Below are 144,179 nucleotides of genomic sequence, written 5' to 3'. Positions count from 1 at the left end.
AGAGGAGGGCAGTGAAGAGGAGAAGTCCTGGAGGGTGAAGCTGTGGTGAATTCTGCTACATGAGGAGAGGTTAGTGAAGGGAGAGGCAGAGCAATGCTGGGAGTTGTGGTTATTTAACTGGGGACTGTATGTTAGGGCAGAAGGAAGGGATGTTATTTACATGGGACTGTATGTTGGAGGTGGCTGGGGAGGGGGTCATGTTATTTACATGGGACAGTATGTTGATGGTGGCTGTAGGAGGTTAGTGATGTTATTTACATGGGACTGTATGTTGATGGCGGCTGTAGGAGAGGATTATGTTATTTACCTGGGACTGTACTGTATATTGGAGGCGGCTGTGGGAGGGAGTGATGTAATTTACATGGGACTGTATGTTGATGGCGGCTGTGGAAGGGAGTGATGTTATTTATATTGGACTGAATGTTACAGGGGTCTGAGGGAGGGAGTGATGTTATTTACATGGGACTGAATGTTTAAGGTGGCTGGTGGGGGAATGATGTTATTTACATGGGACTGAATGTTGAGGGGGTGATATTTACATGGGATTGCATGTTAGAGGCAGCTGGGGAGGGGATGATCTTATTTACATGGTACTGTATTTTAGAGGGGGCTGTAGATAGAGAGGGGTATTATTTACATGGGACTGTATATTGGAGGGGGCTGGAGAGATGGTGTGATTTTATTTACATGGGACTCCATGGCAGAGGGAGGCAAATAGTGTTTTTTGCATGGGACTGTATATTGGAGGGGCTGAATGGAGGGGAGTGATGTTATTTACATGGGACTGTTTTGGAGGGGGCAGGAGAGATGGTGTGATGTTATTTACATGGGACTGTATGGTGGAGGGAGGAATGTATTTACAGACGGCACTGCAGGGCGCATTATAAATACTGGGGACACTTTAGGATGACCATTATAACAGTAGGGGGGCAGTATAAATACTGGGGGCACTGTAGGGGTATTATAAATCCAGGGGACATTATAGGCGTTCTTATTACTACTGGGGGTTCTAGAAGGGAATTACTATAGGTGGGACTATGAGGAGCACTATTACTATTGGGGGCACTCATTTCCCTTCAGGATAGTATTTGGGGGTATTGGGGAGCACAGCCAGCAGTAGGATAACACTGTGGGGACTCCAGGTTGGGGGATGATGATAGAAATATGAGGAAGCTAAGATGTCTGTGTGTTACACTCTGCAGAGACGAGACGGCTGAAAGAAGTCGTACGGACCAGATGGAGAAGATGATGACAGAGAAGATCTATATCGGAGGAGACGTCACCTGGAGGCTCTGGATGTGACAGGTATGTGCTGCTGTATAGCAAGTACAGTAAATGCGGGGGGGGGGGGTCACTTAGAGAACTGGGCCATATTCATTGGGGCTTGGGCCCCGGATCTTTTGAGACCCTAGCAATGCCCCTGATACAAGTGCATCTCAGTAAATATACAGATGCATCTCAGTAAAGTAGAATATCATTGAAAAGTTAATTTATTTTAGTAAGGCTACTTTCACACTAGCGTTTTTACCGGATCCGATGGTTTCAGCAAAAAACGCTTCCGTTACTGATAATACAACCATCTGCATGCGTTATGAACAGATCCGGTTGTATTATCTTTAACATTGCCAAGACGGATCCATCATGAACTCCATTGAAAGAGAATGGAGGACAAATCCGTTTTATATTGTGTCAGATTGTGTCAGAGAAAACGGATCCGTCCCCATTGACTTGCATTGGGGGTCATGCCGTCGCATCTCAGGACGGAAAGCAAACCGCAGCATGCTGCAGTTTGCTCTCCGGTATGAGAACGGAAAGGAATGCTTTTTGGAGCATTCTGTTCTGTTCAGTTACGTTTTGTCCCCATTGACAATGAATGGGGACAAAACTGAAGCATTTTTTCCGGTATTGAGACCCTATGACGGATCTCAATACCGGATAATATTAACGCTAGTGTGAAAGTAGCCTAATTCAATTCAAAAAGTGAAACTCATACATTATATAAATTCATTACACACAGAGTGATCTAAGCAACCTGGGCTTCCATAACACCTCAGCAGTGCCATAGGCTGATCGCCTCCATGCCACGCTGCACTGATGATGAAATAATTCATGCAAAAGGAGCCCCGACCAAATATTGAGAGCATATACAGGTACTTTACATACTTTTCAGTAGACCAACATTTCTCTATTAAAAATGATTTTTTAAATTGGTTTTATATAATATTCTAATTTTCTGAGATACTGACTTTTGGGTTTTCATTAGCTGTTAGCCATAATCTTCAACATTAAAATAAATAAATACTGACTCCAGCCTCAGTACACTCCTTGTGAATCTCCACCAAATTCTTGAATGGCCTTTCAAGGCTACAGGTATCCCTCTTGCTTGTGCACCTTTTTCTACCACACGTTTTCCTTCAACTCAATTTTCTATTAATATGCTTAGATGCAGTACATCCAACATCCAGCTTCTTTAGCAATGAACTTTTGTGGCTTACACTCCTAGTGGAAGTTGTTAATGACTGTCTTCTGGACAACTGTAAAGTCAGCAGTCTTCCCCATGATTGTGTAGCCTACTGAACCATTCTGAGGGACCATTTACAGGATTAGCTGATTAAAGTGTGACATCATGAGTCTACAATATTGAACTTGTTCACAATATTCAAATTTTCTGAGATACTGGCTTTTGGGTTTTCATTAGCTGTAAGCCATATTTATCAAACTTTTTTTTAAAAAGAAGCCCATGAAATAGATCACTCTGTGTGTAATAGATCTACAGGTGAAACTCGAAAAATTTGAATATCGTGCAAATTACAATATTAGAGCGAAAGGATATGTTTATTGGGGAAAACTGCACAATTGAAAGGAGGCTCTAGGACCCTGTTGGGCAGCCTCTAGCCTGGATACAAAATGAGAAACAGTTGGGTATGGAGACATATAGGTTCTGTATGGTATCCTGAGGTACATTTGCCTACAGATATTACAACTGGGCCTGTAGATCCTGCATACTTTTAGGTTGCTGAAGCTAGTGTCCCAGCTGGTCCCATAAATTCTTGATTAGCTATAAATCTGGTGACCAGGCAGGTCAAGGAAGTGTTACAATCTGTGGAGACATTCCTGTGAAACTCTTGCTGTGTGTGGAGGAGCTTTATCCTGCTGAAAAATGCCAGGTGGAAGCCCTGCCAGGAGAGGTAATACATGTGCTCACAGGATGTCCTTCACAAATCACTAAACTGTTAATGTCCCTCGTATCACTACTAACGGTGACTGACTGTCACAGGTGACTGGCTCCCCAGATCATCACACCAGAAGTTGTGGCAGTGTGTTGCTCCACAACAAATGCAGGATTGAAGCACCCCCATGAGGCCTCCATACTTAAACTCAACCTTTCTGGGATACCAAACAGAACATGGATTCATTGCTAAAGACCATGCGGTTTCAGTCCACAGCAGTCTAGGTTCTTCGTCCACAACGCTACTGCAAGGCAATAGTAGCTGTCTGTCAATGGCAGGACACGTAATGGCCGCTGCAACACCAGATTTCTTTCTACTAAGCACCTGGAAATGGTCTTGCCCGAGACAAGGCAGGGTGTGTAATGAAAGTGTCACCTGTGTCTGGATGGTGGACAGTGGAAATGTGGGAGCTGATCATGCTTGTCAGAAGATCAAACAATCCTCTCTACTGATGGTCTGTTGGGGCCATCAGGAGCCTGTTCACCGTGTGTGTGTGCCCTTGTGTAACCACTGCTCCCAACACCTCCTAACAGCTAGGTCTGTACGGCTGAGATGGTGGACAATTTACCGAAATGATCATCCTGTTTCTCTCAGTCCAATGATGTGCCCTCTCTCAAAGCCTTTCCACTGTGGAAAATGTCTTCCAGTGCTTCGTACTGGCATGTCTAGCAGTCAACAATTTGTCACCAGGAGGTACACTGCAGCAATCCGACATTTCTGTCTGGTGCGTTATTTTTTTAATTTGTCAAGGAGTGTGTACTATAGTGATCAGATTTACCAAAAACACAGACAGAGACAGCCGCGCGATAACATTTTGGTTGCTGAAGCCAACTCAGGGGGCAGTCACTACATACATATTTCTATAGCTTTTAATTAGAGAGTTATTTTGACCAGAGAAACATCTACTTATTCTATTTCAAATGTAAAAAATTGAGCTTACTAATATATCAAAATTGTACAGACTGCATTATTTCCAACCCCTGTTCATGGTCCTGGAGGCTCCTCTTCATTTGTTCCACTGCAGGCCGAGGGTTCCATCCCACTCTCTGTGTAGGTAGCTTTCTTTTTTTGGGGGTGTGTGGGGGTGTGTGTGTAGGTAACTTTCTTTGGGGGGGGGGGGGGTTGATGAGCTGGCTTACTTCATTACCTTAGATATCAGCCTTCTCTCAGCCATTATGGAGAAGGGGTCTGGCCTAAATGAACTCTGTTGGACAGCCAGCCTCCCTCAAGTACGTCACGGACACAGAGGAACAAGCTCTTTACCTGTATATCACCTACATATGCCCATAACTATACATAGAAAAGACACTACTGGTCCAAGATAATAATATATGACAAGCTTAATTCCAATAAAAGTACAAAGAGAGGGGGGGGGGGGAACCACCATACAGAGTGCAACCTGATGTCACATATCCTGCCAAATGTCTAATGGTAAATAAAATGGCACAATACCAGTTATAACGCGTACCATTTATGTATTGCGATATGATATATCAAAATAATACAGTAGCGTATGTGCTATAGAGCCTATAGCTATAGACCATCAACTACAATGCAAAAATAAAGCAATGGATATGACATCAACTAGCAAATGCCCAATAGCACCCTCATCTGCATTAAAGTAGTTGCAAGTACATAGGCAAAAATAATTTCCAGACATGATGTAGGCGGGATACAATCAGGAAAACTAGATGATGTCATATCCATCGCTTTATTTTTGCATTGGGCATATTCTGCATTGTAGTTAATGGTCTTTAGCTATAGCACATACGCTACTGCATTATTTTGATATATCATATTCCAATACATAATTGGTACGTGTTATAATTGGTGTAGTGCCATTTTATTTACTATTAGACATTTGGCAGGATATGTGATATCAGGTTGCACTCTGCACGGTGGTTTTCTTCTCCCCTTTTTTCAGCAATACTTTCACTATGTACTTTTATTGGAATCATGTAAAAATAAAGCTTGTCATATATTTTTATATTGGACCAGCACTTAAATTTCTTTTTTTTTCTTCTTTTTTTGCTTGTAAGCTCTTTCCCTGTGCCAGAAGAATTGAGGAAGTGGAACTTCAAGGACCAAGAATTGGGGGGGGGGGGGAATGGGACAGTCTTCAATTTTTTTTTTTTTACATTTGAAATACAATAAATAGATTTGTCTGCCATTGGATAACCCCATTTATGACAAATCTGTCTTCTGTAAGCTCCCCCTAGTGATACCATTTGAAAGCCATTACAAGGATTTAGATGCAGCAGATGATTTCCTTGCCTCTGCCCATGCTGCACACACAGAACCATTTGTTGGCTGAGAATTTATTTTGAAGACTGAAACAATTTGAATTCCGTCTCATGTTGTAATACGCTGCCTGGTGCAGGGTTACTGTACCATTTCCTCCCATTGTCATATGGTAAACAGGCAACTGGTGCAGAAAATAAACTAGAAAGGTTTTGTTCTTATGAATGTAAAATAAACACATTGATAATGTATGTGACATCCTGTTTTCATTCCTCTTCTTAATGGCAGTGGCCCTCCGATTCCTGGACTTTTTCATTCCCCCTTCATTATCTCTGAACTTTTCTTTAAATTCACATAATTAGGATTACAATAATTAAGGGGTTTAGCATCAGATTTCTGCTGTGGATTCATAAAAAAAAAATGCATGTGTCCATGCTTATTGCAAATCCTGAATGACTACAAATATCTTCTCAGAGCAAACTGATGGAGTATAGACAGCAGCCACAACCGTGGGCTTAGAAAGTCTGGGTCTCCCTCCAGTCCAGAATAAATACACTGGCTGAAAACAGCAAAAGAACACCTGTCAAACTTAATGCAATTGATCAAAGTAAAACATGCAAGTGTTGCTAGGTCAATGATCACAGAAACAAAGTGGGGAACCATTTATTTTGGGTTCTGCAGCAGGATATATGTTGAGGCTGGGTCACATTATTACTTGGTGGCATCTCCCCTTGCTGTGATACAGGCTGACACTCTGGCATGGGAACAGTCATACAGATGCTGGATATCCCGGTATGTTATTTCAGGCTCTATTAACTTGCACTCAATGTTCAGTCAAGGTGGCTGCTGTGCAGATCCCTTACCCCATCCAGTCCCAGGAATTCTCAATGGGCAGAAACGGACTGGCAACTGAAAGTGGCCCTGTAAAAAAAAAACTAAAAGTGGCCCCATGTTGTGGCGGGGGGGGGGGGGGTGCAACACAAATAGTAAGGGTCAGCAGTACCATGGAGCAAAATACTGTCTCATCAGAACCATAAACCACAGTGCAGCAAAATATATGCTGTCCCTCTGTGGTGGCCATCAGTAGATGCCATTTTCTGTTCTCCTCCTCCAGTTGTCCCTGATTAAGATATGGAGAAGGGTGCTTAGGAGGTGAGTTGCAGGCCACGGCTATTGAATTCAGGAGGCCATGTGTGGTCGCTGGCAGAGAAGAGGGCTTGGGCGGCCTCCTGGGTATCAGTCCACTAGGAGTTTTTCCTGTAAGGTCTATGGCAAATCTTGTGTAGTGTGGGCAGTTGTTATCTTGTTGGAACACCACATATCCTGAGTCAAAAAAGGACTAGTATGGTAGCTAATCCTGCTACACACCTTGTCTGTCTGTCTCCACACTATGCATAATGGCAGTAGGCAATCTCCAGCCCTCCCGTCATCTCTGATTACTTCAACACTATTAGATTAGACTAATAGGATGGCTCTGCCCTATGACTCTGGATAGGTGCTAAAACCAGGAATTGAATCACCCTGTTCAAACATAGATAAATACAATAACAATGGTGGGCTAGCACTAAAAACATCATGGCACTAACAATGTGGATAAGCTATCAATATTTAATGCTGCAACAATGGATAAAAATGATACACACAATAAAATACAATGCAATACCAAAAATCGTGATTAATATGGCACAATAACAATAAAATCGTACTAAAAATAATCGTTAAAAAATCGTAGGAATAATCGCATTGAGGTTTCGGAAGCAAGGAGATCGAAGTATTGTCCTTATTTGTGCATCTGATGATTCCACTAATTTCGTGACAACCTATATATAACAGGTGATTCGATAATGGCCTATATGTATCGGCTCACGCAAGCTATGATCTAGCGTTGCGATTTTTGTTTGAATTATCTCAGAACCATAGGCTAATAGGATTCATAGCCGCCATAAAGTGTCAACGTGCGGGTAATAAAATCTTGCTCACAAACTTGGAGCAGGTCAATGACCTGTCATGAGATCCGGCTGGCGTGTAGTTGTTCACACCGCTCTGTGTGTTGCTCCGTATGTAATTCCTTCAAAAACTTAGATGTGAAATCACGGTCCGAATTTCTTCTTACGCAATATTCGAGTATAGCTGAGAGATTGTTTCATAAATCGCTTGACTCATTCATAGAGTTTTTCAATCGCATGGCCATGCTTAATGGAGTATTTCAAAGCATCAGTATAACCTCAGACGCGTTTCGAGGTCTTGCTGACCTCTTCCTCAGTGGTTATACTCCATCCTTATTTATACTCTGTTCAGTAGTAGACAAATCCTGGAAAAACAGATCTCAAAGCAAAACGAAGGTGGAAGATAAGTTCTTGAGGACCGGATTTCAAAGAGATAAAATCAATCCAATACGGTTTTGATGCTTTTTTTGATGCGATTTTCGATGTGATTTTTTTCACAGATGCGTTTTTATGGTTCAAGCTGCTAGATTAAAAAAAATATTCATTTCAATGTTCTAAAAGTTCATTCTCATTCCTTGATTATTCCAAAATAAATAAACAATACGATTTTAAATGAACAACACAATATAAGAAATATTTAAAATGACTACATAAATAAATTAAAATGTGTGGACCTAAATGTGGGGATGTGAGATCTCTGTAGCACCAACAACAAATAATAGATAAAATATTAGATAAAATATACTTTTTCATAAGATGTCTTCCAGGTGTATTAGAATTTCTTGCAGGTGTATTAGGATGGAGGCCATTCATGCCTTCAATGGGCTCTCTCATGTCAATAGTGCAGGCACTCCTAGTGATGATGAGAGGTCAGTGGCAAACAAGCTAGTGAAGTGAGTGCATGTAGTTCTGCTTCAAGTAGATGGTTCTTATGGTCTAGGTGGTCACTGCAGGGTCTACTGCACAACCAGTTTCTTTGGCTGCTCTTCTTATAAGGCAATCTTGGCATACATCTATTTGTTTTGACAGTCCAGAACCCTTTCTACATGTATGAGTGTTCTCCTCTAACCACTGTCAACACCACAAATGTACTACATAAACCAATCTAACTATGAAACTTAATTAATGGGTCATCCAGCTTCTTGAAGTCCCACTATTCAGCCGTTTTCAATGTCAGTTAATTGCACAAATGGATCTAAAAGGCATAGTGAACACTTCAACACCACCCAATCAACAGTCTTGTAAAAGACAAAAAACAGTGCTGTCAGACAAAAAACAACAGTGATTCTAAACAAACAAAAAAAGTCTGTGGAGCATCTGTATGTAAAGTAAGGATCTTGATCACTACATGTAACATCCCCCAGCACTGTCATATTGTAAAATAGGCTTTTGATCTTTAGAGGTAACCCTATAGACACTTTTTTATGAAAATGTTCTAAATGTCCTGAAACTAATTTTTGTGATATACTTTATTTATGAAATTACTGTTTTACTAAACAAATAGGCACCAGAAGTTAAGGCTCATGCTTTGGAATCAGCGAATCGACTGCGAATGAAACATCCAAAGTCCATTCGCATAAAACTTTGTTTCAATACTGTACACAGCAGGAGCTCCGTACAGTATTAGAATGTATTGGCTCCGATGAGCCGAAGTTATTACTTTGCCAAGTCTCGCAAGACTTCCCATAATAACTTCATAAATTGATTTCTACTGTAAAAAAAACTTCCCATTTTACCTTGAGTTCAGGAAATATTTTTTTACAGTATAAATACATTTCTGAAGTTATTATGCGAAGTCTAACTCGCTCCATACAGTATTGAAACAAAGTTTTATGCGAATTCACTTCTGATGTTTCATCCGAAGTCGATTCGCTCATCCCTAATCAGTACCTTCATACACTGACGACATGTCAGCGGTGTACAGATCCCACTGTACTGATGGAATAGGTGCTGCAGTGAGCGGTGTACTGGCAGGAGACCCTGAACCAATGTGCTATGCCAGGATTTAGCTAAGCAGACACAGACAGAAGCAGTGATGTGTGCTCCTGTCAGTACAGAGCTTGCTGGTGCCCTTATTCCAGCAGTACTGTGAATTGATGTCAGTGGTGTACGAGTGTACACCTTCCAAAAAGCAATAGACACCAGAACTTCTGGTTCCTATTTGTTTAGTAAAACCTATTAATAAAGCATATTACAAATATCAGTATTGGGGCATGTAGAACATTTAAAAAAAACTTTCCTAAAGGGTTAGCTATTGTTCCTTTTTTTTTCCTAACTTGGGCCCCCTTTCTTTATTTGCCCTGACCATCCTCCTTTTCACGTTCTGCTACATAGTTTTTTGTGGTGAATATTAAAGAAGACTGTATTGCATATATAGTATATATAGTATACAGGTGAATCTCGAAAAATTTGAATATCGTGCAATATCATTTATTTCAGTAATGCAACCTAAAAGGTGAAACTAACACATGAGACTCATTACATGCAGAGCGAGATATTTCAGGCCTTTATTTGTTATCATTTGGATGATTATGGTTTACAGCTTATGAAACCCCAAAGTCCCAATTTTGAGGTCCCCTTTGCTCAGGGGATATGGATTATCTAGCTGACTAGAGTGTGACACTTTGAGCCTAGAATATTGAACCCTTTACAAAATTCTAATTTTAAGCTGCATTAATGCAATTCCTATTCCAATTGTAATTTGCATTACTGAAATAAATGGACTTTTGCACGATATTCTAATTTTTGGAGTTTCACCTGTATAATGCCCCCAGGCCCAAACAGTATATAGTGTATATAATGCCCCCAGCCCTAAACAGTATATAGTGTATATAATGCCCCCAGCCCCAAACAGTATATAGTGTATATAATGCCCCCAGCCCCAAACAGTATATAGTGTATATAATGCCCCCAGCCCCAAACAGTATATAGTGTATATAATGCCCCCAGCCCCAAACAGTATATAGTGTATATAATGCCCCCAGCCCCAAACAGTATATAGTATATAAGACCCCCAGCGCCACACTGTAAATAGTATATAACAACCCACAGTATGAAGTACCCCACATTGTACAGTTGTAGAACACACTCCGTTACCTTCTCTTGAGGTCATTTCCACATAAAACTACACCAAACTTCTGCAGCAAGACTCCTCCTGGAATGCTTGTAGAAGAAAGGACCTGTGATGATGTCATTGCCATGTGACCAGTAACATCCATATGTTACTTCTCACATGGCAATGATGTCATCACAGGTCCTTTCTCTTAGAAGCATCCAGCACCACAAGTCATATGAGGCAACAGTAAATGTGAGTGGACAGCCTGGACTTCTATTCTCCATCCTCTCTCTCTCTCTCCCTGAAACTCCCTCCTCAGGAAGTGAGGGACTCTGTCTTTCCTTGTAATGGGTGTTTTGAGAGACAATGGGCTCTACAGGGACGTCAGGCACTGGGTTGCCGTCCCTAATGCTCCTATTATAATCTGCCATTGCTTGGGAGATATTTTCTTTTCAATGCAAACATTTAGGCCTGCGACGATGTGATCAAACGGACATGTCTATGTTCTGCCTCTGGCTGCAGTAGCATAGGAGATGTTCTCCTGCCACTTATGTCCATCTTGGGCCAGTGACACATCAGTTCTATTGTTGGTCTCAAAAATCCATCTGGACAAGGAGCATTTGCATGCACACACGGCGTTGTGTTATATGATCTACCGCACCAGGAATAGTCTATAGACATATACATCTGCCACAGATTTACCATCCATGCACTTATGGATCTACTTTGATGCAAAGGTGAAAAATAACATGGTTCTAAGGTTTGTATCTTCAAAAAGGTATTTTATGGAGTAGGCTGGTCTTCAGATGTTCTTATCAAAACCATAAGCAGAGATATGACAGATAAGGCACTGCACAATGATGGTGGAGTAGTCCTTCAGCATCTTTTAATAACAAATAATCATTTGTAGTTGTTTGATATTTGTGCTCTCAGATTGTAGATGGAGCCATGATTAATGGCATCAAGAGTAGAGACCGGGCTCTGCGGCAATTGGTGTAAGTTACATCTGTGTCTCTAGGTAGTGTTTAGAGGGGTCAGGTTTTCAGACATGGCGGGTGGGGGTGCATCTTTCTCTATGGCGCTGTATAAAAGTGCTTTGTGTTAGCAAGTGATACAGAGAGCAGTTTTATGGTGTAATAGTTGTGCTCGTTGGACAAGTGTGACCAGATGAACATCAAACTGTCTCCCCGGCCGCAGCTGCATTGAATCTGAGAATCTTGTTAATCCATTTTCTGGAATGAAAAACATATGTTTGTATTGAGGTTTCCCCACCTAGGACCCACTTGACTTTTCATTGTAGATAAAAAGAGAAGAAATAAAAAAAAGAGCATCTTATAGATCAGAATTACATTCAGGGGTTTTATCCAACCTATTGCAAGGAACTATGGAGCAGTTGCACATGGCATCCAATCAGATTGGATTGTTCGTTTTCAAAATGGCCTGTGAAACATTAGAGCTGTAAATAAAGGGGTCGCCCCATGAAAAATATTCTGCAGTTTTCAAACCAGCACCTGGATCAGAATACTTTTTTTAATTGCATGTAATAAAAACTTTAGTATAGTCACTGAGTTATTCAGTAAAATGTAGCTGTATAGCGCCACCTGCTGTTTGTTCTTTTTCTTATTTCTCCGTCCATTTCACTGAGGTGGACGCCCACGCTCAACTCCATTGTTCAATTGCCCCCTGAGCTGTGATAGGGACAGAGCTGCAGCAGAAAGGACATGCCCCTGAGCTGCCAGCTTGATATAAATCTAGTAGAGCAATTGGAACAATAAATGGGGAGATCTCTAGATCCATGTAAGGTACAAGGCTGGTTCTAGCTTTGTTAGAAACAGATTGGCATGTACTATATGATTTCTATTTTTACTTTAATCATGGCATAACCTTTATGGATTGCTGGATTTTTGATTGCAGGTCACATGCAACTTTGTGAGCCAGATATTAATGTAAGTCGGGTGCAACTGTGACTCACTTCAAACATGTCTGTAATTTGTTTTTCTTTTAAGGGGGTTGTACACCCCCTGATGACTTATTCTTCAGACTCCCCCAGCAAGGCCGTACCCACAGTGATAATCATACTTACCCTGGGTTCTATCTCTGTTGCTCCCCCAACAGCTGTGCAGGTCCCAGGTTGGTCTGCCGTGTCAACATCTGTTTTGATGTGGATCATGTGACTGCTGCAGTCAGTGGTGTATCTTGGTTTTGTGCTGCCCTAGGCGAGACTAAACTCAGGCACCCCCCTAATATAAATTTGACCCACCCCTTCCTGTCAAGGCCAAACCCCTTTCTCTCTAAACCCCACCCCTTCCTATGTGCCATCCACAGATCCCCCTCCCCTAAACAGTGCCATCCCCGGATCCCCCTCCCCTAAACAGTGCCATCCACAGATCCCCCTCCCCTAAACAGTGCCATCCACAGATCCCCCTCCCCTAAACAGTGCCATCCACAGATCCCCCTTCCCTAAACAGTGCTATCCACAGATCCCCCTCCCCTAAACAGTGCCATCCACAGATCCCCCTCCCCTAAATAGTGCCATCCACAGATCCCCCTCCCCTAAATAGTGCCATCAACAGATCCCCCTCCCCTAAACAGTGCCATCCACAGATCCCCCTCCCCTAAACAGTGCCATCCACAGATCTCCCTCTAAACAGTGCCATTCACAGATCCCCCTTAAACAGTGCCTTTCACAGATCTCCCTTCCCTAAACAGTGCCATCCACAGATCTCCCCCTAAACAGTGACATCCACAGATCCCCCTCCCCTTAATAGTGCCATCCACAGATCCCCCTTCCCTAAATAGTGCCATCCACAGATCCCCCTCCCTTAAATAGTGCCATCAACAGATCTCCCTCCCTTAAATAGTGCCATCAACAGATCTCCCTTCCCTGAATAGTGCCATCCACAGATCCCCCTTCCCTGAATAGTGCCATCCACAGACCCCCCTTCCCTACATAGTGCCATCAACAGATCCCCCTGCCCTAAATAGTGCCATCAACGGATCCCTCTCCCCGACGCTCATCGGAATACATTTATAAACTAATCAGTAACTTTAATCATTACTGATCTCTTTACTGGATACCTTAGTCTGTCTTAGCTCCGGTAACAGCGGGCGGGTGGCGCTCACTCACTGACGTCACGCGCCTGCTCCTCCCACTAGGCGGCGCGTGTCGTCAGTGGGTGAGCACCGCCCACCCGCACTGCCTGCTGTTACCGGAGCTGAAAGACAGAGTAAGGTATCTAGTAAAGAGATCAGCAATGAATAAAGTTAAAGTTTCTGATTAGTTTTTAAATGTTCTCCTGTGAGCTGCGTGGCCCTGTATATTCTAACCCCCAGGCAAGCGTCCCTGTCACCATGGGAACGCCTGGGGGTCAGAATATACCATCGGATCTTCTGAGTATACCGGCGGCATATAAGACTGATGGGACAAGGGGCAAACAGGGCATTTTGCCGTCCCATTGGCAAGTGCCGCCCTAGGCAAATGCCATGTTTGCCTCGTGATAGATACGCCACTGGCTGCAGTCAGTGGTGACATGTCACCCAGGCATCACATCACTGCTGCAGCCAGTCTGGCAGCTAGTCAACATTCCTTTTTGATGCCTGGAGACACTCGACCTGCAGAGAAGTGATGAAGCTGGAACCCTATAGCGGGGATCAGGTAAGTAAGATTACCACCATGGGTCCAGCCACACTGAAAGGGGAAGGGGGGGGGGGGGGGTTGTCTGAAGAAAAAGTCACTAGGGGTGAACAACCCCTTTAAATGTGCTATGGATGTTGCAAATCCTATGACACACTTGATTCACAGCAAAATTGCACACAACAAGTTACAGCCAAACTGTATCGTGGTACAACATGATATTGCATAATCAGAGGTGCCATGTAGCACCCTAGCTTAAAATAGGTTGTCCAGCACTCAAATATTGATGACCTATCCTCAAGATAACTCCAGGTACCCAGATGATCAGTTGCTGGAAGGGGCAGCAATACTGGAACGAGCACTACGGACTCTCCCTTGGCCTGAGATGTCATGTCCATTGGTGACATGGCCTTTCTGAAGCTCAGCAGAATGGGACTGAGCTGCAATAGAATACACAGCCTTTATTAAATGGAAGTTGTGCTTGGCATACAATGAAGAGACTGCTGCTTTGCCAGGATTAGGATCCCCACGATTAGATATTGATGACCTATGCTGGAGATCATGAATATTTGAGTCCTAGACTGGAACTACACCTAGACATTTTGCAGCACTATTGATTGATCGACAACTGCAGTCCGAAGCAATAAACAGACTTGTTTCCAGTCTTGTGCCCTGCAGTTGTCATTCGATAACATCAATCAAAAGTGCTACGAAAAGTCTAGGAGTAGTTCCATTCCTAAATGACACACTAATGTTACCACAAGGGAAGACTTCACATTATGTCTCCTAAAAGTCTGTCTAGTTCATGAGATAAATGTGTCTTTACCTTCTCCTTGCTCCTGGGGAATATATCTGCATGCTAATGTGGATTCCATCGACTTGTGTCCTCATCTCTGGCTGTGATCATTTATTTACATGATAGGAAAACCCTAGGTATAACAAATCCTCTGTGTAGTCACCGATGGAAGAAGCCCTGACAGCCCTGCAATCCTGCACAATGTTCTTCAGAGTGTCTATACCGTAATGGACCAGCTTAGGACCATTTACCGTTAGCAGTTTGGTCCAAGAATACAATAAATAAAAGTAGCTGCAGCAAATCCTATAAATCGTATGAAATAACAAATGAAACTTTACTCGCTCGTCACATTCCCTGCGGCTCCAGTGCCTCTGCCATACACCCACATGACCTCTGCAGTTGTTTACTGCCTTCAGTGGAGATGCTAGCAAGTTTGGCAAGTGCCTACTGGTTGCAACGGTCACCTTCATGTATAGAACATCATCAATGCAGAAAAACTAAACTAAATTCAGTAGGGACCACAGAGGAACTGAAAGGTAGGTGATTTAAAGGGATTGTCTAAGTTAAAGGCAGAGAACCTATTAAAATACTTTAACAAAAAGTTATACTCATTGTTCTGAACTCCCTCCGTTCAAGTGCCACTGCTCCTGACCCAGGCTTTACCTTTAGGACTGCAGCAGTGATGTGACCGTACATTGCATGTGACTGCAGCAGTCAATCAGTGACCTCAACTGTTTTGCGTCATTTACCGCTGATCCAGTGACTGACTGCAGACTGACTGTCATTGCTGCAGCCAAAAACATGATGTGAGCAGTGGCAGAGAGGTTCAGAGCAGTGGCGCCAGAGTGAAGATTGTTCGGAATGGTCAGAAAAAGTTTTTTTTTTCAATTATTTTAATAGCTTTCCTGCCTTTCACCAAAATTTCTACTCAAACAACCCTTTTAAAAGGTGAATTATGTTCATTTTGTTATACGATTTCTGGTAGCAACTTTCATTTCTTATAATCCAACAGCTTTAATCACAGGGCAAAACTTCTCAAGAAAACACCTCCAGTCTATATGTCCTATTAGAGTGGGATTCACCTGCTTGAGATTAGTGATGAGCGGCAGGGGTCATATTCGACTTTGCGATATTTTATTTAAAAAATCGGATTCGAATTTTTATTGCGAATTTTTCAACTTACAACTATTAGACAAAGAAGATTATAGCACTATATTAGCTAAGGCTACTTTCACACTAGCGTTCGGGCGGATCCGTTCTGAACGGATCCGCTCATAATAATGCAGACGGAGGCTCCGTTCAGAACGGATCCGTCTGCATTAAAATAGCAAAAAAAAGCTAAGTGTGAAAATAGCCTCGGACGGATCCGTCCAGACTTTCAATGTAAAGTCAATGGGGGACGGATCCGCCTGAAGATTGAGCCACATTGTGGCATCTTCAAACGGATCCGTCCCCATTGACTTACATTGTAAGTCTGGACGGATCCGCACGGATCCGCACGCCTCCGCACGGCCAGGCGGACACCCGGACGCTGCAAGCAGCGTTCAGCTGTCCGCCTGTCCGTGCGGAGGCGAGCGGAGCGGAGGCTGAACGCCGCCAGACTGATGCAGTCTGAGCGGATCCGCTCCATTCAGACTGCATCAGGGCTGGACGGCTGCGTTCGGGTCCGCTCGTGAGCTCCTTCAAACGGAGCTCACGAGCGGACCAGCGAACGCTAGTGTGAAAGGAGCCTAAATTGCTCTATATTCGATTTTTTTCGAATATTCACTATATTGCTATAACTTAGTTTTTTTGAATATTCGTAATATTCTAAAACAAGAATATATAGCAATATAGCGAATATTTAAAAAAAACGAATATATAGCAATTTAGCTAATATAGTACTATAATCTTTTTTTTTTATAGTTGTAATTTTTTTCCAATCTGAATTTCAGATGAGAAAAAAATTACAACTATTAGACAAAGAAGATTATAGCACTATATTAGCAAAATTGCTCTATATTCGATTTTTTTTCGAATATTCACTATATTGCTCTAACTTCGTTTTTTCCAATATTCGTAATATTCTAAAACAAGAATATATAGCAATATAGCAAATATTCGAAAAAAAAGAATATAGAGCAATTTAGCTAATGTAGTGCTATAATCTTCTATGTCTAATAGTTGTAATTTTTTTCTCACCTGAAGTTCAGATTGGAAAAAAATTACAACTATAAAAAAAAGATTATAGCACTATATTAGCTAAATTGCTCTATATTCGTTTTTTTCAAATATTAGCTATATTGCTATAACTTCGTTTTTTCGAATATTCGTAATATTCTAAAACAAGAATATAGCAATATAGCGAATATTCGAAAAAACTAATTCGCAAACACTACTACTCCTAAAGTCAAGTATATTGCAGCCTTCTTATTGGCCCACAAGCTAGAAGCAGGGAGGGATCATGTGTACTGATTAAAAAAAAACTATACTCAAAATATCCGCAAATTTTTGAAGTACCTATATTCGCGATAAAAATTCGAAATTCGAATATTCGTGATCAACACTACTTGAGATTTCCAACAAGAATGTAGAGGTGCTAAGAATAGGTGGCTCCCACCCTCAACCTAGTTATGTAGGCACCATGTAATAACACATTTTGCCTCTGGTGAAATTGGAGAAAACTGAGAGCAGCTACAAGATCTTGGTGTTGTGGGACCAACTTGATGAGAATGTGGGGCACATTTATCAATGATTTTACACCAAAATTCAATACACATGTCGAACTTGGTGCAAAAATACCCTGCAGCAAAATATTGTCACATGGCCGTTTAAAAAGTCTCAAAACTGGGTCTTGCAACTTTTTGGAGTCAATAAGTGATGTGAAGGAACCAGGCAGAGATTATAGAACAAAGAACGTCTTTCTTTACTGAGAGCAAGAACAGATAGTAGCACATCCAACAGCAGTACAAAGTGCAATTTCTCCACCCAGATAATGGGGTATAGTGGCTGGCAATGGGGCAGAAGATGACACTCAGAAATTTGCTAGCTGGAAATGTCTCTCTCTGGGTTCCCTTCCCTACGGCTGTACTCTGACACCTGTGGCTGTAGGTGTCCACTGTATGATGGAAGCTTCTATCTATACCTGTCCTGAACTGTGATGGTGGTGTCTTAATGTGTTTCCCTTCATCTTGCAGCAGAGTCTGTATAGCTTGATCACTGTGCTGGCAAAAATAAGCCATAGTACAGATCTTCTGTAGTCTGGGACCCTGTGGGCTCTCTAAAGTAGTGGTCCTCCCAGATGAACTGACTCGGTGGTCCTCGTGGTCACATGCTCCCTCTCTTCTACACTCTCCTTTAGCTAGCTCTGCCCCCTCCCTTGGCAGGAAGTCAGATCAGCCCACTCCTACAAAGAGGGGGGGAATAGGATGGTAAGTCCCATTCCTGTTGCCAACCACTGCCAACCGCACCCCATCTGCTGGCATACAAAGTGTATAGCATGAATTGTGACATAACATGAACATTACAAAAGCATTACATTACAAACCATTGCAGTTACCCCCCAGTCTGGGGTACTGCACAAGGTATTAACTCTTCATCATCCAACAATCCGACCACTTGATGCCTGACTGGCAGAGTGTGGCGGGGAGTATTATCCAAACCAAACAAACTCTGAATGGTAGATGACTCCCAGGACGTAGACAGAAGAAGCATGTTTCTTCCCATTTAACACCCCTGCTGGATTTTACATTATATAGCTTTTCCACGACAGTTGCAAAGAATGTAAACAAAGCCGAGTTCGGGGCAACATCTGGATCCCATGTTTGCTGCTCCCAGCTCCAGACTGAGTAAGATGAGAGCAGTTACCTCCATCTGTCAGATATCCAGCCCCTCACAAGTCAGTGGATTGGATTCATTTCCAGAGAACGTGCTGGTTACCTGACCTTTCTGCAAGAATGACAAAACTGATGAAGGAGAATGAGATTATTCATCTGAGCTGCTCCTCACAAAGCTGCTGGAGGGAGGCCTGGAGATGTGTATTAGGGTATGTTCACACAGCAACTTGTGACTTCACTGGGAGTGGAGCTGTAGTAGCGAGCTCCCTCCACTACAATGTTGACAGTGCATTGTAGCTCCGGCGCCGACTCCCACTGATCAGCTAGTGATGCCCTATCATGAGGATAGTCCATGAGTTAAAAAAGGATGGACAGCCCCTTCGAACCAGGCATGCTGCTTGGTAGGTTTGATCCTGAAAATTGGATGCAACGTTCTGATACCTGGCTCTGAAATCCCACACACACTCAGTGGATTTTATGTGTCTATGGCCTCATGCACACCACAGTATTTTTTTGCGGTCCGCAAAAAGGGGTTCCGTTATCCGTGTCCGTTTTTGTTTCCGTGTGTCTTCCTTTATTTTTGGAGGATCTCCAGACATGAAGGAAAGTAAAAAAATCTAAGTCAAGTTTGCCATGCAAATGATAGGAAAAAAATTGCTGCGGAGGCGCGGACGCGGATGAAAATCTTGTGTGCCTCCGTGTTTTTTCACGGACCAATTGACTTGAATGGGTCCGCGAACTGTTGTCCGTGAAAAAAATAGGACAGGTCATATTTTTTTCATGGACTTGAAACAAGGATCACGGACGCTGATGACAAACGGTGCATTAGCCGAGTTTTCCACGGACCCATTGAAAGTCAATGGGTCCGCAGAAAATCACGGAAAACGGAACAACAGACACGGGACACAACAACGGTCGTGTGCATGAGGCCTATCTCTGCTCCAGAAATTTTAACTGCGCCATCTGAACACTTGCTGGGGCATGAGCGATATTTCAGAGACAGACATCCTCTCGCGCATGCGCAGGCGAGGGTTGTGTCGGCGCATTTCGGATCTCAGGAGCTGGGACAACTTAATGAGATCTACCGTGCATCTGGTGATTAAACTATTTGCAGTGCAAATATCAGGGCCAGGCATGAGGATAATTATGATGCCTGGTGCTGTCAATCACAGGGAAAGAGCGAGTAACTAAGGCAGAAAGGTGGAGGTGAAGTGGTGCTCCAAGGTGCTAGCCCCACCACTCAATGCTCTCAGCACCTCATTAGCATAAAAATAATTTCAGATTGCTGTAAGAGGTCCTTGCACTCAGACAGTATGCCTGGTTTACTAGGATTCATCATACTGGCAGATGATTCACAGTCCTGTGTCAGCTGGATGCTGTTAGCTGCTCAGGCTGCCCCAATTATTATGTACAGAAAATAGAACAGCCGCACATCTGACCCTTTAATTACTAGTGCTCCATGTCTGTCTTGCTATACTTTGACTGGGTATTTTCTGTCATAGATGAAATCAAATTGAGATCTGACAAAATTAAAAGGGGTTTCCAGTTGCATGCAAATCATTGTCTAGCCATATCTGCATACAAACCCCTTTTAATTTTGTCAAATCTCAATTGTCTAGCCAAATGTTCTGCAACTTTCTAAGGCCCCATACACATGACCATACACGACCCATTCACATGTTCCGCAAATAGCGGAATGGACATACGCATGTGGAAAGCTTTATGCATCCATATGCCAGTTTCGAAAAAGATCAGATATTTTTTCAAAATGTGAGTCAATGGGTCCAAAATAAATAAATAATAATAATTAAAAAATAAATAATATATATATATATAAAGACAGCACACAGACCACATCTGTATTTTACAGATCCGCAATTTGCAGACTGCAAAACGGATACAGCTATGTGCATGAGACCTAATGGAAATGTATTAAGACTGGGCTTTCATACGCCAGTCTTAGGCCAATTTCACACTTCCATTAGAGTATTTCAGCAGGCTCTTCCGGCATAGAATGCCGGGAATTGGCAAGACAAAAACCGCTCTGCTCACCGGTATTTGTCTGGCCGATTCTTGGCATATTTGCTGCATTTTGGTCTGATCTCCGCTGAACCCTATTATAGTTAATGGCGCAAGATGGCACATCAGCAGTGACGTATCCGACAGACTCTTCTCGAACGGAACAGCCTACTGGATCTGTAAACCCTAGTGTGAAACTAGCCTTAGGCCTCTTGCACACAAACGTTTTTTTCTTCCGTTTCCGTTCCGTTTTTTGCCTTCCGTATACGGAGCCATTCATTTCAATGGATCTGCAAAAAAAACGGAAGGTACTCCGTATGCCTTCCGTTTCCGTATTTCATTTTTTCCATTCTGTTCAAAGATAGAACATGTCCTATTATTGTCTGCATAACGGACAAAGATAGTACTGTTCTATTAGGGGCCAGCTGTTCCGTTCCGCAAAAAACTTCATTCATATTTTTATGCGGATCCGTTTTTTGCCGGACCGCAAAATACAGAAAAAGCCATACGGTCATGTGCAAGAGGCCTTTAAGGGTCCATTCACAGGTGCGGACCCATTCATTTTCAATGGCGCCGAAATGTGCTGTCTGCATCCGCATTTGAGGATCCGCACTTCCGAATCTGCACTTCCGTTCCACAAAAAAATAGAACATGTCCTATTCTTGTCCGCAATTTTCTATGAGAGTGCTGGCGATGTGCGGTCCACAAAATGCGGAATGCACATTGCCGGTGTCCGTGTTTTGCAGATCCGCAAAACACATATGGACGTATGAATAGACCCTTAATCAGAAGAGTGCTGGGGTAAGAGGTGCCAAATTTATGAAGAGGCACAAGGTTCCCGTGAAACTAAAATCAATGCCAGCTATGAGCATAGATTTGTTCCATAATTTACTCTGGCAATAATACGATAAAAAAAAAAAATTGGTGTGAAAAGTGAAAAGTTGTGATTATGTTTCAATATATTTTTGCCCAACAACTGGTGTACAGGGCTTGTAAATTCCTCCCTCCTGTTTCACTTCCACATTATTTTCAAAATATCCACTTCAGTCAGGGAATAAAAACATTCTTTTTTATGTCTGGAAGCTGAAGCCCTCTACAGATCTAAGAGGGGAGAGGTTCTGTTGCCCGTTTTTAGCTCACAAAGTATAGCCAGGCTCAGACTGTCCCACAGGGGTACAGGGGAATCCCCCGGTGGGCCCCTGAGCAAGGTGGGCCCCTAGTCTCCCACCCCCTGCACAAGTGGCACATAATACTGTAGATTTACTGCACTACATACATATATTTAATGTACAGCACCTGCACCAGCCTATGTTTATATAAAAAACTTGTTAGATTATTTATTATATTTGAATGTATCCGTATGGTGGGCCCCCAAAATAAATTTTACTGGTGGGCCCCATGGACCCCAGTCCGACAGCGAGTATGGCCTGCACTGGATACCATTGTAACAAAGCTTTAGATGTGAAAAGTATTTATAAGGCCTATACAGGTTTCCTGTCCCTAGATATTACCAATAATGTCCTTATTCATTCACAGAAATGCAAAAATCCGCAGCACTCGCCAATAAGATGAATCCAATAGTGATTTATTCAAAGAACAGCATGGTGGTGCGACGTTTCGACCTTCATCGGTCTTTCTCAAGGTATTGCTTGAGAAAGGGAGACTTTGTGAGAAAAAGCAAAAAAATAAAAAATTTCCGCTAACTTGTGCCCAAAAAAAAAATCTTCTATGAACTCGCCATGCCCCTCATTGAATACCTTGGGGTGTCTTCGTTCTAAAATGGGGTTACATGTGGGGTATTTATACTGCCCTGGCATTTTAGGGGCCCTAAAGCGTGAGAAGAAGTCTGGGATCCAAATGTTTAAAAATGCCCTCCTAAAAGGAATTTGAGCCCCTTTGCGCATCTAGGCTGCAAAAAAGTGTCACACATGTGGTATTGCCGTACTCAGGAGAAGTAGGGCAATGTGTTTTGCAGTGTATTTTTACATATACCCATGCTGGGTGAGAGAAATATCTCTCTATAAATGACAACTTTGTATAAAAAAATGGGAAAAGTTTACTTTTAGAGAGATATTTCTCTCACCCAGCATGGGTATATGTAAAAATACACCCCAAAACACATTGCCCTACTACTTCAAAATACGGCGATACCACATGTGTGACACTTTTTTGCAGCCTAGGTGGGCAAAGGGGCGCATATTCCAAAGAGCACCTTTAGGATTTCACAGGGCATTTTTTACACATTTGAATTTCAAACTACTCACGCATTAGGGCCCCTAAAATTCCAGGGCAGTATAACTAGCCCACAAGTGACCCCATTTTGGAAAGAAGACACCCCAAGGTATTTCGTGATGGGCATAGTGAGTTCATGGAAGTTTTTATTTTTTGTCACAAGTTAGTGGAATATGAGACTTTGTAAGAAAAAATAAATAAATAACAAAAAATCATCATTTTCCGCTAACTTGTGACAAAAAATAAAAAGTTCTATGAACTCACTAATCCCATCAGCGAATACCTTAGGGTGTCTACTTTCCAAAATGTGGTCATTAGTGGGGGTTTTCTACTGTCTGGGCATTGTAGATCCTCAGGAAACATGACAGGTGCTCAGAAAGTCAGAGCTGCTTCAAAAAGCGGAAATTCACATTTTTGTACCATAGTTTGTAAACGCTATAACTTTTACCCAAACCATATTTTTTTTACCCAAACATTTTTTTATCAAAGACATGTAGAACAATAAATTTAGAGAAAAATTTATATAGAAATGTAGTTTAAAAAAAAAAAAATTTACAACTGAAAGTGAAAAATTTCATTTTTTTGCAAAAAATTCGGTAAATTTCGATTAATAACAAAAAAAGTAAAAATGTCAGCAGCAATGAAATACCACCAAATGAAAGCTCTATTAGTGAGAAGAAAAGGAGGTAAAATTCATTTGGGTGGTAAGTTGCAATAAACGGTGAAAGTAGTGTAGTGCAGAAGTGTAAAAAGTGGTCTGGTCATTAAGGGTGTTTAAGCTAGGGGGGCTGAGGTGGTTAAAGACGTTGTCCCATGAAAAATATTTTACATTTTTCAGCATGGCATGCACCAAACTTTGTGACTTTTTGATGCCAGCTTTCTGGCTAGTGTTGAGCGAACTTGTGTTTTAAGTTCGGCGTCTAAAGTTCGGGTTCGGGTTATCGAAGAATCGCGTTATGGATTCTGCTACCACGGACCGAAACGGAATTTAGAATCCATAACGCGATTCTTCGATAACCCGAACCCGAACTTTAGACCCGAACTTAAAACACAAGTTCGCTCAACACTATTTCTGGCATATAGGCATAAATGACCCCCAAAATCTATAGTAAAGGTACAGAACATTTTCTTAAACTGCCATAGCAAGCTATTGTCCACAGCGGGCCAGATTTACTAATCCTATAGTTGGTGTAATCTTAGACCGTCTGTCTAGACCTGCAGCAGATTTATCCCAGGGGCTCAGGCTGGATGATAAATGTGGGGCAGGGATAGACACTTCTCTCTGACTCTATACCGACTATTGGTTGGCTTACATGGAGACAGAATTGTGGTGCAAAATGGCGCATCTTAGGTCTGTCCTCTTTCCCATGAAGCTCTTGCCCCTCCAGTTGAGCCCCACTCCTTTTTCAAGCAAGTTGGGAAAAAAGTATAGAACCCCAAGTTGTGCCTTTTTTTAGACAGATTCTTGGCGCAGATACATTATTAAATCTGGGCCACTATGCCCGCTCTTTATCTAGCATACATCAGGCAGTTCTAGCTCTTCTTAGGCTCAGTTCACATCACAGTTTAGCTTTCCGTTCTTCTGAAAAAAAACAGACCCTGTGCAACCCTATGCATGAGGGCTCATGCACACGAAAAGATAGGCGGTGATATGAACTCTTTAACACTGAGAACTCCTAATCAGTGAGCAGGAAGTGGTAAAAAACCTCACCTGTCACAAGCACTCCAGGTCCAGCACTGACAATGTGTGACAAGATGTCACCACTGCTAGTCGATCAGTGGTCTCAGCGGTGACCACTGCTGTGTCTGCCCAAGTCACATCTGAGGCCATTGACTGGCAGGCAGCGGTGATGTGTACGTAGGCGGCTCATCACACTTCCTGTGCAGAAGCGCTGGACCTGGAGTACTTGTTACAGAGTGAGTCCTTTTCTGATCATGGGTTCCCTGTTTCAAGACAGCAAGCAGAGATCTTGAAAATCGTGAGGAACTACAACACAACCGTTATTAGGCTACTTTCACATCTGGCTGGATCTGGCAGGGTTCAGCAAAAATGCGTCCGTCTGGATAACACAACCGGCAGAATCCGCTGTGAACGGATCTGGTTGTATTATCTCTAAGGCTGGGTTCAGACCTGAGCGTTCGCGATGGAGCACTCTGTATGCGCGATTGTACGGGCGTTTGTAATCGCGCATACAGAGACAAGCGAACGCCCATTGTCGCGCGTTCCCGCTGAAGTCTATGTACGGGAGCGCGCAACAAGACGCCCCAAAGAAGCTCATGTACTTCTTGGGGCGTCGGGCGTTTTACAGCGCGATCGTACGCGCTGTAAAACGCCCAGATGAGAACCATGCCGATAGGGAAGCATTGGTTTCTCCTTGTTGAGCGTTTTACAGCGCGTAGGAACGCGCTGTAAAACGCTCAGGTCTGAACCCAGCCTAAGCCTTACCATGACGGAACCATTGTGAGTCAATGGGTGCCAGATCCGTTTTCTTTTGTGTCCAAGAAAACGGATACGGCACCATTGAATTACATTGTGTAACGTAACGGAATGCATTCTGGTGCACTCCGTTCCATTCAAAATCAATGTGGACAAAACGAAAGCTTTTCCTCCTATGACAGATCTCAGTACCGGAAAAAAGAAACGCTAATGTGAAAGTAGCCTTAGAAGGATTAGGCTACTTTCACACTAGAGTTTTTACTGGATCCGGCAGAAAAAATGCTTCCGTTACTGATAATACAACCTTAGGGTACTTTCACACTTGCGGCAGAGGATTCCGGTAGGCAGTTCCATCGCCAAGGGAACTGCCTGCCGGATCCGTCAAAACGTATGCAAAGGATCCTGATCCGTCTGACAAATGCATTGAAATGCCGGATCCGTCTCTCCGGTCTCATCCAGAAAAACGGATCCGGCATTTATTTTTTTCAAATTTTTTGCTGTCTGAGCATACGCAGACCGCAAAAACGGATCCGTTTTGCCGGAACACTCAGGGCCGGATCTGGCATTAATGCATGTCAATGGGATAAAATGCCAGATCCGGCATTCCGGCAAGTGTTCCGGAATTTTGGACGGAGATAAAACGGCAGCATGACTGAACTGAAGACATCCTGATGCAAACTGAACCGATTACTCTCCATTCAGAATGCATGGGGATATGCCTGATCAGTTCTTTTCCGGTATAGAGCCCCTGTGACGGAACTCTGTGCCGGAAAAGAAAAACACTAGTGTGAAAGTAGCCTTAGATTAGAAGGTTGCAGTATACAAAATGTACAGTTTATTTACATACAACTGGAGGACCCTTTTGGTTGTGTTCACACAGTCGCATCCTCTGTCCCTTCGCTCTACACGTTTTCCGTGTTATCTATCGTCTTAGCTGGACATGCTATGAGGCTGGCACCCCCTCCCCAATCAGCTGCTTCTTTCTTCCATAATCATCTTCTTTGTAATCTCCCCTGACAGCATTTATTACATAAAAAAAGTGATCTTCGCATAACAGGTTAATCATCTGCTCTTCAGCCTTAGGGCTCATGCACACGGCCGTTGTTGTTTTGCGGTCCGTTTTTCACGGATCCGTTGTTCCGTATCTGTTTTTTTTTTTTCTGATTTAAGTCCCCATCCGTTCTGTTATTGCACAAAACATATCCGTATGGTTTCCGTATTTGATCTGTTTTTTGCGGATCGGAAACGGAAACAGTAACTTATTAATCACCAAACACATGAGCAATATAGGCTGGGCATAGCATTTCTACAGTATGGATCCGCAAAATACGAATGACATACGGATGTGTTCTGTGTGCGTTCCGTATTTTTTGCAGACCCATTGACTTGAATGGGGCCTCAGACCGTGATTTGCGGACAATAATAGGACATGCGCTACTTTTTTGTGGAACGGCCACGTGGACAAACGGAAATGGAATGCACACGGAGTAACTTCTGTATTTTCTACAGCCCCATTGAAGTGAATAGTTCTGCATATGGTCCGCAAAAGAAACAGAAAGGAAGCAGGAAGAAAATACGTTCGTGTACATGAGCCCTTACTATAGTTCACATATTTCTGTGTATAGTGTGAACCTTACACATATCACAGTCAGTCTTTGCTCTATGCTAGTGATATACTGTAATCTACAGCTTCACATTGATAGATGAAGAATTCTAGGCATGTATACAAAGAATCTCAAACCTTTCCAGAACTGAAAGTAAGGGCTCGTTCACACGACCGCAGTCCGCAATGCACGGGCACCGACCGTGGCCCAACCTCATGGGGATCGCAGAGCCTTTCACTTGAATGGGTCCACGATCCCTCCGTTCCGCAAAAAGATAGAGCATGTTCTATCTTTTTGCAGTGCGGAAGCACGGAACAGAACCCAAGGAAGCACTCTGTAGTGCTTCCGTAGTGTTCCATTCCGTGCTTCCTTTCCGCACCGTTCCGCATCTCTGGATTTGCGGACCCATTGAAGTAAATGGGTCTGCATCCGTTATGCGGAATGCACACGGAACGGTGCCCATGTTTTGCGGATCCGCAAATGCGGTCCGCAATACAGCAACAGGCAGCACATGTTCATGTGAACAAGCCCTTTTTCAGTGTTTTTCAGGGTGTTTTTCCCGGATCCGTTTTTCCATTATTATTTTTTGTAGCGTTCTCGGTTCCGTTCCGTTTTTCCGTATGGCATATACAGTATACAGTAATTACATAGAAAAAATTGGGCTGGGCATAACATTTTTAATAGATGGTTCCGCAAAAACGGAACGGATACGTAAGACGTACAGAGTACATTACGTATGTGTTCCATTTTTTTTGTGGACCCATTGACTTGAATCGAGCCATGGAACGTGATTTGCGGGCAATAATAGGACATGTTCTATCTTTCAACTGAACGGAAAACGGAAATACCGAAACGGAATGCATACGAAGTACATTTCATTTTTTTGGGGAACCAGCCCTAAGTCATTGGTGCAAAAAACGTTCGTGTGAATGAGCCCTAAGTCATTGGTGCAAATTAGCCACCTAAAGATAAAAAAAGAGCTTTTGCCAAATTGTTACATGTAAGGCCTCTACTTTAATAATTCTACTTTTTTCGCCGGTCTTTGTTTCCCCCGACGCTGGCGGAGAAAGCGCTTCTTTTATTATGAGATCTGAATTCATTTTCTTAGCTTTTTTTTTTTTATTAATCCCAAGACACATGATACCTGATTCGTTCTATAAGGGCTCATATACACAAAAGTATTTTCTTTCCATGTCCGTTTTTCTGCGGACTGTAGGCGGGACCATTCATTTCTATTGGTCCGCAAAAAAAATGCAAGTTACTCCGTGTGCATTCCCTTTCCGTATGTCCGTATTTCCATTCCTCAAAAGAATAGAACATGTCCTATTATTGTCCGCATTACGGACAAGGATACTACTGTTCTATTAGGGGCCGGCTGTTCCATTCCGCAAAATATGGAATGCACACAGACGTCATCCGTATTTTTAGCGGATCTGTTTTATGCGGACCGCAAAATACATGCGGTCGTGTGCATGAGGCAATCTAGCATTTCGAGGCATAAATGTTTGGCTCAGGTCCTGTCACGGCCCCCAGTAGGTTCCTGCTCCGTCCAGCTGCCGAACCCAGCTTGAAAAAAAAATTGTCGTAAGACCCTTTTTTAACTGGCCGTGTGACAATATTTAGTCGCATGACTGGTTAAAAAAAGCACTTATTTTTACTAAAATAGTCGCAAGTCTTTTAAAAAACGACCCCCATGTGTTTCCCACTTAAAACAATTCCATTCAGAGGAAAATAACGGATTTTCAGTTGCGGCATGTGAAGGCGCCTCAGGCTACTGCAGATACAGGGATGCAGGTGAAGTGTTCTCCATGTGAACAGCTCCTTGTTTTCTTATTTTCAGACAATCTAAGCCCCTGTACCAGTGCACAAAGAGAAGCATTCATATATAGGTTCTTACACAGCGCGTAGCCGGCCCTACACACAGAAGGGGTCTGTACCAGCAACACATCACCCTCCAAACTCCAGGAGTCCGAGAGGTGAGCTGTATCCATCCAGGCAGATACAATGTATCCACCACAAACAACAATATTGATACTGGCAGTAAATTTCTACCAGTACGCGATGAAACATGGTGATGTGGGTTACAAAGACCGTCAAGAAAATGATCTACATTTAATATAGCCAATAAAGCACCTTTTAGGGTGCGGCCACATGTTTAGGTTTTTGAAGTAGCTTTGAAGCCAAAACCAGGAGTGGATTAAAGAAAATGAGTAGTAGTATCTGTTTAAGGCCTCTTGAACACGACCGTGTGCCGACCGTGTGCCCCCCGTGGCCGTATTGCGGGTCCGCAATACACGGGACACCGGCCGTGTGCGTTCCACATCACGGATGCGGACCGATTCACTTGAATGGGTCCGCAAATCCAGATATGCGGTGCGGAACGGAAGCACTACGGAGTGCTTTTGTGGGGTTCCGTTCCATGCTTCCGTTCCGCAAAAAGATAGAACTTGTCTTATCTTTTTGCGGATCGGATGGATCGTGGGCCCCATTCAAGTGAATGGGTCCGCGATCTGCATGCGGCTGGCCCACGTTCGTGTGCAAGAGGCCTAAAGGAGTTGTGGACCTTTTATACAAACCCCATAGCGTGGCTGGACCCGTGGTGGTAATTGTCGATGAGCGAAGCGAGCTTCGGATGCTTCATCCAAAGTCGCTTCGTTCATAACTTCGGATTAATACTGTTCGGAGATTCGTCTCCGTACAGTATTACAATGTATGGGCTCCGATGAGCGGAAGTTAGTTATTCTCAAAGTCGAGTGTGACTTTGTTGAACAACTTTGGTCGTTGATTTTCAAAATGGAAAACCACTTTAAAACGTAAAACCGAACCCGGCTTCGGTTCCGACCGGTACCTTGGAACCGACCCTGAGTTCGGTTTCAAGTTATAAAGTGGTTTTCCACTTTAAAAATCAACTCAAATCAACGAATAACTAACTTCCACTCATCTGAGCCCATATATTCTAAGGCCCCCTGCACACGAATGTGTGCACCCCGTGGTCGTGCTGTGGCCTGCAAAATGCGGGCCGCAATGTACGAACACAGTCCGTGGGGCAGCCGCAGCGGATCGTGGGGCAGCCGCAGCGGATCCGGCCGTTCCGCAAAAAGATATGCAATGTTCTATCTTTTTGCGGAACAAAATTACGGGACGAAACCCCACAGAAGCATTCCGTAGGAACGGCACCCGTGTATTGCGGATCCGCAAATGAGGTCCGCAATATGGCAACGGGAAGCACACGTTTGTGTGCAGGAGGCCTAATACTGTACGGAGATGGATCTCAGTTCAGTATTAATCCGAAGTTATGAACCAAGCGACCGCGGATGTAACATTCGAAGCTCGCTTCGCTCATCACTAGTGGTAATCATACTTACCTGATCCTCGCCGCTGGGTTTTGGTTCCATTATTGCAACTCCGGCTCAGAAGGTCCCAGGTTTGACGCTGAGTCACATGACCATAGTAGCCAATGACTGGCCAGAGCGGTGACATGTCCTGACTAGTGATGAGCGGCATAGGCAATATTCGAATTCGCAATATTCGCCATAAATTTGCAAATTCGAGAATTCGTGATCTCCACTCATTGTTTACTTGATTGCGGCAATCGGCAATGTAATATATTCACGATACATTTGCGATAAATTCGCGATTAGAATATTCGCGCTCAACACTAGTCCTGACCTAGTGACACATGGGTGACACATCACTGCTGCGGCCAGTCATTGGCTGTAGTGGTCACAAGACCTGATGTCAAACCGGATGTTGTTGCGGAGACCAGCAGAGCTGGCAGGGCAGCAATAGAGCCAGGAACTCAGTGGTAGGGATCAGGTAAGGCTACTTTCACACTAGCGTTCGGGCGGATCCGTTCTGAACGGATCCGATCATAATAATGCAGACGGAGGCTCCGTTCAGAACGGATCCGTCTGCATTATTTTTAGCATAGAACAGCTAAGTGTGAAAATAGCCTCGTACGGATCCGTCCAGACTTTCAATGTAAAGTCAATGGGGGACGGATCCGCCTGAAGATTGAGCCATATTGTGGCATCTTCAAACTGATCCGTCCCCATTGACTTACATTGTAAGTCTGGGCGGATCCGCACGGATCCGCACGCCTCCGCACGGCCAGGCGGACACCCGAACGCTGCAAGCAGCGTTCAGCTGTCCGCCTGTCCGTGCGGAGGCGAGCGGAGCGGAGGCTGAACACCGCCAGACTGATGCAGTCTGAGCGGATCCGCTCCATTCAGACTGCATCAGGGCTGGACGGCTGCGTTCGGGTCCGCTCGTGAGCTCCTTCAAACGGAGCTCACGAGCGGACCGACGTACGCTAGTGTGAAAGTAGCCTTAGTGCGGGTGCAGGCACTCTGTGGGGCAGGGGTGGACTGGGAACTGAAAGGGGCCCTGGAAAAAAAACTAAAAGTTGTTCCCTGAGTCCAAACTGACAGAAGGTGGGACAACACGAGTAGATGGGGACAACACAAGTGGGCAGGGTCAGCAATACCACAGTGCAGCACAAAATATCATCCTAGCAGAACCAAATGACACAGTGCAGCACAAAATGCTGCCCCAGCAGAACAAGTACCACAGTGCAGCACAATATACTGCCCCAGCAGAACCAGATACCACAGTGCAGCACAAAATGCTGCCCCAGCAGAACAAGTACCACAGTGCAGCACAATATACTGCCCCAGCAGAACCAGATACCACAGTGTAGCACAATATACTGCCCCAGCAGAACAAGTACCACAGTGCAGCAGAATATACCGCCCCAGCAGAACCAGATACCACAGTGCAGCACAATATACTGCCCCAGCAGAACAAGTACCACAGTGCAGCACAATATACTGCCCCAGCAGAACAAGTACCACAGTGCAGCAGAATATACCGCCCCAGCAGAACCAGATACCACAGTGCAGCACAATATACTGCCCCAGCAGAACAAGTACCACAGTGCAGCACAATATACTGCCCCAGCAGAACCAGATACCACAGTGTAGCACAATATACCGCCCCAGCAGAACAAGTACCACAGTGCAGCACAATATACTGCCCCAGCAGAACCAGATACCATAGTACAGCACAATATACCGCCCCAGCAGAACCAGATACCACAGTGCAGCACAATATACCGCCCCAGCAGAACCAGATACCACAGTGCAGCACAATATACCGCCCCAGAAGCTGGGCCTTTGTAATGGCCATCACTAGCTGCCACCTTCTGTCCTCCTCCAATTGTCTTAAATTAAGGGCTCATGCACACCAAAGTATTTTCTTTCTGTGTCTGTTCTGTTTTTTTGCGCGGACCGTATTAAGAACTATTCATTTCAATGGGTTTGCAAAAAAAAACGGAAGTTACTCCGTGTGCATTCCGTTTACGTATGTCCGTATTTCCGTTCCGCAAAAAAGTAGAACATGTTCTATTATTGTCCGCATTACAGACAAGGATAGGACTGTTCTATTAGGGGCCAGTTGTTCCGTTCTGCAAAATACGGAATGCACGTGGACGTCATCCGTATTGTTTGCGGATACGTTTTTTTGTGGACCGCAAAATACATACAGTCATGTGCATGAGCCCTAAGATATGGAGGGAGGAAGCTTAGGAGATGACAGCACTGAGCATGACCTACCTTCAGCAGGCTGCCTGGACTTCCCCAGTAATGACAGTAATGACCCCAATAGTCCCCCCAGTAGTGTGCTCCTCAAGTGGCCACAGAATAAAAAATATTGTCTGTTGTGCCGGGCTCGTTGACGTGAACTTTTTTTGCGTTCTGTACACGGTCTGTATACGGAGCCATTTAAGTCAGTGGGTCTGCAAAAAAAAAAAACTGAACACATACGGAATTCCGTATCAGTTCCGTTTTTGTGGAACCATCTATTAAAAATGTTATGCCCAGCCCAATTTTTTCTATGTAATTACTGTATACTGTATATGCTATACGGCAAAACTGAACGGGAAACACTACTGAAACAAAAAACAGAAAAACCGATCCGTTAAAAACATCTCGCAAAACACTGAAAAAGCCATACGGTCGTGTGAACGAGACTAATGCTGCATTCATGCGACGGTGAAAAATCTTTATTTTTTATTTATTTTTTACCAGTCGTCACATGTCCATTTTAAGAACATTGGTAGTGTATGGAGTTATTCACAAGGCCGTTTCTTTTTTTTTTTTTTACGGCCAGTAAATAACGGATGTCAAAAAATACATGTTTTATTTTGTCTGTTTTCACGGAGGGGCAGATTCTGTCTATTTTTTTGCGGTGCGGAGGCACGGCCAGAAACGCCACGGAAGCACTCCGTAGTGCTTCCGTGGGGTTTCCGTTCCGTGCTTCCGTTCAGCATCTCCGTGATTGCGGACCCATTCAAGTTAATGGGTTTGCATCCGTGATGTGGAGTACACACGGGCCGGTGCCCGTGTATTGCGGACCCGCCGTATGCAAGCCGCAATACGGCCACAGGCACACAACGTTCGTGTGCAAGAGGCCTTAAACATGGACTGTTTTGTCATTTTCTGCAGACTGTTGTGTGAATGTAGCCTAAGGGCCTCTTCCAGCCTGTGTCCCCGCAGGGCAGGGAACCACGGCCTCCTGCCGCAGTATCCGACTGTTCAGAATTCAGGAGGACATCTGCGGCCGCAGCCAGGTACATGCAGTAAGTACTTGATGCTCCCAGTGTAGGGTCTATGGCCAGTCCCTGCTGTGGGGTGTGAAGAACAGGAACCCTCCTGACAACCCTTTTCCTCCAGAATCTGGCTTCAAAAACTGCATCTAAAAACCTAACCCTGTTGCTCCTTAGGGCAGTGGCCCCACTGTGTACAGGTCACACTTATTAATATTCACTATGTCTCCTTATCCTGAAATCTGAGGGTGACATGGGGTTCTGTAAAATGGGGGCTCCTCCATATTTCTCTTATCAGACAGCGACTTCCATCCAGAGATCTGCAGGACTGGAATAGGTGAAGAAGGAGGACAGATGTGGCCAAGAGTCAGAAGAGAGGGATGCTGGATTCATTCACAGGGTTACTGAAGGGTTAATCCTCCCTGGATCGCCCCCGGTCTGGTGGAGGGGCAGGAATTCTAGGGTAAATTGGAAGCAGACCCGCAGCAAGGACTTCACAGCATCCATTCAGGCGCATCAGTGACCCGTGAGCCGCGCCATTTACAAGCTCCAGGGACATTTCACTATTTTCAATAAAAATAAATCGCAGTTTAATTATGGCCCCGAGCCAGCGGCCAAATATCTGCACATGAAGCCGGGGCTGTCCATAGTGCGCCCCTTACAAGGGGCAATAGGCGGTGCCCTCACTGTGAGCCCCTTACAAGGGGCAATAGGCGGCGCCCTCACTGTGAGCCCCTTACAAGGGGCAATAGGCGGCGCCCTCACTGTGAGCCCCTTACAAGGGGCAATAGGCGGCGCCCTCACTGTGAGCCCCTTACAAGGGACAATAGGCGGCCCCCTCACTATGAGCCCCTTACAAGGGGCAATAGGCGGCGCCCTCACTGTGAGCCCCTTACAAGGGGCAATAGGCGGCCCCCTCACTATGAGACCCTTACAAGGGCAATAGGCGGCCCCCTGACTGTGAGCCCCTTACAAGGGACAATAGGCGGCCCCCTCACTATGAGCCCCTTACAAGGGCAATAGGCGGCCCCCTCACTATGAGCCCCTTACAAGGGGCAATAAGCGGCCCCCTCACTATGAGTCCCTTACAAGGGGCAATAGGCGGCCCCCTCACTGTGAGCCCCTTACAAGGGACAATAGGCGGCGCCCTCACTGTGAGCCCCTTACAAGGGGCAATAGGCGGTGCCCTCACTATGAGCCCCTTACAAGGGGCAATAGGTGGCCCCCTCACTGTGAGCCCCTTACAAGTGGCAATAGGCGGCCCCCTCACTGTGAGCCCCTTACAGGGGGCAGTAGGCAGCCCCCTCACTGTGAGCCCCTTACAGGGGGCAATAGGCGGCCCCCTCACTGTGAGCCCCTTACAAGGGGCAATAGGAGCCCCCTCACTGTGAGCCCCTTACAAGGGACAATAGGAGCCCCCTCACTGTGAGCCCCTTACAAGGGACAATAGGCGGCCCCTTCACTGTGATCCCCTTACAGGGGGCAATAGGCGGCCCCCTCACTGTGAGCCCCTAACAAGGGGCAATAGGAGCCCCCTTACTGTGAGCCCCTTACAAGGGGCAATAGGCGGCCCTCTCACTGAGCCCCTTACAAGGGGCAATAGGAGCCCCCCCCCCCCCCCCCCCCTGTGTAAGGGACAAATATGGGGTGGGGGGCTGCTACTGAGTGATAACAGGGTCATCTCTCCTCATTTATCAGTCTATGGGGTGAGGACCAGAGATCGGAGCCCGGGCAGGGAGGGGAAGAAGGCTAGTATATACCGCACCTATGCGGGACACTCTAATATAAGAAGCTCTGTGTGTACGAGTCCCTGTATGTGTCTGTATATTCTGTAGGGTGGGACTTATAGTAAATTCTAACCTAATCTATCCCATCTAGAGCGGCCTTCCATCACAGAGTATGGCTGCAGTGAGCTGACACACTGCAACGAGCTCCGCTGCTCTGTGAGCGCACCGACACGGACACTTGTAGGAATTCGGAGCTGTGCATTTTCTGATTTCTTAAAAACTTTCCCAAGCTGCTGAAGGGTTAATTGGCTTTGATTCGAAGGAGTAGATGCTCTAGTGGCCCCAGGCAAGGGGAGAAATGACCCCGCAAGCAGCATCCAGATGTGGTGGACTCTGGGGACCTGGATGCAGACCCCTGGATTGTGGAGCAGACAGAAGGAGGGGGCTGTGAGTCCCCTTTCCATCTCCCTCCTCCTCCAGTCTACATGGATGGAGACAGACCCTCCCTCCCTTACCTACAGCGACTAGAGCCCCCGCACCCCTTGCCCCGCAGCTGCGCTGGAAATTGCACTAGAATTGATGAGGTTAATTTGAGGCAGACAAGAAAGAAGCAACGTGAGAGGGACCCAGACCCCCTGACAAATGGGTACTTGATGCCCTGATCCCGGAGGACGCTTAACCTGTCACCCTATACCTGAACCTGGAAGACCCTCACCTACTTCCCTAATCCTAGAGAACCTTTACCTAGTCCTCTGGTCCTGCAGAACCCTCACCTACTTCCCTGATCCTAGAGAGCCTTCAACTTGTCCTCTGATCCTGGAGATCCCTCTCCTAGTCCCCTGATCCTGGAAGACCATCACCTAGTTCTGATTCTAGGGGATCCTCACCTATTCTCCTGATCCTGAAGACCCTCACCTAGTCTCCTAATTCTAGAGGACCCTCGCCTTGTTCTCTAATCCTGGAAGACCCTCACCTAGTCTCCTGATTCTAGAGGACCCTCACCTTGTTCTCTAATCCTGGAAGACCCTCACCTAGTCTCCTGATTCTAGAGGACCCTCACCTTGTTCTCTAATCCTGGAAGACCCTCACCTTGTCTCCTGATTCTAGAGGACTCTCACCTTGATCCCTGATCCTGGAAGACCCTCACCTAGTCCCTTGATTATAGAGGATCTTCACCTAGTTCCCAGATCCTGGAAGACTATCACATTGTACTCTGATCTTGGAAGATACTCATCTTGTTCCCTGATCCTGGAGGACCCTCATCTCACCCCTGTTGGATCTAACATTGTGGATTACACTGGACTGTGGCCGCACAGATATAATGCATCTGAAGAAACTAGTGGAGCACAGAAAGGTCGGTGAGAAGTAGTGACAGACCGATGGCCGGAAGGTGTCCTGCCAAGTGTGCCCCCCACTGCATGTAGAGATCAGGGAGACACACAAAGGGTGCTGGAGGGATCACACGCAGGGTTCTGGAGGGATCACACACAGGGTGCTGGAGGGATCACACACAGGGTTCTGGAGGGATCACACACAGGGTGCTGGAGGAATCACACACAGGGTGCAGGGTGCTGGAGGGATTACACACAGGGTGCTGGAGGGATCACACACAGGGTGCTGGAGGGATCACACACAGGGTGCAGGGTGCTGTAGGGATCACACACAGGGTGCAGGGTGCTGGAGGGATCACACACAGGGTGCTGGAGGCATCACACACAGGGTGCAGGGTGCTGGAGGCATCACACACAGGGTGCAGGGTGCTGGAGGGATCACACACAGGGTGCTGGAGGCATCACACACAGGGTGCAGGGTGCTGGAGGCATCACACACAGGGTGCAGGGTGCTGGAGGGATCACACACAGGGTGCTGGAGGGATCACACACAGGGTGCTGGAGGGATCCCACACAGGGTGCAGGGTGCTGGAGGGATCCCACACAGGGTGCAGGGTGCTGAAGGGATCACACACAGGGTGCAGGGTGCTGGAGGGATCCCACACAGGGTGCAGGGTGCTGGAGGGATCACACACAAGTTTCTTCCCTGTAGTTGTAGAGTTGGGGGTGGGGGTGGGGGGTCCTCAGGAAGGAGCAGCGGGGACAATGCTGCTGATGTGAGTGGCCTTATCTCCGGGCGCATATATCCTGTCTGTATATGATGTAGATGCGCAGGCAGTGACTTCACTTCCCAAAATGACCAAAAAAGCTTTCATCCGGTGAAGAGTGTCAGGGGAGGCACAGCCAGACGGGCAGAGGACACAGCGGGGCTGGGGCGCCGTGTAGCCGGGTCAATGAGCGGGACATCACTGGCCTCTTCTGCATTCTGCTGCCCATGGACGGGACCATCAAGGTAAGAGAGGCCACAGCTGGGCATCGGGCACCCTGGTGCTGCCACCTCACCAGCGCCCCTATTACCGGCCACGGACAGGAAGGGGCCCCCTTTATTCCAGTATTAGTTCTCTTCAGCTGCCCCAGAACATTAGCGGACACAGTCTTGGGCGACACAGTCCAGCACACACATAGATGTATACTGGGAGTATACTATATACACACCATGTATACTGGGAGTACTGGACATGAAGTTCTGACCTCAGCCCTGGTCCTTCCTACGCTGTATATAGCAGCAGGTCCTATGTATGGACACAGCTCACTGCAGGATCCATGTGGAACCATGCTTGACCCCATCCACCTCCATGCAATGACCACACTGCAGATTACAAACCCGTCTACACTGTGTATGAGGCCACATGCATAGGGCTGTATTTTTGGTCGGCATGTGATCTGCATTTTTTGGTAGATTGGACTCGGACTCATTTATTATGGAGAAAGCACAGCATGTGCTTTCTGCATCCATATGGGTGTTCCGCCATCCTACAAAAAAGATAGAACATGTCCTATTCTTGTCCGCTGTCTGGACAAATATAGACATTTTTAACATGGGGAGGCACATGCAGAACTGGGAAATGCGGAACGCACACAGCTGGTATCAGTGTTTTGCGGATCTGCGGTTTCTGGACCGTAAAATGGTTACGGTCGTGTGTATGGGACTAGAGTGAGATGAATATAGACTTAAATGACTTAGTTAGCCAGTATCAGCTGGCATCTTCAGGACATAGTGTGGCATCTTCAGGACATAGTGTGGCATCTTCATGCATACTACTCTGGGCCACCAAAGAATCCTCTTCTGGTCCTCCATCTAATAGCATGCCACCTTTACATCAAATGACTGCTGAGGTTGGTAAACGTAGGACCAGGGGCGTAACTACCATAGCGGCAGACCATGCTACTGCTATGGGGCCCAGGGCAAGTGGGGGCCAAGTTGGAATCATCCCTTCTCCTACTGGGGGTGAAAACTTGGTCAGGACTCTACCCACTAAAAGGAAAAACTTTTCGCAAATGAGGCAGTGGAAAAAATGACCGAAGGGTAATTGAAAGGTGTGGGCGGCCTGGCTTGATCCTTGCTATGGGGCCCTCACTTCTCTATGTACGCCACTACAGAGGACCCCTGTGGTCTCTACCCCTAAATGCGAGAGGTTGGACCCAACAGAGATTAAGGGCAGAGCAGACAAAAGAGGCCGAGTGCAAGGTAGTTTAGAAATGGAGGAAAGCATGGGTCCTGGCAGTGGCATGGAGCTGGGAAAGGAGAAGACTGGGCATCACTGGTATAAGGGGCAGAACATTGAACATAGCGTAGAGAGGGAGAAAAGAGGTGGGCATAGCCAACAGGTGAGTGTGGACCCTAGGTTGGACTTAGGTTCCTTGGCCCCACCACAGAAAATAATTCTTAGGGCCCAACTTCCATATCATCAATAAAGTCTAATAGGTTTTGAATCCAAGAAATAGACCCTAGTAGCAAGTGATCGGCGCTAAATGTTTTTTTTCTTCTTTCTCCTGGATCATTGGGGCCCATTATCAGAACCTGGGTCGACTGGAGGATCCTCTGGTGGTGGACCCTAGCTACCAGAAGAGCAAAGCACTGGCCTGGCAGAGCGCATAGTACACTTGTGTTATGTTCTATATGGTCACTACAGCCCAGTGAGCAGATTACTGGCCATATATACCAGTGGGGGCATTATACTGGGCATAAGGAACACAAGGCAGAGTATGGTTCCTCTTAACATTTCAGGGAGTGGGCTGAAGTCCAGACGGCAGCAGCAGCCCTAGATCTGACATAGAGCATCAAGTTCTGTCTGTTTCTTTGAGGCAAGCAGCAGAGGAAGTTGACAGTGTAACACATGGCTGGATGCCCACAGTGGGTGTGTGATGGGGCCGCACTGTTGCTTCATCCTCACTACAATATGGCTTCAACTTTCAGTCTGATCCCTACAGTAGAGATCTGATGAACATAAGGTAATAATCAATGGCGTTTTGCTTCCAGCACAGTAAACAGTACGACGTAATGAACCAACCATGTGTATATAATAATAGATCCTATATGATGGAAAATCCTACATTACCCTGTACTGTATTGGGCGTCATATACACACACAGTGGATGTACTTCAAAAGGACCAGTCACCACTCATGACGTGTCTGTTTTAGTAAATGATTGCATTCCACACTCAATAACAGTGTCTTATAACTGTATCTTGTATCGTTCCTCTGTTATTCCTACTAGAAAATGTGTGAATGAACTGGCAACTTGGTGTTAGTGTGTCAGTGCACTGTCCCAATGCTGCCCTCGACCAGTAACTACCAGTTCATGCACTGTAGTGGGAATAATAGAGGAAGGGCCCAACATCCAGTTAGAAGAAACATGCTGCAGAAATATCCGTTTATGAGGAATGTAGGTAGTTCTGAAAAGGAACATGTCATCAGAGGTGATCGGTCTGCTTTAAGATGTTATTTCTGGTTCTGTGATAATAAATTCCATCATAAATGATTAAAGATCAGGACTGTGAGATTAAAGGGAAACATCTTGCAGTTGTCATTGTGCTTATATCAGTGTTTCTAGGTCGGTTTGCTCCAGAAAGGAAATGGTTACAGGGTATCTGCCTGTGCCCACAGACTGAGCCGCTGAGAATCGGGCTTGTCTGCGCCTCGGGTGGAGAACATGTTTGATCTGTGGATTTTTTTTCTCTTTCTTGTACTTCAAAATCTGCTGACCTGATGGAAAATACAGTTAAGAAATAACAAACTGCACCAAGTGAAATGTTTGATTAGATCAGTAACTGCAGATATCTACATGACACAGTGTGGTCTTCTGTAAGAAAGCAGGCAGATTTGTGATGGGAGGGGGCCATTTAGTGTCACACACTTCTTTAGAAAGTTTTAGGAACGGTGCCGAATGTGTGTTTTGCAGTCAGTAGAGATAAAACCTACGATAAAAGTGTATTACATGTGCACAGAGTAGACCCATCCACTTTAGAGGCGATAAGTCAGCAGTCCAGGAGCCTTGAACGCCTGTCTGTGCTCTTTCTACAACAAACTTGTTTTGGAGGATTTTATCCAAATGACTAGCATCTTATATCAGCCTTGTATTATTCAATTCAATGGAACTCACTTAAAGTCCACAGGTCCATAAATCTGGAGAGTATAAATGGCTGCCATGCCATGAGTCAGGAGCAATATCTCAGTCCCTCCCAGTCCACCCATGACCTGTAGTGGTTCTACAGTATTGAACTCTTACAGTCCTTGAGGCTTTTACTATAGTGGAGATGCATATCCAGGGAGTATGGAGCACCACAGTTTGGTCCTGATGGAAACAGCGTGAACTCAATACCTAATTATCCAACTATATCGAGAGACTCTTCAAATGTGTTACTTTAGGGCTGAGGGAAAAATAATTATTTTTTAATCGGTGTGGTATATAACTGAAGACTATTTCCATGAAGGCCTGTTGGCACAGAGAGGAGTCATTATAGAGTAGGGTCCCACCTAAAAGAGGTCTCCTTTCTGAAGAGTCCTTATAGAGTAGGCTTCCACCTAAAAGAGGTCTCCTTTCCGAAGAGTCATTATAGAGTAGGGTCCCACCTAAAAGAGGTCTCCTTTCTGAAGAGTCCTTATAGAGTAGGCTTCCACCTAAAAGAGGTCTCCTTTCCGAAGAGTCATTATAGAGTAGGCTTCCACCAAAAAGAGGTCTCCTTGCCGTGGTGGATGGACACAAATTATTTTGATCAAAGTATATTTGCTAAGTTCCTCATATTCATATAGTGAATATAATATTAGTAAAATTTTCAATTTATATATTCAATGTTTGCGCAGCGTTATTTCATGGTGTCTGGGAAATAAAGCTGACCATAGTCATAGAAGGTCTGATATTTTGGGCCATTGTGAGAAAAGAGAATCAGGTCACATATCAGTAAATATCATGCTCAACACTTGATATCACACATAGGTTTGTTTCAGCATGAAGGAGTATTTTTCATGTACCTCCTCTTTTTTTTATAGGAAGTTCAACAGTAAACAGCAGAACCCCTGCTGTACTGATCATATAGAAGTATGCCTGACAGAGGTGTACCCTAAAGCTCTTGGCCTAAGGTGAAAAATCTTCGTCAGGGTCCCCACTTATAATGTGTCATTTCCAGTACTGTAGATTTGTTATGATCTTTTGTGATACAAAGGGTTCTTTGCGCCTTATATACATTAACCCCAGTGTCTGCACCCCCAACAGCAGTGTGATTTGCCAAGTATTAGGGTCAATTGTTTCCCAACCTTATTACCCAATAGGAACCCTGAAAAATGTTTCCACCCCTGGGTAACCCCTCATGTTATTCCTGCCTCCTAGAAGCTTAGTAAAGAGGCCGGTAAAGCTTCTATAGTTCTTGTCCAGTGCTATTATTTGGCTTAGATATGTTTACTGCTTTGGACAGCATCTTTGAGCAGGTGGAAATCAGTCTGCCTTCCCTATTGTAAAAGTGATGGGTCTTGTTGCTGTGTTCTGGAGAACCTTGATTGGGAAGCATTGGATTAGACTTTTACAATCAATGTTGACTACCTGCTATGAAGTTATTTATCAACAGGACTATAATAATCAGTTCCAGGGGCGGACTGGCCATAGACTCTACAGGGAAATTTCTCAGTGGGATGATGCTCAGGGGGCTGCCCAAGCCCTCTTCACGACCGCCGATCTGGTACCTACTGATCTGACGCTCTGAGCATTAATTAATGCTAGGAGCATCTGGCACTCATGCACCTGACTAGCAGAAGAAAGTGCCCTCCTGCATTCAACTGTAGTGCTGTCCTTAGGACAGTGATAGGGTTGAATGCTGCGGTGGGGTGGCAGTATTTTGTGCTGCACTCCGGTATTGCTGGCCCCTCCTACCTGTGTTGACCCTGCCTTCTGTCAATTTGCAACCCCCTACAACATGGGGCCATTTTTACTTTTTTTCCAGGGCCACTTTAAAGGGATTATCCAACCCGTATAATGCCCCCTCTAATGCCTGGACAGAGGTTGTAGTTACCTTGCTCTCCAGCATCCGCATTGCTTCTGATGCCTGCACGGCCACTGCTGGAGCCGGGGGGGGGGGGGGGAGTTAATAGCAGGCCATGACCAGGACAAGCTTTGCGGGTGACACTAAGGAGGCTTGTCCCCCAGAAAAAATTTGGCAACCGTGCAGGCATCAGAAGCGACACTAGTGACGGGGAGCAGGTTAGTATAATCCAAGGGGCCCATGCTTTAGAGGGGGCATTATAGGGGTTGGATAACCCCTTTAAGTTCCCAGTCTATCCCTAATCACTTCTGTATTGTATTGGCCATTTTCACTTAGGGGTATACTCACTTTTGTTGCCAGCGGTTTAGACATTAATGGCTGTGTGTTGAGTTATTTTGAGGGCACACAAAATTTACACTGTTATACAAGCTGTACACTGACTACTTTACATTGTATCAATGTGTCGTCCCATGAAAATATATAATAAATATTTACAAAACTGTGAGCAATATAAAACTGGTTAGCCTGATCAGTCATTAAAGGGACACTGTCAGGCCTTCTGAGGATAATTAGCTCTTTATATGCCCCCCTAGGTCTTATAATAAGTTTCCAATTCATATAAGTATTATCCCTGTGCGCATTGTAAAACGTTAAAAATAATCTTTATAATCACCTGTCCTTTCTGCCCAAGGGGCGTTCTTTGTGCTGCATTTGCGCCCAGCCGCGTCCCAACTGCCGGATCCTTAGACACGCCCATCTCATTAGTATTCACTGCGCTGGGCGGTATTTTCCTGTCCCCGACATTCGGAGATCCTGCGCATGCGCCCGGCACCCTCGCTCGCCGGGATCACATTGCGCTAAGTGAATACTAATGAGATGGGCGTGTCTAAGGATCCAGCAGTTGGGACGCGGCTGTCAGAAGGCCTGTCAGTGTCCCTTTAAAGGGGTTGTCTGGGACATTTAAAAATCTCAGAGAAGGAAGCTGATTTCGTAACAAAATAAGTGTTATTTATATGAAATATCGCCACCTTCGTGCACCGCTGCTGGTATCTCTTACTGTCCAACAGTGATGACATGAAGGGATTCCATATGCTCCCGGGTCTGTGCAAACATAGAACTTGACCTATTATGAGACACAAGATGTGGTTTGCCATGGCTCTGCACCGCGATCTGGCATACATACGGGCAGTATCCATTTTTTGCCGATCCGCGGGTTACGGTCAGCAAAACGGATACTGTCATGTGCATGGGATCACATCTTTTTTCTTCTGTGAGATTTTTAAATTTTTTACTACTTGGAATGTCAAAGACAGAATTTTTTTCTGGTGTCCGCACACTGATTCTAAGATGAGGAACCTACCGTATCTGCCTGAAAATGCCTGAACAGGTTCATATTATAGCCTGGGACAGGAATTATTGGTGGATGGATTAGTACTTAGTGCTGTGGGGGTGAAAGTCAAAACCTGTAGGTGCAGTGAATTTCAGAAGCTTATAACACAGAACGTATTGTATGAATTGTATATCCCATAGGACATCTATGAAATCACTGAGCTAAATAGAATGAACAGTAAACCACAGTGTAAGGGTGTAGTGTAAGGGTGAATTCATACATGACAGATTTGTTGCTGAAATTTCTGCAACTGAAAATCACCTCCATTTACCTTGCTTTTGGCACATTATGTTCTGTGTGTGAATATACCCTTAGGCCTCTTTCACACGGGCGTCATGGATGTGGGCCGGATAAGATGTGAGTGTGTCACGGGAAAATGCGGGATTTTTCCGCGAGAGTGCAAAACATTTTAATGCGTTTAGCACGCTTGTGAGAAAAATCTGCATGTTTGGTACCCAAACCCGAACTTCTTCACAGAAGTTCGGGTTTGGGTTAGGTGTTGTGTAGATTTTAATATTTTCCCTTATAACATGGTTATAATGGAAAATAATAGCATTCTTAATACAGAATGCTTACTAAAATAAAAAATAAATAAAAATAATTTAACTCACCTCATCCACTTGTTCGGGCAGCCCGGCTACTCTTCTGTCTTCTTCTTTGAGGAAAAGGACCTTTGATGACGTCACTGCGCTCATCACATGGTCCGTCACATGATCCATCACCATGGTGATGGATCATGTGATGACCATGTGATGAGCGCAGTGACATCACCACAGGTCCTTTTCCTTCTGGACAGCAAAGAAGAAGACAGAAGAGAAGCCGGGCTGTGCGAACAAGTGGATGAGGTGAGTTAAATTATTTTTATTTATTTTTTAACCCCTTCATCCCTATTTTACTAAGTATTCTGTATTAAGAATGCTATTATTTTCCCTTATAACCATGTTATAAGGGAAAATAATAATGATTGGGTCCCCATCTCGCCCGTGTGAAAGAGGCCTTAGGGTATTGTCCACATGGGGCACATTTTCTGCAGAGGAAATTCTGCTGCAGATTGTTATGGATAGAAAAGCGTGAAATCCACAGTGGAAACCGACATATAAACTGCTGGATTTTAAGTTGGCAGGAAGATACTTTTAGCAGTATGTATAAGATTTGTAAAAATCCTATCCACTTTGCTGGCATCATAAAACAGCTCAAAATATATAGCAGAACCGCCACGTTAGGCAGTACGCTAAGGGTATGTCCACAGGGGACAGATACACTGGAGATTTGCATGTCGCAAAATCATATTTCAGTGTGTACTCTTGTGACTCTACCATAGATGTCACCCTAATCAGGGCAAAGGATGGAATTCTCAGCGGAAATAGCAGCATAAGGGCTTGTTCACATGACCGTGTGAAGTCCGTGCCCGTGCTGTGGACCGCAAATTGCGGTCCGCAATGCACGGGCACCTTCCGTGGGGCAGCCACATGGGGATCGCAGACCTATTACCTTAAATAGGTCTGTGATGCATCTGTTCCGCAAAAAGATAGAGCAAGTTCTATCTTTTTGCGGTGCGGAGGCACGGAACGGAACCCCAGAAAGCACTCCGTAGTGCTTTCATAGTGTTCCGTTCCGTGCTTCCGTTCCGCACATCTCCGGATTTGCAGACCCATTGAAGTCTCATCCACTATGCTGCTGCTGTAAACGCTGCAGAGGTTTTTGCACCCAATCCTGCTGTAGAAAATCTTCAGCATTTACGGCACGTGCAGCCCTACTCCACCAGCCAACCAGTTGGATTTTATAAGCTTTGCTTTTTTCCTTGGTATAGCCCTTGGCAACTTTACTATGTACAAATTTCAGGACTTTATAGGCATACAGTAAGTGATATTGAACTTTTTGAAAAGCCCCTTTCTTAATACACACACTGTATGGACTGGCTTTTCAACTTAGACATGTTGTGCAGGATTTAGATATTAATGGCGTAAAGCATAGGTCAGGGGTGGCCAACCTGTGGCTCTTGAGCCACATGCGGCTCTTTGCTTCTTCAAGTGAGGCTCTAGCTGTGGAGCCGGGAAGCACTCTCCTCCCCATGCTCAGATCTCTCTTCCTGATCAGGCACTGTTACTACTTTGCAGCTCCAGCTCACTCTCCACTACGTCCTGATGCACACAGTGTGAGAACGTAGTACCTGGAGACATGGACTATGACCTGACATTGCGCTCATCAGGTCACAGTGGAGAGCATGTCAGACCTGCAGAGTAGCAGGTGCCCGACCGAGCAGGAACCCAGTGCCTGACCGAGCAGGAGCCCAGTGCCTGATCAGGAGAGGGAAGAGATTTTTTTTTAAATGATAGAACTGAGAATGTGGGTCTGATCTGAGCATGGTTTGGGGGGAGGGGGGGGTGTCCAGATCTGAGCAATGGGGGTCTGATCTGAGCATGGCGGTCTTGTTTGAGCATGGGTTGGTCAGGTATGAGCATGGGGGGTCAGATCTGAGAAGGAGGGAGATCTGAGCATGAGGGGGGGGGGGGGGGGTCTGAGCACTGAGGGTCTGACACTGGGTGATTTGTGTTGTCTGATCCAAGCATTGGGGGTCTGATTTTGGGGGTTTGATTTGGAAGTCTGATGAGGTTTGGTGATCTTATTGTAGGTCAGATAAGGATTGGGGATCTGATTTAGGAGTCTGATCTGAGGTCTGATGAAAAATATATATATATTTTTTTTCTCTGCTAATGAACAATAAGAAAAAATATTTTTAGCAGACCTCAGATCAGATGAAAAATATATATTTTTTAATCTTATTATTCTTTGTTATAACCTAGGTGCATCTTGTAGGGCGAAAAATACGGTAACTGTGTGGAAATGTATAGCCTGTGGCTCCTGGTAGTCATAATTTTTTTTTTTGGGCTCTTTGTGTATGTAAGGTTGGCCACCCCTGGCATAGGTCATCAATATCAGATTGACTCACACCCTCTCCGATTAGCTGTTTAGTTGCAGCTTTGACGCTAGAACTACACGATATTGCCCAATGAGTGGTGGACGGAGCTACTACACAATGGATGGATCTCTGTAGTTCTAGTGCCGGAGCTACCCCGATACAGCTGATCGGCATGAATGCAAGGCGTTAGACCCTTGCCAATCTGATATTGATGGCTCCTATTGAGGACAGGCCATAAGTATCAACATCCTAGAGAATCTCTTTAATGATCAGCAGTATTCACATAGAGCCTGTCAGACTCCAGAAATCTGGCCGCAGCTCTCCTCCCCTCTCACAGCATTCCTCAGGCCCTGTCCGTAAGTAATTGGGGCTGTACTAAAAAAGTCAGGAAGGACCAATATCACACATACTGAATAATAGGACAATGTAAGTGACTGGTGGAGCATAAGATAAAACTCAAAGATTATTATAAAGTTTGAAGATACTCATAATCAGGGGTTTAAATCAATTGCTGCTATTTTATCAGAGCAGCCAAGGGAAGTCATTGCTCTGATCTTAATAGTGATCACGATGTATAAACAAGGTTAGAGAACCCTATTCAAGGTAATAGTAAGGTTAAGGCCTCTTGCACACGGCCAAGCCGTTACGTGCATTGGGGCCCGCAAAAAAATAGAGCAAGTTCAAGTGAATGGGTCCGCATCCGTGGTGCGTTGAGCACACGGCCGGTACCCGCATATTGAGGACCCGCTGTTTGCGGGCTGCAATACTGGCCACAGCTGGCAATGGCCGTGTGCATGGGGCCTTAATTATGATCCGTTCAATGTTTTTCCTGTTACTCTGCTCCAATCTTCCCAGAATGTCACAAAATATAGTAACAATCACATTATGGCCAAAATCTTTTATAGAAATTCTTTTTTTTAAATCAGTAAAAAAAAAAAAAAAGGCTGCTACCCTCAAAAGCAAATTAAATGAATGTATTGCTAATGATTTTTTGCAGACTTAATTTTTAATTCAGGATAAACAACTAGTACGTTACATAGTAACAAGCAATAATCAAAGTTTTATAACAAGTTGTCCTGTATTCAACTCCAGAGCTGCACTCACTAGTCTACTGGTGAAGTCACTTTGTACAAACATTACTTATCCTGTACGGATCCTGAGTTACATCCTATGTTATACTCTAGAGCTGCGCTCACTATTCTGCTGGTGGAATTACTATGTAGATACATTACATTATCCTGTACTGATCCTGAGATACATCATATATTATACTCCAGAACTGCACTCACTATACTGCAAATGGAATCACTGTGTGCATGCATTACATTACTTATCCTGTACTGATTATGAGTTACATCCTGTATTAAACTCCAGAGCTGTAATCACTATTCTGCTGGTGGAGTCACTGTGTACATACATTACTTTACTTATTCTGTACTGATCCTGAGTTATAGCCTGTATTATACTCCAGAGCTGCTCTCACTATTCTGCAGGTGAAGTCACTGTCTACGTGCATTATATTACTTATCTTCTACTGAACCTGGGTTATATCCTGCTTTATACTCCAGAGCTGCATTACTATAGTTCTGGTGGAGTCACGTTTTGCATATGTAGATTATATTACTTACCCATTACTGATTCTGAGTTACATCCTGCACTATTCTCCAGAGTGGCATTCACTATTCTGCTGATGGAGTCTCTGTGTACATACATTACTTATAATGGACTGATCCTGAGTTACATCCTCTATTATACTCCGGAGCTGAACTCACTATTCTGCTGGTGGAGTCACTGTGTACATACATTACATTACTTATCCTTTCCTGATCCTGAGTTACATCTTGTATTATATATACTTCAGAGCTGCATTATCTATTCTGCTGGTGGAGTCACTGTGTACATACATTACATTACTTATCCAGTAGTGATCCTGAGTTATATCCTGTATTATACTCTAGAGCTGCACTCACTATTCTGCTGGTAGAGACACCAAGTACTTATACTACATTACTTATCCTGTACTAATACCGTGTTACATTCAGTACTGAATTCCAGAGCTGTGCTCACTATTCTGTTGGTGGAGTTACTTTAGGGTACTTTCACACTAGCGTTTTTCTTTTCCGGCATAGAGTTCCGTCACAGGGGCTCTATACCGGAAAAGAACTGATCAGTTTTATCCCCATGCATTCTGAATGGAGAGTAATCCGTTCAGTTTGCATCAGGATGTCTTCAGTTCAGTCGTTTTGACTGATCAGGCAAAAGAGAAAACCGTAGCATGCTACGGTTTTTTCTCCGGCGAAAAAAACTGAAGACATGCCTGAACGCCGGATCCGGCATTTTTTCCCATAGGAATGTATTAGCGCCGGATCCGGCATTCAGAATACCGGAATGCCGGATCCGTCGTTCCGGCATGCGCATGCGCAGATCGGTAAAAATGCGAAAAATGTACAAGACGGATCCGTCGGTCCGCATGACAAGCGGAGAGACGGATCCGTCCTTGCAATGCATTTGTGAGACGGATCCGCATCCGGATCTGTCTCACAAATGCTTTCAGGCAGCAGCAGATCGGCGGATCCGGCGGCCAGTTCCGACGACGGAACTGCCCGCCGGATCACACTGCCGCAAGTGTGAAAGTAGCCTTATACATGCAGTACATGATATTACCTTTCCTGTGCTGATTCTAAGTTCTAAGAGGCTATGGACACTTTTTGGCAATTTATTATTATTGCATTCTACTTATCTTTGACTAAAAATCATTTTCCAATGAGTTTGTCCTTAACAGCCTTCAGTTTTCACTACTTTGCAAACTGTGAATGCTCTTTCTGCTTTTCACTGAAATTCATCAGACAGGTGGTCTGACATTTATATATTAAATATCTATTACATTATATCTATAATATTATATTGTATAAAAACAAAAAACAGGTGAATGGTTTTCTGGATATAATTTTCACTTCATGTACCCCACTTCTTGTTCTGGCCCTTTTACTTCCTCCTTTGTTTGGTCTAGCCTCAGCTGACTTTCTCAGTCAGACCATTCACTGCGGCCAGAGCGGGACAGGGATTAGTGACTCAGTTAGAGCATCACACATTATACTGATAAGTGCAATGCTGTTCTGTGGGTATCTTTTATCTAAGCATAGCAGGAGAACAATAGAACTGCCATATTGTTATCGTATTTTTATTAATCTACTATTTTACTAACAGATAACATATTTCCTTCACAGCATCAGTAAACTAAACAATGGATTACTTATCTTTATAGTTTTATCTCTCTGTGCTGACTGTTACAAAGGGATACTCACTTCTTTTTAATTTTCAGTGTTATAATATTGCCAAAATGAAAACGAAATACTTTTCCTTCTATGAATATTGAGTTAAAAAAATAGTATCAATTTCTGGCAGACGTGTCCCTTTAAGCTAAAGTCCTATACAAATTATAAGGATTTGGCTTACATGAGTGTTTATGAGTTGATGAGATAAGGGCTACTGATTGAGCTGTCAAAGCAGCTCACTGACAGATTGCAGGCAGATGCAGTGAAAACTGAAGGCTGTAGAGAACAAACTGCTGAAAATATTTAAAAGGAATATGTAAGCTCCAAAACACCCCGCAAACTAGAGTAAGTGGTGTATAGTGTAAGTGATGCTGAGGTTGTGTCATTCTTATCTTCATATTCACTTCCATTCTGAGGCTGTGCTCCCACAAACCAACAGTAAAATGCATTGAGAGAACTACTGAGCTCATACACATAATAGAGGACTCAAATATGGGTCTTCTCGATGTATTTTACAGCTGGTTTGTTGGAGAAAAGTGTTGGAATATTACATAACCAGACTCAGCGTTACTTAAATTATTCCCTGCCCACAAAAATGTTCTTCACTGACCTGTCAGAAAGGTACATGATGTAAACTATAGTGAAGGTAATCTTCTTACCAGTGACTGTATTTGTGAGTTATAACCTCCCTTCTGATCCTCAGCTGTGTCATGTGACCAAAACGCTGACTCCAAATAACACAGCATCTTATGTGTGAACAGGATGCCAATTTTTCTATGTATTCCTATGGGAGTCTCAATGCCAGTCTTGAGTAACTGACTTCCTGTCCTGTGTTTGTTGGAGATCAGAGTGTTGGTCACATGACACCGCTAAGTATAAGAAGGGAGGTTATAACTCACAAATACAGTCACTGGTAAGAAGGTTACCTTCACTAGAGTTTATATCATGTACCTTTTTAATTGCCCACAGAATAACACATTTTGTGGGAGTGCTTCTCTAATATAGACCAATTAGAAACATTATTTGCTGCCCAAGGTAATTAAAATGCAATAATAAAAAAAATACCTTCAAAAGATGTTCATAGACTAAAATCTCTCATCATCCCCTGCTTGTCAAGCATCTGTACAGAACTTATTTTGTGCATCATAGAAAGTGTCATGTTTACTACAGGCACTGTACAGTCATCTGATGCGGAGGAAAAAGAACCCTTTGCATTATAGGGGATCAACCAAGATGACGGGGGAAGGGGGGAAATGTCTAACAACAAGGTTGGGGTTTATAATAAAAACCTACTGATCAGTGAGTTTAGCTCTGAAGCATAATGCAGGGTGTAACTCTGGATTAGCACAAAAAAGTTGTGTATTTACAAGGATAATTTTTTTTTTGTTTAAATTAAGAGTAACCTGCCTATACACTTAAGGCTACTTTCACACTTGCGTTCAGAGCGGATCCGTCTGAGACGGATCTGCTCATATAATGCAGACGGTGGGTCCGTTCAGAACGGATCCGTCTGCATTATATTGTTAAAAAAAATTCTAAGTGTGAAAGTAGCCTCAGACGGATCCGTCCAGACTTTACATTGAAAGTCAATGGGGGACGGATCCGTTTGAAGATTGAGCCATATTGTGTCATCTTCAAACGGATCCGTCCCCATTGACTTACATTGTAAGTCTGGACGGATCCGCACGCCTCCGCACGGCCAGGCGGACACCTGAACGCTGTAAGCAGCGTTCAGGTGTCCACCTGCTGAGCGGAGCGGAGGCTGAGCGCTGCCAGACTGATGCACTCTGAGCGGATCCGCGTCCACTCAGAATGCATTAGTGCTGGACGGATGCGTTCAGGGCCGCTTGTGAGCCCCTTCAAACGGAACTCACAAGCGGACACCCGAACGCTAGTGTGAAAGTAGCCTTAGAGAGCCATCTGCTAAACGCTCATTTGTCTGACAACTATTCCCTACTCCCCAACATTGCACCTGTGTATACCCACCTTAAGACATAACAGATAGTGTGAACCCTGTGACATAGGAGGCTTATGAATGAGACCAAAGGTGCCCATACACCTTCAATAACTGTTGGTCAAATATTTGTTCGGTCAACAGCTATCTCCTCCAACAGTTGGTCCAACCAAGCATTTATACAAGAAGGAGAAAAATGAAGGCTACTGCTAATCACCTCTAGGGTGGCTTATCTGCTAGGAGAACAAAAGTATCAGGCCTTGAACTTTAGTGTGCCCAGTTGTTCTCCAACATCATTTGCAGGGGGAAAGTTGGGAGCTCAGCATACACATTAGATGGTAGGTCCAACCTGCCATTGGGATCAGCAAGGAATACTTTTATGTATGAGGGCCTTTAGGTTTTACATAATCATTATCAGGGTTTCCTACACGTTGTTCTTTAGCCTGTCCTTTGGGTTAGTGTTCTGTTTTATTTCTTACATATGTTGTGGGTGTGAAGTGCTCAGTACTGGGCTGTTTTTCCATCTCGGAGAAAGGCTGGGTATAGAATATCTGTAGAACCAGAATTTTGGCACGTCCTGGCTTTTAAAATTCCTGTGAAACTGTTTGAAACTCATGCAGTATTCTTCACAGAAGTTCATCCTTTAGAAAAAGCTTTTGGTAAAATCTGTTTCATAGCGGATCTGGACATGTTGCATGAACCATATGAAGGTGAAGCTTGGTACCGTGGGGCATAAATTGGCAGCTGAAGAGTTACCCTTAGCACTCATGTTTCTTTTAATATTGTTTGTTCTTGTAGCTTGTGATATTTTTCTAACTGCATCCCAAGCGCCCAAGCTGGGTTCCCTTATCAGCAGCAGTGAGACTTCCGCAAGACACATCCAGCTCTTCCTGATCTACTTCCTCTGATAGAACAAAAGGGAACATTTGACCTTCTTTTCCTATGTCCTATACTATATCAGCCGACCGCACCATTGTGAACAATAAGTAGCAAGATTGAGTGCTGTCTGCTGGAATGAAGTGCAGAGAGGAGTTTTCCTAACCTGAAAGAACAGTTTTCTCTAATAGATGGAGGTCTGTAACCCTAGACCGAACTGCAAGTGAATGGAATACTTCTCCATCTGTTCTTATATATGGCAGGGCTGGCATAGGCTGAGCAGTGCCCTTCCCCAGTTGCCTCGCTGGATTTTCACCTTCTAAATCCATATAGCAGCAATGAGAAAATATCTTAGGCTAATTTATGAACTCCCGGTGACTGATAGTTACAATTACTTTCATGGCCAAAAAATGTATTAACAGAAAAAAGCGTCTGAAGATTTTATAATAGGCAAAAAAGTGTTGTCCTTGTCTTAGATCTCGTTGTAGTGTTCAGGCAGCTCCTTCTGGATTACATATTCTGTATCTGGTATCTTTTACTCACTATAAAGCTGACACATTCTGCTTTACATACATTATTGTTACTTGCTGTCCCTAATGGAGCTCACAATCTAAGTTCCCTATCATTATGTCTTTGGAGTGTGGAAACCCATGCAAACATGTGGAGAACGTACAAACCTAATGCAGATGTGAACTTTATGCTCTGTTCATTGCATGGAGGTATCTGGTGCTCTCATTCAGCAGCTTCTCGAACTCTTATTTCTATCAATGAGGAGTAACCTCGTCTATGCAGCCACTACTTCATAACCTAAACCTCCCCATTCGAATAGTCTGTGAAGCTGGATCACATCTCTTATGGTTTCATGACTTCTCCTATAAACAGGGCTTGTGGTGTCAATCCATAATTAGTAAAACAAGTAGCCAAAGGGATTTCTTCTCGGTTAAACACCATACCATTGACTTTTAGCCTGAAAACATAATCATCCATAATGTAAATTTAAGACTTAATTGTAAATGTTTTATGGTTATACCATCATTCAGGGCTAAAAGACTCCATCTGTCTAATGCTGCATCAAGAGGTCAACTAAAGGAGTCCCAGAATATAGTGAAGCACAAATAAATATGACTTACAATGGTCATATTGATGAGCTATCCTCTGGATAGGTCATCAATATCAGATCAGTGGGGGCTCCTCCGATCATCTGTTAGAAGAGGCCATGTGCTCCATGAGTGCCGCGGGCTCTTCCTGGGCCATGTAATGTCACCATACATCGGTCACATGGCCTAGTTGCAGCTCAGCCCCATTCACCTCGATAGGGCTGAACTGCAATACTAAGCACAGCTGACAGGAGCTGACATCACTTACCAGTAAGAAACAGCTGATTGGTGGCGGTGCCGGTCCTTGAACCCCCGTCGATGTGATAATGATGACCTATACTGAGAATAGGTCATCTGTATATAGACAAGACGTGGCACTCTTGTCTCTTTTAGACCGTGGTGCTTGTTGTGCTAGCTTCCCAGCCAGAATCATATATAGAAGAAAAAGACAACAGCACTCAATAAAAGAACTTTTGTTTCGGTTATTTATTTTAGGGCAACTTCACCAATTTTGTGACGTGTACACCATCAACTCTATTTTTCATTCATTACTTTCTCCACGGCAACTTGTGTTTGATAAAGGTCCTACGACCGAAACGTCACAAAATTGGTGAAGTTGCCTTGAAATAAATAACCGGAACAAAAGTTATTTTATTGAGTGCTGTTGTCTTTTTCTTCTATAGAGAATAGGTCATCATTATCTTTACCCGGATAACCCCTTTAAATATTGTGGATTTACAGCACATTTACAGAAGCTTCCAAATACCTGAGCTTTATGCTGCAAAATACACTGCCTGGCCAAAAAAAGGTCATCATCTGGATTTAAATAAGCGAATAGGTAAGAGTCTCCCAGTTGGTCAGGTCTAGGTCTAGGTAGCAACAGTATGTGCTCCAAGAATGAGGTCAGCTGACTACCTGAACATACTGAATGACCAGGTTATTCCATCAATGGATTTTTTCTTCCCTGATGGCACGGGCATATTCCAAGATGACAATGCCAGGATTCATCGGGCTCAAATTGTGAAAAAAATATACATCTTTTTCAGACATGAATAGGTAATCACAGAGTCCAGACCTGAACCCCATTAAAAATCTTTGGGATGTGCTGGTGGGACTTCATGCAGTGGTCCAAACCTCCTAGATACAAGATCTTGGGGGAAAATGTATGCAACGCTGGACAGAAATGAATGTTGTGACATTGCAGAAGCTTGTAGAAATGATGGCACAGCGAATGTGTGCCGTAATCAAAGCTAAAGGCGGTCCAACTAAATATTAGAGTGTGTGACCTTTTTTTTGGGCCAGGCAGTGTATTTCAGTGCTATGTAAGTGAGTAAAACAAATTATGATTAGGTATTATCAGAAAACTGGGGTCTTTGGAGCTGCTGCTTCAACAGCATTCAAGCCAGGCTGGAGGTTCATATCAACTTTTATATAGAAACACCAAGGTGCATGTAAATGACCGGCTTTAGGACTGGACTTACAACACAGTGCATGTCCTAAAGTTACATGCTCCTTGGTATGTCGTAAAATACGTACCTGCAGCCTGGCTACCGCTACACATGCTACAGCTATAAAAAGATCCAGAATTGTATTTTTTTTCATAGATAACGCATGTATGTATGAAAATAGATGTCAGGAGAGCTAACAGATACGATTAAGGCTACTTTCACACTAGCGTTCTGCTGTCCGCTCGTGAGCTCCGTTTGAAGGAGCTCATGAGCGGAGCAGAACGCTTCCGTCCAGCCCTGATGCAGTCTGAATGGATGCGGATCCGCTCAGACTGCAGCGTTCAGCTGTCCGCCTGGCCGTGCGGAGGCGTGCGGATCCGTCCAGACTTACAATGTAAGTCAATGGGAACGGATCCGCTTGAAGATGACACCATATGGCTCAATCTTCAAGCGGATCCGTCCCCCATTGACTTTACATTTAAAGTCTAAACGGATCCGCTCAGGCTACTTTCGCACTTAAAATTTTTTCTAAGTTATTAATGCAGACGGATCCGTACTGAACGGAGCCTCCGTCTGCATTAATATAATCGGATCCGTTCAGAACGGATCCGATCAAACGCAAGTGTGAAAGTAGCCTAAAGAGTAAACTTTTGAATACATTTTTGTTAACATGTCCCTAATGCGCTAATAACAGTTTTTGTAATATATTAATTTACTTTATTAATGTATTTTGTATTTTTAATAGACTTTACCGCCCCTAAAAGTGCACTTTTCCTTGTGCGCTTAAAATAATTTTCTCAATGGGACCACAGCACAGGGAGTATGGGCGGAAGCGAATATTGCTGCTCCTGCCCGTGCCCCCTGGAGGTTTACTAAATGCTGGCATAGTACATAGGTACCCTGTACCCATGTACTATGCCAGGATTAGCTTAGCGGAGCAGCTCCTGCTCCGCTAAGCTAAAAGTCCTGCATGTCAGCTCTTAGCTTAGTGAAGCAAGCACAGGCAGGAGCGTGCTCTGCTAAATCTGGCATAGCACATGGTTACAGGGTACCTATGTACTATGCCAGAATTTAGTAAACCTCCGCGGGGCACGGGCAGGAGCAGCAATGAGTGCTCCTGTCCATACTCCCTGCGCTGTGGCCCCATTGAGAAAATGTGTTCTCCGTACACTGCTGACAAGTCAGCATAAAGTGTACAGGGAAAAGTGCTCTTTAGGGAGAGAAAAGTGAATAAAAAATACAAAATACATGAATTAAATATATTACAAAAACTGTCATTAGGGCATTAGGGAGATGTTCAAAAGTTTAGTTACTCTTTAAAGCTTCACGATATAGGGAAATATGGGGATCCCAATCCACCCACAATCCGGACTAGTGTGCACATCAACAAATACATTTTACTTAAGACGAGGTTGAATTTTTAAAGGGATTTTCAAGGAATTCAATAGGTTAGGTCATCAATATCTGATAGATGGGGGTCTGACTCCCAACCCCCCCCCCCCCCCCCGACCAGCCGTTTGAAGGGTCCCCCGAGCACTGCAGCCCCTTCATACTATAACAGGCACACTGCCGTCACTGTATAGCGTCAGTGCTTGTTATTGCAGCTCAATATCGTTCACATCATGTGACCAAAGTCATGAGACCGAATGTCTGCAGTCTACAGCGCTCTTCAAACAGCTGCTCGTCATGGGTGCAGGGAGTGGGACCCTCTCTGATGAGATTTGGATGAGCTATGCTTTGAATCCCAAGAGCACCCCTTTCAGGGTATAATTTGGACCTATCTTTTACACGTCAGTATCACTTGATTTCCAAGTGTTGTGTTGTACATCTTTCTAGCCAAAGCTGAATAGGGAGAGGAGAGAAGGCCACTGCTAGAGACCTCTGGCCATAGTTTATCTACTTAGAACAAAAGGACCAGGCAGTTGAAATCCAACGAGCCCGATCCTCCCATGAGCAGTCTACCGCTCGTTTTTGACGATTTGTCAGTAGGTTTTACCATTCATAGCATATTATCAGGTTAGTGCTTTATTGTCAAAGCTTACATGCCGTGTTTTTCTCAAATCATCATGGTCCTGAATTTAGTTTTGCCCACACAGAACATTGTCCATGTGTAGAAGTGCTGACTCCATGTACCTGAAGTATGAAACAGAACCTGCAGTAAATCCTTACCAGACATTCCCAAGCTGCCTTATAGTTCTTGCAGCACCTTTAGAGCTAGAAATACAGACAGCCTTAGGTCCTCCAAGACGCAGCCCTAACCTTACATGTTCACTCTATAGGCAGACCTCACTGAGTCAGGCGGAGATGCAGCTGGAGTCTATTGGTTGCTATGGGCAACTAAGCCAGTTCTACTTTACACCAGTCTGATAAATGACCCCCTTCATGTTTTTGGATGTTGCTGAAGTATGTCACCAGCGATCTCCCTATTAAACTGTTTCCATACACACATAACTATGGTTCGCCTGATTAAAACGCTGTTTGTTGAACCAAGGTCTGTTCCCGAGTTGTGATGCTTTTTCTTAATATGCAAATTAGGCATCTGATGCAGTGAGGGCGTCACCATTGCTCTTGTTGCACCCAAGCTCCACTTATTTCTCTGGCCCTCCCCCATCCCCTCTGGCTGTTTTGATTGACAAGGGCCAGGGAGGGGCAAAGCAGCTATAGAGGGGCTGGTCAAAGAAAGGGGTGGAGCTTGTGTGCAACAAGAGCAGAGGTGACGCCCTCATTGCACCAAAGACTATTTGCACATTATGAAAAATTATCATAACTCAGAAACGGAGCCGCGGATCAAAAAAAGAAAAACAGTGTTTTAATCAGGTGAAATACAGCTATGTGTCTAGCCAAATAGTTGGATAGGGAGGTCGCTGGTGAGAGATTCCCTTTAATCAGGGCCGAAATTTTAATTTACAAAATATGAGACAGTGACTGGAAACGTTCAGCAAAATTAATAGTTATCCTGCACTGGATAACTGCACTGGAAACTGTCACTGGATAACTATTACTAGATAACTGTCACTGGATAACTATCACTGGATAACTGCACTGGATAACTATCACTGGATAACTATCACTGGATAACTGCACTGGATAACTATCCTGCACTGGATAACTATCACTGGATAACTATCACTGGATAACTGCACTGGATAACTATCCTGCACTGGATAACTATCACTGGATAACTATCACTGGATAACTGCACTGGATAACTATCCTGCACTGGATAACTATCACTGGATAACTATCACTGGATAACTATCACTGGATAACTGCACTGGATAACTATCCTGCACTGGATAACTATCACTGGATAACTGCACTGGATAACTATCCTGCACTGGATAACTATCACTGGATAACTATCACTGGATAACTGCACTGGATAACTATCACTGGATAACTATCACTGGATAACTGCACTGGATAACTATCCTGCACTGGATAACTATCACTGGATAACTATCACTGGATAACTGCACTGGATAACTATCCTGCACTGCTGCCTCGGATCGTCCTGACATTTCTAGACTGACGTTTGTGGTTTACAATATCAAAATAAGTATCTGCACCATCAACGCTTCAGAAACGAGCTGCTCTCTCTCTCTTTTTTCTTCTAAAAATATCAGAGCCACTTCCTGTTTTTTCACCCAACATCTGTAGTAGAGCCTTGCACATTACACTACATTTTATATTTAGCAGACTCTTGTGAGAAGTGTTTTAGGCCTTTTGTTAATCCTAAAGCGATTCTGAAGGTCCCAATAAATGTCAGTCTTCTAAGTACAGGAACTATGAGGCAATGGTGGTTCTTATAATCATGTCTATGGGCCAGAGCAAGGTAGAATTATCTGCGAAAAAGATCTTCTGCCAACATTAACACCACTGATTCCTCCATTAGCATGCATCTCCACATGTGCTCATGAATCCTTACAGTAGAGAGAGGCTGCCACACACCTCCAGTGACGCCTATTTCATAGGGATATGCTGCAAAGAGCAATCCAAGACCAATGACTACCAATGTCTCGATAGTTCCCACAGATCTCAGAGTGTTGGAAGATATCATTGAACCCATATTGAAATTACAACTGGATGTTGTCCACCTCGATGTGGCTTTGGTGTGAAAAAGCCTTCCCCTAGACAAAGGTTTTCTTGATGAAAAGTTTGTTGGGGTGGATAACTGAACTTTCTTTTTATTCCCATGCAACTTACAGTATGTATGAGCAGACGCCCTTTAGAACTGGACAGTTTTGCTTATATTACTGCATAGTGGGGGTATTCTCTACACTGACTGATTACATTGGATATTGTAAGACCTGTGGATGCCGTCCTTTTTTATGCTGCGTAGCTCAGTTTGAACCTTTGTTTTATGTGCCATAATATAATTTTTTTTTTATCATTGGCTTGTTTCATGCACTCATGAATTACGTAGGTCAATAGTTTTAATGCCGAGTACGGAATGATTGACTACATATGATATACGCAGTTTAACCTTTTGATAGACTGGCTAGTACTTTGTATAGGTGTGTATCATCTGCTGTTTTGCGTCTAACATTAGATGTATGTTGGCTCACCATCTAATGTCCTAACAGCAGATTACATACCATCACCATCAAAGTTTTCCTCCTCATAGGTCACTGAACATACTTAGAGAGTTTGAATGAATGTAAAGGGTAATATAGACTAAAATGTGTGCCGCCAAAATGAAATGATCATTCACCTGGTGATTGGTCGTTCAATGGTTACGGTATTTTACTATCACCCTATTTCTATCAGATGTGTTAGGCCACCCTTATTTATGTATGTGTCAAAAACATTATTAAAACAAGTCTGTCAGTTTTTTGACCATGCTGAACTGCTGACAGCACTAGGTAGGGGCCAGGGAGAGCTGGACTAATATACTTTTTGTGGAGCTCCTATTATAAAGAGTAATATGTATATGAACTTTTATTCTGCCAGATTCTGCTCCTGCAAGAGCCCAGACGGCAGTGCTTCTGCAGTGAGCTGCTTTACACTTCCCCACCCCTCAGCTTTGAGTGACAGCCATAGCATCCAATCAGGAAACAGTACATCCATCACTCAAAGCAGAGGGGAGGGGCTGTGAAGCTGCTTAGTGCAGAGAGCACTGCACTGTGAAGCCCCATTTCCTGGGCACTTTCAAGAGCAGAACCTGGCAGAATAAAACACAATACATATCTGCTGACAGACTGCCTTTAAGTCTAAGGTCAGTTCAAATGTGAAAGAACTTTTGAACACATACTCTGTAGATGTCTTTTAAAGCATTGTACAGTTGAAGGAAGATTTATTTTAAAGGGGTTTCTGAGACTTTTTAACTGATAACCTATCCTCTGGGACACCCAGGAGCCCTGTCGATATGCTGTTTAAGAAGGCATCGGTGCTCCTTTAAGCTCTGCGGTCTTCTTGCAGCTTACCAAGCGCGGCGCCGTACATTGTATTACAGCTCAAACCCATTCACTTGAATGGAAGTGAGCTACGTCTAGGCCATTTGACTGATGAACATGACATCGCTGGCCTAGCGAAAGCTGCAAGAAGGCAGTAGTGCCCATAGGAGCACCATGGCCTTCTCAAACAGCTGATTGGCAGGGGTCCCGGGTGTTGGACCCCCACCGATCAGACACTGATGGCCTATCCAGACTGTTAAAATGTCAAAAAAACAACAACTTTAAGGTGAAATATTTATGACTGGTGCAGGGGCGTAACTACCATAGCGGCAGACCATGCGACTGCTATGGGGCCCAGGGCAAGAGGGGGCCCAGTCTTAGTTGGGATTATCTCCTCTTCTACTGGTGGTGAAAACTTGGTCAGGACTCTACCCTCTAAAGGAACAACTTTTAGCAAATGAGGCAGTGGGAAAAATGGCCTAAGGGTCATCGAAAAGGGTTTAGGAAAAACCCTTCTGTCCTGTGTGGGGGGCCTGGTTTGATCCTTGCTATGGGGCCCTTACTTCTCTATGTACACCACTGGACTGGTGTACTAAAGACATGTATCTGTAGTGGCAGCACTTTGTATAAAAAACCAAGTCTGATCCCCAATCTGTGCTATAGATCACGCATACATTACTTATTATAGGGAGAATTGGGCAGCATCTTCCCTCTCACAGTGGTGTGTAGTATGCAGCAGTAATGCAAAGGGTTTTATGCATTAAACTGTTGTTTGAATCTTAGAAATTATCTGTGGCAGAAATGTGGTATGATTTGTCAGTACATTATATGTATCATTCTCTAGATGGATGTGCTGCAGGGATTCACATAAACAGATCTGCTTCTACCATCTCCCCACGTTAGGCTAAATGCACACGATCAGGATTGCGTGCGGAGCGTGTGGAAAATCCGCACTGTAGGTCATGTACATTTTATTCTATGAGAATTAGAAATTCTCAATCCACACGATGCAAATTTTTTTAGCGCAGATTTTGACCTGCGCTGCGGATTTTAACATCCGCAGCATGTTCATTTATTATATTTATCCTGACTGGATTTTCTTCATTCCGCCTCGAATCCGCACCTAAATCGGCACCCAAATCCGCATGCAAATCCACACCAATTGATGCAGATTGACCGCACAGATTTGCTTGCGAACACTTGCGGATTTCAGTGCGGATTCTCCGCGCATGAATCCTGAACGTGTGCATGTACCCGTAATGTTTCTTTTGTATTCTGTTATGTGAGTAAATGCTCAGATCACACATAGTTCATGTAACATTATGGAATAGATTTCAGCTGGTCACCATTGTCACAAGTGTTGGTATATGAAGACAATGTAGGAGGGCATGTACAGGGGGTGGGAATACGATATATGATGTCGGAGGATAGGCATCTGATAATGCAATTCACTGGATGTGAACACGAGCTGGCCCAATATGGACGGAAATCTTACAACACGCTAACAAATATGTCTGTGAACATTTCCATTTCTTGGCAGAATTTCGGATGTTGATATTGTCTTCATATTGTCTATTCTGTGCAGGATAAGCTCTTGCTTGGTCATCAGCCACAGAGACCTCACACATCTCTCATGCCACCAAACCGGCCCAACATTTCATATAAGCACAGGCAGGCGATGACCTTCGCTCATTTCTGGACTTTTATCCTGAGCAAAGTAACATTACATAATCTTATGAATGGAAGAAAAAGTAGAAATATTTGCCAATAAAAGCACTGACGCTGGGAAGGGAGGCTCAGATTCCCTTGTTACTATTAGTATCAATGGAAGTATTCTGGTCCCTAACCCAAACCTACCTGGTGATCATCTTTATTATGGCTCACACACAACAACAGGTGCTGCCCGTGCCTGTACCACGGCTCAAAAACATCGGTGCAGACTGAATCTTGCAGATTGCGGACCTTTCCAAGTGTTTTATACTGATGACCGATCCTGAGGATAGTATTTGATCGGTGGGTATCCAACACCCTGCACCCCGCCAATCAGCTGTCTGAAGAGCATGCAGCACTTTGTTGAGCGCCGTGGCATCCTTGTAGCTACTAACACAACGCCATCCATTGGATAGTGGCTGTGCTTGGTATTGCAGCTCAGCCCCATTCACTTGAATGGGACTTATCCTTTGGATAGATCTCCAGTATAAAACACTTGTACAACCCCTTTATTGTGGCTTTTTCCATTTATGGTATATCCAGAAAATATGCCATTAATGGGCCACTTCTGGGACTCAAACCCATCTCCAGAATGGGGGTCCCCCGACCCCTCATTCCAGGACCAATGTGAACAGAGAGAGACCATGCATACATTCATTTGATCCTGGGTCATTTAGTATACATACATCACCATCACACACCTGTCACACTGAAAACACATCCCTCTCTCCAGACACCATGTTACAGAGCAGGAGGAGCAGAACAGACTGAAAACCAGCATTTCATTCATTCTGAGCTTAGGAGTCACGTAGGTGGTCCTATTCAGTGATAGACCACTAACTCTGCCGGCCTGTCCCCTTCCCCGACCACTTATTTTAGACCTGTCGTGAGCGGGGAAAAGTCGCAGATTGCAGCGCAACTAGTTGTTGCGCCGCAATCTGCACCTGAAATACACCTAATATAGGAGTATTTCACCCTAATAAATCACCCCCTCTATGTTTATATACTCAAAGCAAGTGCACAATAAAATAAGAGAATCTGAAACCTTGAAATTGTGTCACAAACAATTGTTCATCCATATCCCCCAAATGCTGTTACTAGAGCGTGCACGTTTTTGTATCAGTCAAGTACCAGATCTTATCATGTGATGTATGAAGTATTTCCCTGTGGTCTGTTCACCTGCAATCACCATTTAGCTGTATACAAAAGTTTTAGTCACTTGCAAATATGATGCATGACTTATCCTTTATCAATCCTGACTTACAGCCAATATTAGACTCCAGAGCTGCACTCACTATTCTGCTGGTGGAGTCACTGTGTACATACATTACATGACTTATCCTGTGTTCATCCTGACTTAGTTCCACTCGATCTTATACTGTATTATGCTCATGAGCTGCACTCACTATTTGGCTGATCAGTACAGGATAAATAATGTATGTACACAGTTTCTCCACCAACAGAATAGTGAGTGCAGCTCTGGAGTATAATACAGGATGTAACTCAGGATCAGTACAGGATAAGTCATGTAATGTATGTACACAGTGGCTCCACCAGGAGAATAGTGAGTGCATCTCTGGAGTATAATACAGGATGTAACTTGGGATCAGTACAGGATAAGTAACATATGTGCACAGTTATTTCACCAGTAGAATAGTGAGTACAGCTCTGGAGTATAATACAAAATGTAACTCAGAATCAGTACCTGATGCTGCATGTGATATCTATATGTTTATACAGTGACTCCACCAGCAGATTAGTGAGTGAGGCTCTGCAGTATAATACTGTCTGCAACTCAGAATTAGTACATAATGCTGTTTGCAATATTAATACATTTACATAGTGACTCCACCAGCATAATAGTGAGCGCAGCTCTGGAGTATAATGCAGGATGTAACTTCGGATCAGTACAGGATACAAAATATAATGCATTTACACAGTGACTCCATTGTTTAAGCAGATTACACATGTAGATATGTAGCTAGTACATAGATATAAATGTATACATATAATACAGGATGGGCAGCATGGTGGTTCAGTGATTAGCACTGGGGTCTTGCAGTGCTGGGGTCCTAGGTTCGAATCTGACCAAGGATGGCATCTATGTTCTCCCTGTGTTTGCTCCTCTGGGTATTCTGGTTTTCTCCAAATACTGGTAGGGATCTTAGAATGTGTGCCCTATTGGGGACAGAGTGATGCTAATATCTGTGAAGTGCTGCGGACTATAGTAGTGCTATACAGGTGCGTAAAATAACTTTAGTGACTGTAGCTGTGGAGTAGGATGTAACTCAGGATCAGTACATGAGTAATGTAGGTGCAGCGACCCCATGAGGAGCTGGAGTAGTGGTAGTGGCACTGATGAAGTGTAGTGTCAGTGTACACTGGGATCAGTGCAGTGGTATTACTGAACTGAAGAATGAGGCCAAAGTTAAATGTAACAAAGTCGTTTTTACTAAGTGAGAAATAGAACTTTAAATACATACAGAAGCTTTAGTGCAATTCTCTCTGGCACCAGCAAGGAATTCTGGAGGCAGGCTGGATGGATGCAGTTAAGCACTTAGGTGATACTGGCCTAGTGGTTGTTTGGTGATGGGTGTCTTGGTTGTAGTCCCTCATCTTACAGCAGTGTCTGTAGATACAGATGTAGCAGTTCAGGAACAGGGTAGTTAAACATGTTCCTTGCCCAACTTTGACATCCTTTCCTTTCTAGGAACTATGACTAGAAGCAAAACAGTACACAGTACATAATAAACAATGTGTAGTACTCCCAGGTCTGGGGTCCTATGTATGTACACAGTGACTCCACCAGCAGAACAGTGAGTTCAGCTCTTGAATATAATACTGTGTGTAACTCGAGATCAGTACAGGATACGTAATGTCAGGTATGCCAACTGTGACCCTTCACTAATAGGATAGCGAGTGCAGCTCTGGAGTATAATACAGGCTGTAATTCAGGATTAGTACATAATGCTGTTTGCAAAATAATACATTTACACAGTGACTCCACGAGCAGAATAGTGAGTGCAGCTCTGGAGTATAATGCAGGATGTAACTCTGGATCAGTACAGGATACAAAATATAATGCATTTACACAGTGACTCCATTATTTAAGCAGATTACACATGTAGATATGTAGCTAGTGCATAGATATAAATGTATACATATAATACAGGATGGGCAGCATGGTGGCTCAGTGATAAGCACTGGTGCCTTGCAGCGCTGAGGTCCTAGGTTTGAATCTGACCAAGCATGGCATCTATGTTCTACACAGGATATAACCCAGGATCAGTACAGGATAAGTAATGTATGTACACAGTGACTCCACCAGCAGAATAGTGAGTACAGCTCTGGAGTGTAATACAGGATGTAACTCGGGATCAGTACAGGATAAGTAGTGTATGTACACAGTGACTCCACCAGCAGAATAGTGAGTGCAGCTTTGAAGTATAATGCAGGATGTAACTCGGGATCAGTACAGGATAAGTAGTGTATGTACACAGTGACTCCACCAGCAGAATAGTGAGTGCAGCTTTGAAGTATAATGCAGGATGTAACTCGGGATCAGTACAGGATAAGTAGTGTATGTACACAGTGAATCCACCAGCAGAATAGTGAGTGCAGCTCTGGAGTATAAAACAGGATGTAATGAGTACAGGATATGAAATATAAAGCATTTACATGATGACTCCATTGTTTATGCGGAGTAGATAGTACGTAGACACATATCTTGACATAAAAAGTGTGTATTTACAATCTTATGTTTCACTGGATAATTTTGTGGGAAGCCACAAAAACAATGGAAAATAATGCAACTAATGATGAACAAAAGAGTCCTGCTACTGAGCGCACAAGGCTGTGCACAGAAATAGTGAGTCACACTTTACAGTTATTGGGTAAATTGTAATGAAACCGCATGTTTCTAGCAAACATTGCACAATGCAGACATAGTGGGAGTGAAAAGCTTTGCTGTTTTTACACACGGGATCATCCAATGTCCTTCTAGAAGAGCAGAATCCCAAAGTCATGATATTAGGTCCTTCTGCTGCTATTCCACATTATTATTCCTTGAGAACTTGATCTGTCCCCTGACTTAAGGACAATGCAGTACACTTTGTACAGGTGACATGAGACTACTTCTGAGCTTAGCTGTATAATCAATACATTTGGCTTTCAGAGAAACCTGGTAGAGACAAATCTAGATTTAGATTGCAAGCTCTATGGGGAAGTGTCTTCTTTCCTTTTGCAATTTATATAACATCCTGTGAGCAAAAAAAAAAAAAAAAAACCTATTTGTACCCGACACTTGATGAACTACAGTAACTTCTTCTTTGTACCACAGGAAGCTCTGTCGGTGGTGAGCGACGACCAGTCCCTGTTCGAGTCAACATATGGAGCGGCATCTCATTTACCTAAGGCAGACATGACAGCCTCTGGAAACTCAGACTATGGCCAGCCCCATAAAATCCACACGCTCCCCCCACAGCAGGAGTGGATCAACCAGCCGATGCGGGTCAACATTAAAAGGGAATATGAGCACATGAATGGATCCAGGTATGATCATTACTGCCCATTAGCTTTCAGTATTGGCTATATTGTACATCTGACAATCCTGAATAGAGAAGATGGTTCAGAGCAGTTAATTTAATACATACAAGAACTCCAATTACTGGTTATTTACATGGCAGAATTCTAAAATTGTAAGGCAGCTCTCACCTGTAGTAGTTGAATCACCTGCTGTGCACGGATGCCGCACCTGGATGCGGTAAAGTCCAGAAAATAGTGAAGAAATATCCAGCTCAGTTCAGGTGAAGTATTGTAACTTTATTCCAGCGTTATAAAATCCGTATACAAGTGTAAGTCTACGCGTTTCAGACCTCTTAGATATGTGGGTCCTTCCTCATGACAAACATGTTTCTCATGAGGAAGGACCCACATATCTAAGAGGTCTGGAACGCGTAGACTTACACTTGTATACGGATTTTATAACGCTGGAATAAAGTTACAATACTTCACCTGAACTGAGCTGGATATTTCTTCACTATTTTCCAGAGCAGAATTCTGTTCTATGGATATAACTGGCCAAGATCAGTAACAGAAAAAATTGTAGAAAATACCTGTAAAGTAGAGCTCCACGTGGAAGAAATTCATTTTTCAGATAAGGCACATTATTATTCTGACACTTATCTGGTCACTGACCATACTAACCAGTCCCTCAGCATGCCCCAACAAAGAGTCCTCAAATTATTACTCACTTTATTCCATGGATAATGGGGAGCTTCCAGAAGAACTACATGAACAAGTGAGTAGACATTGCAAATAATGAGAAATGAATTAAAGGGAAGTTGTCTCCATGGAAATGCAATGTAACCTGCCAGCAGCATGGTATAGAGCAGGAGGAACTGAGCAGGCTGGTGCATAGTTTTATTGGAAAAGGATTGGTATAACTTATATTTCATTCATTTTAGTTCCTGCTTATCCTGGGCTTTGAAGTCTACTAGGCAGTCCTATCAGTGACTGACATTCTTCCCTCTGTGACTGGGTATTATACTCCAGAGCTGCACTCACTATTCTGCTGGTGGCGTCACTGTGTACATACATTACTTATCCTGTACTATACTCTAGAGCTGTACTCGCTTTTATTTTGGTGGAGTCACTCTGCGCATACTGTACATGATATTACTTATTCTGCACTGATTGTTGGTGCCATATACTCCGATGCTGCACTCACTATTCTGCAGGCTTAAAAGGCAATTGACACCTTTCAGGGCATTTTTATTATTTTATTCTACTTGTTATGAGCTTAAAAATCATTTTCTAATTGGTCTTTATGAACAATTGTCAATAATGTGCACTATGCTCTGAAGACTGTTAATTCTGCTTTTCAATTAAATCCGTCAGAGACCTGCGTTACTTTTATTTTATTTCTTAGGCCTAGTTCACACAAACGTATGGCTTTTATAGTTTTTTGCGGTTCGTTTTTCACGGATCCGTTGTTCCGTTTTTGAGTTCCGTTGTGTTTCCGTTTCTGTTCCGTTTTTCCGTATGGCATATACAGTATACAGTAATTACATAGAAAAAATTGGGCTGGGCATAACATTTTCAATAGATGGTTCAGAAAAAACGGACCCATTGCGGACCCATTGACTTGAATGGAGCCACGACCCGTGATTTACGGCCAAATATAGGACAAGCTCTATCTTTCAACGGAACGGAAAAACTGAAATACGGAAACAGAATGCATACGGAACACATTCAGTTTTTTTGCGGAACCATTGAAATGAATGGTTCCGTATACGGACCGTATACGGACCACAAAAAAACGGCCCGTACACCCGCAAAAAAAATATTCGTGTGAACTAGGCCTTAAACACAGTGGTCGGGGTTGTGTCCTGTCACCTGGTATATAACTGGTTAATGTCCTCCTATTACTAGACTAGTGTCTGTGTATTAGATATAGGGGGTATATATTATATAGATGGGGTCACAGTGGTCGGGGTTGTATCCTGTCACCCGGTATATAACATACAAAAATAATACATCTAGATTAAAATTTCTATACCCTTAAACCCCTCCCCACCCCCAATTCCCTCCCAAATTCCCAGGCCTGCACTACCTTCAATCTAACTCTATACCTTCTATTACCACTGAGTACATACTTATTCTGCATGGATCTGGAGCACTCACTATTATGCTCATGTGTACATACATTACCTACCCGTCCTGATCCTGAATTAGACCTCTTTCACACGGGCGAGTTTTCCGCGGGGGTGCAATGCGTGAGGTGAACGCATTGCACCCGCACTGAATCCGGACCCATTCACTTCAATGGGGCTGTGCATATGAGCGGTGATTTTCACGCATCACTTGTGCGTTGCGTGAAAATCGCAGCATGCTCTATATTGTGGGTTTTTCACGCAACGCAGGCCCCATAGAAGCAAATGGGGCTGCGTGAAAATCGCAAGCATCCACAAGCAAGTGCGGATGCGGTGTGATTTTCACACACAGTTGCTAGGTGACGATCAGGATGGGGACCCGATCTTTATTATTTCCCTGGTTATAAGGGAAAATAATAGCATTCTTAATACAGAATTCTTAGTAAAATAGGGATGGAGGGGTTGAAAAAAAAAAATAATATTTACTCACCTCATCCACTTGTTTACGCAGCCCGGCTCGTCTTCTTTCTTTTTCTTTGAGTACCTGGGAGAAAAGGACCTTTGGTGAGGTCACTGTGCCCATCACATGGTCTATCACATGATCCATCACTATGGCGATGGACCATGTGATGAGTGCAGTGATGTCACCAAAGGTCCTTTGCCTCCCAAGTCATCAAAGAAGAAGAAAGAAGACGAGCCGGGCTGTGCGAACAAGTGGATGAGGTGAGTTGAATTTTATTTTATTTTTTTAACCCCTCCATCCTTATTTTACTTAGCAAAGAAAAAAGGGGGTCAGTCAGCACATCCCAAAGCGCAGGGGCACGTTGCTATGGCTGAGAACAAGACTGTTAAACAAGACATACAATGCAACAGCTCACTGCAAACCAAATAAAGCAAAAAATTGCAATTTTGTACTTTATTTGGTTTGCAGTGAGCTGTTGCATTGTATGTCTTGTTTAACAGTCTTATTTTACTAAGCATTCTGTATTATAAAATGCTATTATTTTCCCTCATAACCATGTTATAAGGGAAAATAATAAAATCTACACAACACCTGTGAAGAAGTCCGGGTTCGGGTCTGTGTACCAAACATGCCGATTTTTCTCACGCGCGAGCAAAATGCATTAAAACGCTTTGCACTTGCGCGGAAAAATCGTGCACCCGCATCCTATCCGGCCCTCACACGCAACACACATGTGAAAGAGGCCTTATACTTCAGAGCTGCACTCACTATTCTTCTGGTGGAGTCACTGTCTACATACATTACTTATCCTCTACTGATTATGAGTTATATCCTGTATTATACTCCAGAGCTGCACTCATTATTCTGCTTGTGGAGTCACTGTCTACATACATTACTTATCATCTACTGATTATGAGTTATATCCTGTATTATACTCCAGAGCTGCACTCATTATTCTGCTTGTGGAGTCACTGTGTACATACATTACATGACTTTTCCAGTACTGATCCTGAGTTACATCCTGTATTTTACTCTAGAGCTGCGTTCACTGTTCTGCTGGTTATTAATACAAAGATTCAGTAGCTGTACGAATTAGTTGCACAGCTTAGGCCTCAAAAGAGGCCCCTGTTTTTACAACACATTTCTGGGCTCGGAGACCCCTTCATTGTCAAAGAGACAATGGCATTATTACCCTATAAAAGTAAAGGATCTCTTTTGGAATGATGTACCCTTTGGATTATATTATTTGGCCGCATGCACTCCTTTTGAGGCCTCTTTCACATGTCAGTGAATCATGGATGGGTGCTGTACGTGTTCGTCACGGACTAGCAGCGTCCATGGAATACGGATGACACGTGTAAGGCAAGACACACGGACCAAACACTGATTCTTGACGGATGTCATGTCATGGATGTCATCACGGATACAGACGTTTAAAAGAGGCCTAAACTGTGCGATTGATTCATACAGCTACTAATTCTCTGTGGTACTGCCACTCTGATTTGCCACCAAACTCGGCTACTGCCATCAAAAAGCGTTTATTAGTGAAATGCCCAATTTACACACATGATAAGGTGAGCCTGCTAAACTATACATACAGTGCATATGGAAAGTCTTCAGACAAGTTAACTTTTTCCACATTTTGTTATGTTAATATCAAAATGTTCCCCATCAATCTGCGCTCAATATCTCATAATGAGAAAGTGAAACCAGAACGTTTGAAATGTTTGTTAATTTATTAAAAAGGAAAAACTAAAATCTTGTATTGACATAAGTACTCAGACCCTTTTTATTCAGTAGTTGGCAGTGATTACAGCCTCCAGTCTTCTTGGGTATGATGCCACAAGGTTTGTACACCTAGATCTGGGTGTTTTATGCAACTTTTCTCTGAAGATCATCTCAAGCTCTGTCGGGGTTGGATGGGGACCATCAGTGGACAGTCTTTTTCAGGTCTCCCCAGAGATGTAAAATTGGGTTAAAGTCAGTGGCTGGGCCACTGAAGGACATTCACAGAGTTGTCCCTAAGCCCCTCTTGTGTTGTCTTGGCTGTGTGCTTAGGGTCATTGTCTTGTTCGATGGTAAACCTTCATCCCCGTCTTTGGTCCAGAGCTCTCTGGATCAGGTTTTCATTAAGAATATCTCCGTACTTTGCTCCATTCAGATTTCCCTCAATTCTGCCCAGTCAGTCACCCTGTCCCTGCTGCTGAAAAACATCCCCACAGCGTAATGCTGCCACCACCATGCTTCACTGCAGGGATGGTATTGTGCAGTGCCTGGCTTCCTCCAAGCATGATGCAACATTACAAAATGGGAAAAAAGTGAAAGGGTCAGAAGACTTTCCAAATGCACTGTAGTACTACTAACCCTACGAGCACCTTTCTTTCTTTATATCTCTACTAAATGTATTGGTTGGTATTTGAAACTGTTAACAAGCTTAAAAAGGACCTTTCACTACAATAAAAAAAAATCTAAACTAAGCATACAGACATGGAGAGCGGCGCCCGGGGATCTCCCTGCACTTACTATTATCCCTGGGCGCCGCTCCGTTCTCCCGGTATAGGCTCCGGTATCTTCATATGTTCGGCTCAACTGGATGGAGCCTGCTGGCATCTCCTTCTCCCAGGCTGGAGTGCTGGCCAATCGCAGAGCTCAGGCTATGAGCTGAGCGCTTCGATTGGCCAGCGCTCCAGCCTCGGAGGAGGAGACGTCGGCAGGCTCCACCCAGTTGAGCTGAACATATGAAGATACCGAAGCCTATACCGGGAGAACGGAGCGGCGCCCAGGGATAATAGTAAGTGCAGGGAGATCCCTGGGTGCCACTCTCCGTGTCTGTATACTTAGTTTAGATTTTTTATTGTAGTGAAAGGTCCTCTTTAAAGGGGTTGTGTAACTTCAGCAAATGGCATTAAAAAAAATATTGCCCCTAAAGGTGTATATAGACTTTAAGGCATGCAGTGTACCGTTATCTGAAGGAAAAACTAACTGACTCCATGCAGTATATGAGCTCATCTAAACTAAAAGGTAGCTGTCTTTAGAGGGGTTGTGTTACTTCAGCAAATAAGTGTTAGATGGCACAAAGTTGAAGTAACTAACAAAAGGAATATGCCCTTTGAAGGGGTATTCTAGGATTTTATTACTAATGGACATTCCTCAGGGTAGGCCATGAATATCTGATCTGTGGACCATCTGTGTTCTGCAGTAGCTCTGGTGCCGACTTCCCTAACTACACAACTCTGTTCACTATGTAGTGCACAGAACTGGTTACGTGGATGCCACTGAAGTCAAGTGCAGGCTGCAGCTCTGTCCACTACACAGTGGATGAAGCTGTGTAGGTCCAGTGCCGACTTCAAAAGCCATTGCTACCCCAACACAGCTGATCGGCAGGGGTGCTGGACTCCTCCTCTTCAGATATGCCCGAGGATAGGCCATCAATAATAATGTCCTGAAATACTTCTTTAAAGAACTATCACTGTATAATTTTGGGACAAACATAAATTTCACATAGAAGTATATATGTGCTTACCAACATTTTTGTCGGTAAAATCGGGGCATCTAAGCCCCGCTCATGGGAATGCACCAACCCTGCCTGGGAATGCCCACTTATGGACAGGGCTTACATTAGCTCAGCAAATTTTCTGCCCAAGATAGCCCAAATCTGCCGGGACTGTGTTTGAAAATTAGGGTCAGTCCTGGCAAATTCACAACAGTTGGCAACTATGGTATACATAGATCAGAGTACATTTATTCTGGCAGAGTGAAAATACTCCTCATAGCATTTTTGAGGAGTATTTTTAGCTACAGAGGAGTACAAAATAAGATGATGGGTGGCTGTTTATTTTTTGTTGTGTTTTTTTTATGTAGCTACAGTATATGAGGGTTTGTTTTTATGCACAATGAAGTGTAATTAAGTACGACATATAATTTATTAACTATCAATAATAACTAGCATATACAATAACTTACATTACAAGCATATTACTTTTATTCTATGGGCCAGTACGATTACCGCAATACCATATATGTTTCGTTTCTTTTTTGTTACCTTTGCACAAAAATAGCATGACTCATATATAAATAATAGTTTATGTCGTTGCATTCCAAGAACCATAAATGATTCATTTTTCTGTCGATGTAGCTGCATGTGGCTTGTTTTTGCAGGATGAGATGTCATTTTCATTGGTACCATTTTGGGTAAAATGGAACTTATTAACCTTTTTTTTTGGGGGGGGGGGGGGGATAGGAAAAAAACTGTTCCGTCAATATATATTGTGACACAGTGAGAGGTTTGGTCTGGGAAAACAGATATTTTCCTCCCAGCATGTGCTGCTGGGCTGATTTACAGCCGAGTGAGGTCAAATACCGGATCGGATTTTAAGTGCCGGTTCGGGTTTTGGCAGCACCTGGCTGTCCTCAAATAGGCAGCTGGGCTCAGAAACCAGGTCTCTGTGTTGGGATCTTGGAGCCTTGTGTCTGGATGAAGGCTTGCTACCTGTTTGGTGTGAAAACAGGTTGGTGCTGCTATCGTCAAGGACTCTTTGAGGCAGAATTGCCGCATTGTGTGAATTACCACCAACACCGCAAGGTGACTTTTTGCTTGATTATGACTGCTTGTTGTGTCACTTGCCTAAAGTGTGAATAAAACACTGAACTGTTTGATCCAAAGAACTTGTTGTTGCCTCTATACTACGTCCGCTAATCCTGTCTACCAGAGCGAAAACCCCCCGATATATATATATTTATTTTTGTTGTTGTTTTATTTATTTTTTTACATTGTTCATGGGCGGTTTAAACAACGTTATCTTTAATATACAGTTTGCGGACAACCACGTTTTATGAAAAAATAATATATATTTTGAATGGCTTTTTATAATGCAATTTTACCTTGTTTACTAATGCATTATAGCCTTTCACGGTAACTGTAACAGGCAGTCTATTAGGCTAAGGCATCTTTCACACCTGTGGCCAGGTGTTGCGTCTAGCAGGTCTGGCACAATGTCTGGAATCAGCTTGACAAAAAACGTTGCACACAGTGATTTTTGTCCGGCTGATTCTCTGCATATTTGCTGGCTAGCGGCCAGACCTCTGCTGGACCCCATTAGAGTTGGTAGTATCTGGCAATACGGATCTGGAGAACTCTGGCAGGCTGCTCTCTACCGGAACAACCTGCTGGATTTCCCTGCCTCAAGTGTGAAACTAGCCTAAGCATGTGGCTTTTAGGCCTCATGCACACGGCCGTGTTCCGCAGCCGAGAGCGGACCGTGGAAACCCGGCCGGGTTTCCACCATCCGCTCTCGGCCGCGGAACACGGCCGCGTGCATGAGGCCTTAATAGGCTTACTCATGGCAGGCCTGAAGTACTTTGTAAGGCACCCAGCTGCCATGGCAGACCCCCTTGATTACATTCGTGGGGTGCAAGGGTCACAGAGAGAGCCCCCTCCAATCTAGGAGATTACTCCGAATCCAGCCATTACAGCGGAAGCCTAAGTTAAGTCAAAGATACAATGGCTGCTAGTGCATGAAAGCATAAGTTGTCCAGTCTTTTAATCTTCCTTTGGTTATTCATTAATTTGGATTTGACTATTTTTTGTTATTTATGCATAAAGTGGTTTTGTACTGATGCCCTATCCTCAGGATAATAAGCTCATCGCATTTCGTTGCACACAGTGATTTTTGTCCGGCTGATTCTCTGCATATTTGCTGGCTAGCGGCCAGACCTCTGCTGGACCCCATTAGAGTTGGTAGTATCTGGCAATACGGATCTGGAGAACTCTGGCAGGCTGCTCTCTACCGGAACAACCTGCTGGATTTCCCTGCCTCAAGTGTGAAACTAGCCTAAGCATGTGGCTTTTAGGCCTCATGCACACGGCCGTGTTCCGCAGCCGAGAGCGGACCGTGGAAACCCGGCCGGGTTTCCACCATCCGCTCTCGGCCGCGGAACACGGCCGCGTGCATGAGGCCTTAATAGGCTTACTCATGGCAGGCCTGAAGTACTTTGTAAGGCACCCAGCTGCCATGGCAGACCCCCTTGATTACATTCGTGGGGTGCAAGGGTCACAGAGAGAGCCCCCTCCAATCTAGGAGATTACTCCGAATCCAGCCATTACAGCGGAAGCCTAAGTTAAGTCAAAGATACAATGGCTGCTAGTGCATGAAAGCATAAGTTGTCCAGTCTTTTAATCTTCCTTTGGTTATTCATTAATTTGGATTTGACTATTTTTTGTTATTTATGCATAAAGTGGTTTTGTACTGATGCCCTATCCTCAGGATAATAAGCTCATCGCATTTCCCGCAATCTTAGGTTTAGCTGGCACAGAGTAGTGCCCACAAATCACACATAGACATAGTACAGGCAGAGCCAGTGTTAGAACAAGGGGCCATACAATGGAAAATGCAGGATCCCTGAGACTATAAGAATTTTAGATCCTATATCGCCTGATAACGGGGGTTAATAAAAATACATCTGCTGTGATTTGCTAATCTCTAGTATTTTACCATGTGTCCCCTAATTTCATAGCTTGTGAGTTAGTAAGGTATTATGTCATGAGGAAACAACTCTATAGACACATCATCTGGCTTATACTGTACCGTACATGAGGTGCCTGTTATAGAGCATCTTCTTCATGGCACTTCTCTAGTGCCCATCCACTGGTAAAGGTAAGCCATGGAAATAGTTCATTCTCCGAGCTCCGCATGCAATCTTACCGGCACTGAGAAATATTGTTTTGTTGCCAAAGTAGCACCATGACCCTTGTTTCCACATATCGTATGGTCGCCCCTGATCAGCCATGTCAGATTGGAAACTCCTTGATAATAGAACCTTAAAGCAGCTATCAGGCCCTAAAAATACACCATGGAAAAGTGCCTAAGCACAAGCCTGCGATTTCCAAACAGAGGCCGTCATTTGTAATATGCGCGCCAAAAGATATTAACTTTAACCATGTACAATGTTATTTTGTAATTGTGCCTCCTGCACACCCCGAGAATGGTCCGTCCATAACCCTGTGGGGAATTGACAAGAGATCTTTGGTCAGCTGCCTGGAAAAACAGTAGCCAAAAAGATGAAAACTTAAATTCAAACACATGTTAGTCAACATCTCCTACCCATTGTGTAGATCTGCAGACTAGCACAGACATTCGGAAAAAATTACGGATGAACTGTTAACCCTCTGGAGAGATGAGAAACACATTACAGAGAGAAATCCGCAGCCCTCTGCAGAACAGCTTAGTGATGTTGCTAGTGACGATAACAACTCGACACAAAGCAGTCTGAACTATGCTGACCCTGGAGAAAAAATCGAATAATCTGCCAGTGACACAGACGCCGTAACACGGCCATTATTCTACACACACTGGATTACTTACTGCGGAATTCTGCATCTGTCCTGGGACTCAGCATTCAGTGTGTTCAGCTCCTCTGAACGTAGCACGCAGTTTTAAAAATTGGTAATTTTCCTGACTTACCTGCAAAGCAATATATAAGAGAATGTGGACATATATATATTTGTGCTGTGAGATATATACATATATATACACACAGGTGAAACTGGAATATCGTGCAAAGTTCATTTATTTCAGTAATGCAACTTAAAAGGTGAAACTAACATATGAGACTCATTACATGCAGAGCGAGATATTTCAGGCCTTTATTTGTTATAATTTGGATGATTATGGCTTACAGCTTATGAAACCCCAAAGTCACAATTGTGAGGTCCCCTTTGCTCAGGGGGTATGGATTCATTAGCTGACTAGAGTGGGACACTTTGAGCCTAGAATATTGAACCTTTTCACAATATTCTAATTTTAAGCTGCATTAATGCAATTCCTTTTAATTTGCATTACTGAAATAAATGGACTTTTGCACGATATTCAAATTTTTCGAGTTTCACCTGTATATACACCTCAAGGCTTCTTTCAGAGTGTCTGAAAAAACATGGTTTTGCAAGCAAGTTCAATTAGTTTTGCTTGAGACTGTGTTCAGTTTGTGCGTTTTTTCCTTCCGGATGGTATTTTGGTTCCTGGATTGCATGCGTTTTTTTTCACACATGTTAAAAAAATAAGAAAAATAATAATCTCTGTCTCCTAGCAACCATTATTTTAAGAAAAGCATCTGGATGCCTTCTGCTCTCGTGCAAACCCCATTTATTTCTATGAAAACCCACAGTCTAGAACCTGCTGCAATTTTTCCTGAACTCAAAGATGATGCCTGAAAAATGTGATGTCCGCATCTTTTGCGGCCCCATTGAAGTGAATGGGTCCGCCTCCGATCCGCAAAAACTGCGGCTCGGATGCGTACCATAACTACGGTCGTGTGCATGAGGCCTTACACACATACGTCAGTTGTGTCCAGCCAGTTTTTTTGCAGAGCCAGACACAACTGATGTGTATTTGCGGGCACATTTGTTAGTAACTATAGGCAATTGATATGGTGAAAAAAGGTATATGTCCAGATTGATTATTCAAGCAAATGTAAATATTCATGGACGTTGAAAATCAAAAAACAAAAAAAGTTTAATGATATTCAGTATGAAAAAATTCACAGGGGTGTGTAACCTCTAAACGTGATATAGTATTAAAAGTACGGGCCAGGTGTCACTTAGAGCCCCCAGGGTGATGTGTGGCATCTAGTGTGTAATGCCACAATGACACACCTCTTCCGTGTAGTTCACCAGGGCTAAATGTACTGTGTGGTGTTTTACTTGTTACATATGTAATTATTGTCACAATAAGGCCTCATGCACACGGACGTTTTTTTTCACGGTCCGCAAAACGGGGTTCCGTTGGTCCGTGATCCGTGACCGTTTTTCCGTCCGTGGGTCTTCCTTGATTTTTGGAGGATCCACGGACATGAAAAAAAAGTCATTTTGGTGTCCGCCTGGCCCTGCGGAGCCAAACGGATCCGTCCTGAATTACAATGCAAGTCAATGGGGACGGATCCGTTTGATGTTGACACAATATGGTGCCATTTCAAACGGATCCGTCCCCATTGACTTTCAATGTAAAGTCTGGAGTTCTGTTATACCATCGGATTGGAGTTTTCTCCAATCCGATGGTATATTTTAACTTGTAGCGTCCCCATCACCATGGGAACGCCTCTATGTTAGAATATACTGTCGGATATGAGCTACATCGTGAAACTCATTTCCGACAGTATATTCTAACACAGAGGCGTTCCCATGGTGATGGAGACGCTTCAGGTTAGAATATACAAAAAAACTGTGTACATGACTGCCCCCTGCTGCCTGGCAGGTGCTGCCAGGCAGCAGGGGGCAGACCCCCCCCCCCCTGTTTTTAACTCATTGGTGGCCAGTGGGCCCCCCCTCCCCTGTTGTTAACTCGTTGGTGGCCAGTGTGCGCACCCCCCTCCCTCCCTCCCTCTATTGTTTTAATACATTGGGGCCAGTGTGCGCGCGCCCCCCAACCCCCCCTCCCTCCCTCTCTTGTTTTAATACATTGGGGCCAGTGTGCGCGCGCCCCCCCAACCCCCCTCCCTCCCTCTATTGTTTTAATACATTGGGGCCAGTGTGCGCGCGCCCCCCAACCCCCCCTCCCTCCCTCTCTTGTTTTAATACATTGGGGCCAGTGTGCGCGCGCCCCCCCAACCCCCCTCCCTCCCTCTATTGTTTTAATACATTGGGGCCAGTGTGCGCGCGCCCCCCCAACCCCCCCTCCCTCCCTCTATTGTTTTAATACATTGGGGCCAGTGTGCGCACCCCCCCCACCCCCCTCCCTCCCTCTATTGTAATCATCATCGGTGGCAGCGGAGTAGAAGATTTTCATACTTACCTGGCTGCTGGCTGCTGCGATGTCTGCGTCCGGCCGGGAGCTCCTCCTACTGGTAAGTGACAGCAATGCGCCGCACAGACCTGTCACTTACCAGTAGGAGGAGCTCCCGGCCGGACGCAGACATCGCAGCAGCCAGCAGCCAGGTAAGTATGAAAATCTTCTACTCCGCTGCCACCGATGATGATTACAATAGAGGGAGGGGGGGGGGGGGGGGGTTGGGGGGGGGTGCGCACACTGGCCCCAATGTATTAAAACAATAGAGGGAGGGGGGGTTGGGGGGGCGCGCGCACACTGGCCCCAATGTATTAAAACAATAGAGGGAGGGAGGGGGGGTTGGGGGGCGCGCGCACACTGGCCCCAATGTATTAAAACAATAGAGGGAGGGAGGGAGGGGGGTGCGCACACTGTGCCACCAACAGTTAACAACAGGGGAGGGGGGGGCCGCACAATGATATTCAAACTGGGGAGGGGGGGGGGGTCTGCCCCCTGCTGCCTGGCAGCCCTGATCTCTTACAGGGGGATATGATGGGGTTAATTGTACTATCATATCCCCCTGTAAGAGATCGGGTGCTGCCAAGCAGCAGGGGGCAGTCTTGTACACAGTTTGTAGTGTATTCTAACTAGAAGCGTCCCATCACCATGGGAACGCCTCTGTGTTAGAATATACTGTCGGATCTGAGTTTTCACGAAGTGAAAACTCAGCTCTGAAAAAGCTTTTATGCAGACGGATCTTCGGATCCGTCTGTATGAAACTAACCTACGGCCACGGATCACGGACACGGATGCCAATCTTGTGTGCATCCGTGTTCTTTCACGGACCCATTGACTTGAATGGGTCCGTGAACCGTTGGCCGTGGAAAAAATAGGACAGGTCATATATTTTTCACGGCCAGGAAACACGGCTCACGGATGCGGCTGCCAAACGGTGCATTTTCCGATTTTTCCACGGACCCATTGAAAGTCAATGGGTCCGTGAAAAAAAACGGAAAACGGCACAACGGCCACGGATGCACACAACGGTCGTGTGCATGAGGCCTACACGTGCCTGCCCAACATGTGGATAAATATATATATTTTTAAAAACCTCAGTGTCACAAGGTTATTATCCACATGATATAGGGATCAATTTGGGCCATATAACGTGCAATAATTGTTGCGCCCTCGGGATAAAGACCTCCGGCCTCTACCTACCGGCACGGTAACCACACCGCTCTCACCACTGGGATATCAGCGTCACCCAGGAGATGGCCGTGCACTATGCCACCCACCGGTGACGAAACAATGGTGCTATACTCCTGCTAGCAGATGTACCAGCTGATATGGCTCATATACAGCCAACTATCAGGCACTACTAGCAAGGAGTGCTAGTACTGGACAGCTCGACGCGTTTCTGTGCTCCTGGTACGCACACTTCTTCAGGAGCAAGGGGCACCAGTAGTGACAGAAGAGCCCTGCCTAATCCGCACTTCTCTAGTGTGAGAGTCGGCGTTCTAATGTGGCTTGATGTAAGCCATGGCACTGTGATGGCCGCCATCAAAATCAGGAGTGGAAAATATGAAGGGCAGACATGACTTCTTGTTTTAATTCACTCTTGGCTTTGGCTTCCATAATTGCATCAGGAAACCTGACTGTGTGCTCATACCCTAATTCACTAATGGTATTAGTACCACAAAATACCACACAAACTTGCACTGAACCGTGAGAGCAAGGTATAAGCCAGTGTACAGAAGTCAAAGTTAACGTTTTTGTTGGGGATACGACCAATCACCCGAAAGAACATCAAGACAGTTCATGTGGCTGCTCAGTACCAGCCTATATGTCATTGACCCGAATCGAATAAAGGACATCCCCTTCCTGTCCTGAATCGGTCATCCTCACGGATACGAAGTGATTTGCAGAATTTACTGTTATTTATCTGACTACTGATATTGTATCTACCATTCACGACTGTGCTTACTTTGTATTATTGTATTACTTTTCCATTTGTATGAACCTGAAAATTCAATAAAATATTTTGTTTCGCAAATTTAACGTTGCCTACACATCCTGTATGAACAAGGCTCCGAGCATTATTGTGTTACTGATCTCCCCAGTGTCTTCTTTCCATCTCAGGGAATCTCCTGTGGACTGCAGTGTGAACAAATGCAGCAAACTTATCGGCTCTGAGAACAACGGAATGACTTACAGCTATATGGATGAAAAAAATGGACCTCCACCCAATATGACCACCAACGAGAGGAGAGTCATTGTGCCAGCAGGTAGTTCACTGCCATATGTCACTCCCTTTGTCTACCTGCCAAATAGTATAAACTCCCAGGATACAGCAGAGTATTCTAGTACTAATAATCTACCAGAAAGAGAGAGCAGCACCCAACCGCTCTCAGCCTGGAGGACTACTTGCATCTGTGCATCATATGGACACCCACTGATTTCAGTGGGAGATTAGGAATGTTGAGGTTGGAGAGGAGGACATTAGACTTGCTCATACTTAGTAATGTGTCATGATATTTACCTACAGGGCTATACAAAATTAAGGCAGCTATAAAACTTAGGGTTTTTGTGTGATTTGTCACTAAAGTATCTTCAACCTCCCTTTGCAGATCCCACCTTGTGGAGTCAGGACCATGTGCGGCAATGGCTAGACTGGGCGATCAAGGAGTACGGACTCATAGACATTGACTCATGCCTTTTTCAAAATTTGGACGGCAAGGATCTCTGTAAAATGACAAAGGAGGATTTCCAGCGCAGCACGACTCTCTACAACACAGAAGTCCTACTTTCTCATCTCAGCTACCTCAGGGAGAGTAAGTGTCAGCTGTCACAGTATTTTTCCGTATAAATCTCACACATTAGGTGCTTAAGAGTACGTAAGTTAGCATGTTGCAGTTTGATCCCAATTAAACTGATGTTTTTTGTATGATAATGTGGGCAAAATCTCGCCATGTGAATATACCATACTTGTCACCCACTCTTAGGCACCTTTCACACGAGTGAGTTTTCCGCGCGGGTGCAATGCGTGACGTGAACGCACAGCACCCGCACTGAATCCTGGCCCATTCATTTCAGTGGGTCTGTGTACATGAGCATTGTTTTCCACGCATCAGTTCTGCGTTGCGTGAAAATCGCAGCATGTTCTATATTCAGCGTTTTTCACGCAACGCTGGCCTGTTTTTCACTGATGGTTGCTAAGAGATGTTGTTTGTAAACCTTCAGTTTTGTATCACGCGCGTGAAAAACACATCAAAACGCATTGCACGCGCGCGGGAAAAAAAACTAAACAACTGAACGCAATCGCAGACAAAACTGACTGAATTTGCTTGCAAAATGGTGCGAATTTCACTGAACGCATCCGGACCTAATCCATCACGCTCGTGTGAAAGAGGCCTAGGGTCCATTCACACGTCCGCAAAATGGGTCCACATCCGTTGCGCAATTTTGCGGAACAGGCTGCGGACCCATTGATTTTCAATGGGGCCGGAATGTGCTGTCCGCATCTGTATTTGCGGATCTGCACAATGCATGAGAGTGCCGGCGATGTGCGGTCCGCAAAATGCAGAGCGCACATTGGCGGTGTCCGTGTTATGCGGATCCGCAAAACACATACGGAGTGGACCCTAAGGCTACGTCTACACAACGACATTTGTCACGCGACATTTTGTTGCACTAATGTCGCGCAACAATTTTTATAATGGCAGTCTATGGTGTCGCACTGCAACATGCTGCGACTGCGACGCAACATTCGCAGAAAATCCATTCGAGATGGATTTTTATGCGACTGTTGCGTCGCAGTCGCAGCATGCTGCATGTTGCAGTGCGACACCATAGACTGCCATTATAAAAATTGTTGCGCGACATTAGTGCAACAAAATCGTGTTGCATCGTGTAGACGTAGCCTTGGATCTGTCCTGCCAATCTATCCTTCTGCTCAATTCAGACATCACATGTTCTGCAGCAGAGCAGGAAATAACTGTGTCTGTGCCCTATTCATCAGACAAAGCCGACATCTGTGTCCCATGTGCCGCAGGTCTGACCAGTCTCACTGCTCAACCAAAAATGACCTCTGACCTGCTACCCACTGGGGTCACCACGTGCTGGCATTCTGTGTATAGCTTAAACCTCATTGTGATAAATCACCATTGTCTGCCAATTTCTTCTAATCATCCTTCTAATAATTCAATTACTGCTGCTCTGGCTGCAAGCTGCACCCGGGTGTACTTCTCTGAGGAATTGCGCTGACACTTATCGCCACTGGATTAGGTTTGCGGCTGTAATGTTCTGTGCAGATTATAAATCCAGGTCTTGATCAGTAACATCTGAAGGTCTATACTATGCTCCAAACTATTACAGAGGTAAATGTATCTGCAGAGATTCATTTCCATGACCTGTACTCGTTTGCAACTCCTTGACTTCGTCTACTTTCACTCTAGCGGTTTTCCTGGATCCGGCAGGGTTCAGCAAAAACGCTTCCGTTACTGATAATACAACCGCCTGCATCCGTTATGAACGGATCCGGTTGTATTATCTTTAACATGGCCAAGACGGATCCATCATGAACTCTTTTGAAAGTCAATGGGGGGCAGATCCGTTTTCTAGTGTGTCAGATTGTGCCAGAGAAAACGGATCCGTCCCCACTGACTTGCACAGGACGGAAAGCAAACCGCAGCATGCTGTTGTTTGCTCTCCGGAATGGAATACATTTTGAAGTGCTCCGTTCTGTTCAGTTACGTCTTGTCCCCATTAACAATGAATGAGGACAAAACGGAAGCGTTTTTTTTCTTCTTCTGGTATTGAGACCCTATGACGGATCTCAATACCGGAAAATATTAACGCTGGTGTGAAAGTAGCCTTAGAAGAAGCTTTTAATTCACAGCAGGGAAACCATTCCCTCTCTTCGGCATAGATGTGATGCAGTAGGATTGCGGGCTGCATACCATATAGCAATAGCTTCCAGATTTCAGTTCATGAAATACTCGAGTGACCCAGAGTTCTTGTAGTTTTTGTCTCATGGGAGGTAAAGCTGTCAATCACTGGAACTTGTCGGGGCTGACACAATGTAGGGCGGCATGTCCTTATCCCCATCCTCACTGCCTTCCACCACCATAGTTCATTTTGTAGGCATCAGAATCTGCTTGTTAACATTCATCGAGCAGAAACTCTGAAATGGTTTGTGCATACAGGTGAGGTTTCCTGAACAATGGCTGTCGTGGTTTAGCAGATTATTCCTATAGATCCGTAACGATATTCCAGTATTATTGAGCTTCATATAAAAGGTTGACAGCTCTATTTAGAGGGCATCTGTCAGCAGATTTATACCTATGAAACCTGTTACATGTTCGCTTGGCAGCTGAAGGCATCTGTGTTGGTCCCATGTTCATATGTGACCGCATTATTGAGAGAAATTATGTTTTAATATATGCAAATGAGCCTCTCCAGTTTCATTGACAGGACCAGGCCGTGTAAATGTCATCACATTTGGCCCTCTCCCCTAAATGCCGCAGACAACATGAAGTAGTAGTGCTGCAGCAATGCTCAAGGGTCTCCCCTGTGACCACAGCTTATAGGCAGATAGTTAAAGGGAACCAGTCACGTTGGACATGGTGTCTGTGCTGCAGGTCATAGAGCAGGAGGAGCTGAGCAGATTGACATATGGTTTTATGGGAAAAGTTTCAGTAAAACTTGTATTTTATTCAATCATATCTAATTTGATGCTCTGAAGTCCAGGAGGCGGTCCTATCAGTGATTGACAGCTCTCTCTATATGCACAGTCATAAAGTGAAGGCTGTCAATCACTGATAAAGCCCAGAATGAGCACAGATATAAAGGAATGAAATACACGTTTTGCAGATTTTTTCCCCCCACAAAACTATATATCAATCTGCTCAGCTCCTCCTGCTTTATAAGGCCCCCTTCACACAGGCATCGCCGGTGAGGGCCGGATGCGTTCAGGGTGCATTGCGGGAAACCCACGCGAGTAGGCACGTCAGTTTTGACTGCAATTGTGTTCCGTTGTTCAGTTTTCTGCACGCGCATGAGAAAAAACTGAATGCGGTACCCAGACCCGAACCCGGACTTCTTCACTGAAGTTCGGGTTTGGGTTAGATGCTCTATTCAATTTATTATTTTCCATTATAACTTGGTTATAAAGGAAAATAATAGCATTCCTAATACAGAATGCTAAGTATAATGTCAATAGTCAATTGTAAACAGCCTAACACCGACACATATATATAGTCGTGTGGAGGCAGGGAGGTGGTTAAAAATATAATATTACACGTCTTATGAATACAGCCGGCCCTGCAGTTTAAATAATGGAGATCAGATCCTGATTGCTAGGCCAGAATGTATAGGAGTTGAGTTTCTTTTATATATGTTTGTTTTGTATGCACACAAGCTCCAGTTTGCTGTGTTATCGACTGTCTGCTCCAAATTACTAGCGGTTAGTTTATCGTGCACAGAAGAACCGCACTGACACCAAGTAAGTATCAAAGCAGAACTCCTATATTACAGGAAGTTAAGCAGTTTTTCTATCGTCAGAGAGGGCGTTCCTCTACTGAGGCTCATGCCATTGTCTTATTGGCTGAAGTACAAAAAGAGGAGAAAGATAACACTTGGCATCTGCGCATTGTGCATTATTGTATGTAAACATCTAGGTGCCAGCGCCATATTGTAATGGCTTCACATTAAAGGGGTTATCCAAGGTCATAAACAGCCCCCCCCCCCCCCCATGTGCCGGGCCCCTCAGAGGAAATATACTTACCCCGCTCCCTGCAACGCTCCTGATCCCCGCACCGCCGCCACTGCTTCTCCCTGTACACAGACAAAAACATCCGGTGTCGGGGGGGCCCTCCCTAGTGTCACCCACGATGCTAGGGAGGCTCGTCCCTGTCTGCCATTGGCTGCTCCCCCCCGCACCGGATGTTTTACTCCGTGTACAGGGAGAAGAAGCAGCGGCGGTGCGGGGACCAGGAGCGCCGCAGAGAGCGGGGTAAGTATATTTCCTCTGAGGGGCCTGAAACATGGGTGGGCTGTTTATGACCTTGGATAACCCCTTTAATATCATGACGTCCTCAACATATTTATGGTAAAAACTTACATGAAAGGGTTTATTATAAAGTAGCTAGTGCATTTGTAAAAAGTTTTAGAGCGTCTAACAGATCTGCATATTGCGAGCAAGCACCATTCATTGTCTACTCTACTCAGATCTGTCTGCTATTCAGTAGTCTCCCGTGTCCTCCTCTCCACAACATTTATATGTACATACGCTTCCTTCACATCCAGGTAGTTCATCATTGGGCTATACTGCACCTTCACACACAGACCAGGCGTCTCGGGTGACTCCTAAGGAGGGTAAGTTAAACATTGTATGGTTTCTTCTCATCTTGAACTCTTGTTGCTCTGTTGCTTGAAGAGCTAGGGCTGGTTTCCCACGAGCGATACGGGACAACCAGCATCTCCTGGCCACCATCAGTGAAAAATAGACAGTGCAGTTTTTTTCACTGGCCTATTGACTTGATTGGGCAGGTACTGTATGTAAAGTTGATGAAAATATTGCAATTTTCTCTGAATGGACCGATAATTAGTGAAAAAAACAGACATGTAAATTGGCCCACTGACTTTAAGGCTACATTCACATGACTGTTAAAAAACTGCCAAAATGGCCCATTTTAATGGCTGTTCTTTAATGGGTGCTTTCTAAATGACGTGCCTTAAAAACAGCCCCATTCAATTTTATGGAGGTCTGTGAAAACCAAAACTGGATGCTCAATTTTTTTTTACTGCTGTTTTTCACGGGCAATTAAAAAAATTTCCATTTGGAATAGGCCAATAGACCTCAATGGTTCTAATGTGACGGCCATTAAGAAACATCCGTTTTCCACTGTCGTATGAATATAACATAATAGGTCAATGTCAAGTCCAGGCGTTGTCAACCCCCATAAAAACTGCTCGTGTAAAAGCGTCCCAACGCCTAGTTCATACTTCAGTGATTTGGTCAGTGTTTGATCAATGTTTTCCATCAGTGATTGTGAGCCAAAAAGTAGGAGCGGCTCAAAAACCCACCACAGGTACAAATGTTTCCTCCTCTCCTGGTGTCGGCTCACAATCACTGCTGGAAATCACTGACCAAATCACTGAAGTGGGAACTAGGCCTAAGGTTCATGCACTCAACCATAGCAGGTCCGTGCCCGCATTGCACTGGCCACATGCACACCATATCACGGATGTGAACCCATTCACTTGAATGGGTCTGCAATCTGGAAGATACGGTGCGCAATGGAAGCACGGATCAGAAGCCCACAGAAGCACTACTTATTTGCTGTGCAGACCGTTGGATGCGGATTGCGGACCCCATTCAAGTGAATGGGTCTGGAGACGGCAGGCACATGGTTGGTGCCCGTGATTTGCGGTCCACAGCACGGGCACAGCTGGCACACGGTTGTGTGCATGAGGCCTAAGAGTGCTCCTTGCTATGGATTATTTCCTGCTGTAGGTGAAATTCGGTCAGTTTTTATTGTAAAGTCAATTGCAAACTATACTTGCAGCAGTTTTGCGTCCTGAGCTTTTGGCTATTCCATAGAAGCTACTAAACATTACCGTGCTTGTGTTATTGGCTCTCTTAGGTTAATTACACATTATTACGGTGACTCCTCTCCTGAGATTACAGTACAGACAAGGGAATTGATACTGCAAGTTGCTGGTCGTTCTTTAACTCACAAGTGTTACTAGGCTACTATTAAAAGCTAGTAATGTACTGAATGCTAGAAGCAGCTCTTCAAAGATCATGATTAGGGCTCGTTCACACGACCGTTGGTGTCCCGTTCCCATATTGATCCGCATACATGGGCATCATTCCGTTGTCATTCCACATCACGGATGCGGACCCATTCATTTGAATGGGTCCGCAAATCCGGAGATGCGGAACGGTGTGGAATGGAAGCACGGAACGGAACACTACGGAAGCACTACGGAGTGCTTTCTGGAGTTCCGTTCCGTACCTCCGCACTGCAAAAAGATAGAACATGCTCTATCTTTTTGCGGAACGGAGGGATCGCGGACCCATTCAAGTGAATGGGTCTGCGATCCCCATGCACCGGCCCCACGGAGGGTTGTGTGAACGAGCCCTTAGGATGTTAGCCCCTCTCCAGGATAGGAGACTCATCTGGTTTAATAATAACTGCAATCCCTATGAAATGAAAATTCTCAAGCACCTTTTCTTAGAACTGTACTTTAAGCTATTTTTCTGTTATTTCTTCTAAAAACTTATGAATAAATTGACAACACAAGTTATTCATACATTTTCAGGAGGAATAACAGAGGAGCTGCAGGCCTCTAAACAAAGAAGCTCAGGAAATTGTTAGGTTACAGATACAGAGTTCTATTATATGGTCTCACATCTAACTAGCTGGAAAATACATCTGGTCTGAAAGATGCTTTATTAAAGGGGTTGTCTGGACTTTTACTATTGATGACCTATCCTCAGGATAGGTCATCAATATCAGATCGGCGGGCGTCCGACACCCAGCACCCCCGCCGATCAGATGTATGAGGAGTGTGCACGTCGCCCTTCCTGTTCACTGCTGCTGTCAAAGACCATAGACAGCAGCAGCGGACAGGAAGGGAGATGGCGAGTGCACACTGCGGGTGCCGTCTCCTCATACATCTGATCAGCGGGGGTGCTGGGTGTCGGACCCCGCCGATATGATATTATAGACCTATGCAGAGGATAGGTCATCAATAGTAAAAGCCTAGACAACCCCTTTAAGGCCTTGTCCTCTCAGCCCCCTGTTTCTCCTCATTCCTTCAATGCATATAGAACACAGCCTTAATATATTCTGATCAGCAGGTGACACTTTCTGATACATAGGGTACGGCCTCACATTCAGGTTTCCCGATGCAGTTTTGGAAGCCAAAATCAGGAGTAGATCATAAAAGGAGAGAAAGTATAACCCTGCTTTCACACCTGAGCGTTTCCCAAACGTTTTTTGTAATAGTAAACGCGCGTTTGACGCGCGTTTGTGTCATTGACTGCAGTGTCCTATGGCCACAAACGCGCGTCAAAACGCCCCAAAGAAGCTCAAGTACTTGTTTGAGCGTCGGGCGTTTTACAGCGCGATCGTACGCGCTGTAAAACGCCCAGGTGAGAACCATTCCCATAGGGAAGCATTGCTTTTCATGTGTTGAGCGTTTTACAGCGCGTTTGAACGCGCTGTAAAACGCTCAGGTGTGAACTTACGCTGGGTTCAGACCTGAGCGTTCTGAAACGGGCGCTCTGTATGCGCGATTGTACGGGCGTTTACAATCGCGCATACAGAGACAGGCGAACACACATTGTCGCGCGTTCCCGAATATCTATGTGCGGGAACGCGCAACAAACGCCCAAAAAAAAGCTCAAGCACTTGTTTGAGCGTCGGGCGTTTTACAGCACGATCGTACGCGCTGTAAAACGCCCAGGTGAGAACCATTCCCATAGGGAATCATTGGTTCTTGCCTGTTGTGCGTTTTACAGCGCGTAGGAACGCACTGTAAAACGCTCAGGTGTGAACCCAGCGTTAGGGTAAAGGACAGATACAACTTCTCCTCAGTTCTGAACTCTCTCCTGGTTTTGGTTTCTACAACTACATGTGTGACCATGTCCATACAGATACGATTCTGTGTACTGCAGATTTATATGTATGATCATTTCATTTACCAGCAGTTCTGTGTCAGCATTACCAGAAAGGAGACCGTACATGATCTGAAGGAAGTGATTGCATTTTTTAGTTGCTAATGTTTTTCTGCACCATTTTTACCCCTTCGATAACCTCCCCCCTTCAATGAATCTCCTACCGTCTGAGCTTCTAGCTCTGGAAAAGAGCTGAGACTGTGGAAGGTGGGGGTGGAATGATGACATCAGAAGACGTCTGGTTAGAAATCCCATGGGAGCAGATAGATCTGAATTAATAGTGTTCACTAGTTATGAGAAACAACATGACCTTCACCTGGGACCAGAAAATAAAAATCTAATTTTTATTACTAAGGCCTCATGCACACGACAGCTCCGTTTTTTGCGATCCGCAAAACACAGAAGCCGCCCGTGTGCCTTCCGCAATTTGCGGAACGGAACAGGCGGCCCATTGTAGAAATGCCTATTCCTGTCTGCAAAACGGACAAGAATAGGACATGTTATATATTTTTTGTGGGGCTACGGAACGGAGCAACGGATGCTGTCCGCATCTTTTAGACTGTGGCTCAGATGCGGACCAAAACAACGACCATGTGCATGAGGCCTAAAAAAAAAAGAACTTTCTGATAAAAAATTTAAGATATCACTTTGTGTGACCAGTTTTGCAAACTATGGAAACAACCAAAAATGGCCATCATAATATGTGGATGCAGCTAATTCTGAAGAATTACACATTAAGAACATAGGCTTGAAGCACACATCCATATTTTGCACTGATCCATATGGCCGCTCCACACATTATGGAACAGGTCCTATTCTTGCCTGCATTGCTGACAAGTATGGCCTTGTCTATTGATAGAAGAGAGAAAAATATGGAATTGCATATGGGAGTTATCTATTTTGTGGAACAAAATATATGGTGAAGTCTAAAGTAGAACTGGCTTAGTTGCCCATAGCAACCAATCAGATTCCACCTTTCATTTTCCAAATGAGCTGTGATAAATGAAAGGTAGAATCTGATTGGTTGCTATGGGCAACTAAGCCAGTTCTACTTTACACCAGTTTGATAAATCTCCCTCATAGACACTGCTGTGTGCATGAAACCTTACTAGAAGACTTCAGATACATTATCTAAAGTCAATGGTCCAGATTTACTATTAGTTAGGCAAAATAACAATCTAGAAAGGGAGTCTTTAGCCCTTCATCACATCCACCTTAGGCCTCATGCACACGGATCTTGACCCTGTGCATGCTGCCATTTTTATAAAACTCTTGTAGAATTGTCCCGCCTTTGTCCACAAAATGCACAAGAATAGGACATGTTCTATTTTTTTTTGCAGGCCAGCAGAACGGACAAATGGATCTGGACAGCACATAGCTTGCTGTCCGCATCGTTTGTGGCCCCATTGAAATGAATGGGTTCACATCATATTAGCTCCATGAGTGCTTAGGCCTCTTCCTAAGGCCTCAAGCACACGACCCTATGTATTTTCCAGTCTGCAAAAAACGGATCCACAAAAAATACGGATGACATCCGCGTGCATTCCGTATTTTGTGGAACGGAACAGCTGTCTCCTAATAGAACAGTACTATCCTTGTCCGTAATGCGGACAATAAAAAGACATGTTCTTTTTTGGCGGAACGGACATACTGAAACAGAATGCAAAATAAACGCATCGGACACGGAAAGAAAATACGTTCGTGTTCATGAGGCCTAGACACAGCTCAGTCCCATTCAAGTGAATGTGCCTGAGCTACAATAGCAAGCAAGCACAGCAATTATCCAGGGGACGGCACTGTGCTTGGTAGGCTGTCTGGAGTACTGTGGTCTCTTCAAACAGCTGATGGGTAGGTGGACCCCTGATGATCTGATATTGATGACCTATCCTGAGGATAGACCATCAATATCAATCTCCCGTCTAACCCCTTTAAAAATGGCGCCAGTTTAGTAGCTAAGGCTGCACTACTGTCAGCAAGTGACAATTTGTAACACTGCTGACACCTGTGGGTAGTGATGTGCAAAAGTATCGAAAATTCAAACCACCACACTTTCCCAATATTGCATATACTGCAAATATATATATATCTAAAATAAAATCCTAGTTCTAGCTCTGTACTGTCCTTTTATGTGTATGGTGGCTTCTTATATAATATCTTTCTTTTACGTTTGTCTTCCTGCTTGATAAACAGGGTGTTTGTGTAAAGCCTCCTGGCTCCTGCTCTCCTTTTCTCTTTTATCTCAATCTATTCCTGGAATAAATCAGCCTGGTCATGGAGCATTATGTCCTTTTCCGTTCATTTACTTTAAGTATGAATGTTTAAAAAGTACCAAGATGCTTTGAAGTTCCTGGGGTGTGGTTGGGATGGTGATGCGCCCACTAGTGTAGTAGCATTATAGCATTTCATAGATGTTATCATTTAGGGAAGTCTGTCAAAGTAAGGCCTCATGCACACGACCGTATGTGTTTTGCGGTCCGCAAATTGCGGATCCGCAAAAAAAAGAACGGATGACGTTACGTATGGCATCAGGTTTTTTGCGGATCCTTTTTTTTTTGCGGATCCATTGTAATAATGCCTATCCTTGTCCGCAAACATAGGACATGCACTATTTTTTTTGCGGAGCAACGGAACGGACATACTGATGCGGACAGCACACGGTGTGCTATCCGCGTTTTTTGCGGACCCATTGAAATGAATGGGTCCGCATCCTATCCGCAAAAAAAAAGGATCGGACACAGAAACAAAATACGGTTGTGTACATGAGACCTTAGGCTGTGTCCACATCATGTTTTTGTAGTATGTTTAATGTATACTTTGGTAAAAATTAAGGAAAAGCATATTATACTGGGCCTTTCTATCCTGCCATGCTCAGTAGAAAAAAATGTGTATGTGCACTATGCGCCTCAGGACTCGGTGACCTCGCTGTAAAGCCTCATTCACACATCCATGTCCGTGCTCAAATCCGTGGACAGGTGGTCATTGATGCATCCGTGAAGCTGTCCGTGAAGGATCCGTGCTGGGTCCATGTGTCCGTTTTTTTCTGTCCATGTTACATCCGTGTTTCACTGACCCTGCACAGCTGAAAAATAATTTTCAAAGCATCTCTTCCTAATGATCCGTGAAATACAGATGCAACATAAATGGCATCCGTGTTGCATCCATGGTTTTCACAGACCCATAGACTATAATGGGTGGAATGGATCCGTGAACACGGACAAAAAAGAGCATGCTTCCGTGCTAAAAACTCTGACCCACGGACCTTGCTAAAACACTGATGTCTGAATACACACATTAAAGTGAATGGGGACCTGTGCTGTCCGTGGAAAACACGAACAGCACACGTCCGTGAAACACTGACGTGTGAATAAGGCTTAACTTTATGTGGTCTGCCTGTCTGTGACTGAGTTGCTGTGATTCCTAAACACTTTTTTGGAGTGTGTCTGTGTGAATTTTTACTCATTTAGGCCTCATGCACACGACTGTACAGTGTTTTGCGGATGCAATTTGCGGAACAGAACGTGCCGCCCGTAATAGAAATGCCTATTCTAGGCCGACTCCTGAAAAACAACCCCATAGCATTATCTCTCCTCCAGAAACCTTTACAGTTGGCACAATACAGTGAGGAAAGCAACGTTCTCCTGGCACTCACCAAACCCTAATCCGTCCATTAGACTGCCAGGTAGAGGAACGTAGCTCATTACAATACAGAAAACCCAAGGTCCAGTGGCGCGATCTTTACATCACTCTATTGTGTTTAGTGATGTAAGGCTTGCATGCAGGTCCTGACTAGGGATGAGCGAATCGACTTCGAATGTAACATCCGAAGTCGATTTGCATAAAACTTTGTTCCAATACTGTACGGAGCAGGAGTTCCATACAGTATTAGAATGTATTTGCTCTGATGAGCCGAAGTTATTGCTGTATAGTTCCACCTGCTCTTTGTTCTTTTTCTTCTTTCTTTGTCCGGCTCACTGAGATGGCCGCACATGCTCAGTTTCATCCTTCAACTGCCTCCTGAGATGTGATAGGGAGGGAATGGACACGCCCCCTGAGCTGTGATAGGAAGAGATGAGACACGCCTCCTTAGCTACAGCAGATAAGACACTCCCCTTGAGCTCTCAGATTGATGTAAATCTAGCAGAGCAATGAATGGGGAGATCTCTGGATCCATGTGAGGTACAAGGCTGGTTCTAGCTTTGTTAGAAAGAGATTGCCATGTGCTATATGATGTCTGAGTCATGGGATGACCCCTTTGATCGAGATCTATTGCATAACTACTCTTCTGTTGATTGTCACCTTATATTAATTCCAGGAGGTCTTTTATGCATCATATGCTCGTGTCAAGGTCAGCAAATTTGGCAAAATTTGGGTGCCACTTTTGTCTTCTGAAACTCCCCTAGGAAGACTATATTACATACAGAATATCTCCATATTTATTGTGACAGGGGTATGCAACCCCAGGGCTACTCAGTAAGGCCTCATGCACACGACCGTTGTTGTGTCCCGTGTCCGTTGTTCCGCTTTCCTTGATTTTCTGCGGACCCATTGACTTTTAATGGGTCCGTGGAAAATTCTGAAAATGCACCGTTTGTCATCCGCGTCCGTGATCCGTGTTTCCAGTCCGTGAAAAAAATATGACCTGTCCTATTTTTTTCACGGACAACGGTTGTCGGACCAATTCAAGTCAATGGGTCTGTGAAAAAACACGGATGCACACAAGATTGTCATCCGCGTCCGTGATCCGTGTCCGTTTTTTCCCTATCATTTGCAAGGCAAACTTGACTTAGATTTTTTTTCACTTTCCTTCATGTCTGGTGATCCTCCAAAAATCAAGGAAGACACACGGAAACAAAAACGGAAACGGGTCACGGAACAACGGAACCCCGTTTTGCGGACCGTGAAAAAATACTGTCGTGTGCATGAGGCCTAAGTGTCAACCCTTTCTGCAGACTCATTTTTACCATGGAAATAGTATGGTATTGATACTGTGCAGGGAACACGATAAGACCTCATCATCTGTAGATGGCTCCAAGCCTGAGAAGGATTTATCCATTGCATATGTTAAAAATCACACTAGGCCTCATTGCAGGTGCAGCTTTTGTAGACCGCATAATGGGCTTGTGAGCTCAAGTGTCTGCCCTCTCCATCTCACTTGAGGCTCCTCTGTACCTGGTGAACAGGAGCTCTCACTGTCTCAATCAAGGTGCATTAGCAAGACAAAAGCTTGTCAGTCAGTGTTTTCTCTGGACCAGGCTTTGATGGCAAGCGACAAAAGGTTCCTTTAAAATGGTCACATTAGACCCGAGTAACATACATATGCTGCACGGGCTAGGCTTTTGTTTCCCCGTGTCCTAGCAATTCTCCCTCTTTCCCTCCATTGTGGGCCTGTCTTTTCTCTTTTGCATTGACAGGTGCTGAGCGATGTGACAAATTCAGTTCACAAATACGCTGATGCTTGGGACTATATTTTGAAAAGAGGGTTATCCAAGTAGACTAAGGCCCCTTTCACACGGCAAACCTGCGCGAGTAGGCACGCAATTTTAGTCAGTTTTGTCTGCGATTGCGTTCCGTTGTTCAGTTTTTTCCTCGCGAGTGCAATGTGGTACCCAGATCCAAACCCGGACTTCTTCACTGAAGTTTGGGTTTGGGTTCGGGGGTTCTGTTGATTTTATTATTTTCCCTTCTAACATGGTTATAAGGGAAAATAATAGCATTCTTTAATGCAGAATGCTAAGTAAAATATCCCTTGAGGGTTAAAAAAATAAATAAAAAATTACTCGCCTCATCCACTTGATCGCACAGCCGGTATCGTCCTCTTTCTTATTCCTGCAGGACCTGCAAAAGGACCTTTGATGACGTAATGGCGCTCACCACGTGGTGAGCGCGGTGATGTCAGCACAGGTCCTGCTGAATGAAGATAGAAGGTGCTTTTGCAGGTCCTGCAGGAAGAAGAAAGGAGACGATACCGGCTGCGCGATCAAGTGAATGAGGTGAGTAATTTTATTTATTTATTTATTTTTAACCCTAAAAGGACATTTTACTTAGCATTCTGCATTAAAGGGAGTCTGTCACCAACCTGACTGGTTTTAAACCGATCACATAGTTCAGTGGGACACAAAGACATGACACAGATGTTACCTTTGTTTCGTTTTCCAGATCATCCAAATCGCCCAAAAAGTTTTTATGATATGCTAATGAGCCGTTGCAAGTGCCCAGGGGCGGAGAGTTTGCTGAAAGTGCTACAAGTTTCCCCGCCTCACTCGGCCTAACTCCGCCCCTCAGTAAACTCCGGCCAGCCCTGTGGCTCTGTGACTTCATATATCCCTATAGGCCGTTCGCACATCGCTGCCAGGCCCGGGCATGCGCAGTGTTCTGCCCACAGTGGGAAGAGGCACAGAGATATGCAGTGCGCATGTGCCAGTTACTGGTGTAAAATCGGCGCATGCGCACTGCATATCTTTGTGCCTCTGCGATGTTTGAACGTCTTAGGATTAGTAAATTCACCTCACTGGCTGCACATTTACGATTAAGTTTATGCCTCTTTTTAGCAGAAATTGCACAGGTAAAAGGGGTTGTCTATATAATCATCTGGTTAACAAAAAGTGCAGATTAGTAAATAGAACTTAACCCCTTCAGGACTGGGCTATTTTCCATTTTTTTCATTTTATACTCCCAGCCTTCCCAGGGCCATAACTTTTTTTTTTTTTTTCCATGCCCATAGCCATAAGACGAATTGTTTTTTTTGTGGGACAAGCTGTACTTTCTAATGGCATAATTTAATGTTGCATACAATGTAGTGGAAATCTGGAAAAAAAAATTAAATGGGGTGGAATTAGAAAATACTCTGCCACAGTTTTATAGTTTTTTTTACAGTATTTCCTAAGCAGTAAAACCTTCACCTGTTACCTTCATTCTCTGGGCCAGTATGATTACAACCATACCACATTTCTATAGTTTTTCATGCATTTTAATACTGGGGAAAAATAAAAACTTTGGAAAATTTTTTTTTTCTTTGCATCACCATATTCTGACCCCAATAACTTTTTTTTCTTTTTATGTCTATGGAGCTGTGTGATAGTGTCTATGACTTTTTAATAACTTTTTATAATTTGTTTTTAATTTATTTATTTTTTTGGGGGGGGGGGGGGGGGGGGGGGTAGGTGAAGTGCCTAAAATTTATTTTTTCCATTATGATCTTCACTGTTTTACACTTTTTGAAAAGTTTCCCCAAGGAACATGAACATGACATCAATAGTTTGCTTTCTCTTATAGACTTGAATGCCCGTGACAGACAGCTGAATTCAGGGGGTCTGTCATTACACTATGCTGCCCTCAGTGAGGCCAGTAGGATTCAGGTGACAGGTTCCTTTAATAGGAGGCTACACCCAACCATGACACTCCAGAAGTTAAAGCAAGCTACTACATGCAATGATTGCACTAACATTTTATTGGTGAAGAGAAAACCTTTGATATGCATAAAAACCTTGTGCTTATAATACAGATTTTTTGTATTCCTATTGTCTCCTGTACGTGACATACATGGTCAGCCAAGTAAAAGCAAAATCAAGTGAGCTGGTCAGCAGCCTCAAATTTGAGCAAAGCCAGTCAGAATACTATAAGCCCTGGAACCCACCTGCAGAATCGCACTCCGTTATTATTATGCAAGCAAGGCCATGGCTAAGCATGTCAAGACTATAGTGAGACACGCCACGAGAGGTTTATAGTATCTGAACCAGCAGGCCCTAAATGTGTTCACAAATCCAAAGAACTAGCTCATACAGACACCCTATGTGGGAAGGCAGAAGGAAAAAGTGAGGTCACTGAGTGTAGTCATCAGAGATTTTATTTTTACACTGGAAATAACACTCTTCACAGGGGTTAGCATTCCACAGGCCGCCATTTGCGCAGTACCTGTTCTATCAATATCTTGCGGTTTGGCAGAACCATTTATGGGTGGGTGGAACCACTACATTTGGTAAAGTACATTCTTGCCTGACTATGCCAGCTAAATAACAGATTGACGGAGTTAAAGTCTGAGGCCAAAGAGCCACAATGCGCTAAACAGTTGGCAGGAGATTTATTTGCACCAAGAAACCCTTAAATTATATACTACAGAACAACTAATCAGGAATTAGAAGCTTTGCCCATAGCAGCTGGCATCTACAGTTACACAGACACAATTAGTATAAGATTGCTTCCACTACTATCAGGACAAGCCGAGCACATAACTACATAATGTAATATAGGCTTCAGAAACACTATAAACTAGTGATGGTGGCCTCACATGTGGTCCACAGACAGGAAGGCAGGCATACACACACATCAGCCATGGGGGCATTTGCTTTCTTCCAGAACCCCCCCCCCTCCCCACATGACGTGGTTGGACCTGCAGAGGAAACATACTTATCTGCCTCCCCGCAGCTGGGTTCCTGATCCTTTGTCCCCTGCTGTTTGCCTTACTCCAGTCTCTGCATGTCAACAGCGTGTTTCACACAGTTCATATGGAAGCTGCAGCCAATGACTGGCTGCAGCAGTGACCTATCCTCCATGTGAGATGCCACGTATGTGGAACATGTGACCCCAGTATGTCAATCCATGCTGCAGATTTCCCTCTTTGCAATGCATGAGGTAAAATCTATGGTAAATTCCCAATAATTGTCTGAAACATTGCTCCGTGTAAAAAAACTTTTACCCTAAGTTCTACGAAGTTGCTGCACACGAGCAAAAGCTCTGATCCCACAGAAGACCTACTGTATCATAAATATCTAAAATGTTAATGTTGGCTAGGATAGTAGGTTTCAGAACAAATAATGCATCACAGCATTAAATATATGTAGCTGCGCACCTGCCAGAGTGACCATCCTGACCCTATATATCCTACAGTGGGCATATGAGCGTCACAACTGGACCATGAAGCAATGAAAGAAGGTGACCTGGAATGATGAATCAGGTTTTTTTTTTTTTTACATCATATGGACGGTCTGGTGCATATGCCTAACTTACCTATGAAAAAGATGGCACTGTGACACGACACTGGAAAAAGGGAAATTAGTGGAGGCTCATATGGATGTTATTTAGCAATGATTATTTTTGCAAAGCTATCCCTAAGAGCAGTAGCCTCTTTCAACAAGATAATGTGCGCCTGCCACACTTCAGGAACGGTTTGAGACACAAGACAAAGAGTTCAAGGTGTGGACTTTGCCTCCAAATTTCCATAACTTAAAGGATCAGCTGGTAATGTCTTGGTACTAGATAGCACAGGACACCTTCAGAGGTAAACTGGAGGATGCCCCAAACCCTGTAGACTACATAGCATACACATACACTCACCTAAAGAATTACTAGGAACACCATACTAATACGGTGTTGGACCCCCTTTTGCCTTCAGAACTGCCTTAATTCTACGTGGCATTGATTCAAAAAGGTGCTGATAGCATTCTTTAGAAATGTTGGCCAATATTGATAGGATAGCATCTTGCAGTTGATGGAGATTTGAGGGATGCACATCCAGGGCATGAAGCTCCCGTTCCACCACATCCCAAAGATGCTCTATTAGGTTGAGATCTGGTGACTGTGGGGGCCATTTTAGCACAGTGAACTCATTGTCATGTTCAAGAAACCATTTTTCCAGTCTTCAACAGTCCAATTTTGGTGAGCTCGTGCAAATTGTAGCCTCTTTTTCCTGTTTGTAGTGAAGATGAGTGGTACCCGGTGGGGTATTCTGCTGTTGTAGCCCATCCGCCTCAAGGTTGTGCGTGTTGTGGCTTCACAAATGCTTTGCTGCATACCTCGGTTGTAACGAGTGGTTATTTCAGTCAACGTTGCTCCTCTATCAGCTTGAATCAGTCGGCCCATTCTCCTCTGACCTCTAGCATCAACAAGGCATTTTCGTCCACAGGACTGCCGAAACTTGATGTTTTTCCCTTTTCACACCATTCTTTGTAAACCCTAGAAATGGTTGTGCGTGAAAATCCCAGTAACTGAGCAGATTGTAAAAAATACTCAGACCGGCCCGTCTGGCACCAACAACCATGCCACGCTCAAAATGGCTTAAATCACCTTTCTTTCCCATTCTGACATTCAGTTTGGAGTTCAGGAGATTGTCTTGACCAGGACCACAACCCTACATGCATTGAAGCAACTGCCATGTGATTGGTTGACTAGATAATCGCATTAATGAGAAATAGAACAGGTGTTCCTAATAATTCTTTAGGTGAGTGTATATTGGTTACCAGAATAAAATAATATCATGATATAGTCACAAACTTAGCAAGGCTGTTGCAGAAGTTTCTAAAACAATATATTTGGTATACAGGTCCTTCTCAAAAAATTTGCATATTGTGATAAAGTTCATTATTTTCTGTAATGTACTGATAAACATTAGACTTTCATATATTTTAGATTCATTACACACCAACTGAAGTAGTTCAAGCCTTTTATTGTTTTAATATTGATGATTTTGGCATACAGCTCATGAAAACCCAAAATTCCTATCAAAAAAAATTAGCATATCATGAAAAGGTTCTCTAAACGAGCTATTAACCTAATCATCTGAATCAACTAATTAACTCTAAACACCTGCAAAAGATTCCTGAGGCTTTTAAAAACTCCCAGCCTGGTTCATTACTCAAAACCGCAATCATGGGTAAGACTGCCGACCTGACTGCTGTCCAGAAGGCCATCATTGACACCCTCAAGCAAGAGGGTAAGACACAGAAATAAATTTCTGAACGAATAGGCTGTTCCCAGAGTGCTGTATCAAGGCACCTCAGTGGGAAGTCTGTGGGAAGGAAAAAGTGTGGCAGAAAACGCTGCACAACGAAAAGAGGTGACCGGACCCTGAGGAAGAAGCGCCTGACCTGGGCTACAGAGAAGCAGCACTGGACTGTTGCTCAGTGGTTCAAAGTACTTTTTTCGGATGAAAGCAAATTTTGCATGTCATTCGGAAATCAAGGTGCCAGAGTCTGGAGGAAGACTGGGGAGAGGGAAATGCCAAAATGCCTGAAGTCCAGTGTCAAGTACCCACAGTCAGTGATGGTCTGGGGTGCCATGTCAGCTGCTGGTGTTGGTCCACTGTGTTTTATCAAGGGCAGGGTCAATGCAGCTAGCTATCAGGAGATTTTGGAGCACTTCATGCTTCCATCTGCTGAAAAGCTTTATGGAGATGAAGATTTAATTTTTCAGCACGACCTGGCACCTGCTCACAGTGCCAAAACCACAGGTAAATGGTTTACTGACCATGGTATTACTGTGCTCAATTGGCCTGCCAACTCTCCTGACCTGAACCCCATAGAGAATCTGTGGGATATTGGGAAGAGAAAGTTGAGAGACGCAAGACCCAACACTCTGGATGAGCTTAAGGCCGCTATCGAAGCATCCTGGGCCTCCATAACACCTCAGCAGTGCCACAGGCTGATTGCCTCCATGTCACGCTGCATTGAAGCAGTCATTTCTGCAAAAGGATTCCCGACCAAGTATTGAGGGCATAACTGAACATAATTATTTGAAGGTTGACTTTTTTTTGTATTAAAAACACTTTTCTTTTATTGGTCGGATGAAATATGCTAATTTTTTTAGATAGGAAATTTGGGTTTTCATGAGCTGTATGCCAAAATCATCAATATTAAAACAATAAAAGGCTTGAACTACTTCAGTTGGTGTGTAATGAATCTAAAATATATGAAAGTCTAATGTTTATCAGTACATTACAGAAAATAATGAACTTTATCACAATATGCTAATTTTTTTAGAAGGACCTGTACACTATGTATTCTGCTTTCCTGTATCTACTGTGAATCATGGAAAACCCATTCAATGCATGCACATTACAGAATGACCAAATAAGACGACTGCATGCCATAGCTGGAAGGAAGCTCCAGCTTGTAGTACGCTGGTGACAGTTTATGGGCTTCTGATATAGATGCGGTGTTGGAGCCCTACTGATCGGATATATTGATAACCTATCCTGAGAATAAGGGCTAAAGCCCAGGACCATCAGCAGCCCAGGAAACACATTGGGAGAGATTTATCAAACTGGTGTAATGTAGAACTGGCTTATTTAGTTGCCCATAGCAACCAATCAGATTCCTCCTTTCATTTTTCACAGCTCTTTTGGAAAATGAAAGGTTGAATCTGATTGGTTGCTATTGGCAACCAAGCCAGTTCTACTTCACCCCCATTATGTTATTGACTGTAGTCTCCCCACAGGCCGTGTTTCCTGGGCTGAGCACGGTCGTGTGCATGAGCCCTATGTCATCAATATCAGGAGTCCAGAACGTATAAATAAGTGATGACATCGCTGATCTTTATCACTTTCAATCTAATTACATTTCTTCATTCCTTCTTTATTTCATGTTACCTATAGGCTCTATGCGGTTTTTCAGACATCTAAGGCACTTCTCAGTTAATAGTGGATTGTTCATTATCCATGGGCGTATCGTTTTAGATTTTACCCCACCAGAAAATATTTTCCCTGGCAGGGCCGCCACCCTCCCCTGTGTTTTTGACCCTACTACGACAACTACAACCATTAATACTATTTTATCGTCATTCATTCTTCTTCCATATACCCCCTTCTTATTTGAATCTTTTTGCTCTCCATTTTAATTGTTTTCCTTTGAAATTCCACTGCTAATGTTTTGTCTGATTTCTCTCGCTGACCCACCTCAGCGGCTGGCCACTGTGTTTTTTCACGGGAAGCTGAAAACAAAGACCGGTTGTGTTAAAGTTGGGGGGAGGCAGGAAACTTAACTCACAAGGGACCCTCCCAGTTCTGCCTGTCCCAGAGTCCGACTCCAGCATGTGGAATTAAATCTGACAGCCTGTCTGGGACACGTTCTAAGTAATGATTATCTATCCCTTTTTTCCAAGTGAAAGAACCACTATTTTCTTAAGTCTACACCAATCTTACACTCAGTTGGGTTTTATTCTTCATTCTATAAAACGGATCCTGTCTCTGCCAACAAATCGATATGTCTGCTCTGAGATTTAGTTCATGAACTTTTGTTATATAACAAGCAGGAAAAAACTGAAAGTATAGAGGAAGATTAACGTCTAACCAACAGTAGCACAAAATCCTTCTTATTTTCAAAATCTTTGATTGCTCTCAGGGAATGGAAACAATCCTACTATATTCAGAGGCTGTTACCAGTCCTGACCTAGCCCTGCTAACAGTTGATGGGCTCCCTTATAATGTATTAGCGCATGACCACACTGCGAGTACCGCGCGGGCATACGAGCTTCAGCGGCCTCTAAATAAACGAATTAGGACCACGCTGTTCGGTCGGTCTGTACTATAAATGGCTGTATGGTACTGTGGGTGCTGTGTGGCCATTAATATAGACAGACTAAGGCTACTTTCACAGCAGCGTTTTCCCTTTTCTCTATTGAGATCCGTCATAGGGTCTCAATACCGGAGCAAAACGCTTCAGTTTTGTCCCCATTTATTGTCAACGGAGAGAAAACTTAACTGAAGGGAACGGAGTACACCAGAATACATTCCGTTACGTTTCATTGCGTTTCCATGACACACACAAACGCGCTGCAAGCAGCATTTTTGAGTGCGTCCTGGGATGCGGCGCAAGACGGATCCATCATGACTCACAATGTAAGTCATTGGAGATAGATCCGTTTTCTCTGACACAAAAGAAAATAGATTTGTTCCCCATTGACTTACAATGGTTTTAGAGAAGAATCCGTCATGACTATTTTAGAGATAAAACGGGTATAACGGATGCAGATGGTTGTATTATCAAGACGGAAGCATTTTTGCTGATCCATCACGGATTCAGCAAAAGCGCAGATGTGAAAGTAGCCTAAACAGTGCAGTCCTAATTAGTTTTATTTGAGCCTGTTGTGGCCTTAGGCCTCTTTCACACAACCGTATGGCTTTTTCAGTGTTTTGCAATCCGTTTTTCACGGATACATTGTTACGTTTTCTGTTTCCGTTGTGTTTCCGTTTCTGTTCCGTTTTTCCGTATAACATAAACAGTACAAAGTAATTACATCGAAAAAATTGGTCTGGGCATAAAATTTTCAATAGATGGTTCTGCAAAAACAGAACGGATACGGAAGACATATGGATGCATTTCTGTATGTGTTCGGTTTTTTTTTCCCGGACCTATTGACTTGAATGGAGCCACAGAATGTGATTTGCGGGCAATAATAGGACATGTTTTATCTTTTAACCGAACAGGAATACGGAAACGGAATGCATACGGAGTACATTCCTTTTTTTGCGGAACCATTGAAATGATTGGTTTCGTATACGGCCCACAAACGGACAAAGAAACGGTTGTGTGAAAGAGGCCTTAGGGTATAATTTCCCATGGGCAGATACACTGCCTGTAACGAGCATTAATTGGTGATATAGCAGGTGGAAAGACTTGCAGTTACACTTTACAAGGACTCTTGTTTCATTTGTGTGATCGTTCATGTGATCGCTTGTCTTTCTTCCTCTCATGCTGATTGCATTGCAAACAACAGGCAGACACAAGTGGATGTAATGCTGACAAAATATCATCTTTAGGATACCATAAAAAGATGCAATTAATTACATCAGCAAACCAGCCGCAGGACACAGGCTTATACTGGCCAATGACTGGGAACGATTGGGTACTTATCGCTCCATGTAAAAGACCCTAAACACAGCATCGGCACAAACCTCAACTCTGACCTAAAATTCTACTACAATATATCAGCCTGGATTGTATAGTGTTTAGCTTATAGTCAATAGTCTAAACTGTATACAGTTGTAACAAACCCTCGGCTGTATTAGGTCTGTACAGATTTTCATCCTTGGTAATCTAACAAGAATGCTCCCATTTACTAAAAACAAGTAGACATAAAAATTGTGAGGGCAGAAAACAAAATAATATGATAAAGTCGCACAACCTTCGCATTCTAGGAGTTATGAATGCACACATAGGAGCTGCACTGCCCTATACATTTCAGGAGGGTTAAACCTAATGTGTATGGTTTTTGTTGCTGCAGAAATTTAACATTCAAAGTAAAATAAGGAGTGGATATTTTTCCTTTATTTATTATAGAATTACATCGCCCAACATATGGAAACAGTTCAGTGAGAGCGGCTTGTAAAACACAGAGGCCCTATTCATCTCCCCCCTAACTAAAATATATTCTAGCATTAGCAGAACAGTGACTCTAAAGGGAAACGCTCTGCCAGCAGTAAGTCGTTTGGCCAACAGAGGTTCTTGGGTGGCCTTCTGATGCAACTAGAAATTGTCATGCAACTTTCTAAATTATTATCAGCAATATGGAAACATTAGAGATACTAGCAGATGACAATGTGGTATTAAAATCCAAGGGGAGTAAGACTTTGGGAGTCACTTGTTGAGAAGGAGCTGGGTGCATTGGTGGATCATAAACTACAAAACAGCATGCAATGTCAATCAGCTGGTTCTAAAGACCTACATATACATTAGTGTATTTCCACCCAAACCTGAGGAAATTCTAATGTGTATGAGGAGCTCTCCAACTGTCCCCCAAAAATTATGGAAGGATCAGACAAATGTACATTTTTGATCCAATAGGTCTGTTCTCCCAGGAGATAAGCTGCAACCATAGGTGTCTGACAGAGGCTTTCTCCTCGCTCCTATTAAAAGCTCATAAACACTCGGCCAAAAAGAGCATGTATGTGTAAGGGAGAGTTGGGAGAAATAGCTGTTGGCCGGACGGTGGTTCTGCTGACAACTATTGAAAGTATATGGGCACCTTGACACCAGAAAGCTTCTGGAAGAGGCACGGACGTGCAGGACAAGGACATTGCCACTTCACAAAGCATTAGTTGGACCTCATCTGTAATATGTAGCTCCGTTTTGGGCACCAGCTTATAGAAAGAGTGTCCTGGAAATACAATGTTCAGTCTCCGGAGGCTGTGAGAGCTGTCTGTGGAATAGTCTACCTCAAGAACTGGCCACAGCAGGAAGAGCTGATGACTTTCAAAAGTCTTAGATGATTTCAAATATAAAAAAAAAACATTAACACTTATCTTATGTACATGTAATGAATTTTTGGTTTAAGTGTTGATCCAATCTTATCGCCACTGGGAATCGGGGAGGGGGTGGGGGGGGGACATTGTTTATGCCTTATGTGTCTTCACCTTCTTTTGAATCAATTGGGGGGAAAAAAGTTCTAACATTTACCAATAACCCCTCTTTCATTCATCCATGTCCTCTCCTATTCTACTGGTTGAACTACAAAAACATATGACTGTTTTTTTAACTATACTATGTAACTTATAACTTCAAGAGTTATCCCATGATTGATGTAAAAAATGAAAATTAGACATCATACAGCACATGACAGTCTCTTTATAACCAAGCTAGAACCAGCCCTGTACCTCACATGGATCCAGAGATCTCCCCATTCATTGCTCTGCTAAATTTACATCAATATGAGAGCTCAAGGGGAGTGTCTTATCTGCTGCAGCTCAGGGGGCGTGTCTCATCTCTTCCTATCACATCTCAGGAGGCAGTTGAAGGATAAAACTGAGCATGTGCGGCCATCTAAGTGAGCAGGACAAATAAGAAAAAAACAGCAGGTGGCGCTATACAGATACATTTTATTGAATAGCACAGTGGCTATGCAAATTTTTTAATTACATGCATTTACAAAAGTATTCAGATCCAGATGCTGGTTTGAAAACTGTAGAATGCTTTTTGTGGGACAACCCCTTTAAGAAACCTTATCAACACTGTACACAGTATGCAGCACTTGTGACAAGCTTTGGCTGAAATATATCACACATTTAAAGGGGTATTTCGGTTCTGCAATTTCAGCATTAATTGACAGGAAACATCACATGTTATCTATCACTTGATAATAGTGATTGAATAGTAATTCCCCATTTTCCTGCACTCCATTGCAGTCATGTAACATTTTCCAATGTGTTGGTTTCCTGTCCTGATAACATCATGAGGTGTGGCAAGACTTGCAAGACTCTGTCCTGTCGATACAACACCATCAATGACTGTGCCTCTGAAGGCAGTGTTCTGCTCATTTTCCTGGGACCTGCCCTGTAGACATATCAGCAATGATGATGTGAATTAGGGTGGAGTTTTTCCAGCAGGCTTGGATTTGTGACATTTGAGCTGAGAGGGGAAGGAGAGGCAGAGACCTGATGCTACAGACACTCCTTGTGAGTCTTGTGCCAGGATGTAAATACAGGGTGCAAGTTACAGATCACAATTATGCTGGAGGAGTCAAAATGCACTCCGAACGTCATCATCTGATTTATATAATGCAGCTAGGTTAATTGCTGGCGTTATGTATTTTTGTGTAAATGGGCTCATCCAGTCTTCATTCATGAATACCACTTATGGAACAGTCTAAGGGTCCATTCACACGTCCGCAATTTCGTTCCGCATTTTGCGGAACTGAATTGTGGACCCATTCATTTCTATGGGGCAGCACGATGTGGTGCCCGGACAAGGAATTGCGGACCCACACTTCTGGGTCTGCAATTCCGTTCCCGAAAAAAATAGAACATGTCCTATTCTTGTCCACAATTGCGGACAAGAATAGGCATATTCTATTAGTGCCGGCAATGTGCGGTCCGCAAATTGCGGAACGCACATTGCCGCTGTCCGTATTTTGTGGATCCGCAAAACACGTTTCGGACGTGTGAATGGACCCTAAGATATCTTGTGTTTCAATTCTTCACAATTTCCAAGATATAGGTTAGCTACCAGCAAATGGAAAACCCAGTTTAGAAACCCCACTCCAACATGCTTGGACTCCAGATGGATGCTGGGATTGATACAGCGTAGAAAACTATCAGCACGTTATGCTTCAGACATGTTTAGCTCACAGAGCTGGATACAGTGCAGCAAATCCTCCAAAACGATTAGGTCAAAACCAGTCAGCTGTGATCAATCAGCAAATATCACAAAGGATGCAAAACATGCGCTCAATCCATAGACTTGTTGTGGTCATCACTCCATCTCATACATGGGCCCAGATTTATGAATCCTATAGACGGCTCAGGCTGGATGATAAATACGGTGCAGGGATAGACATTTTTCTCTGACTCTATACCAACTTTTGGTTGGCTTACTTTAAGACGATTATTATGCCAGAATTGTGGTGCATTTTTGCGCAAAATAGGGTGTCTTAGGCTTCCCCCCTTCCCATGAAGATCTGCCCCTTTATGCTAATTCATGCCCCTTTTTGAGTGTGTCACAAAAAAGATATATAGAAACACTGTACAGTCATGTGAAAAAATTAGGACACCCTTTGAAAGCATGTGGTTTTTTGTAACATTTTTAATAAAAGGTTATTTCATCTCCGTTTCAACAATACAGAGAGATTAAAGTAATCCAACTAAACAAAGAAAACTGAAGAAAAGTCTTTTCAAGATCTTCTGTAAATGTCATTCTACAAAAATGCCTATTCTAACTGAGGAAAAAGATAGGACACCCTCACATGTATTCCCTCTTAAATTGGCTCAGATCTCACACAGGTATATCACACCAGGTGCACATAATTAGTAGATCGTTACTCTGCATGTTGAATGAGGCTTGCCCTATTTAAACCTCAGACATTTAGTTTGGTGTGCTCCTGACTGTTGAAGTGAGAGTGAGCACCATGGTGAGAGCAAAAGAGCTGTCAGAGGACTTCAGAAAAAAGATTGTAGCAGCCTATGAGTCTGGGAAGGGATTTAAAAAGATCTCAAAAGATTTTGAAATCAGCCATTCCACTGTCCGGAAGATAGTCTACAAGTGGAGGGCTTTCAAAACAACTGCCAACATGCCCAGGACTGGTCGCCCCAGCAAGTTCACCCCAAGAGCAGACCGCAAGATGCTAAAAGAGGTCTCCAAAAACCCTAAAGTGTCATCTCGAGAACTACAGCAGGCTCTGGCTACTGTTGATGTAGAAGTACATGCCTCTACAATCAGAAAGAGACTGTACAAGTTTAACTTGCATGGGAGGTGTGCAAGGAGGAAACCTTTGCTTTCCAAGAGAAACATCGAGGCCAGACTGACATTTGCTAGAGATAAAGTTGACAAAGACCAGGACTTCTGGAATAATGTTCTTTGGACAGATGAGTCCAAAATTGAATTATTTGGACACAACAGCAGAGGACATGTTTGGCGTAAACCAAACACAGCATTCCAAGAAAAGAACCTCATACCAACTGTGAAGCATGGAGGTGGAAGTGTCATGGTTTGGGGCTGCTTTGCTGCAGCAGGACCTGGTCAGCTCACCATCAGAGAATCCACGATGAATTCTACTGTGTATCAGAAGGTGCTTGAAGAACATGTGAGACCATCAGTTAGAAAATTAAAGCTGAAGCGGAACTGGACCATGCAAGATGACAATGACCCAAAACATACTAGTAAATCAACCAAAGATTGGCTGAAAAAGAAGAAATGGAGAGTCCTGGAATGGCCAAGTCAAAGTCCAGATTTGAATCCCATTGAGATGCTGTGGGGTGACTTGAAAAGGGCTGTACGTGCAAGAAACCCCTCAAACATCTCACAGCTGAAAAAGTTCTGCATTGAGGAGTGGGGTAAAATTTCCTCAGACCGATGTCGAAGACTGGTAGATGGCTACAAGAACCGTCTCACTGCAGTTATTTCAGCCAAAGGAGGTAACACTCGCTATTAGGGGCAAGGGTGTCCTATCTTTTTCCTCAGTTAGAATAGGCATTTTTGTAGAATGACATTTACAGAAGATCTTGAAAATACTTTTCTTCAGTTTTCTTTGTTTAGTTGGATTACTTTAATCTCTCTGTATTGTTGAAACGGAGATGAAATAACCTTTTATTAAAAATGTTACAAAAAACCACATGCTTTCAAAGGGTGTCCTAATTTTTTCACATGACTGTATGTACCAAGTACATTTTTTTGACATTTTTTTGATGCCGACACTGTAATAAATTTGGCATGAGGTTTCTCGTGTTTCTACTACAAAATTGCAGTTTTTTCACACAGATCACCTGACAGCACTGATCAGGTCACACACTGATTCATTCCCATCATGCATCTTTCTTCAGTCATTTACACGGATATTTATTTACCATGGGAAGAGGAGAGATCACAACCATATACTGTCTTTTTCAGACTATAAGACGCAACGGACGATAAGACGCCCCTAGACGTAATATATTATAAAACTAACCTAGGATTTGGAGGGGGAAATAAGAAAAAAATATTTTCTATCAGACCTCAGAGCAGACCCCGAAATCAGACCTTCATTCTTCATCAGACCCTGATCAGACCCCGACCCCCAATCCTCATAAGACCCCCATTCTTCATCAGACCTCAAATCAGAACCCAAAAGCAGACTGCCAAGCTCCATCAGCCTCAGATCAGACCCTCAAGCCTAATTAGCCTCATATCAGCCCCCCCATCAGATCTCCCAGCCTCCATCAGACTCAGATCAGACCCCCAATCAGCCTCAGATCACACCCCAATCAGCCTCAGATCACACCCTGTCAGCCTAAGATCAGCTCCCCATCAGACCCCCCAGTCCCTATCAGCCTTAGATTGGACCCTCATCAGACCTCAGAAAAAAACAAAACTTCCCTTACTTCCTCTGGATGGTGCTGCAGATCCAGGACTTACCGCACCACTTCAGGTCATAGTGCTTGCCTACATGCACTACATCCTGCATCAGGACACTAATGAATGCTCCCATTAGCATTCGGACTATAAGACACACTGCCAATTTTCCACAACTTTTTTGGGGGAAAAAGTGAGTTTAATAGTCTGAAAAGTACATTTTCGGGCTTATTTTCACACTGCTTTATAAGTGTGTTCTTGTCACTATGGATGTTACACTCAATTTGTGTGACAAGTTTCAGCACATTGTGGCGGCTGTGGCTTTTCAAAATAAGTAATATGTCTGCCACAAATCCATTGCTACATTCTGCATTATACAAAATGAATGGTGAAAGTGACATTTCTGAAATATTCTAGCCATCATTTATCTATTATATTCATAAATATTGGGTATCCATATCAAGCATCCTTGATCACTTTCTAACAACCTTCCAGATTCTAGGATTGACACAAAGGTGGCACCTTTTTCAGAGCACCCTATTAGTATTGGCCAAAATGATTTGTACAAATAGAATTTGTTAAAAAACTAGCTTTCTTCATCAGCGAGAGGCTCCCTTGCCTGGCCCTGTCAATCTCGCGTCTGCTCCAAGTAGCAATGTAAGCACGGAGGATCCACTTGAGCAGCACAGATATCGACCATCCATGCTCTGCTCCATTTACAGGTGTACCCAGATGTGAGCAGCGCATGCACAGTTGGCATCTGCGCTACTCAAGTAGCTGCAGAAGATCCTCTGCGCTCATGCAGCCATTTGTAGCAATGGCGTAGGACTGACAGAGCCAGACATCTGGCCTGGCCCTATCAATTAAGAAGGAGGGGGGGGGGCAGTCTCTAGAGCAGGCATGGCCAACCTACGGCTCTCCAGCTGTTGTAAAACTACAAATCCCACCAAGCCCTGCTGTAGGCTGCTATCCGTAGGCAGTCTGGGCATGCTGGGAGTTGTAGTTCTACAACAGCTGGAGAGCCTCAGGTTGGTCATCCCCGCTTTAGTGTAATGGTACCAGCCTCTTGATCTTCAAGGAGGTGGAATTTTGAACAAATCGATTTACTCATCACTACTCCCTACCATTCCCTCAAAAAACAACTTTTCCAAGTAATACAAATCAGTTACCCAAGAAAAATATTTTCCAACTGGCTTCAGAACTTCCAATGGGACAGAATCTAAAGTGTAGCTCCGTCTGCATATTGTACACGGCACTGGCCTAATCCTCTCCAGTGCTACAAGAACGTCTAGTGGGCCTCAAAGCAAAACGGATTTCACCCCGGTGCAGACTGCAGTATTTCACCAAGCGGTATCTATCTTACAACTTTTGTAGGAATTAGAAACAGATGACAGTACAGCTGAAATGCTCATTTCTGTTAATGGAATATGTAATGCTTCCGGGGAGACATAAAATCCCGAATCTCTCCTGTGCTCAGAGAGAAGCTCTACTTTCCTCTGAATTTGGCTGCCTTCCCCGGCTGTGTCAGGCTAAAACTTTATTTTCTTAAAACACTCTCTATTTACGTGGGTGGTGTCTGAGCCCTTGGCATTGCATCTCCAGTGTACTCTGGCAATTTTCCGTCCCCATTAACTAACTCATTTCTGGATAAAAGAACCTATTGTGGCAATCAGACATACTTTAAAGACATTAGTCTACACGATCAATCCCCAGCCAAAGAGAACACTTGCAAACATACTGTCTGGTGAAAAGATGGATGCAGCTCATATTCAGTCCACAAGCCTCCACTGTTAGTGAGATGGAGAAGATCAGAAATACTTTAGGCCTTTGTATCAATATTAACTCTTTTGCAGCCTATCTTTTTTGTTTTACGTTTTGCACCTCCATTATGCATTATTTTACACTTTTGACTTAAATTTCACACATTGACCTAAACTCATACTAAACCCCATACCCATATATATATTTTTTTTTAAGTAGACACAGTCACGTGCTAAAAATGCTACTCAGCACTTTATACACACAGGCACCCTAATGTAATTTTGTGTTAAAATGTAACTAATAAAACTAAAACAAAACAAAAAATATATATATAATAATTTCGATAGTAGTGGGTAGGTAAAATGTTGAAGCACTGTTCCCATTCATTTCAACGGGGTTAGGTCCTGCAGTAACCAGCTCTGTCCACTACTTCCAGTACTATAACTACTGGGAGGGGTGCAGGGTGTCAGACCCCCACCGATCAGATATTGATGTTCTGGGTAAAAATACCGGAAACCCCTTAGAGGCAGCTTCAGACACAGCTTTTGAACTGGCATTTGCTTGACCTAAGAAAGGTCTAAAAAAATGCCTGACTTGGTCAGCAGTTTTAGTATATTTTTGTCCATACATCACTTTTTTTTAACAGAAAGTATGTGCCCCCAGTAATGTCACTTCCTGTGTAGCGCTATAACGGAAAAAAGCACTTGTTTAAAAAATAACACCATACAAAACACCATTACAAAGATGTCAGCACATAATGCGATTGACACAAAAAATGCACCTTCATGTATCTTGAGCTGCCATTTTTTGCCTGAAAAAACACTGTAAAAATGACAAGCATAAAAAACCCCACCAAAAACCATGAAAGACCTAAACATGCAAAGAAAAAAAAAATATCAACTTGTGTGAACGAACCCTCAAGCTGAATGAATGCAGTTGCCTCGACGGGCTGCTGTTAGCCATAACCACCTTCATGTAACTGTGGCAAATATAAATTCATTTAATGCAGTGCCTATTTAAAATAAACATTGCATCTAAGGCCTCACGCACATGGCCTTTGTGCGACCGGTCCGTGCATTGGGGACTGAAAATTGCGGTCCCCAAGGCACGGAACGGCTTCTATTTTTTTTGTTTTTTGTGGTGACTCCGTAGTGCTTCCGTGGGGTTCCGTGCCTTCGTTCCACACCGCAGCTCCGGATTGCGGACCCATTCAAGTGAATGGGTCCACATCCGTGATGCAGGGGTGCCTGCATATTGCGGACCCGCTGTTTGCAGGGCCGGGCAGCAGCTGTGTGCATGAGGCCTAAAGTTTACTTTCAAGCAGAGGTTTATACAACAACATAAATACTGTATAATATATTAAACCTTTTAATATGCTGGGATTTTCCATTTTTGTTTTTTGCTCCCTTCCTTCTCAGAGACATAACTTTTTCATTTTTCAGTTCACAATAGCCGTATGGTATGAGGGATTGATTGGGAGATTGAATATATTCCTATGGAGCACTGCCACCTGCAGTCCTCCATAGGAACATAACGTAGGCATCGTAGCATCAAGCAGGCTGCAGCCAACCACTGTCAACAAACGGCTTCCCCATTCTCAGTGAGGGGAAGTTATTTGGGCCTTGGAAACACATCAGATGCAGTGGTGGTTCTGAAAGGGTTAATAAATGATTTATTAGAATCACGTCCCAAAATGTCACCATCTGTTAATAACAGACTGACCCAACTACACATTATTCACCAGACATATCTCACTCTGACCAGGCTGCACAGAATGGGCAGGGTGACTACTACTGAAAGTTTGGTCTGGGGGCTGTGGTGGAGCTAGTACTCTTCTCTCTAGAACATGTTGAAATATTACCCTGAGTGTTCCATCCACATAGTAACATTACTTCTGTATCGCCTTTGGGATTGTGTATAGTCTATATACATATGTACTCACTTATACAACATACCGTTGGTCTGTGCCTTTGTACGTCTGCTTGGGTATGGTAGCTTTAGAGACTGCTTATCTGCTAGATACCTTAGTATGTGTATATGCTGTCATATACTGTATGTTCTAATTCTTTCGGGACATAGGCTACTTTCACACTCGTGTTTTGGGCGGATCCGTCATGGATCTGCAAAAACTGATCCGTTACAATAATACAACCGTATGCATCCGTCATGAAAGGATCCGTTTGTATTATCTGTAACATTGCCAAGACGGATCCGTCATGAACTCCACTGAAAGTCAATGGGAGACGGATCAGTTTTCTGTTGTGTCAGATTGTGTCAGAGAAAACGGATCTGTCCCCATTGACTTACATTGTGTGTCAGGACGGATCCGTTTGGCTTAGTTTCGTCAGCGTTTTTGTGTCCGCCTCCAGAGCGGAATGGTGACTGATCGGAGGCAAACTGATGCATTGTGAGCGGATCCTTTTCCATTCAGAATGCATTATGGCAAAACTGATCCGTTTCGGACCGCTTGTTAGAGCCCTGAACGGATCTCACAGAAGGAAAGCCAAAATGCCAGTGTGAAAGTAGTCTTATCTGTGTAAACTTTGTACTATTGTATTGTAATAACTCTTTCTGTTTGTAATGTTTTGCTATGTTTAGCTGTATAATCTTTAATATAACAAAGTAAAAAAAAAAATTTGAACCTACGGTAGATTTGGAGACAAAGCTTCTTATGTACATTTTTACTATGCCTGCATGCTCTTTTTGTCTCATCATGATTTATCATTACCCACAGATCCTTCCTACGATGCCGTTCGGAGATCCGGGTGGGGAAATAATGTCAACTCTTCTGTCACGAAAAGTAAGTGAACCTCCAGTACAAAACAACAAAATACATGTAAATATAATAAAAAATATATGTAAATTTGAATGGGATTAGATAAACAGAACTAAAGCAGTTTTGTCCAGTTCCCCGAAGGAAACCCACAGTATATATATATATATATATATATATATATATATAAAAAAAACTCCATTCTTTACACTGCTACTGTCGCTGAACCCATGGAAGTCTGGTGCAAAATAGAATCAAGGCTTGTATTAATAGGGGTTTTCCAGGCTTATGATATTGATGTCAATAATGACCAAATGGTGAGGGTCCAACACCCTGCACCCCCTCTGATCAGCTGTTCCCTGCAACCTCTGACTTGAACCAGGGGCGTAGCTAAAGGAAGAGTTTAGCTTGGGCCCCCCATCCCTCATTGCTTTGTGGCCAGGGGCAGGGAAGCACAAAGCCTTCCTGCTGCCTGAGGCAAAAATTTAAACTGCACCCCCCACCATGCCAAATTCTTGACCTAACACCTTCCCTCTAGCCAGAGGTGTAACTTGACCAGCAGGCAACCTTCTATAAAACAGGTGTCTTCTCATGTGGTACAAGGGTCTTTGGGGCCCCTCAGGCTCCTGGGCCCGGTAGCGACTGCTACCTCTGCACCCCCTATAGCTACACCCCTGACTTGAACTAGGACTGTGAATGGAACAGGAAGCACAGCTCCGTAAAAAGTGTAGTTGCCGTGCCGTACCATTGAAGAGAATGGGAGCTAAACTGCCGTATCCCATCCCGGCTACTACACTGAGCTATGCTTCATCTTACCTTCACAGTGCTAGCTACACTGCTTGTTGTGGTGTGGGGTTTCGCACCCTCACCGTTTGGATATTAAATGACTTATCCTGACGGTAGGTCATCATTTTCAGGAACTTAAAAAACTCCTAAAGTACTACTAAAGGGGTTTTCTATATACTGGTAACTCATCCTCTGGATAGATCTTCAGTTTCTGATCGGTGGGGATCCAACTCCAACTGCTGTTTGAGAAGACACCGGCGCTCACAGTAGCGCTGTGGCCTTCTCCAGCTTTTCCTAGGCCATGTGATGTCACGTTCATCAGTCACAAGGCCTAGGTGCAGCTCAGCCCCATAGCAGTGAATGGGGCTGAGCGTGAGACCAAGTTCAGCCGCTATACTATGCACGGCACAGTGCTTGGTGAGCATGGAGAAGGCCGCGGCGCTCATAGGAGAACTGGTGCCTTCTCCAACAGCCGATCGGTGGGGGTCCATAATTCTGCTGTTTATGTTCACGTGGAACAATCTCATCTGTAACATATTTTAACGGAATGATTTTTGTGTTATGCCATAGGTCCCCCTGTTGGAGGCACTCAAAATGTGAATAAAAATGTAGAACAGCAACGTCCACAGCCAGGTAACTCATAAAGCGACAAACGTTTGCAACATAAGAATGTAACATTCACATGTCCTTTGTCCATGTCTGTGGACCCATGTCCTTTGTACATGTCCATGTCTGTGGACCCAGAACTGCTGCCGTGTGTCAGACAGGAGACAGCTCATGAACAACTGAAGCCATGTCAAATACTCTTTGCAATGTATATATATCGCCAGACGGCACTTTACATAGACAAATAATCTGGAGCTTCCCATTGGAGTTCCTCACCAGAGAGTCCATTTGGTGGCATGTATTCATATGCTTCTTCTTTCTTCCAGATCCCTATCAAATTTTGGGCCCGACGAGCAGCAGGCTGGCTAATCCAGGTGAGGATAATCCCAGTACATACGACAGTCAGCAATCACTCCATAATATCGAACAGTTTCCCTTAGCAGACAATACATTACACTCACATTTAAAATGAGGAAACTCTATATAACATGTTAAACACTAAATCTGCTTGTTTTACTTTATTAATAAGAGGACATTTTTTATTGTTTTTTTTCTCAACTTTTTGTCCAATTGTCCAAATATGTCCAACATAAAATATTGAAGTTCTATGTAAGCAAAAGTGCAACCAATCCAGTTTTGCTTTTTACCAGTTTTGATAAATCTCCCCCTTTATACATACACCTAACGAACAAGCATTTGCTCGTTTGTCAGGTTATTTGCTCACCTTTACACAGGGCAGTTATTAAGAACGAGCGTTTGTATCATTCCATATGTCAGGCGTAATGAAAAGTACAACTCAGCGGTCATTTACTGCAAGTTCTACAGCTGCGTGTGTATGATTCACATCCATTTCAGCAACTTCTGTCAGCGGGCTCCCTGTCTAGGTTAATTAAGACCTTATACTGCCCCCTAGTGACCACATTGGTTTCTGCAGATATACTGCAAACCACATAATTCTTAGATAAAGCACACAGAACAATGAAATATACGAATGCAGCAGAATCCGTTTACCTGCAGCATCCACAGATGAGGACGCTCGGATCGCACAGGAATAGCTATACAAAGGTTTACATCAATACTTGAACATTAAAGATTTCATTTTTAATTATTATAAAAGGCAATGCGGAAAATACAAGCCATCCCCTCTGGAATTGAAATCTTCCGGTCACATTACATTGCATGATCACCTAGCAGCATTTAATGCCAAATATCTTCTCTTATTTTATATTTTCCGGGGGAAATAATAAATTATCGAGGCTCTCAGACCCCTTTATCTGTTCAGATGTGAATGGTTTCTGTACCGTATAATGTAAGACTGACAGATCAATGACATACAGATGACTGGCCATTAGTGATATGAATACAGAAAATCATTGATTGATCCATTATCTTAAGCCCCATGGTCAGGTGTCCTGATGCATTTTTGGAAACAAAATCAATAGAGAAAGTATAAAGGACAGATACCACTTTTCCTCTTTTTTCAATTTACTCCTGGTTTTAGCTTCCAAAACTGCATCAGAAAACCTGACCGTACCCTAAAGTGGCCACATCAACCATACTGATTAGATAGAAGTTGTAAAACTGTTCAAACGATTATCATGCTGAGGGTCCATTCACACGTCCGTAGTGTATTGCGGATCCGCAATACACCCGGCCGGCACCCCCCATAGAACTGCCTATTCTTGTCTGCAATTGCGGAGAAAAATAGGACATGTTGTATTTTTTTGCGGAAGCCACAGCCCGAAGCCTGGAAGTTTGGAAGTTTGGGGCCAAAGCCTGGAAGTTCGGGGCCACGCTCCGGAAATGCGGAGAGAACATAGTGTCCGCAAATGGTTCCGCATCTCTTCCGGCCCCATAGAGAATGAATGGGTCCGCACCCGTTCCCAATATTGCGGAACGGTTCCGGACCCATTTGCGGACATGTAAATGGACCCTGACACGGAGATACTGGCCATACTAAATTACGCCGAAATAATGAAAAGATTGTTCATAGATTAAAGATATCTTGCAATGAAAGATCATTCCTCTGACTATCAGACACAAATTTTACGGGGGTTTTCCAAGTGATTGATACTGATGACATATACTCAGTATAGGTCATCAGTATCTAATCGGTGGGGGTCCGACTCCCAGCACCCCTGCCAATCAGCTCTTTGAAGAGGCCACAGCTCTCCAGTGAGTGCTGCGGCCTCCTTGCAGCTTGCCAAGTATAGCGCTGTCCATTGTATAGTGGCTGTACTTGGTATTGCAGCTCAGCCCCATTCACTTAAATAGGACTGAGCAGCGCCTAGGACAGGGATCAGCAACCATCCATTATCGTATATGTCTTATTACAAGGGACCTGTATGGTGAACGGATTCCACTGTATGACATCAGTCTGAGGCATCCATTATCGTATATGTCTTATTACAAGGGACCTGTATGGTGAATGGATTCCACTGTATGACATCAGTCTGAGGCATCCATTATCATATATATGTCTTATTACAAGGGACCTGTATGGTGAACGGATTCCACTGTATGACATCAGTCTGAGGCATCCATTATCATATATGTCTTATTACAAGGGACCTGTATGGTGAACGGATTCCACTGTATGACATCAGTCTGAGGCATCCATTATCGTATATGTCTTATTACAAGGGACCTGTATGGCGAATGGATTCCACTGTATGACATCAGTCTGAGGCATCCATTATCGTATATGTCTTATTACAAGGGACCTGTTTGGTGAACGGATTCCACTGTATGACATCAGACTGAGGCATCCATTATCGTATATGTCTTATTACAAGGGACCTGTATGGCGAATGGATTCCACTGTATGACATTAGTCTGAGGCATCCATTATCGTATATGTCTTATTACATGGGACCTGTATGGCGAATGGATTCCACTGTATGACATCAGTCTGAGGCATCCATTATCGTATATATGTCTTATTACAAGGGACCTGTATGGTGAATGGATTCCACTGTATGACATTAGTCTGAGGCATCCATTATCGTATATGTCTTATTACATGGGACCTGTATGGCGAATGGATTCCACTGTATGACATCAGTCTGAGGCATCCATTATCGTATATGTCTTATTACAAGGGACCTGTTTGGTGAACGGATTCCACTGTATGACATCAGACTGAGGCATCCATTATCGTATATGTCTTATTACAAGGGACCTGTATGGCGAATGGATTCCACTGTATGACATTAGTCTGAGGCATCCATTATCGTATATGTCTTATTACATGGGACCTGTATGGCGAATGGATTCCACTGTATGACATCAGTCTGAGGCATCCATTATCGTATATATGTCTTATTACAAGGGACCTGTATGGTGAATGGATTCCACTGTATGACATCAGTCTGAGGCATCCATTATCGTATATGTCTTATTACAAGGGACCTGTATGGCGAATGGATTCCACTGCATGACATCAGTCTGAGGCATCCATTATCGTATATGTCCTATTACAAGGGACCTGTATGGTGAACGGATTCCACTGTATGACATCAGTCTGAGGCATCCATTATCGTATATGTCTTATTACAAGGGACCTGTATGGTGAACGGATTCCACTGTATGACATCAGACTGAGGCATCCATTATCGTATATGTCTTATTACAAGGGACCTGTATGGCGAATGGATTCCACTGCATGACATCAGTCTGAGGCATCCATTATCGTATATGTCCTATTACAAGGGACCTGTATGGTGAACGGATTCCACTGTATGACATCAGTCTGAGGCATCCATTATCGTATATGTCTTATTACAAGGGACCTGTATGGTGAACGGATTCCACTGTATGACATCAGTCTGAGGCATCCATTATCGTATATGTCTTATTACAAGGGACCTGTATGGTGAACGGATTCCACTGTATGACATCAGTCTGAGGCATCCATTATCGTATATGTCTTATTACAAGGGACCTGTATGGCGAACGGATTCCACTGCATGACATCAGTCTGAGGCATCTGTTTAACGTAAAAACGTGATGTGAACCCAGCCTAATGTGCGCAGGCACCTTGACAACTGTACCTTTTGCTTCTTGCAGGAAGTGGTCAGATCCAGTTGTGGCAGTTTCTTCTCGAGCTGCTGTCGGACAGTGCCAACGCTAGCTGCATCACCTGGGAGGGCACAAACGGAGAATTCAAAATGACAGATCCTGATGAGGTGGCTCGAAGATGGGGTGAAAGGAAAAGCAAGCCCAACATGAACTATGACAAGCTGAGCCGGGCACTGAGATATTACTACGACAAAAATATTATGACTAAAGTCCACGGGAAGCGCTACGCTTACAAATTTGACTTTCACGGCATCGCTCAAGCTCTGCAGCCTCATCCCACTGAGACGTCAGTGTACAAATATCCATCAGAGTTCTCATACATGCCAACTTACCACACTCATCAGCAGAAGGTTAACTTTGTTCCTTCGCACCCTACATCGATGCCAGTCACGTCTTCTGGCTTCTTTGGTGCAACCTCGTCTTACTGGAGTTCTCCAAATGCTAATCTATACCCTAATCCCAATGTTCCACGACACCCCAACTCCCATGTACAGCCGCACCTGGGCTTCTACTAGACTCCATCCACGGCTCGACATGGATTTATTGTCGCCTTGATGCAATACATCTCATTTTGGGAGGGGGAAAAAAAAGAAAAGTGTCCTTAAAGACTAAAGAAATTGAACTCAGCGCCATATCAGTATTAATCGTTCTCCTCTCCCGACCTTCATGGATCTTGAGCCAGTATTTATTCAAGCTTATTCTTGCCAGGGAATGCAAGACGGATTGCTTGAACCCAAGGATGTGATATGGAAGTGGTGTAAGCAGCACATAAGTTGACCCAAGCATTAGACTTACCTTTATATTATTTTGTAAGCATTTCTGAACTGAATTTTTAACTTTTTTTTGTAAACAAACGCACTGGATGGCAATATGGAAAGGCTTTTAAACTAACTGGAATTGCAGCAATATTAATGGGTATATTGTCTATAGCGGAATTTAATGTCGTCGCCCTCCCCCCACATAGTTACCTCTCTATAGACAAACATGTAAAACGTTGACCAAAGTGCCCATAATATACTTTACAGAAAAACCTAGAAGACCAGTAGAGATGAGAGAATAAAAGTCAAACGAATTGACTTTGATCCGAATTTCAGAACAAATTCAATTCGCCACGAAGCTGAATGTCCTCAGACTTTGTGGTAACAAATCTATTTTTCCTTAAATGGCTGTAAGAAAAACAAAACATACCTCATCCATTTGCTCGCGGAGAGGCCGTCATAGCCATCTTGACTGAAGAAACTGTGCGAAATCTTGCGTGCTGTGACGTCCGGCCAGCATGATGAAGTCATCACGTCTTCAATCAAGATGCTCGCGATGGCCTTTCCGCAAATGGATAAGGGGACTATTTTTTTTTTTACCCTGATTAACCCCTTAAAGGCCTACATTTTAATGTCAGATGCCGCAATCGGTGATGAACGCAGCATCTGAGGGGTTCAATGATGGGGGGTGGACCATTCACTGTAATTGCGCCCATTACATACCACGGAATGTGATTCGTGAAGTAATTCATAACGAATCAAATTTCTTTGTGAAATTCGGTGAAGCGGCCAAATCAGATTTTTGATAACTTCGCTCATCACTAATGACCAGTAAAAAATTAAAGGTGATGGCCAGCATGTAAAAACTCATTGTTAATCTGTTACACAATAACGTACTCGCGCCGGCTTCTGTGTGCTGTACATTATCACTCATCCCTCACTGCGTACACAGAGCTCAATATGACGCAATTCACCCCTGGACGGATACTTTTCTGCACACGTGCTGGACAGTAGATGAACTCTTCCGTGCAATCATAGAAGACTATCCATCCAGGTTTAGTACAGACTGCAGTAACGTGAGTGAATCATGTCACCGCCACCATACTGCAGTCTATGGACACAGCAGGGGACAAGTGATTATACAGGTGCAGACTTGCAATGACTTTTAAAAACTGGCCATCTAAACCTTTCTGATCATAAAATAAAAGGCGCCATGGTGCTTTAAACCTTGTTTATCATTTGCGCTGTTTCCTGATTCTCTGGATGCAACCTGCAGTGTAAAGAATGGAGTTTTTTTTACTCTGGTTCTCATAGATACAGTATGTCTAGAGTCCTGCCTCTTCTCTTTACTAGATGCACTATTAAATTCTATTAAGGAATATATTTTTACGCAATTTACGATATAATTATATACCTGTTCCTGGTTTTAATCAAGACAGCCAGACTGAAAACCTCTATTCTTTACACTGCATGCTGCTTTTAGACAACTGGTTAATAATACAAAATAGATATATGGTTTATATTACAAAGTGATTTTTTTATTTCATAAGTAAAGAACTTTCGGGGTCATTTATCAAACTGGTGTAAAGTACAACTGGCTTAGTTGCCCGTAACAACCAATCAGATTCCTCCTTTCATTTTGGACAGCTCCCTTGGAAAATGAAAGGAGAAATCTGATTGGTTGCAACTAAGGGCTTGTTAACACGACCATGCCGTGTTTTGCGGTCTGCAAATTGCAGATCCACAAAACACGGGTGCCGCCCGTGTGCCTTCCGCAATTTGCAGAACGGAAAGGACGGCCCATTATAGAAATGCATATTCTTATCCGCAAAATGGACAAGAATAGGACATGATCTATAATTTTTGCGGGGCCACGGAATGGAGCAACAGATGTGCTGTCCGCATCTTTTTCGGCCCCATTGAAGTGAATGGGTCTGCCACGGAGCCGCGGTGTGCATGCTGAACAAAACCACGGTTGTGTGAATGAGCCCTAAGCCAGTTCTACTTTACACCAGTTTGATAAATGAGCCCCTTTATTTGTAAAACTGGTTTAGAATCTCTTTAATAATTCCACACTTCAAGCCAGACGCCCCCTGGAGTTCATATAAAGGACGGACAGATTAGGACTGGTTTTGCCAATAAAAATTAAATCTGAATTACACAATTAAAAAGAATTGTTCTAAAGCACAATGATAGTGGCCTTCTAGAGCCTGCAGGACACTGACCATACAGAATAGTTCAGACCAATGGCTTCATCGTCCTGACATGTAAGAGGAAAATCACATGCAGGAGCATGAGGTGGTAGAGATTGGTACCCAGCCATCTACATAACGCCCATTCGGGACACTGAACCCATATTAGGGCCAATAAAAAGTTTCTGAACCTTGTAAATACTGATCTTATTGACACACTGATGCGGCCACATCACATACTGTACAAGAAGATGAAATACTGTGGAAACTGCTCAATTTGTAATAAGAGACACTAGGGGTAAGGAGGGAAATTGATGTGATTGACTCATTTACAAAATTGGTTGGTTGTGGTGGGTTACAGAACATGTAAAGAAAAGACAATCATAACGTTAGGACCCAGTTAAGGAGAATCCGTCACCACCGCTTACACGTAGAAAATATATGTATTCCTTTTGAAATGACAATTCTGAAGCACCGAACTCTGCCTTGTTTCATTCCTCTATTATTCCTCTTGAACATGTATAAATAACCTGAAAACTGTGTGTTACCATTCTCCTTGTCAATGGGGGGTCCCCGATATAGTCTGCCATTGTTTGGCTAGTATCAGGCTGTGTAGGGACACCCCCATAACTGCTGACACCCAGTTGTCAATGTACTCAAATTTCTATAACGAATAACAGAGGAACCAAACTATGTATAATTTAATACAGTTATTTACTAAAACATGTCATGACAGCTGACTGGTCCCCTGTAAAGGAACCCCCCAGTCATCACATTATGTCACACTGCCGACACCTGGAATGATCAAGACTGAAAACTGTGCATTGGAAACATTTAAATACATGAACCTTTTTTTTTAGTTATTTGCCATGATGCACTAAGTATCCCAAATATTCCCAGTAGCTTGTTTCTTTGTAGTCGTATGAATGCGTTCACCGGCATACTGATGCCTGTATATGGAGAGGGAAATTGGGCGGGCAGAGTCTGATAAACGTCTGGCATTGGGAAATTAGCATCATGGAGATAATGTAGAGACTTCAGTGTAAATGGTGAAATGGGGTCATTTATCAAACTGGTGTAAAATAGGACTGGCTTAGTTGCCCATAGCAACCAATCAGATTCCGCCTTTCATTTTGGACAGCTCCTCTGGAAAATGAAAGGTGGAATCTAATTGGTTGCTATGGGAACTAAACCAGTTCTACTTTACACCAGTTCTTACAACATGCAGGAACTGGTACATACACCAAGAATTCATTCTCAACTGGAGTCTTACTTTAAGGCTTTGCGAAGTAAACCAGAACCGGTTCCAAGTGATTTTGGCCAATTATCAAAGGAATAATATAATTATTCACAGCTGTTGTTTTTATTGTTTTTTTAGTTGCTCAGATTTGCATCTGTATTTTATACTGTTCTAACATGTGTTTTCTGTTTGAGCATACACAGACCTTATATATATATATATATAAAGTTGTGTAAGGGAGGGTGGGTCTGAAGTAAGAGTGTTGTGTCCGACATGTCCCCCCTCCTCCACCTTTTCGGATTCACAGACGCTGAGCGTTTGTCAGTGCAGCATCCACATGAACCACAGGACAAGTTTACTGTATAAATTATGAATTCTTTTCCTAGAGCCCTCGGAGGTGAACATGTATACAAAAGCATATAAACTAAACGAGTAGACCTCGGTCACACAAATGCAGGTTTTTTTTTTTTTTAGTTTTCGTACAGAACTGTATTTTGAATTTTGTACAGATGTATTCTGTTATTTTTCTAATGTTTTTTTGAGCGTTTTGTACATTTTGGCTTTTTATCTTTGTATGGATATCTTTTACTCTTTATAATGAAAATAAGATATAAAATAAAGTATTTTCATATAGGTAGATGACCTTCGTCTGTCCTGTAGCTTAAATGCAATAAGAGATTTATCATAAATCCACAGGTGTCAATGCTGGATATGTAAATATATGTTACCATATGTATTCATTGCCAGAATGTTCAATAATTATAATCCGCTATTATGGTGTACAGTATATAATCTGCTGATGGTCTATCAGCAGCAATAATAGAAAAGTGCATAAAAGAATTGGAATATTTTGCACTTTATTCCAGGAAAACACCATAAGGGGGATTGGGCAACACCATAAGGTGTATACTACACTACCTTTTTAGGGTAGAGCTTTAGCCCAAGCCAGTGCACATAGAAAGTGCTAAAGCCCTGTACCCTCAAGTAGTGTAGTAGCTGAGGGCTCGAAGCAATAATCAGAGGTAGAGATGAGCAAATTGATTCTTTACCTATAAGGGGCGGTTCTCACAGTTAAAGAAGAGCCCTCTGCCGCTTGAGTGACATGTTGCCTGGCCCTTACAATGTCTCCTCTGATGTTCCGAGTAGTGCCGCAAGCAGAGAGGCTTTGCTTCTGCTTCCAGTGCGTCAACTGTTTATGTGCTGCTACTTGGAAGTGTAGTCGCTGTTCCATTAGCGGGCGCAGAGCCTTCGCACTTGTGCCGCTATTTAGATCAGCTGTGCAGGGCGAGATTGTCAGAACCAGACGAGGTGTCTTACCCTGTCAATCATACGGCAGGGTAAGACAACAAGGACAGGCCCTCACAGGTGAAGAACTCTTGCTGATAAGATGAATCAATTCACTTATCTCTAATCAAAGACCACAACAAATGGTCTCTGTCATCATGTGATGGCCATGACACAACGAATCACAGTAATCTTTGAAAATACCAGCACCAGCCCTGAGACTAGAGAGAAAGCCTTCAGTGTCCTCCAAAGGCCCAATCATATCACCCTACCAGAAAATCCCCACTGTCCCAGTCCATTACTGGGCCTCCGTCACTGTCTATTACTGTGTTTTCTATTATATGCTTACTGGGCCCTCTGTTACTGGGCTTATTGTAATTTGTATGTGTCTTTGTAAAAAAAAACTAAAAAAATAATAAATTAAATAAAACTGTTACTTCAGGGTGGGATAGGTTTTTTTGGACCTACTGGGCTTTGTAACATATTATAGCTCAAAGGGTGTACAGTGCGGAGCAGGCCTATTTATATGCTGCAACAGTCAAATAATAAAACGGACATCGCTTAGGAGGCAGAAATACACAGTCAAGTCACATAATTATGACCATTTCCTGCTGTCGACGTTGACCGAGCATAGCTCATGAAGGAAGTCACGTGTTGTGAGCTGGTTAGGTGCATAAATAAGGTGTGCGATAGGTTGTCTGCCTACATATCCCTTGCTGCTGTCATGAATTAAAGGGGCGATTTATCAGAGTTGTAAAAACCAATGGTTATTGACTTTTGGGACAAGGGCAGCAGCGGCTACGAAGGTGCATGAGGGCGCTACAGTGGAGCACCTTGCTTCCAAAATGAACCAGGGACTACCAGACGTGTCTAAAACACTTCAGCGAATCCTACTGTGTATGGGGCTCCAAAGTAGATGGATGCTAACAAAGTTGCATTGCCAAAAAGGCATACATTTTCACATTAGTATCAAAATTTAACCTCCGCTGATTGGGAAAGGGTTGCCTTCTCCTATGAGTCACGTTTTCTGCTTCATTGAACAGATGTGGTGCATCAGGCAAGAAAACTTCAGAGAACAATCACCCTGCAACCATTGCTGGAGGAATCCAAGCTGGTGGTGACAGCGTTATGGTCTGGGGAATGTTTTTGTGACCTTCTCTGGGTCCACTCATCCATGTGGAAAGCAATCCCAACCGATTTGGGCCTGAATCCATTCTTGCTGATCAAGTACACCCACACATGCTGATTGTCTTCCCACAGGTGGATAGGATCTTCCAGCAAGACAATGCAACATGTCACATAGCTAGTAATGCCTGACATTGATTGGAAAAGCATGACCAAGACATCCAAGTATTACCTTGGCCTCCTAATAGACTTGAACCGAACTGAGCATCTGTGGGACCACCTCAGATTCTTATTGGCAAAATAAATTGAGGCCACTGATCACCCTTTTGAAGGAATATTTCGTAAACCTCTATCCCAGATGTGAATAGGAACGGTGGACACAATTTTGATGGATTTCTAAAAGGTCTTAATTTTGATTATCTAATTTCTTATGACTATGTCCTGCCACATGAAGCTTCTTATTCCAGTCACATTACTGTATAGTGAAATAGGCATGATATTTTTTGTTTGTAGGATCTCCAATAATTAAGCTGTCACCTACCAATATGCAGGGCGTTAACTAAACACTGAGAGAAGGGTAAAAGATATACAGAGGGCACAGCACTATTGCTGTTAGGTTGGGTTCACAAGAGCGTTATCACACTCTGGTCTTCTGCTTTCACTGGAGCAGAAGAACAAATATAATGGAAGTGCTAAATTGAGCACAAATCTTAAAGGGACACTGACAGGCCCAATAACCATAATTAGCTATATATATGCATGCACGGGTCTTCTAATGTGCATTAAAACATATAAGTATCCCCCCCTGTCCACATTATGAATACAGTAAACTCATGTTTTATAACCTGAAGTAATCGCTTTTCTTTCTGCCCAAGGGGCGGGGTTTCAGCTCCACTTGCGCCCAGCCAGCAGCGCCCCAACCGCCGTTTTGAAGCGCCGCCCAGCTCATCAATATTCACTTCGCTGGGCGGCTTCTGCTGTCCTCGACCTTCCGAGATCCGGCACATGCCCAATAGAAAGCTATGGGCATCGGACTCACTTTCAGCTTCTGCGCATGCGCCCGGCACCCATAGCTTTCTATTGGGCATGCGCCGGATCTCGGAAGGTCGGGGACAGCAGAAGCCACCTAGCGAAGTGAATATTGATGAGCTGGGCGGCGCTTCAAAACGGCGGTTGGGCTGATGCTGGCTGGGCGCAAGTGGAGCTGAAACCCCGCCCCTTGGGCAGAAAGAAAAGCGATTACTTCAGGTTATAAAACATGAGTTTACTGTATTCATAATGTGGACAGGGGTTATACTTATATGTTTTTAATGCACATTAGAAGACCTGTGCATGGATATGTACAGCTAATTATGGTTATCACACAAATGCAGTGCTAGAACTACATAATTACAACGCTGAAACTAAGCACAGAATGTGGATACAGCACTAGAACAAATACTACACCATAACCAAGTTCACTACATAAATGCAGCACCAGAATTAAGCCTATGAGTCAAATACAGTGCCAGAACCAAGCTCACTACAGAAATACAGCACCAAAATTAAAAATATCTTTAAAGTCATCAATATGTGATCTGCAGGAGTCTTACTTCCAGAATCTCAGCCTCATCCTCATCTTTTGATATCATATCCATTGGTCACATGGCCTTTTTGTAGCTCAATCCCATTACAGTACACAAATATCCTCTTATGTGTGCCAATACAAAAAATGCGGCACAAAGTATATGAACTGTGATGTCACACGCAAGAGTTAAGCACATATGCTGTCACAGGGCAAAAATATGCAAAAAGTAAAGCTTAACAAAAGAGAGATTGCAAACAGCAGAAGTAACCATGAGGCTCCATTGAAACACTGAAAGAGCATTTACACGACCGTATTTTCGGTCCACATCGGATCAGCATTTTTTGCGGATCAGATGGGGACCCATTCATTACAGTGGGCCTTGCAAAAAACTAAAATAAAAATAGAGCATGTCCTATTCTTATCCGTTTAGCAGACAGGAATAAGCATTTCTAACAAAGGGCAAGACGTGATGATCCACAAATGCGGAATGCACAAGGCTGGTATTCATGTTTTGCGGATCTACAATTTGAGGTCTGGAAAATGGATACGGTCGTGTGACTGCTCCCTTAGAATAGGTCATATTAAATTATCCATGTATATGTTTTTACTAGAGATGATTGAAGTTTTAAAAAATTTGATTCGGACGCTTCGCCGAATTTTTCCAACAAATTCAATTTGAATTAATTAGTGATGAAGCGAGTTAAAAATCAGCTATTTGCCGGCTGCAGGGTGCGTGTATATGGGTGTACATCACTGTGCATTGCAGAAACATTCATAGCTAGTCCGCTGTGGTAGTGAAACTATTATTGTGCATTCGTATGACAGGCAGTTGACAGGCATCACTCTTAGAATCAGTTCACACATAGGATCAGCCTTACATGTCAAGGACTTAACCTACAGTGGCCCAAGATTCTACTATAGGGTGAAAGAGCCCTATCTTTTTACACCGTCTGCTGATTCCATATAGATTGCTAGAGAACCAGTTCTGTTACACGCTGATACAAGTATGGCCCCCACGATAGAGTGGAGAGGGTGTCAGCAGTAAGTTTGTGTTGACGTCACTGTTTATTTTTCCAGCATTTGGTCAGTAATTGATCAGTATTGCTAAGGCCAAAGAAAAACAGGAGTGGGTCCAAAACAGAGATGACTTGTGATTGGAATATTTGCACGTCTTCTGTGTTTTGTACCCACTCCTGCTTTTAGCTTCAAAATCATGAGCAAATCCTGATGCAAAATACTGACCGTGTGATAGAGGTTTTGGATGCTCCAAAGACAGAATCTGTTGTGTTTTTCATTTTTCAGTTATTCTGACAGATCAGAAGTGTAAAATCTGGGTATTTTTGATATCTCTTAATATTTTTTCCAAAAAGATGTCATTTATAATGCCCATAAAATGACAACCACTGCTTACATGCTGTTTACTTATATAGAAAAATCTATCCTTACCATTACCACGCTCTTCATGTCACTTCCAGAGATTGGTCTGGTCACCACCAAAAAGTTTCCCATCCTCTATTATCTAATATTAGTTATAATACGTTGCCTACAATGAATGATAAAGAGACAGGGACACATTGTTTGCTACCTCATCTGGTGACTTTTATTTATTAAAAGGGCAGAAATTTTGAAATGGCCCTGTTGATGGAAAACCCCTAACTCACAAAGAGTCGTCCTTCAACACTCAGGAGAGGAAAAACCCCCAGTGGAGGAAACCTCTAGGGAGCCATGGCTGAAGGACTGCCCCTCCCCTGGGCAAAGGTGTAAAAAGTCAACATTTTATGTGAAGTAGCTCTGGACAATCAGGTAAATGCCATGTCCAGAATTGAGAACAGAGACCGAGCCCGGAATCTGTCTCTTGATGCAGCAGATTAAATATACATCTGACTGCGGAAAGTCCGGTAAGTGTCATATCCAGTAGCGAGAACAGAGACCAAGCCTGGAATCTGTCTCTTGATGCAGCAGATAAAATATATATCTGACTGCGGAAAGTCCGGTAAATGCCATATCCAGTGGTGAGAACAGAGACCAAGCCTGGAATCTGTCTCTTGATGCAGCAGATAAAATATATATCTGACTGCGGAAAGTCCGGTAAATGCCATATCCAGTAGTGAGAACAGAGACCAAGCCTGGAATCTGTCTCTTGATGCAGCAGATAAAATATATATCTAACTGCGGAAAGTCCGGTAAATGCCATGTTCGGTATTAAATCCAGCAATGTCCAGATGGTTTTAGTTGTCTTCCTGGCACTCCGCCCCTCGTTCTTAACCTTAGATTTTATTGGGAGTTTTCAGGGTCCTGGGTCTTTTTCCTCAGAACAATGGAGATGCCTTCTCGGGACAACTCTAATGACAAACACTGAGAATAAAAGAAAAAGGGAAATTTATCATAAAATGGCTTTCTTCCATATATTATCATTAAACAGCTTACTGGGTGCATGAGACCTTCATGTATAATCTACTCACCTGGAAATCTGTATAATTCATGACAGGGTAAACTGTCAAGCCGAAGAATCCCGTCCACTCACCCACCAGGCCTGTTATAGAGAAGATCTGCAGAAGAGAGAGGGATGGCATAGAAGATATTAGTGCCCAGCAGTACTCACCAGTGGTTCTGGTATGGAGTTGGGTGGAAGGATCACATATCCACCAAGAGTTTCTATATCACTATTACATAGGACACATGTGGTTACTTAAGATGGCAAATAGAGACATAAACTCACCTCTTTACAGCTATCAGTGGTACATAGAAGGAAGAAGCTGCCCAAACCTACAGCAACTGGAAGGAGATGTTAAGGAGAAGTAACAGAAGTCTATTAATATTGTGTTTTCTATACTGTCATGTCTCATCTATGCTGCAATGAAGTCACTGGAAGCAGATAATCACCAGTGTATCCAGCACACAACATTAAGACGTATATTGTTATCCACTTGGAAGGTCTTAGGGAAATCAAAATAGATATACTAAGAACAAAATGCCAAAAAACTCCCGCTTAGGACCAACCAAAATGTTATTAAAATGTTACTTGTATTTCTTAATAAATGGCAGAATCTCTTAGTTATACAATGACAGATCACACACTACCATATCACTAGGTGACCAACCCTGCTGCTATATCTGCCCCTCTGCCTCTTCCATTTAGTAAATGAAGGCACCATGAAGGTATCTGGGTTCTGCAGATGGCACTGGGGGTGAAATTGTTACCTGTCTGATCTCCGCTCTCCAGAGGCAGACTGGGAACTTAAAGTGACCCTGGAAAAGATAAGAAAAGTGGCCCCGTTTTGTAAATGGGTCCAAATTGACGGAAGGCAGGACCAGCAATACTATATTGTGGCACATTATACCACCCCAACAGAGCCAAATACCACAGTCCATCACAAAATACTGCCAGAAGCACAAAATGCATCCCCAAAAGCTTCCACTGGCTGGCCCTCTGGGCATCGGTCCACCAGGAAATTTCTGTGCAAGGTCTATGGTCAATCCACCCCTGACGCTCTCCTATCCAAATTACTCGTAGTATAAAGCCAGAGATTGAGGTTGTAGGTATTTATTTTTACACTATATTTTGGGGGAAGGGGGGGGGGGGACAAGGGCTGGTGTTTTTTTTTTGTGTGCCAGAGTTGTTTTTTTTAATGCAAATCCGGCCCTGCCAGTGTTATGCTGCTCCTTAGTCTTCATGTTATCATGTAAGTATTACAACAGCAAAATCTCCTTAAAACCATACAATATACTGAACCAATGAGGATATGGAGTAATTTAAAACATAACTTTTACTAGTTCCAAAAATAAAATAAATGAGGCTCAAACGATTAACCATAAATTGGTGATAAGGAAAAATTTTTATTCTTACCACCTCTGGCGTGTGTTGCTGATTCTTTCTTTCCAAGTCCAAAGGGGTAGTAATTATCCTGCAGATCTTGCATCACAAACACAGAGCACCTGCTCCGATAGGGGTGACCTCGTCTGGAACCTGTTCTTCAGTGACCGTATCCCTAAAAAGCCCTCACTCTATTCCCATGGGGCGGGTGCTCTGTTTTTGTGAGGCAGGGACATATAACCCCTTCCCTACTTACACATAGTGTTTTTTAAGGGTAAGATAGTTATTGTGCCTATGCAACAATCACAGCGTTCCGCCAAGATATTATTATTTACGGACAGAAAGATCCAGGATTTTCAAGATAATTACTACCCCTTTGGACTTGGAAAGAAAGAATCAGCAACACACGCCAGAGGTGGTAAGATTTTATTTTTTCCTTATTACTAATTTATGGTTAATTATCTGAGCCTCATTTATTTTATTTTTGGAACTAGCAAAAGCTATGTTTCAAATTACTCCATATGTAGTGTCCCACCAGGTAAAGGTGGGCACTGCACAGGTTAATGTGTTGCATTGCATTAAATGTCATGTGCATGTTTTTCCCTGTATTATCTGGGTGTCAGGCCTGTCAGGGTGTAGTTTAGCCTCCCAGACGTTAGAGGGAGCTGGAGAGCCCTAGTTACATATAGGAAGGCCCAGACAGGGAAGTGTTAGTTCATTCCAGGGGACTAGAGGAGTCAGCTCGTCCACCTGAAGCTCCTGAAGCTAGGATCAGCTCAGTAGAGATACCCCAGTTGCAGGATCCAACCTCCTGGGAGAAAACCTACAGTTACCCACCTGATAGGAGGAGGCGACCCAGGGTAAGCAAAGTGACCCTGAAGGGCAGAGAACCTGTAGACCGTGCATCAAGTAGTATAATACCTGAGGAAGGAAGTAACCAAGGATATAGGCCACCCTTTTAGGCATCCGGGCCTTGGGAGATATAAAGCCAGAGCAGGAGTTCTATAGAGGACAGTGTGCAGTGATTCTGGGAAGGGTACAACCTGCTGCTGAGTGCTTGAATTTACCCTCAGTGTAACTTGCATGACTATTGCCTGCCATACTTGTGAATAAGCCCCTTTTGTGGAACTGTAATACAGAGACTGTGCTACACCTGCTGTACAAGGTTGGATTGTTCAGTAGAGTTACGTTTTGGTTCACTGTATACTTGTGTACCTTCATCATTCCAACCACCAACCGGCGTGCCACCGTCCAAAGGCACTGGCGTCACGAATACCACGGGGACCTTGCCCCAGGCACACAAGGTGCCTGTAATATCCAGGGCACCTCGGCTACCATCAGGCCTGGTCCCTGTCTGCAGAGCGTGCCCCAGAGGAGCTGTGTCTGCCTCTCCTTCGCTGCCACGCGCCTGCCCAGGGTTCTTCAAATATAGTGGGTGCCCTCGATTGCCCATAACTGTGACCTCACTCCGTCATACCCTGCAGGTCTGGCGTGTTGCATAAATTGGCGTCACGAACAGGATCCGAATATTCCTGCGCCATAGCGGATACAAAAACTGTGTGCTGAAAAATTGTCTTAAAGTGACAAGCCCTAATTATTTTATTGCAAATTGCTGGGCCAAAGTGAACTGTAATATTTGCGGTGTGAAGATTGCATTGTATGGACTATTTTCTGCCGATTTGAGTCACCGCTTGCTGTCAGTGAATAGACAGCCATATTGCTCATTTAACCTGATCGGATTACAAGTGCGCCTCGTGGAGCTGTTTGGCGCGAAAAAGAGGACTTTGGCGCGAAAAGAATCAGGCGGAGCCATCGCCCAGCCAACCAGGAAGAAGAACCCCGCCTACCTGAGTCCCGGAGCTACGAGAGGCCGCGCCTACCTGCTGACGTGGTACGCAAGACGTCCGACACCCGTAGCTGCGCATCTCGCGAGACTTGGAGCGAGCACCACCGGAGTGAGTACTGACTTTAAAAACTTTTACCGGCTTCTCCGCTTACCTGTTCGGAAGCTCCCCGACCCCTGCCAAGGCACAGGAGGGATCCCCACTAGTCGTGAAAGACTTGTCTGAAAAAAAAAAAGTTACTACCATAGCCGCTCCGGTCCGCTCCGCTACATTTAAAGGGCCATACCCACCTAGCAACGCCATGTCCGCGGTTGAGGAAATCGCACAGGCAGCCCCAGTCGCGCCTGCCGAAGTACCCGCAGCCGACTCTGGGGCCCCTGCCGCCGCGGCACCGCCAAGCCTGATGCCGCTAACCATGCCGTACTATTTCGGGGCCCCCTGGTTCCCACGTTATTCAGGGGAAGTCCACAAGTTAAAAGACTTTAAGGAACAAATACTGGCTCTGTTCCGGCTTTATCCCATCAATGCTAAGCAGCAAATGGAGATCCTCTTAGCTCAATTAGAAGGGGCCGCCCGCCGGGAAGTAATGTCATGGCCCCGTTCTGAGAAAAATAGCCTGGAACAGATCTTTGAACGTTTGGGCACCACGTTTGAAGCCAGAACGGTGTCAGAAGTTAAAATGCGTTTCTTCAGCAGAAAACAGCAGCCTGGAGAGTCGCTCCGTGATTTTGCCCTGTCCTTACAGGAGACGCTGAGAGCTGTAGTCCAAGTGGATCCTAAAGAAGCTGAGGACCAGGACCGGACTCTTAGAGAGCAATTCATTGCAGGCATAAGTACTGAACATTTAAAGGGCCAGCTGCGGATGTTGTCAGCTCAACACCCTCACTGTACATTCTTGGATTTTAAAGAGTTGGCCATCAGCATACTGGGCCAGAACCCTGCTCCAGGGCCAGCAACCTTCCCTGAACCCCAGGCTTGTCAGCCAAAGACTATTAATGTGGGGTCCGCAGGAGTCAGTCAAGCCACCCAAGCTCCAGTCACGGATGTAGTGGCAGCATTAATGGAGCAAGTGAACTATCTTACTCTGAGTCTAGAGAAGGTGTGCAAGAAGATAGAGGAGTGGGAGAGACCATTGTTACTAGAAGATAAGGATCCTCTTCCTCCCAGGCTCCCACCTGCATATGGAGATGTGTATCCAAAAGAGCCTGATGGGCGACTGAAGTACCGGCCCAGAAGTAGAAAACAGCCTGTCTGCCATCATTGCAAGAAATATGGACATACCGAATCCATGTGCTGGCAGTTAAACGACTAACCCCTGAGGCAGAGGACCGCCCCTCGGGAGGTAGAACAGAAGGTCCAAAGGATCCAAACTGGATGCCTAAGTATGTCGGGTCCCGTCCGAAAATTAATATATGTATCAACGGGATACCCTTTGATGCCCTGTTGGACACCGGGTCACAGGTCACCACCATTCAACGGCCTGCCTTTGACAAGTTCTGGGATCCAAGTCTCCTCACCCAGCCACCAGAGTCCTGGCTAGATATTATCGCTAGCAACGGTAAGCCAGTGAAAGTGCATGGGTATTGGGAACCTACTCTTCAGGTGGGAGAAGCCACCCTGCCACAGCAAGGCGTGATTGTGGTACAAGCCGGAGGTAAAGGAGGACACCCCGTGATCTTAGGGACTAATGTTCTTAAAAATTGTTACTCCGAAGTGCTTGAAGCATTGAACCAAACCATATCATCCGCCTCACCTGCTTCCAGAAGAGTTATTCAGAAAACTATTAGCGTGCTGTGCGCTCAACAAAGGTTCGCCAACAAGAAAGGAGAAATTTGCACTGTCCGGATCCGGGATAACCGGCCGGTGGTTTTGCCTCCAAATTCCCAGATCATCCTGTGGTGCCGTGCTGTATTAGGGATCCAGGGCCAGGACTATCAAGCCCTAGTGGAACCTATTCCTATTAAGGATCATCCTTTCGTACGGACAGCCAAGAGCATGGTGACCGTGTCCCAAGGTAAAGTGCCTGTTCGTTTAATAAACTTTGGTGATCATCCCGTTACCCTCTTTAAACATTGCCCCGTTGCTCAGCTTTTACAGGTGTCTTTCCAGGATGTGATCCGTCTGCCTGCCGCGGAGGCGTTCCAGACCGCGCAGAACAGCAGCACCCCTACGGCATCCTGGTGGGAAGAACTACATGTGGGGAACGAATCCACCCCAAAGGAGCAAATAGAGGGGGTCCTGAAGCTGGTGAAGGAGCACCACCAGGCTTTCAGCAAACACTCTACAGACTATGGAGAGGTCAGTGTGATCAAACATACCATACCCACTGGCTCTCACCCTCCTATTAAGGAGAGGCACAGACCCATACCACCTACTACCTATCAGTCTGTGAAAGAGATGATACAAGAGATGAAAGACTCTAATATAATCCGGGACAGCCATAGTCCCTGGGCTGCGCCCCTAGTACTTGTTCGAAAAAAAGATGGCGGCATAAGGTTCTGCGTGGATTACAGGAAAATTAATCAAATCACCCACAAGGATGCATATCCATTGCCACGCATTGAGGAGTCCTTGACTGCCCTGGGGTCATCAGCCTATTTCTCCACCTTGGACTTAACCAGCGGGTACTGGCAGGTACCCATGGCCCCAGAAGATCGAGAGAAGACTGCTTTTACTACACCTATGGGCCTGTTTGAATTTAATTATATGCCGTTTGGACTGTGTAATGCTCCAGGAACGTTCCAGAGGCTGATGGAACGTTGTTTAGGCCATAGGAATTTTGAGACGGTGCTATTATACCTGGATGACGTCATTATATACTCCAAGACGTATGAGGACCATCTAAAGCACCTGGGTGAGGTGTTTCAAGTTCTTTCTAAATATGGCCTCAAAATCAAGCCATCCAAGTGCCACCTGCTGAAACCAGCCGTCAGATATCTCGGGCACATTGTCAGTGCCGAAGGAGTACAGCCTGACCCTGACAAACTTGCTGCTGTCCGTAACTGGCCTACTCCTACGACCGTGAAAGAGGTGAGAAGCTTTCTCAGTTTTGCAGGGTACTATAGGCGATTCATCCCGCATTTCGCACAAATTGCGGATCCCATCCAGGAACTCTTGAGGGGGCATCCAAAAAAGAGCCCAAAGACTCCTATTCCTGTTGAATGGAATGAAGAGCGGGAAATTGCCTTCCAACTCCTAAAGAAGAAGTTGACTGAACCCCCTGTTCTGGGTTACCCAGATTATCAGAAGCCATTCCACCTCTACACAGATGCCAGTAAAAGAGGCCTGGGGGCCGTGTTGGCTCAAGTGCAAGATAACAAAGAAAGGGTGATTGCCTATGCCAGCAGATCCCTGAAGGGAGCTGAGAAGAACGACCAGAATTACAGTTCTTTCAAGCTGGAGTTTCTTGCCTTAGTGTGGGCTGTGACCGAAAAGTTTAAGGACTATCTCGCTGCCACACCGTTTGTTGCCTTCACAGATAATAATCCCCTGGCACATCTGAATACAGCCAAATTAGGGGCACTGGAGCAAAGGTGGACCTCCCGCCTGGCCAACTATGATTTTACCGTGAAGTACCGGGCAGGCCGCTCAAATGAGAACGCTGATGCTCTGTCACGACTCCCCACTACAGAAGCCCCAGATGAGCCGAAAGATGCCTGGGAAGAGGTGGAGATGCCAGCGTTTTATAACAAATTTACCCAGCAGAATAATATACGTACTGAAGTTTCCCCTGCTGCTGATCCTTCCTCATCAGATGGCCCTGAGTCCAGAGGCGATCAAGAAAGATGGATTAAGCTCCAGTCCGAAAGTAGAGTCCTCGGTGAACTGCTCGACTTCCTTACCAGTGGAAAAGTCCCTGAGAGGATCCGCAGGAAGAGTGCAGACCCAGAGCTAGTGAGACTGTGGAGACATCGCCATCAACTATTCCTTCAAAAGGGCCTGTTGCTCAGAAGGAGTCTGGATCCAGTGTCCTATGATAGAGTGTATCAAATTCTCCTGCCACGTCGGGATGCCAGCCTGGTGCTGGATATGTACCACAACCAGTCCGGACACTTCGGTGTGCAAAAGACTGAGGCCACCATTCGCAGAAGATTCTATTGGATCGGGATGAGAGAAGATATCGAGAAATGGTGCCGAGAATGCACTGCCTGTGCTGTGGGGCGAACTGAACGCCATAACCAGAGGGCGCCTCTCCATCCCATCGTAAGTAAGGCTCCTTTAGAACTTGTTGCCATTGATCATGTAAAGTTAGAGCCGAGTCGCTCAGGGTATACATATGCCATGACTATAATTGATCACTTCGGTAAGTTTGTCGTAGCAGTGCCTGTGAAAGACCTGACAGCAAAGACCACAGCGGAGGCGTTCTGGAAGCATTTCCTGCTGCCCTACGGTTGCCCAGAAAGGATCCTCACCGATCAAGGGTCTGCATTTGAGTCACAGCTGTTCCATGAGATGTGCCTGCTACACAACTGCCAGAAGGTCCGGACCACCGCCTATCATCCGCAAGGTAACGGACTCTGTGAGAAAATGAATAAGACTCTCATTGAAATGCTGAGAGCAGTACCCCCTGAGACAAGGGGAGATTGGCCTACTTTGTTGCCGCAGCTTATGTACACTTACAACAACACCATCCACTGTTCCACCGGTTATACCCCGTTCTATTTGATGTTCGGCCGACAAGGGAAATTGCCTGCGGACCACTCCCTAGGGGTACAAGTGCCGGATGAGATCAACCCACTGCCCAAGACTGACTGGGTAGTGGAGCACCAAAGGCGTCTTCTTAATGCTAAGGATATTGTCCAGGAACGGATGGAGATTGTCCGAGAAAGGCAGCAAAAAGACTTTGACCAGACTGCCCATGCGGAACCCCTGGCTCTGGGAGACAAGGTATGGTTAAAAAACAACCACCGGACCAGCAAGTTGGACAGCAAATGGGAAAGGATTCCCTATCTTATCACTGCCATACCTAATGCTGCGGCACACATTTACCAGATCTCCAGGGAAGGAAAAGGTCCCCAAGTTGTTCACAGGAACCGCCTCAAGCCCTGTATAGAAGGAGAACCAGCGGCGGAAGGGATGGAACCTGAGCCTACTGAGGAAGAGTTGCCGGCTCCACCTATGGACCCCATGCAGGCTGTGGAGAACTTAATCCATGATAAAGAGCCGCTCCACTGGGCACTCACGCCTTGGTTGAATCTATTGGTTCCTGCTCCTGTTCCTGTTAGCCCTCAGCCTCCTGAAGAAGCTCCAGAGGCAATGGGCTCCTCTGACATTCCTGAAGCCAGGCAGGAAGAATCCCTGCCAGTAAGGAGGTCTACCCGTTCTACCAGGGGGCATCGTCCTGTGAGGTTTGTGGACTACGTTATGGGACCAGGTAGCCCCTCACGGGAAACCCCTGTTTAACCGTTGCAAGCCTGGGTACGGACTCATGTTGTTCTTTGAGCCTCCAAGGACTTATGTTTACCTACATTTTATATGGACTATCCTGGTTTATTGACACGCTGTGCCAGGTCAGCGCCCCTGTTCCCATTGTTTTATCCTGAGAGAAGAGAACGACGCCCCCTTGTCATCACTCCTTTCAGTGCATTTAATAATTGTTACATTGTTAATGTGGTGAATATTGCATATGTATGTTCTCTGCTATCTTTCAGGTTGCCGTTCCAGATGGGCGGACCCTCCATGTTGCGCCGAGGACGGGCAACGTTATAGCGTGGGGGTATGTAGTGTCCCACCAGGTAAAGGTGGGCACTGCACAGGTTAATGTGTTGCATTGCATTAAATGTCATGTGCATGTTTTTCCCTGTATTATCTGGGTGTCAGGCCTGTCAGGGTGTAGTTTAGCCTCCCAGACGTTAGAGGGAGCTGGAGAGCCCTAGTTACATATAGGAAGGCCCAGACAGGGAAGTGTTAGTTCATTCCAGGGGACTAGAGGAGTCAGCTCGTCCACCTGAAGCTCCTGAAGCTAGGATCAGCTCAGTAGAGATACCCCAGTTGCAGGATCCAACCTCCTGGGAGAAAACCTACAGTTACCCACCTGATAGGAGGAGGCGACCCAGGGTAAGCAAAGTGACCCTGAAGGGCAGAGAACCTGTAGACCGTGCATCAAGTAGTATAATACCTGAGGAAGAGAGTGACCAAGGATATAGGCCACCCTTTTAGGCATCCGGGCCTTGGGAGATATAAAGCCAGAGCAGGAGTTCTATAGAGGACAGTGTGCAGTGATTCTGGGAAGGGTACAACCTGCTGCTGAGTGCTTGTGGAATTTACCCTCAGTGTAACTTGCATGACTATTGCCTGCCATACTTGTGAATAAGCCCCTTTTGTGGAACTGTAATACAGAGACTGTGCTACACCTGCTGTACAAGGTTGGATTGTTCAGTAGAGTTACGTTTTGGTTCACTGTATACTTGTGTACCTTCATCATTCCAACCACCAACCGGCGTGCCACCGTCCAAAGGCACTGGCGTCACGAATACCACGGGGACCTTGCCCCAGGCACACAAGGTGCCTGTAATATCCAGGGCACCTCGGCTACCATCAGGCCTGGTCCCTGTCTGCAGAGCGTGCCCCAGAGGAGCTGTGTCTGCCTCTCCTTCGCTGCCACGCGCCTGCCCAGGGTTCTTCAAATATAGTGGGTGCCCTCGATTGCCCATAACTGTGACCTCACTCCGTCATACCCTGCAGGTCTGGCGTGTTGCACATATCCTCATTGGTTCAGTATGCTCCTTAGTCGTCCACTAAGTTTTGAACTAATTTGAGTGGAGCAGAATCATTGACCACCCGCCTGTTTTACATTATATTTTTTCACACTTGAAAGTATATCAAAGGAGAGTGCGGGACATAAGATGTTCAGTAGAAGAATGGTTTCCGGATCAGGAGGGAGCCAGCAAATGCCATGTCATATGGAGGTAGGGCCTGATTAAGGGTTCCAGAAGTACGGAGTACTCCATTTATTTGGGGCCCACTAAAGCAAAGCTTTCCTCCACCACACACTGGGGGACTTATACACTGCTTTAAAATAATTTAAGAGGATTTGTTAATGCAGCGTGCACCATACACTACCATATCTGCCAGTATTAATAAGTGGTTGCACCCTGAAATTTTTGATAATTGCACTGGACATACTCCTTTTCCTAAGACTCCACCACCTTCCATGTATGCCCCCACCCCTTTCATGATGTGTCCTTCATTCCCTGTGTGGGGATTTACAAAGCCCTCTGGGAATTCAGGAGGTCTTCCCCTTTTGGGAGCCTCCTGTATGTTTCAGGAGAGTTGCCAACTCTTCTATATACATACTGTAAGGGGTTACACTCTCAGGTAGGGCAGCGATGACAGATTATCTTGCAGACCGCAGGGTTAAAGTCCAAATGTTGCTTTATTTATCACACTCCGGCAATACAGGCAACCCTAGTTATAACTCACTGGTTAAGCTGAAGGTCCAGCACCACAAAACATAAACCAAAAAAAACACCTGCCCGTCTGGGCTCTGGCTAACACAGTGAAGTTCCTAACTCACCTATTGAACACAGTTCACACAGAGAACTCGGCCTCTCTAGCCAGCAGGGCAGCCAGCTTCCCAGACTTTCTCCAGGCCTCACTCTCCTAGACTGACTGGCTTCAGCTGGGGATCCCTCAGGCTAGGGGAAAACCTGTTCAGGAATGGGGTAGACTGGGGAGGTCCCTCTACCAATCCTACCTTCTCCCAGTCCAATAAAATCCAGCCCATAAACTTAACAAAACTGTCACATTGCTGAGACCATTTTAACCTTCTGGATTTTATTTACCTCACCCAGTTGAGGAAGCTGGGTGGGATATCCACCCCTTCCAGGACGCCACCATACACTTTTCTGTTCACCTTACCACAATACCTACTCACAAACACTCACTAAACGTATAACTTAATTACAGACCTATATGTCCATTATATGAATGGGCAGGGCGCAGGGGCGTAACTATAGGGGAAGCGGCTGCTTCGGGGCCCTGACCCCGAAGGGGCCCGTCCAGGAGGAGGAGGACTAAAAGATTTTGTCAGGGCCCCCTCAACAGGTATTATACAATGAAATTATATACAGTGACAGTATAGACAGTGTACAAAATAGATGGAACAGCTGCCGGGCCTGGTCTGAGAGAGCGATCTTTACTAGCCACAGGAATGGGGGCGGCATGAAAGGAAGGGGTTGTGAAAAAATTACTGGGGGAGGGGGGCTCCATTCAAAAATATGCTGTGGGGCCCAGTAATTTCTAGTTACGCCACTGAATATGCTAATGCCTTTATGAAGGTTTTTAGATTTTTGGTAGACCTATTACACAAGACAATACGTCTAAAAATACTGACATTATTTTAGGGACTGGTGATCTCTCTCTCTCTCTGTTTATTTAGTTATGGACACTGTTCTTTTATATATTCTGTAAGCAATTGGCTGTTTTGTGCACACAGAGGTTTCTATTGTGCCGGGCAGGGGCTTGTTATGGTGCACCTCATCACTTGGCATGTTTGACCCTCACACAGGGATTGATGAGCGTCACCACGTACAGTGACCCAGGTGAGACTGCCAAGGGTTGATCTATTTCCCACTCAGTATCGCAAACCCGTTTATACAGGCCACAGATTGAACAAAAATTACACATCAACACAGCCTTTCATACACTCCAGCACGCTCATAGAAAACCCCACAGTGCCACACAGTAACACAAACCACACTATATTGGGTATACTGAGTAGCTAACAGATCCCAAGGCCCACTTGATCACCAGATCTTTGCCACATTGAGAATGTCCAGGACTGGATTGCACTACAGGTCTCCCATACACAGCAGCCACCTAGGCTAAACTACGGGTCTGATATTAAGGGCTTGGAATGACATAGCACAGCAAGATAGCCAGCATCTGTATGATTGTTAACATTCCAGACTGGCTCCCTATATCGCAGCAAGGGGAGATGTCAGCTAGTATTAAAGTGACACTCTGATTTGAGTCAATATATACATTTATTTGTATATATAGTGAATGTAAGATGTATTAAAATAATGTTCAATAAAGTGAGGCAAAGGTGTAGCATATAGTATGAAGAATCATATTGGGGGATTTAGTTCAGCTAACTGTCCTTTTTAATGGACAGAAATAATGGATGTAGAGATGAGTGGGTTGTCACTCAATGGTCACCAGCTGGTATTGAGGATGTTATGATAATAAAATATATATGAATATATATAAATGTAAAATGTGCGCTAGAAAAATGATGAGCTAGTAAAATCGAAGAGGGTAAAAAAATGAAGAAGGTAAAAAAGTAAGTAAGATAGTTGTCCTTATAAATAGAATCGTCTTTTCATGAAATAGTAGTCTCAGAATAATACGTTTTGCTCCTTATATAGGGTAGTCTTATCCTTTCTGGTGATATCCTCTATATAGGAGGTAAATAAATAGGTGAATATTGTGCCTTGTGACTCCTTTTATATGATCCCCGCTATTAAATGGAGGGTACATGATGCGCCTTAA

The 144,179-nt window shown here is 44.0% G+C and overlaps 1 protein-coding gene across 1 annotated transcript; it reads left to right on the top strand.

Moving 5' to 3' along the window:
• The first annotated feature begins 37,555 nt into the window (after window positions 1–37,555).
• FLI1 (Fli-1 proto-oncogene, ETS transcription factor) lies at window positions 37,556–126,770 on the top strand. Its single transcript, XM_044281766.1, has 9 exons — window positions 37,556–37,683; window positions 67,111–67,322; window positions 81,782–81,927; window positions 82,270–82,473; window positions 86,948–87,016; window positions 115,350–115,415; window positions 116,745–116,807; window positions 117,107–117,154; window positions 120,849–126,770. Exons 1-9 carry the CDS (start codon window positions 37,666–37,668, stop codon window positions 121,373–121,375), a joined length of 1,353 nt encoding a protein of 450 aa, XP_044137701.1. The 5' UTR covers window positions 37,556–37,665; the 3' UTR covers window positions 121,376–126,770.
• Window positions 126,771–144,179: the final 17,409 nt, after the last annotated feature.

The sequence above is a fragment of the Bufo gargarizans genome, chromosome 2 (assembly GCF_014858855.1).
Source record: "Bufo gargarizans isolate SCDJY-AF-19 chromosome 2, ASM1485885v1, whole genome shotgun sequence".
Classification (NCBI taxonomy): Eukaryota; Metazoa; Chordata; class Amphibia; order Anura; family Bufonidae; genus Bufo; species Bufo gargarizans.
This window is presented reverse-complemented; position numbering and strand designations above follow the sequence as displayed.

Bases quoted from the DNA above. Each gene is read 5' to 3' on its own strand.
- FLI1 (XM_044281766.1), top strand. The intron at 87,017-115,349 runs GTAAGTTAAACA...CATTACCCACAG, and splicing joins TCGGGTGACTCCTAAGGAGG to ATCCTTCCTACGATGCCGTT. The intron at 115,416-116,744 runs GTAAGTGAACCT...GTTATGCCATAG, and splicing joins CAACTCTTCTGTCACGAAAA to GTCCCCCTGTTGGAGGCACT.